The 133,660-nt window shown below is 43.6% G+C and overlaps 1 protein-coding gene across 3 annotated transcripts; it reads left to right on the forward strand.

The window, feature by feature from the left end:
* Positions 1-21,747: 21,747 nt before the first annotated feature.
* ptchd4 (patched domain containing 4) lies at positions 21,748-121,275 on the forward strand. Of its 3 annotated transcripts, none has more exons than XM_078542071.1 (3): positions 21,748-22,575; positions 60,248-60,725; positions 119,639-121,275. In XM_078542071.1, the coding sequence occupies exons 1-3, from the start codon at positions 21,967-21,969 to the stop codon at positions 121,273-121,275; spliced, it is 2,724 nt and encodes a 907-aa protein (XP_078398197.1). In that variant the 5' UTR covers positions 21,748-21,966. The 3 variants fall into 3 exon arrangements, with proteins under 3 accessions (XP_078398197.1, XP_078398199.1, XP_078398200.1); XM_078542073.1 differs by having other exon boundaries at positions 21,748-22,401; XM_078542074.1 differs by lacking the exon at positions 119,639-121,275 and having other exon boundaries at positions 21,748-22,401; positions 60,248-61,085.
* Positions 121,276-133,660: the final 12,385 nt, after the last annotated feature.

Genomic DNA, 133,660 nt, shown 5'->3' on the forward strand with positions numbered 1-133,660 from the left:
TTTAGCACCACAATGTCTAAGCCAGCTCTTATTACATTTTAGGACTTATTAAGGTGAGACCTAGAATTGATCGGGTATTGGGCCTAGGAGTACAACCAAGTTTCTCCATCCATGTTTGGCGTGTGGGCATTAATGACCCTGCAAGCTATATGCAGATGAGGAGGAACTAAAATGCTTCCTAAGCATGACAAAGTGGGCATTTATCTCATTGCTGACAGTGGGATCTCGTTGAATGTAAAACTACTGAATGCATAATTATAGTCAATATGCTTCACAATAATTCATTTCATATGAAACACTTAGATGGAATAGGGCACCATATTAATGTAAGTGCTCATTACCTTTTTTATTTCATGTACTAGAACCATGGATATTTTAATCAATTGACTATTCAGTTCAAACTATCAGAAAGAAAAATCTAACAGCAAAATTTTGGTTTTTATGTCCAGCTTTGTGGTGACAGGAAAATAATTTAGAACATTCTCTCAGATTAAAAAAGCTACAAAATATAATAATGTTGATGTTCTAACAAGATAGTACACTGCATCAAAGTGCTGTGCTTCTGACGCTAATCACAGGACCACAGATCAGCACATAAAACAATTCAGATTCCACTCAGGTATAAATTTCTTTCAAACCACACGAAGAACTAAAATAATACTATATAACAGCTTACAAACAACAATACTTACAAATTCAGGATAATTTTTCTTTATTCCAATTGTTTCTGTGGTAATTGTAACTTTAAGGAATGCAGTGACTGTAGCTTTAAGTCTTATTGTGCTGTATAGTAGCACATGACAGTGTGAACAAATCAGCTCTAAGCATGAGGAACCTTAGAGTGGCAGTTCTTCTTCTAGTTGTGGAGCTTGGTGGAAGTATGTAAATGCTGTTGCAGCCTGTAAATAAAGTTTCTAATGAGAAACCTGTCTGGAATATTATGTCCATAATAACCTTGTGATGAGGATAAATCAGGTCTGGCATTATCCCTTTCCCAGCGACTGTGAGTATCTTGTTTTAACAGAAGAAAAGGAAGATATACTTACCAAATATGCCATATTTTGGCAGGATTTACCTCTTCAAAACATCCACAGAGGATTGGTGTCAATTTGTAGAACGCCGCAGGTTCTATTTCCGGGCAAACAAAATAACGGGGAAGAAAAGAGAGCAATTCTCCTAATTGTTTGCGGAATTAAAACCTATAATTTAATCCAAAACTTGACATCCCCAAATGCCCCCGGTTCGAAGACCTTCGGTGAATTGGTAGACCTCATTAAGAGACACTTTCAACACAAACCCTCAGTCACCACGCAGAGGCTCAGATTTAATTTGAGGGTTAGAGCTCGGGGGAAGCCATTGTTACATGCGTGGTGAAATTGAAACAACTGACTGAACTGATTTCAGGGAGACCCTAAGCGATATGCTCAGGGATCACTTGATCTGCAGTGTGGAAGATGATGTCATTCAACAACGATTATTAGCCGAAGTAAATCTTGATTTTAAAAGAAGCATTGGAAATAGCACTCGTGATGGAAAGCACTGAACGGGTCGCGCAGGTTATACAAGGTGCACAAAGTGGCGCTGTTTTCCTGTTGGGCAGGGACGGACAGCCAGGTGCGGCGCGAAAAGCCAGGACTCGGCCGTGAAGCGGGAGACAGTGCCCATTACCTGAAAATTTAAAATGAAGACAGGATAATAAATACAGCTTAACAGCAAATATGAAAATGAATTGTTACTGATGTGGAAGCTATCATACTCCTTAAACTTGCTGTTTTAAAGAGGTGGAGTGCTATAAAAGAGGGGACATACTGAAACATTGTAAAGCAAGATTGAGACAAACTCCCAGGCAGCAAACAAAGTTAATTGAAGTGCATAACGTGGAAGAACCAGAAACCATCAATTCTGATATTTACTCCCTATTTAATGTAAAAGTAGGGAAGACAGAGCCAATCACTGTTACTCTGTAGGTAAATGGAAAACCTTTAATGATGGAAGTGAACACTGCTGCTTCAGCCATTATAGTAGGACAGCACACCTTCAAATACTTAAACAAGGTTACTCAACAACTGAATTTGGGGCAGATTTCAACCAAATTGAAAACTTATGTTGGCGAAGCTATCCAAGTGAAGTGTATTACCACTGTACCTGTTTATTATAAGCACAACTCCCAGTGATGGTAGTAGAAGACAAAGGATCAAGCCTTCTAGGTCATGATTGGTTGAAAGAAATTAAGCTAAATTGGTCTGAAATTTTCCAGCTACAAGTAGGAGGACTGCCAGAGCTGCTAAAGAAATATGACTAGGTTTTTTGAGATGAACTGGGGGGAATCAAAGGCCTACAGGCTAAGGTCTACATTGACTCGGAAGCTCCTCGTTTCTTTAAAGCAAGACTTGTGCCATGTGCTCTGAGGGAAAAGGTTGACACTGAATCGAACCATTTAGAGAGGCTGGGGGTCATACAGCTAGTTCAATTCTCAGAGTGGGTAGCATCTATAGTCCCTACCTTGAAAGCGGATCAGACCATCCAGATCTGTGAGGACTATAAGCTAATGGTAAAGAAAGTTGCCAAGTTGGACAAGTACCCTATCCCCAAGATTGAGGATCTCTATGCTAAATTAGCAAGAGGAACAACTTATACTAAATTAGATATGAGCCACGCGTATCAGCAGCTGGAAATGGATGATACCACCAGAGAGTTTGTGACCAGAAACACCTACAAAGGGTTATTCCAATACACATGTCTGCCCTTCCGTCTTTCTTCAGCCTGCATGATTTTCCAGAGGACAATGGTAAGTTTGCTATAAGGACTACCTCAAGTTGTGGTCTACCTGGAAGATGTCCTAATAACGGAAGCTGAACACTTGGCTAATTTGGAGAAAGTTTTGAAATGATTTTTGGAAGCAGGGGTGCACTTAAAAAAGAAGAGTACCTTTCAAACAAGCAAAGTCATTTAATTGGGCCACCGGGTGAATGCCCAAGGGTTACACCTGATAGAAGGAAAAATTAAAGCTATTAAGGAGGGACCTTCGCCTAAAAATGTCTCTGAACTCAAGTCATTCTTAGGTATGGTTAATTATTATGGTCGATTCCTACCCAACTTATCAACAGTTCTAGCCCCTCTACACTCATTATTGAAGAAAAGCTAGTGTTGGGTTTGGACTCTTCAAACTTGTTAGTACACTACGACCCCACAAAGGAATTAGTACTAACCTGACACGCGTTCCCCTGTGACGTGGGAGCGGTACTATCGCACAAGATGGACAATGATTCAGAAAGGCCGATAGGCTACGTGTCCAGGACCCTTTCCATGGCTGATAAAGGGTATTCGCAAATCAAGAAAGAAGGATTATCGATTATTTTCAGAGTTAAAAAATTCCATCAAAACGTACATGGCCGACACTTTATGATAGTGTCTGACCACAAACAGCTCTTGGGTCTGTTCAGTTAAGTGAAAACTATCCCTCCCATAGCTTCTGCACAAATTCAAAGTTGGGCTCTAATTTTATCCGCATATGAATACACTTTTGTGCACAGACCAGGGATGCATATAGCCATTGCTGATGGCCTAAGTCACCTTCCTTGCAGGAGAGCAATGAACATGCCCCAATTCCCCAAGTGATCGTATTAGCAATGAATTTGCTGGATCTCTCACCAGTCTGCGCAAGGCAGATGAGAAACTGGATGAATCGTGATCCAGTCCTGTCTAGAGCGAGAGACCAAATGTTGAAAGGACGGTCCCAGGAACCAGTCCCTGACAAATTGCAGCTATTCTTGATTCAAAGGAATGAATTGAGCAATCAAATGAGTATCCTGTTATGGGGTGCACAAGTAGTTGTTCCTTCACAAGGAAGAGAACCACTCTTAGCAGAGTTCCACAGCGCACATCCAGGAATCTCAGGAATGAAGGTGATCGCATGAAGTTACATTTGGTGGCCGGGCATGGACGGTGATATCGAGAAGGTGGTTAAACACTGTATACCATGCCAACGATTACAGAAGTTACCTGCTGCAGCCTTAGAGTGGGACTGCTTCTTCTGTTTGTGGAGCTTGATGGAAGCATGTAACTGTTGCTGCAGCCTGTAAATAAAGTTCAATGTTTCTAAGGAGAAACATGTATGGAAAACCAAGCCTATAGCAGTTTCTTCTTGAGATTTTCAAACAATCTCTTTCATTTGAACAGGACAGCTCATTTTTATATCCAAATGATAAATTGCCATTCAATTTTGATAAGGAATTGTTATATACAAATTAAACCAATCACATAGCATTGCTTATGTTTGAATTGCTCCTCTCACAAACTTATCACAGACAAAACTTGCAGCACTGTGTTGGGCTGCATTTGGAACACTGACTAAGTTGGCTATTAAATTCCTTTGCCCAGAATCTTCTGTCATAACATCAACAGAAAGTCAGTGACAACTCTAAGACCAGTAACTATATATCTCGTTTCTCAGGGGTTTCCCATGATCTAGCAGCGGGGGGAGGGGGGAGCCCCATAAAATTACAATCCAATTTTATCTGCAATGGGGGAGGCATCAGGCAACCCGCCTGCCTATAGGACAATTGAGACTCTTAAATAGCCAATTAATGGTCAAATACCGGCCTCATCCCACTGCTGCTGGGATTTAACCAGCGGTGGAAGAGGCCCATGCCAAGTTTTCACTAGGTGGGCTGATGGTGGGTAAGGGGAGATGTTTCCTTAAAGGAACCTTTGGGCCCATCTGACGGCCGTCCCAAAAGTCGTTTCCCCACCCCAGCACCCTTAAAGTACTGTAACTGAATCTAAAGTGACAACCAACAAACCAAAGTAGACAGAAATACTTCAGTTTTTGACATACATGGCAACCCTACAGCAGAGTCTTCACCCAATCTTTTTGCATACAGGACTCTCTAGATTACAACCGGGAACTGCAAATCCAGCTACTTTTTCCTTTCCCTGAGCCAGGGATGCTGAGGGCAGTTATAAAAACAGAAAATGCTAGAAATACTCAGCTAATCTGGCTGCATCTGGAGTGTTGCTGAGTATTTACAGAATTTTCTCTTCTTATTTTAGATTTCCAGCATCCACAGTATTTAGCTGAGGGTAATGGTAGTTCCGAACTCATTGTCCCCACTGAGATCAATAACTCTGCACCAACAGGCATCAATCTCAGACCTTCTGAGTCTCTGTGCTATGATACAATATCAGACAGAACATTCACTCACTGAGTCACCGGAGCCCTTGAGCAATGTTCCTGCTAAGCTAACCAATCACATAGCTACCTGAGGGGTATCATGCAGGTCTTGCTCTGGGATGCACCATGCTGTGCTGAAAAGGTATTGGGCACGTAAAAAAAACAGGCTGTGCATAACAACTGACTTTGAACTGGATCATTACTTGAGTATAAATAGAATCGTTAGCAGAATTCCAAAGGCAGCTTTGAGATTTACCTCAACTGTTCAACATTATATACCAAGTATCATGGAGTTCACGGGAATGATATTAATTTATGTTTTGTCAATATTTTTGGATTGAATAAGTGCAGTGTTACACCACAACAGCAAGTGCACTTAGTGTTGTCAATATGTGAATATACTCATGTTAAATGATTAATAGCAATTTGTGTATTTGGCAAACAGCAGTTGATTAGTAGGAAATAAATTAACCTTTATAAATCATGATCAGCACTTTTAAAGTTTGTTTTTAACCTTTTATCCCTTGTTACAAATCATATTAGTATTACATTTTTTTGAACACATTGGACCTGATTTTAGCCAAGTTGGGAAGACTCTACAATGGACTTATAAAAATGGCAGGCTGGACCTGAATGCAAAAGTCCTGCCCCCATTTCCAACAGACCTAATTTTTGCCAGTAGGGAAAAGGGGGCAGGGCATGACTTACACAGGAGGGAAACACAAATTCAGTGTTGAATTTGAATTCAGTGCTGAGACCCCTTTTTGACTGTTGCAAGGAACTTAAGCCACAGTATAGGAGTTACAAATTGTTGGAATAGACATAAATGCTCTTGAGGGGCAGATAAGGTTTGTAAAACTGTCATGGACTGCAGTCTTTTAAGTCATCATTTCTTAAAACTTTAAAAAAAACAGGCTGCAGCTGTCATTGAGAATCAAAAATATCTCCTGCTGGACTGCTTTGATTGATCGGCAATCTGCTGCAGGGTAGAATAAATAGCATCTGCCATGCAGTGTCAATTGATTTCCTAGTTGACATTTCTCCAATAATTATTATTATGTCATTATGAATGCTTGACTGAGTTCCAAAAGCTAAAATTATCTCAGCAGAGGGTTCTGAGTTCACAGTTTGATTGACAGTTTAAAGAGGCTATTAAAGGCATAGCTGTCTCTGATGTGGGTCTGATTAGAAATGTGTTGTTTTTATAGCAGATTAACCACTTAAGAAGATTTAAAAGCTTTGAATTAGTTCTTTGAATAGGAGGCTTTTTTTCCATCAAGTGTCTATGAGTAAGAGTGAAATTATTAGAAATGTTTTCATCTCCACATGGCTCCTGAGGTCGCCCCCATGGTGGATACTGGGTGAGTGGCTCAGGTCTTAGCATGGAGGCTATGAAGGGCAATGGGGGATGGTGGGGGCCATGAGTGGCATTAAGTTGGCATGAAGGGTATGAAAAGTGTTGGGGGTTAGTGGGGCATGAGTTGGCATTAAGCTGGCATGGAGGGTATGAGGGGCCATGGGGATTTGGTGGGGGGTGGGCGGTAGTGTGAGGGATGAGGGCTAGAGGTCCAAATAGCTTCTGAAACACCTGGGACGAAGTCCCTCAGAACCGAGGCAGGCCTTCTAAGCAGCCTGCCATGGCAGGCATCCACCCCTGTGGCTGTCTACGCTCTGCTTCCATGGTCGGTGGCCCAGTTCCATCCCACAATTGCTCCACTCCCCCCACCCAGAGTGAAAACCACACAATTCAAGTTACTTTTTACCAAGTTGGGTCTGGCAAGTTGAGAAATTTCCCAACTCGTGCTATCCATCTCGGTAGCAAAAATACAGTCCACTAAGATCTCTGTATGGAGAACTGGTACATTGAACCGTGTATTAATGTTACGTACATGCCAGCATTTGGCAGTGGTGACATTAACTTTGTGGTGTAAAATAACAAAAAACATTGTGTAATCCCGACAAAGATAAATTATCTTTCCTTGTCCTTCTCAACCTGCGCACAGTGTCAGACAGTGTTGACCAGGCTTGACCAACCATTTCGCATGGGGGGGCCACATTTCAAACTTTTTCTCACTAGGGGGCTGATGAAAATATAAGGTTTTGCACAATATTGAACATGAATTTCAAAAAAAAACTGAGGTATGAAAAGAAATAACGTGCTGAACAAAAACATAACATCAAAACAATAAATTGATCATTTTTTAAAAATTATTAACAAAGATGATCATTAGAGTGTGATAGGATGAGAGTGTGTGTGTCCAGCTCAGGGTGCTCACTCACTCACTCTCACCCGCTGTGAGAGTATGTGTTGGCATGTTGGGGTGAGGATGAATGAGAACCCAGAGAATGGGAGTGAGCCAGACTTATGCACATCACCCCTCTCTCGCTCCTATGCACTCTTCCCTCTCTCATTCACATACTCCCTCTCCTCTCTCACTCTTACTCGCCCATCCAATTTAAATAACACTCTGCCATTCTGTTTTTCCTACCGAAATGGATAACCAGACACTTATCCACATTATGCTGCATCTGCCATGTATTTGCCCACTCACTCAACCTATCTAAATCGCCTTGAAACCTCTTAACATCCTCCTTACCACTCACATTCCCACCAAGTTTCATGTCATCAGCAAACTTGGAAATATTACATTTGGTTCCCTCATCCAAATCATATACATATATATATATATATATATATATATTGTGGATAGCTGGGACCCAAGCGCTGAGCCCTGCCGTACCCCACTAGTCACTGCCTGCCACTCCAAAAATGATCCATTTATTCCCAATCTCTGTTTCCTGCCTAGTAACCAATTCTCAATCCATGGCAATATATTACCCCCAATCCCATGTGCTTTAATTTTACACAATAACCTCTTATGTGGGGCCTTATCAAAAGCTTTCTGAAAATCCAAATACACCACATCCACTCATTCTCCCTTATTTATTCTACGAGTTACATCCTCAAAAAACTCCAGTAGATTTGTCAAGCATGATTTCCCTTTCATAAATCCATGCTGACTTTGTCTAATCCTGTTGATATTTTCTAAGTGTCCTGTTATCGCATTCTTTATAATAGACTCTAGCATTTTCCCTACTACTGATGTTAGGTTAACTGGTCTATAATTCCCTGTTTTCTCCCTCCCTCCTTTTTTAAATAGTGGGGTTACATTTGCCACCCTCCAATCTGCTGGGACAGTTCCAGAATTGACAGAATTTTATAAGATGACAACCAACGCATCCACTATTTCCATGGCCACCTTCTTTAGTACTCTGGTGATTTATCGGCTTTCAGTCCCATTAATTTCTCCGGCACATTTTTTTTTGCAATACTAACTTCCTTCAATTCCTTCTTCTCACTAGACCCTTGGTTCCCTAGCATTTCTGGGAAGTTATTTGTGTCTTCCTCCATGAAGACAGAACTAAAATAGTTATTTAATTGCTTTGCCGTTTCCTTGTTCTCTATTATAAATTCTCCTGTTTCAGACTCTAAGCGACCTACATTTGTCTTAACAAATCTTTTTCTTTTTACATAATTATAGAAGCTTTTACAGTCCACTTTTGTGTTCCTAGCAAGTTTAATCCCATACTCTATTTTTCCTCTCCTAATCAATCTCTTGGTCCTCCTTTGTTGAATTCTAAACTTGCTTGCTTCAGGCTTGCTACTTTTTCTAGCAACTTTATATGACTCCTCTTTGGATCTAATACTAGCCTTAATTTATTTTGTTAACCATGGTTGGGCTATTTTTCCTGTTGTATTGTTGCAATGTATACATTTGTTCCTTAAATATTTGCCATTATCTATCGACTGCCATGCCTCTTAATGAAGTTCCCCTATCTTAGCCAATTCGCACCTCATACCTTTGTAGCTTCCCTTCTTTAGAGTTAGTATCCCAATTTCAGATCGGACTACTTCACTTTCCACCCTAATGAAGAATTCTATCATTTTATGGTCACTGTTCCCTAAAGGACCCTGCACAACAAGATTATTAATTAACTCCTTCTCATTGCGCAATACCAAATCTAGGATAGCCTGTAGCCTAGTTGGTTCCTCGACATACTGGTCTAAAAAAACCATCTCGTACCCACTGCAGGAATTTATCCCACCACAGTGTTATTGCCAATTTAATTTGCCAGGTCTATATGTAGCTTATAGTCACCCAGAATTACTGTAACACCCTTGTCACAGGCATCTCTAATTTCCTGTTATAATACTGTCCCCTACCTTACTACTACTGTTTGGGAGCCTATAGACAACTCCCACTGATGTTTTACGCCCTTGTTGCTTCTTAGCTCCACCCAGACTGATTCTAGATCTAGATTTTCTGAGCCAATATCCTCTCTCACTATCACACTGACTCCATCCTTAACTAACCACACCCTTTTCCTTTTTGCCTGTCCTCCCTAAATATTGAGAACCCTTAGATATTCAGTTCCCAGCCTTGGTCATTCTGTAGTCATGTCTCCAGAATCACAATCGTATCGTATCCGTTTACATCTATTTGTAGTGTTAATTTATCTACCTTATTGCAAATGCACCATGCATTCAGATACATTGCCTGTAGACTTGTCTTTTTAACATTTTTACACATCTTCGTTTGTACTATGGCCCTATTTGCTTCTAGCCCTTGTTTCCTCTGCCTTCCACTTTTGCTTTCTACTTTTCTGTCTTTCATTCCCATCTTTGTTTCCCTCTCTTGTGTCTCTCCGCTCAGGTTTGCATTCCCCTGCCACTCTAGTTTAAACCCTCCCCCGCAGTACTAGCAAATACACCTGTGAGGATATTGATCCCGGTCTTGCTGGGGTGCAACCAACCCAACTGGTACAGGCCTCATCTTCCCCAAAATCAGTCCGAATGCTTCAGGAACCTAAATCCCTCCCTCCTACACCATCTCTCCAGCCACGCATTCATCTGGTCTATTCTCCTATTCCTGATCTCACTAGCACATGGCACTGGGAGTAATCCTGAGATTGCTACCTACCTGCTTTTTAATTTATTTCCTAGCTCCCAATATTCTGCTTTCAGGACCTCATCCCTCTTTTTACCTATGTCGTTGGTACCAATATTGACCACAACCTCTAGCTGTTCACCCTCACCCTTCAGAATGTCCTGCAACCGCTCAGTGACATCCTTGACCCCAGCACCAGGGAGGCAACATACCATCCTGGTGTCACGCTGCAGCAACAGAAGCCTCAATCTGTTCCCCTTATGATAGAATCCCCTAACACTATTGCTCTCCCACTCTTTTTTTTCCCCCTCTGTGCAGCTGAACCACTCGTGGTTCCACAGACTTGTCTCTTGCTGCATTCCCCTGATAAACCATCTCCCCCAGCAGCATCCAAAATGGAAAATCTGCTAGAGAGAGAGGTGGACTCAGGGGACTCTTGCACTACCTGCCTAGTGCTTTTACTCTGTCTGGTGGTCACCCATTCCTTTTCTGCCTGTGCACTCTTTACCTGTGGTGTGACCACCTCACTGTACATGCTGTCCATGAAGATCTCATCCTTGCAGATACTCTACAGTGACTCCAGCCACAGCTCCAGCTTCAAAGCACGGATTTCAAGTAGCTGCAGCTGGAGACCGTTCCTGCACACATGGTCACCCTGGACACTGGAAGTGTCCCTGAATTCCCACATAGCACTGCTCGTCCAATCACAAGCTGGTTTCTCTCTGCATTTGATGCTGATAGGCTCACTAGTCCATTGGCTGAGTCCAGAGGGCTCGGGGCCACAATCTGGCCCTTGGGCCATGAGTTAGACAAGCCTAGTTGTTGACCACACCATCCTCTTCCAATGCTTCTGTATCACCATTCACCTGGGCGGAACTGCACTTGCCTATTCATTCTTGCCTATTCAGAAATATGGCGGGGTTTTATGTGCCCCCACCAAGCGTGTTTTTGGTGGGGACATGTAAAATAGGGCAGGTACCTACCTCAGCATTGTACTGCTTGCCCCCGAGCTTATCTCATAACACATTATGTGGGTGGGCACTGAAATCGACAGCTCGCCTGCCATATTTAATTAAATAAGTATCAATTGAACTTGTTAACAAGCCAATTGACCCAGATAATACGTTGCCCACACCATAATACAGTTGGCCTGGGCAGTCAGGCAAGAGTGGGCAGGCCGTTTTTTAAATAAAACCTTTTAAAAGGGTCTTTGGGGGGTGCCCTTTGAACATGGGGGAGTGGACCCCAATATAGCTCCCCCCTTTTATTCCTTACCCCCCTGCTCTCTAAACTCAGCTACCCACACCCTCCCTGCCCCCCACCCCAAGCTGTCCAAACTCTTCCCACCCAATAATCCAGACTTACTTTGCTCCGGGATCCATAGGCCTTCTTCTTGGAATTGCTGGCAATCCCGGAGCACTAACGCTCTCTTGGTGCTGCTGGGGCTGCTGAAGCTGTTGGCCAATCTGACTGGGCGGCAGATCTCAAGGGTAGGACTTCCTCCAGTGATGGGCGGAATTCTATTGACAGACTATGTAGCCTGCCCATGGCGCATTATGGCTGTGAGACAGGCTGGCGTGGAAGGGTTCGCCTGCACGCCAATTTTGCTTCTGGAGCAGGGGGTTGTAGGGCAAGCCGGCTGCCCCCCTCCCAGTAATATGCAACCTTTATCCAGATAATTGACTGCAATGGCTCCTTTTCCTGCTCCCACATCGTTTTCTCTGTATGCCTCCCAAGGTTCCATCCTTGGGCCTCTCCTGTTTCTCACCTACATATTGCCCCTCTGCCACATCGTCCGAAAGCAGTGTTGGTTTTTACACGTAAGCTGATGACACCCAACTCTGCTTCACTGCTTCCCCTCTCAACCCACGCAGTGTGGTTAAATTATTAGACTGCTTATCTGACATCCAGCACTAGATAAGCAGAAGTTTCCTCAAACTCAACATTGGGAAGACTGAAGCCATTGTCTTCTGTCTCTACCACAAGCTCCATTCCCTAACCAGCAACTCCATCTCCCTACCCGGCAACTGTTTGAAGCTGAACTAGACTGCTGCAACCTTGGTGTCATACTTGAGCCCAAAATAAGCTTCCAACCACTTGTCCACACCATCATTAAGACCACCTATTTCCGCCTCCACAACATTGCCTGACTCCATCCCTGCCTTAGCTCATCGGCTGCTGAAACCCTAATTCATGGGGAGAATTTTCCCCCCGTAGGGGGGGTTGTCCAGGGGTGCCCTTCGGGTCCACGCTGCCATTTTACGTGGGCAGGCCACTTAAAGCCCATCCAGCGTGACACACACCCAGAAGCACTGTGCATTCCCTGTGCAGGCAAGGGCAGGAGTTCCCTGAGTCGGAAGTGCGCTCTTTCGTGCAGCGAGCAAAAGAGCACAGAAATCTCCCTGAGGCACCTCTGTGCCTCAGGGAGATAAGTCTTAAGTTTGAAAAATTTTAATTAAAAAAAAAAATTTGAAGACATGCCCCCTCATGTAACAGTGTCACATGAAATGGGACATGTCAATGAACTTTAATGAAAAACTTTATTTAATTTATAAACCTTTCATGAAACCTCATCCTGCCTGTGGATGAGGTTCCATGAAAAATGCAAAGGCCACCTGGGCTCTTCACCTGCCCGCCAACCTTAAGGTTGGATGGGCAGCTTTCTCAATAGGGTTAATTAGTTAATTAATGGCCTTAACGGGCCTTTGACAGTTCGGCGGGTGCGCAGCCAACTCGGCTCCACGCACGCCGAACTGAAAATCTAAATGACGCGCGGTGACGTCGGGACATACGCCCAGCGTCACCCCGCGTCATTTTACGCCTCAGCAAGCGGGCCCCGCCCCTGTTCGCCACGCCGAAAATTCTCCCCCATGTCTTTGTTGCCTCTAGACTTGATTATTCCAGCTGCTCCTGGGTGCCCCCATGTTCTATCCTCAATAATTTAAACCAAAACTCTTGCTGCCCGTGTCCTAACTCATACCAAGTTCCATGCACCTGTTACCCCTGTGCTTGCTAATTTACATTGGCTTCTAGTTAAACAATGCCATGATTTAAAATTTCTCATCCTTGTTTTCAAACTACTCCATAGCCTCACTCCTCCATATCCCTCACCTTGTGCGAATACCGCCAACTGCTTGAAGGCAGCCTCCCAGCAGCAGTCCAGAGGTTCGGATGCTCCATGTCTCTCAGACAAAACCATGGGCAGGGAATACAGTGCTTGTGGCCCCAGTGAACCACCTTGAGGGGTTTTCTCTCCTATCCTTATTTTTAACTTACTTACCTGGGGGTGCCCTGGGGTCTTGTACCTGACTCTGTAGCGCCCACCTCTCCCAGTAGCATTGCTGAGGCTTCAGAGCTGCCGGCACTCAGATTGGGCTAGGCCGGCTACATCAGGATCCAGCCTGCCATCCTTAATTGAATGGTGGGCCCAAAGACAGCCACCTAGGAGACCGTCTCCCGTAAAATTGCCGAGTCTCTCTCACTGCTGGCAAATGCAGGTTCGAGACCCTCATTTTGTCCCAATGCCAAGGTCTCAAATCCCGCGGCTTTCAGACCACAGTGACAGCAGAGCATATTACCCATTAAACGCACCACAATAAGTCATCAAGCTTATTGTATCAGCCCAATGACCTCTACCACCCAGAAGAACCAAAAAAGAAATATCATGGGATCATTATGCATAGATACAAAAAACTGGTCCATCCAACCCAGCCCATCCCATCCAGGCACGATGCAGCCTATGGACGACATAATTCCAACCTTCCCTCCCTTTCTCAGGTCTTCAAATGCAAAATTGTCATCCAACTTTGCAGTTTCCTCATCATTCTGTATTCAAGTTCTTCTCGACAGCTTTCTGGCCTACCAGGCCACAGTGGTCAATCTCATCAGCATAACCCTATACATATAAATGCAACAGTCTATCTTTCCTTGTCCACCACATTTCTCCTCAATTACCTTTTCTCTGTGTTCCCTCAGAATTATCTCTCTGCCATCATGCTTGATTCCAGTGCTGTCACCATGCTGTCCAGTCAGTTCCTCTTTCAGCTTTCCCACGTCACATGTTACTACAATGTTGGCTGAAAACCTTCGTATCAACCATAATTTTTGCATTTGGGAGATGGTTTTACAAACAGATGCCCTTCCTGCTGCTAACTGCCCCATTCAGCCATGCTAGGGACCGGCATGGATACACACTGGCTTGCCTTCAACAGTGGCTGTGTTTATTCGTGGCCAACAGATCTTGGAGTGAGACTGTAACCTGGGCCTTCCAACCCAGAGGCAGGAGAGCTGCCAACTGAGCTATTCCAGCTTCTACTATGCTTGTACTGTCCAATTGTTTGTGAGATATCCAATTCTGCAGGAGTGATAACCTGTACCTTGGGGCCTGTGGGTCATCCTGACAAGTAAAGACAGGTGGGGGAAAGAAATGGTGTATGGACAGTAATGGCAAGTCTCCACCCTGAGGGGCAGGAATTTGCTCTGAGGACGAGTGCCCCTGGAGGTCTGACTTTTGAAAAGGAGGCAGGGCTGGCAGAGTGCCATCATTGACTGGAATTCCCATTGTTCCTACCTCCGCTTCCCCGAACAAAGTAGATACAGCATGATCAACAGGAATTCTCCAGGCCGAGAGCTCCCTAGAGAAGAAATTGCTGCCCTAGTGAAATCTGCTCTCTTAGGATTGGTGCTGGTAATGCAATTAGGCCTCTGAACTTCCTTGAATAATGGATGGTCTGCACCCACTCCCTACTAGAATCCGCCTAAGATGCACTGATACATGCACAGGTAACCATTAGGAGTAATTAAATTGCCTGGCCAATAGGATCAGGGTTGGAGAGTGCTAGTAGGACTCAATTTCCATAGCTATGGCAGTGGACTGAGGTCACTCTATTCAACCCCAACATTTCCAAAGAAGTAGGTAATAAATAAAACTTGAGATAAACTACACCAGTATTGTTAATGACTGAACATTGGTGAAACAGTTGAGATGCAGCTTTTGATGGCCAGCAACTTCCTGTTCATAAAGGATAGAAGAGGATTTATTTCCCAAGGACAAACAAAGACTATACTCATTTGGGTGGAAATAAAATTTAAACATATTATAAAGCTGCTGCTGAATAGAAATAGAAACTAGCACACAATTAAATGAGTATTTTATTTGAGGATATACATTTTGTACTGCGTTATTTTAGAATGTTTGTTTCAGTGTAATTATAGAAGTTCTCTTGAGATTAAATGCCTTCTGGCATAAAAGCAAGTTTCTATATTAACAACTACCTGCTTATCTGGGCCAGGTGAATATAATTTCCTAACAAGTGAGCTTTGTCCTCCAATTAAAGCAAACTGGCATCTTTCAACTTGTTAAATCAAACATATACACCAAGAAAAACCTTCCATGGATTAAAGTATAAAATAGCTAAAAATGGATTCTGAATAAACGGCCATATTTCCCCAACTGGCTCTTTCTTCATCAATGAAGATTATAAATAAAAGCATTGCATATTCTCTCACACATTTTGGCATATGATCAACATTTTTCCATCTTTCGGATAACATTGCAAAACCTTCAGCTATCTGAAACTAATGAGGGTATGACTAATGAAATAAAGTGTCAGTTGTGGTTCAGTTGGTAGCACTCTAGCCTCTGAGTCATAAGGTTCAGGGTTCAAGTGCCCACTCCAGAGCGTGCGCACAAAACTCAAGACTGACACTCAGTAGTACTGAGGGAGTGCTGTGCTGTCTTTCAGATGCAACATCAAACTGAGGCTCCATCTAGCTGTACAAGGTGCCATGGCACTATTTTGAAGAAGAGCAGGGGAGTTATCCCTGGAGTCTTGGTTACTATTTATCACTCAGTCAATATCACAAAAACAGATAATCTGGTCATTATCACTTTGCTGTTTGTAAAATCTTTCTGCGCACAAATTGGCTGTTGGTTTTCCTACATTACAACAGTGGCTACGCTTCAAATGTACTTCATTGGCTGTAAACTGCTTTGAGATGTCTGGTTATCATGAAATATAAATACAAATCTTTCTTTTATTTAACTTTGATGACATGCACTAAGATGAATAATGTTAGAGTTGGGGATTTCTACTTACAGGTACCAGTATCAGGCATAATTTCACAATAGATACATAGTAATGTTCCCTCAACTCTGCTCCCTTCCCAAGCTCCAACTTTCTCCAATAAAGCCAATGTGACTCTATTTTCCAAAAGTATGTTTCTGTGTAGCCTTTTGGAAACAAATAGCTGTCTTTATCCATATAAAACACATAATATGGTGTCAGTTAATCCTGAATAGTAAGGTCCTATTGGAGTTGCACACAAATAGCATTGTGTGAATCAGTTTGCAAATTATGCTGCACTTTCAGTTCTTTCATCAAGTAAAAAATACTTTTAGACCAACCACTTTGAGTTGAGTCATTTTGTTCCTTTCTGTGCAGATAAGGATAGACAGTGGTTTTCCATGTTTGTAATGCATGCCTTTGTTGAACGTGTGAGCCAATAAACCTCATTAGAAAGATGGGAATAATTTGAAAGAACTAATTATCTACATTTATACATAGTCTAAAATCTCACAATTTAACATTCTCATTATTATCAGTGTGCAGCATGGAAATATAACACTTTCACATTTTGGGCAGTCAATGTCAATCACACACTTACATGCACTTACACTGCATAAAGTGAACTGAGAGCAAATCATTCCTGAGGTCACTTTGGATTTGGAAAATCAGTTAACAACAGCTCTACCAAAACTTACGTTCCTGGCTTTTAAAACTACATTTATGTTCTGAGATCTTGATTCCATCTTACATTTTGCAACTAACCTCTACAGTACAAGGTATTATGTAGGACAGATAGAGTAGATTGGGAGGAATTATTTCCACTAGTTTGGTAGTCTAGGATGATGGGCCAGCCCTATCAGGATAAAATTAGGAAACACTTCATACAAGGGGTGGCCAAGTTTACAACTCTCTTCTGCAACTGACAATTGATGGAGGAAAGGTGGATATATAAGTCCTGGTCTCAGTGAACAGGCTCAAAGGGCTAAATGGCCTACTCCTGATCCTATAAACAACAAAATGCTCTATTATATAAAAATATGGTGCTAATTTGCTATTATTCAAAACTAGGGACTTGAGGGGGCAGGAAGGGTCTTGGTTTAATATCCCATCTGAAAGATTACATCTACCATGGTACAGCACTGAAACATCAGCCTAGATTATGTGTTAAGGTCTCTAGAGTGTAGCTTGAACCCATACCTTCTGACCCAGAGGTGAACCTTATCACTTAGCCAAGCTAACAATGTTTTACTTACACGATTCCACCAATGTTAACTTAGTTATCATTTTGAGGAAGTAGTTCAAGGAATAGTTTGGGAAGAGGAAAATCATCAAAATATGTAAAGCATGTTGGTGCTATTAAGTGTATTCTGGGAATTGTGTGCATTTTTAACTGTCTAATCGTATCTGAAAATCATCTGCAATTACTTTTCTTCCCCCATTGGCACCATTACTTCTGGTATCCCCCAAGGACCCATCCTGTTTCTTATCTATATATCCCTTGGCAACAATATCCAAAAATATAGGCCCAGATTTTCACTCCCAAGGCACATAGCGCGAATCAGGAAATTTGCCGGCTTGCTGCACTTACCTCAGAAGAAACTCTCCCAAATGGAAGAATTGGCATTATTGGGGGGGAGGGTGCAGGATGGAGTCAGCTTGCTGCCCCCAGATGCAAGTTGGAGGCAACCACAGGGCGCCTTGGGTTCCCTGGGTCTTCATCCCAATTGTTTTTTTATGTTTTAGGCCCTCGAGCCCTCACCCCCTCACATCCTCCCACTTCCCCATTCCCCATGCCCCATCCATGCCAACTCATGCATCCCATAAACCCCATGACTGCTCATACCCTTCATGCTGACTTAATGCCAACTCAATCCAACCCACACACCAGCCTTGGCCCTAGCACACATCATGCTAACTCACCCAGTATCCACCATGGGCAGACCTCAGGAGCCATGTTGAGATGAAATAAAATAAATGTCTAAATATCTATTGCAGCCTTCACTATATAAAAACACTCCCATTCATGAACGCACATTCAAAACTTTTACAAGTGTTTAATCCCTTGTAAAATCAAATTCCTATTCATAACCCCATGATAATCCTTTAATAACCTCCTTGAGCTGTAAATCGAACTGTGAACTTAGAGCCTCTGCTGAGATAATTATAGGTTGTGGGAAGCAGCCAAACATTCATAAAGAGCTGTTAAGTTAATGTCAACAAACAGCTATTGTAAATGCCAAAACAGAGTATTTTTTTTTACCCCTCATTGAAATAGGCGGTCTGTTTTTTTTTAATTTTTAAAGGGCTGGGGATTTAAATAACTTCACAGCTTGACAGCTCTTCAGACCTAATTTGCAGTTCAAGAGCATTTGTGTCTACTCTCAAAATTCATAACTCCCATACTGTGGATTAAGGCCCTTGCTACTGCAAAAATAGGGTCTGTTTGCACTCAGCACTGTGTTCAAATGGCCCAGCTCTGTTAGGGTTTTCCCCATGTGTGAGTCTTGCCCTACCCCCTTTCCCCTACCAGCAAAAATGAGATCTATCAGAAATGGGGATGGGACTTCCTTATCTGGGTCCCACACGTTATTCTAGAAGGTCTGTGGAGCTTCCATGGCTCCACGAAAATCCAGGCCACAGTGTCAGTTTCCACATATATGTTGATGAAACACAGCACTGCTTTAGCTCTGGGTTAAGCAAAGCTTTGAATTTAAAATTCTTATCCTTGTTTTCGGATCCCTCAATGACCTCACCCCTCCCTAACTCTGTAATCTCCTCCAGCCCCACAACCCTTCAAGATATCTGCAGTATTCCAATTCTGGCCTCTTTCGCATCCCCGATTTTAATTGCTCCACTATTGGCAGCACATCTTCAACTCTCCATAAAGGGCAAATAGAGAAAAACTATTTGCACTGGTTGAGGAGTCTAGCACTAGGGATCATTGTCTAAAAATTAGAGGTAGCCCTTTCAGGAGAGAAAATAGGAAACACTTCTCCCAACAAAGGATAGTGAAAGTTTGGAACCATCTTCCACAAACAGCAATTAATCCTAAATTTTAAACCTGAGATCGGTGGATTGTTGTTATCCAAAGATATAAAGGGATAGGGGGCAAGGTTAGGTTATTTTGAGTGAGGCCGCAGGTCAGTCATGATCCCATTGAATGGTGGAACAGACTTGAGGTGTTGAATGACCTATTCCTTTTCCTATGTTCCTAAACTTGTCATCCTCTCTATATCTCTTTCCTCCTTTAAGATGTTCCTTAAAAGCTACCTCTTTGACCATCTACCCTAATATCTCCTCATGTGATTCAGTGTCAAATTTTGTTTAATGTTGTTCCTGTGAAGCACCTTTGGACATTTTATGTCAAAGATGCTAAATAAATACAAGTTTTGTTGCTGCTTTAGGTAATTTGGTGATATCTTTCAGCTTCAATTTATCTAAGGGGCATTGCAGAGGGACTGTCAGGACTGGGTCATTACCCCATATGAGGTTTTGGGGATTTAGTATCCAGTCAAATGGAAAGAAATCCTTGCCAGCTTGTGACTGTGTTCAGTATTGATTTACTCTTATCTTCCTGGGATCAATTAGGTTGTATAGACAGGGATGTCTAGATTGAGTACATTTCCAGGCTAGGGTGCTTCCAGAGATCTGGCAGCTTCTGTATGTATCCAGTCTGACATATATATGTCACATACAAGTGTTTCATCCATTCTTTTGTTTTCAGGAGGGCTGCTTTTCAGCAGTTACTGTTGCATTAGCTTGCATATTTCCAATGACTCATTGCCAGTGGTTAGGTCAAACATGTATGCCACTGAGTTCTCTGTACCTTCTCAAACTGCTCACAGATTGTCTGAATACAGAGACCCACCCATAACTTGTGTAGCAATGCACTTTAAAAAAAATACAGCCCTGCCATCAGCTAGGTGGAGTAGAATTTGTAAAGAAATTGGAGGGCATTGGCTTCATCTGGCCCTCTCACATACTGCTGTATTTGGTAGTTTTGAAGTGTTGCATTGATACCCATATCCATTCTTCTATTGTTATCTAGTGGCTTAACTCTCAATCCTCAGTTCTCTTGTGGTATAACTTGATCTGGTGGCAGACATGGAGCACACATAGACTTGTGTAATCACAGAATTTTACAGCTCAAGGCCACTCAGCTCATCTTTCTCCCACTGGTTCTCTGAATAAGCAATCAATGTGGTTCCATTTCCCTGCCCTTTCCCCACTCTGTGTTACCCTAATACTCCTTACATTCGGGTACTTTTGAGACATTTACTTCCACTCCTTGATGCAGACCCCCAATCAAAACCAATGCTCTTTATCTCTGTTCTGCGGCTTGCCAGGCCACAGTACTAGCCTAGAAACCCCAGTGGGTCCCAACTGCATTCGCCTTACATGGGCATAGATGTTGGGATCTTACTAGAATTCAAATCATTGGGCGTTCAAGGGGTACTTCAGGACGTGAGGGAATTAGCCTGCCAGCCCACCTCCTGAAGACATTGTTTGAGGTGGCCAACTTTCACCCGTACCACAACCCCTCAGAAATTCCCCATGGTAGCTCTCCTGGACAGTGACTCGGAGTGCCCATGTCCTGCCAGGAATTCGGCTTCTCCACTGCACTCCTGGTCATTTCACATTGGAAGTGAATGCCAGAATCCAAAAAAAATTTGGAGGCAATGAGGGGTTGTGGGCATCTGCTTATTTGGAAAGCTTTGAAGCTAAGCTTGGTCCCACCCTCACTCAATACCCCTAAACATGCCCTTTTCAGCAAAGGTAACTGGAAAGTTACCAATAGGGGGATTAACAAGTGAAAAAAACGCTCACTTGTTTTCAACATCCTGGGTAAAGAATTTAATATATTCTATCCATTAGATAATTGAGATCATTTACCTTTATTTGTAAAATCTGTATTTCACATGGGGGCATTTGAAAAGTCAGCAATACAGAGAAAATATAAAAACATTGCTCAATTCTCGTGGAACCGTGCAGAATTTTATATACATACTGTGTTTAGTTACTAATAAACCGGCTGGAAGAAATACTGTAGTTACTGTAAACAAAAAAGCCCCTGTCTATCGGGTCAAACCACTCATACAAATAGAGAGAGTGATAGAAACTGAACTCAGAGCCATCTCTCCATCCTTTGATCACTGGTTAACAGTTGCAGAGACCCAGTGATGCCCGAGAAGACAGAAGGTGTTTCATTTTCTATCGGCTTTAAAGATTCACCTAAGAATATAAATTCAAACACTGAAAAAGACTTCCCCGGGCCCGCGACAGTACACTGGTGGGGGGGGGGGGGGGGGGTTACAAACTGCAACTTGTGCAATTTTAAAGCAGGAGCCCCATCGTTCCGACTTTAGTAAATTGCAGCAAAACCCTTGCTCGTCATTTGAACGATTCTAGTTCAGTGCCTGTGCTCCATTCAATCGGGATCCAGTGTTGTATGCGAGGCTCTATAAATAGATATTCGGCGTCCTCCCCCATTCAGAACCACACACTTGGTTCCAGTAGGTCGATAAATTAGAGTACGCCTATAGAGCACTTCCAGCAGTCCTATACTGCTCCCTAATGCACACATGTATGGGGGGCGATGCGGTGAAAATAATACAACTATTACCGCTCAATGGCGAAACGAGGGCTGGCCTTTAACAAGAAAAAAAAGCCCTGAGTGATCAATAGTTGGCCGTCTGCTGCGAATTGCTGCAGTGTTTCCAGAGTAAAGACCTGAAAGGGATTGGTGTGGAATAACATGTAAAAGGGACAAAGCCAGATGTCAGATGAGCTTTACAGGAAGATCCAGGGCTGGGGGATCTGCAAGAGCTGGAGGAGGATGCTGCGACAAGTCGTGCACTCAGGGCTGAAGGGATGTTTCTACTGGTTGGGATTATTCGTGAGCAGGCATCCCGTCTTTTTCCTGACAGTTCCCTCCATCCTGTCCATTCTGTTCGGGGCGACCTTCCTTAATAAATTTCAGCGCGAAACTGACCTGGAGTTGCTGGTGGCGCCCAAGCACAGCCTGGCCAAGATCGAGAGGACCCTAGTGAACAGCCTTTTCTCCATCAACCAGTCCAAGAACAACCTGTACTCGGACCTGCATACCCCGGGCAGATACGGCAGGGTGGTACTTACCTCCCTTTCGGGGGCTGATATCCTGGAGAGAACCGATCAGATTTTGCAGATGCACAAAGCCGTGCTGGAGATGCGAGTCAACGGCTCGGGCTTCAGTTATTCTTTCTCTCATATTTGTATGTTGCGGAACAGCGACAAGAGGTGCGTGCTTGACGATATCATCGAAGTGTTGGAGGATCTTAGTCAAGCCGCACTGTCTAATAATACCGCACCGAGGAAGTCACTGCGCTACCCTAATACTAAATTAAAGGTGAAACCTAATGTTCATTCTTTTTTTGAGATTGTCGTTCCAAACAGCTATTTATTTCATACATTAATTTTCCACATTTCGATGCTGCTGCTTTATGTCGAGCCCTACTGGATTGACGAGCTTGCTCCGAACCCTGCACACAGCGCGGGGCTTTTCCATTGCTTCATTTGTAAACAGGGTTGTGAAAAATCAGGGGGATCTCTTGGCTTACTTTTCAGTCTCTGAATTATTTCCCTCATTAACAAAAGAAAAAATGCCTCTCCATAATCGATTCCAAAACAGTCCTCAAGTAAAATCAGACTAAAATGTGTTAATTGTAAAGCTGAACGGGAAGTTTGCGATACTTTTAAAAATGTAAGTCTCTCAAGAATCATATTGGGCACTAGGCTAACCTACAGTACTTCAGAAGAAATGAGAGCACTGAAGGAGCTCATAGTTAGAGGTGCATCTTAGAACGCATCCTTGGAGCTGAATGACGTGTTGCAGAAAGTCAGTGGTTTTATCAATCAGAATAAAACAATAGCAATATGGATTTTTTTTAATGACTTCAATTGCATTCCCTTTTTTATACAGTTTCATTCCCAATTTGATGTTCAATAATCTAGGTATTCTTTCCCTAAAATTCAGAGGCTAGCGTTATGGTTTGGAAAACAAGTCAATTATTTTCTTACATTCACTAGAACTCACATAAGCCCCTGAACTTTGTAAGCCAGGCTTAAATTCCCCTCCCCTGTTCCTGGTAAACTGCTACAGAACACAGTACAGTACTAGCATGTTGGAAGATCATCAGTGCAGCTATAAGGTTCTGGTGCAGCTGAAATGCATGAAGTTTGCCTTTTAAACTAAAGTGCTTGTGATAACCCTCCTAATATGTTCGTATTTTATTTATCAGAATATGATCAAAAAAGTGCTTTTACAGTGACTTATCTGCACTGTCATGTAAGGATAATGATAAACTGCCAATCAAAATCTCTTTACCTACACACTGACAAGTTGGAGGAGTAGAGTTTTAGGATCTAATAGTGGAATGAAATGGGCACCCTTCCAACTGTTGTTATGTACCCATGTAAAATATGAAAGAATGAAAGCCAGTTAGTTAGGAAAAGCACATGAAAAGTTTACTAGCTTAATGACAGGACATTATTTAATGAAATAGGGAAACTTACACTTTGAGAGTTGCACTGTTAACTTGCTATTTGTTATTCAATTATAATTCATATTCAATATAGACATGTGTGTGTTAAATCATTCTCAAATAGAGCTCTGTGGTAAATTGCAGGTTGTATATTGAATGGAGAAATTTGTTGATAGGATGTTGATTGTTTGTTACATTAAGAAATTATGTTTGGACCTTCTCTTTTTTTGTTTAATTTTATGCCGTACACAACAATGATCAAGGGTAATAACACTGCTCACATTGAGACAGCACCTCATTAATTCTTGTAAGGGAGCTCTTCAGTGTGAGTTTTTCCCTTTAGGATGTTAAAACTGCTCTTATACTATTTGCGAGTCCAGGGAAATAAGCCTGCAATCAATAGAAAGCAAAGAATATCTGCCATAGTCAATATGAGCAATCTGATACCAGCAGCTAACTCAGTAGAAAGCTTGGTCAGTTATTTCACATACTTTAGTTCTCACAGTTGTGGTACAAGCAGAAGTTGTGAAAAAAAGAACAAATTAAATTAAAGGACTTAAGTGTCATCCTGCAATGCTTGAAGGGGTTGTCAAGAGTTTCTTTGTGCTGTGTGCATGGATTCATTATTGCATATCTTGGTAGTGAGTGAATATGTCATTGGGTAAATTTTTGTGTTATGTGAAGGTGCTATCAGGAACAATTTTTAAGTGCATGAATTACCAATAGGCATGCTTGTAAATTCAAATATAAATTTACCTGAAGCATAATAGATTTTTAAAGAAGTGTTATCTTAATTCAGCTTGAAAGACTGTAATTACCACTGCAAGTGGGGGAGGAGGAATTTACATATCTATGAAAAGATACATGTGTTGGAGTGAATTGAATTAAAGCAATTTCAGTAAGGTAAAGGCAACAAGAAGTTATATTTATATAGCATAATTAAACACCCCAAGTGTTTCAGATTGGTCTTATAAAACAGAATTTGACACCAAGCTATGTAGAGAGATATAAGGGTAGTTGGTCAAATGGGTAGATTTTGAGGAGAACTTTAAAGGAAAAGGGAGGAAGAGAGGCAAAGACATTTGGGGAGGGAATTTCAGAGCTTAGGGCCTTAGCAATCGAAGGCACAGCCACCAGTAATGGAACAATTGAAATTGGGATGCTCAAGAGGTTAGAATTGGAAAAGCACAGATATCTTGGAGGGTTGTGGGACTGAAGGAGATTACAGAGGTAGAGGAGAACAAGGCCACAGAGGGATTTGAAGACAAGGATGAGAATTTTAAAATTGATTTACTAGAAGCCAAGTGTAGGTCAGCAAGCACAGTGATGATAAGCAAACAGGACTTGGTACAAGTTCGGCCAGGGATGACAGTTTTGGATAACTTCATCTTTACTGAGGGTAGACATGGCAGGCCAGGCAGGGGTGCATTGGAATGGTCAAGGCCACAGATAACAAAGGCAGTAAAATATCATATTAAAATATCAGGAAAATAAAGGCATGATAGTGCGTATAGGAAACATCACCTGAGTTGTGTTAAATATTCTTCCAGAGTGTAGAAATGAAGAATTACACCAAGTAAAAGAATAGCATAGAGTGTTCCCAGAATCTGTGGCCTTATCCAAAAAACAGCAGATGAGTTGTCCCCAGGACCTTTTTCAATAACAACAGTTTTAAAGAGTGAATGGAAATGCCAAATAAATTTCAGAATTAGCTACATATGACTACAATTAACTTATTACATTTTCTGTTGAAAAACTGAATTTAAACAGTGATTGTGATGATAGCACTGGTGTACTGACTAATATGGGATACTGAGCACTTTGACATGAGAGACGCGAATTTATATATATATATATACAGATATATATCAAGACCACTTCAACAACTTTATCTTTCCATCTGAGCACTTTTAATCATCTTTTTTCACAGTGCCAGGTCAATACCTCCTCCAAACCAGCTAACCCAACTACTGAAGAAGAGTCATAAGGACTCAAAGTGTTAACTCTGTCTCTCGCTCCACAGATGCTGTTAGACCTGCTGAGTTTTTCCAGCAAGTTTTGTTTTTTACACATATTAAGCAATGTTCAAGGGGGAAATAAAATAGGAATAAACTGAAAAATATTAGGGATTTGACTGCATTGTCCTTAACCTCTTTCATCATGGTCAACCATGCCAACCTCCTTCAACAACCTTTCTGCGTTTTTCACTGATCATATGATCTGATCATAACCAACGCATCTTCTGCCATGGTTTTTCATCCCAGCCTTATGCTGTCAGCCCCAGAAGCTCCCAAGGATCCATTTTTAGCCTCCGCCTCCTTTATCTAATTCTGTCCCTTGGCAAAATAGTCTGTAGATATGGGGTCACATTCTACGTGCATGCTGATAACATCCATTTTAACCTCTCCACCATCCCTCTCAACTCCTTCACTGCCTTTGTACTCTAAGACTGCTTGTCTGACATCCTGTCGTGGATATGCTGCAATTTTCCTCAGCTAAACATTAAGAAGACAGAAGCAATTGCCTTTAGTCCCTACTATTAAGCTTTGTGTAATCGTAATTCAATTAGCTGCTTAAATCATATTGTTGATAGGTTTGCAACTCAGAACTTTCATTCATGCAAATGCACACTAGGTACGGCATTATGATTCTAATACTAGTCAGTCATTCTCGCATGGCATTGCATCTAGTAAGGCAGAGAATAATTGTCACTTCCTTACCCCATCTCTGAGGTCTTCATGTTGCTGAATCTGCCTCTGCTGGTCCTTCTATTCCTTACTACTTTCTTTCCTTTGCTGCTTTTTAACTTTTTTTCCTTCTCGGTCCTCTTCTTATTCTTTAACTTTCCTTTCCTTTCAGATGGGAGGTATAGTTTCAGTCTTCAACTGGTTTCAATTTATTTTTCCTTCTGGGGTCATGGAAGGTCTGGTAGGGAAAGGAGACAGAAAAGGCTAAGGTTATAATTGAGGTGGAATGGGGGAGAGTTATAGTGACCTTAGATTAAGAGAAATGTTAAAGAATGCTTTAAATGTGTTGTCAACACGTTGTGTATGTCAAACGTTTTCTGCTTTAAATACATTGGACATTACAAGACTAGATATTGCTCTCGATCATCATAGTGAACATTATTGTCTAATTCAAGACATCTGGGTCTGGACCAGATTTGCTTTAGGTTCAGCTACCAGTCCCTCCCCTAAGTGAACCCAATAGCAATTTACCTTTATTGCAATTATCCAGTCATATGTTAGGGTGATCTGGGGGATCATAACAAGAGTTTTTCATTGTTATGTGAAACAGATACTGTCCTCTCAAATGTGACTTCACATTCAACAGAGAAATAAATACAGTACATATCAACTTGTCTTGTAACAGTCCTCATAGCATAGAAACTAACAAATCAGATCACATTAACCCTATTCATGAGTTAAATAGACTTGCAGATTAATGTTATTCCTGAATCTATTTAGCAGTATGCAAGAAATTTCTTTCTCTAAATCTGCATTGTTTACCAGCTCTCACAGATTGGTTTTGAAGAGCACATGTTCGTTTTTTTCCATACCTGAATAGGAAGACCAGCACTTTGATCTCTTACCTTCCCTGCCTTCCCTCAACCCAATATATAGTAGGATTGGTTAGTTGAACTGCTGGTCAAAGCAGCAGCCACCATACCAGAAGCGGGTTCTGCAGGTCAATACCCACTATGCTCATATGACTGCAATTATTCAAACATATCATGTGTGAATTATTATTGTAATGATTGGAAAGTGTTAATGGCATAACCATTGTCTTAAACTAATGACCATAATAATTTTAGTGGCAGACTCATTGCGATTTGAAAGATATTATGACAGCTGGCCCCCTTTTGTTCCAGCAGGTCCAGCATTTGAGTAAGCTGCTAAAATCCGGTTTTATAAAGCTTTTAATTTTCCTCAGTGGATTTTCTTCGAACATGCCCAGTTGTTGTCTAATAAAAGAATTGCATTGATATAGAACTTTCACAACTTCAGAATATTCCAAAGTATGTCAAAGCTACTTTTGAAGTGTTGCAATGGGGAAATACGCAGCCAATTTGCAGACAGCAAGGTCCATAAACAGCATGAGATAAATAGCCACATTTAGGAAAAGAAATTGAGGTTTGTTGCATCTGTTTTATGGGTATAAAACAAGTGCAATGTTCTACTCTCACACAGATGCCTGAAAAACATCAAACCAGAAATTGGGTGAGATAAATTGTCAGGCATCTGGATCAACTGTTTAAAACAGGCATCAGGCTCCTTTCGTGTATAATGAGGGGCTGAATGCCTGTTGAAGAACTTGTACCAGAAATTGGGCTGGCACAAGGCCTGATTCATTCAGGTCCATAGGACATGGACATGGCCTAACCAGCAGCTGCCACTGAAAAGTATGTAAGTTATGTCTTTTTTATTACTGTGTCTCTAGGAGAAGCAAGAATGTTTCCTCTGTTCCAGAGTATTTCCAACAGCTACTATTATCCTCCCTCCCTCTGGGCTTTACCCAAGAAACATCGACTGTAAACCCTGAGTTGCATGCTTCTGTTGGACCAACTGCCTGAAGAGGCAACAGGCACCAGCAGCTCACCTGGATTATTTAGATAAAGCCTGAACAAAAAATTCAATTATTCGTCATTCGGCTGTCCTGTTTTTAGTAATTTTAGTGAAGTGACAGAGAAGTTTGATGGAGGTAGTATGGTTAATGTTACATATATGGGCTTTCAAAAGGTACTTGACAAACTACTATGAAATAGTCTTAGCAAAATTAAAGTCCATGTTCTTAATGGGACAAGAAAGTAGTGGTGAATGGTTGTTTGTTATATTGGAGGGAAGCATACAGCTGCAATTCCCAGATATTGATATTTGGACTACTGTTCTTTGTGACACTTATTTACAACTTGGATTTCATTAAAGGACATAATTCCAAGCTTTGCAGAGGATATGAAACTCAGAAATGTAGTAAACAATGACCATTAACAGACTTCAGGAGGACATAGATTGGTGATATGGGCAGACACATGGCAGATGCAATTTAATGCAGAGGAGTGACATATTTGGTAGGAAGAATGAGAAGAAATGATATGAATGAAATGATACAATTTGAAAAGGGGATGCAGGAACAGAGAGATCTGGAGGTGTAAGCACACAAATCTTTGAAGATGACAGAACTATTTGAGAAGTTTGCTAAAACTGCATATGAGATCTTTGGCTTTAGCAAAAGATGAACATGGTAGAAGAGCAAAGAGGTTGTGTTGAACTTTTATAAAACATTGGTTAGGCCTCAGCTGGAGTATTGTGTTCAATTCTTGGTACCACACTTCAGGAAGGGTGTCAAGGCTTCAAACAGGGGAGATTTACTGGTATGGTACTAGGGATGAGGATCTTCAGTTATTTGGAGAGACTGGAGGAACTTGGGTTTTTCTCCTTAGAGCAGAGAAGGTTAGGAGGAGATTTGACAGTGTGATCAAAATCATGAATGGTTTTGGTAGAATAAATGAAGGTTTTCAAGTGGCTGTAGGTTTGACAAACAGAGGAAATAGATTTAAAGTGATTGGCAGAAAAACAAAGGAACCAAAGCTGACATGATGAAACATCTTTTGCGCAGCAAGTTGTTATGATCTGGAATGCATTTCCCAAAAGATTAGTGGAAACAGATTCAATAGTAACGTTCAAAAGGGAATTGGACAAATAGCTGCAGGGAAACATATTACAAGGCTATGGGGGGAAAAGCAGCGAAGTGGTATAGCTCTACCAAAGAACTAGCACAGCCATGATGAGCCAAATGGCCATTTCTATGCTGTATCATTCTATGATTCAATGATGCTATGGATAAATATTGTCCAGGACACTGTGAGAACTCTCTCCCTCTTTAAATAGTGCCATAGGATCTTTTATATCCATGCAGAGGGAAGACAGAACCTTGGATTAGTATCTTATCTGAAAATGGCACCTCCAACAATGCAGCACTCACTCTGTATAACATACAATCATTAGCCTCGATTGTGTGCTCAAGTCCCTGGAATGAGGCTTAAGCCTTCTGACTGAGAGGAAAGAGTGCTACACTGACCAAGGCTGACAGATATGACATCTTGGGCAGAATTTTCTGTGTCTGCTGGCATTGGGCATGCTCGGCGGCATAAGCGGACAATGTGGCAAGAAGGCCAAAAATCGCTTTCACGACATTGTGAAACCAGTTTGTGATCGTCCACTCAGCCCGTTGACGGCGGGCCACATTTCCCTCATCGGACATCAGGAACTTCATTGTAATACATCTGCATATTATAAGACCAGCCCGCCGGAATCATCCTGTTTTCCCCCCTCACTGGATCGTCCGCCCACATGTTTCACAAAAGCATATATAAGGCGTGTACATGGCGGGCTGCACTTTGAGGAGAACTCAGAGGTGAGTGCTCAGTAACGTTGCACAGCGTTTCAAGGTTGAAGCGACTTGGGCGGAGGGGTGGTGGGCAATGGCTGCCCTGCGGTTGAGGTGATGGGGGTGGCGGGACACATTGCAAGGGTTGCACTGTGGTTGAAGGTAGCGCACAAGCACGTGCGGGGTGTGGGGGGAGGGAAGCAGCCACGCGTTAGGGAAACCTTGTGTAAAGTGACCATGCCTCTGCAGCTGAGACATTCAGGTCCACGCATATTGACATGCCTGGAGTCGGGCCACTAGCTTATCTGCCCACTCAAGCAATGCAGGGGCATCAAAGTGCCAAGTGCTCCAGAGATTTTCACCCCTCGAGCGCAGACTGCAAACTAATGAGCGTTTTAGTGGACTGCAGAACAGCTGGAAGACTGGGCACGTTGTACAATCTCCTTGCTAAAGCTGGCCATGGGGCAGTCACTGCTGGAGGCGCTCACAGCCCCTTGCACTGTCAGCATCCCAGTTTGGACCAGTCTCCCCCATGGTTCAAGCTAACAGCGCAGACTTGCAGTGTGGGTTAGGAGAATGCCTGCGCCTGAGCTGAGAGCACAGGATGCAGTCCAGTGGGGAAAGCTGCCGCCAACCGGTCAGGTGGAGCTGGTGGGGTGGTGGGAGGGGTTTTGGACAGCCACGCAGCGCACTAATCTCTGGCCATCTAAATAGCGGCCGGCGCCCTCCGGATTCATTAAGGGGCCTTCAGACATAACCAGGAGAGATCCTGTGGAGCGCCCAAGCTAACCCATGCATCTTTCTCTTTCATTCTGCAGGAGGAGCACATCAGAATCATAGAGCCTGCTGAACTAGCTGTATGCCTCGTGGCTTACAGAAAGCAAAGACGCTGGAGTAGAGAGTGACTGAGGCTCCTGGCTGCACAGAGGGAGGAGCAGCACCCTCAACAAGAACGGATGGCTGGGGCTCCTGCACATGCCATTGAAAAGCCACAGCGAGCCATCACTGGTCGATGCCTAGCGACACTCAGGGTCTATAGATGCTGCCTTTCATTCCTGCAGATGGCCGAGAACCAGTGTTGTCAAAGACTGCGCATGTCTAGGGAACCGGTCAATCATAACTGCCAGCTACTGTACGATTTGGTGCCACAGGTACATGGAGGGCACCCACTGCCAGTGGCCGTGAAAGTGACCGAGGCACTCAAGTTTTATGTCAGTGGCTCCTTTCAGGGCTCCAGATGTGACCTCTGTGGGATATCACAAGTCTCCACCCACAAATGCATTCATAAAGTCACAGATGTCATCTTCGTGAGGGCACACCACTTTGTGCATTTCACCTAGAACAAGGAAAGCCAGGATGCAAGGGCAATTAAATTTGCTCAGATCTCAGGTTTCCCATAGGTGCAGGGTGCCATCGACTGAACTCACATGGTGCTCAGATCTCTGGTGCAACACGTGGTCAACTATGCCAACAGAAGGGCTTCCATTTGCTGAATGTATAGCTGGTGAGCGACCACCATAAACACATCCTGCAGGTCTGTGCATGGTTTCCAGGGAGTGTGCATGACTCCTACATTCTCAGTCAGTCAGAGATCCCTGATGTCTTCCAGGGTCCACAGAGGCTGCGGGGTTGGCTCCTCGGGGACAAGGGCTACCCGCAGAGGCCATGGCTGATGACACCCGTGCGGCAGCCTCAAACTGCAGCAGAGCGACGGTATAATGAGGCTCATGCTGCAGCTCAAAGCTTGGTGGAGCAGATCATCGGGATGCTGAAAATGAGGTTCCGGTGCCTGGACCGGTCTGGTGGAGCCCTGCAATATAGCCCACAGAGGGTATTACACATCATCATCGTCTGCTGTGCCCTTTACAACCTGGCGCTGCAACGGGGAGAGGAGCTGGCTGAGGAGGAGCTGGAGGTCTCCTCCAATGAGGAGGACGTTGATGGGGATGAGGGTGAGGAGGTCCTCGAAGATGACAATGATGGCAACGAGGCCCTCGCACTGGCCAAATGAGTCAGGCATGCCCAGGATGCCCTCAGAACTGCTAGATCTGTGAAGGATGCTGATGACATGCAGTGAGGAGGCACCATGGATCCTCACATTGCATCTGTGAACGTTTGACTCCAATTTGGTTTATGGCAGCGCACATAATCTCTGTGATAAAGCTACTGTCGTGGAGACACGTGCAGGCCTTAATAGTCCTCGATTGCAGGAGGATGATGACGACCTGCAGTGAGGGCACTCCATAGATCCTCACATAGTCTCCAAGAATGTCTGACTCCTGCCTGGCAGACGGCAGCTCGCTTGAGCTCTGTAATCAGAGTCATATCATGGAGGCACAGCCATGAAACTTTAAATGCACCTGATCCTTTGTCAGCCTTGAGCACCTGACCCCCCTCAGGAGCACAGCGTCACTGGTCACGGATGCTAGTGTGATGGGGGCCAGCCCCACATTAAGTGTGCTGAGAGCACACAGAGAGAGTGATGAAACTCTGTGGCAGAAGAAGCCTGCCCACTACATTCTGGCAGCAATGACCAGCACCATCAAGGTGCAGGTATCAGTAATGTGTCCAGGGGGTGTGAAGCCAGGCCATCATTTTGGTCTGAAGGCTGCATAAAGCACAGGGAAGAGGCCCTGGACTGAGACATCTGCCTTTATCTTGTGCAGAAAGGTTTCACTCTGAATGACACGAACACTGCTCATCAGAACAAGGAGCCATAGGCAGGGAGAAATTCTTGGGAGTTTATTTATAATAGTGAACATGATGTACAAGTGATTAACACCCATGCCAAGGCTGCACAATTACATCTCCTTAACCTTCTTAACCCTGCCGCTACATCTTGGTTCTTCTCAGGCATCCACAGCGGAGATGGAGGCAGCCTGCTGACTGCTACACCCTGTCTGTGATGACCTTGGCAGGTGTCTTCTGGAAGGCCAAGACCTGGAGGGGACCTGCTGTATGTCAATCGCACTCTCCTCGGCCTGTGGAGCTGGAGCTACTGGGGTCACAGGAAGCGGGGATTTGGATAGGCTGGACACTCCTGGAGTCACCTGGGTGGATGACCCCGGGATATGCACCTGCTGATCCTCTTCCCTATGGGTGCCCGAGGGCCCCTGACTGACTCCCTGAGGAGAAGGGGAAGCTGGAGCAGGATCGAACTGCCCCGCAGCCCTCTCATGTTTACACTGTTGGAGGCCAACTATGGCATCAGCGACGGAGTGCAGCCCGTGCAGCAATGCAGGGCCAGTGTCCTGGACCAAGGTCTCTATGGCAGCTGCCATCCTACCAATGTTGACCTCGGTGCATTGGCATGCCGGTGCTATCACCTCAGCCTGAAGGTGGATGTACTCCCCCATTGTGCCTTGCAATCTGAGGAGCACAGCGGACATCCCTTCCTGATGTTCCCGAGCTTGCCTTTGCAGCTCCAGCAAATGAGACATGACTGAGTCCAGAGGCTCATCACCTGACTTGGACTCAGCTGATGTTTGGCCTCCAGCAGACCTGTGAGTGCCGGGGACCCGGGAAGTCCCTGCCGCGGCCTGTTGCGGATCAGAAAGTGCAATGTGCTCATCAGATTGTGATCCCGAGGCTACTCTAAAGCTAGGTTCCACCTGGATGTGTCTCTGCGCTGGTGGAGGGTGTGGGTGAGCGCTGTGACAGGTCATCAAGGAGGCTGCCTTCAGATCCATCTTCAGAGGTTTCTTCGGGGCTTGGATTTATGAAAAGGTAATCATGTTGACAGACCCACTGGAGTCCTTTGAGGATGTGACTAGCAGAATAGATAAGGGAGAACCAGTGGATGTGGTGTATTTGGATTTTCAGAAAACTTTTGATAAAGCCTCACATAAGAGCTTAGTGTGTAAAATTAAAGCGCATGGGATTGGGAGTAATATATTGGCATGAATTGAGAATTGGTTAACAAACAGGAAACAGAGAGTAGGAATAAATGGGACTTTTTCGGAGTGGCAGGCGGTGACTAGAGGGGTACTGCAGGGATCAGCGCTTGGACCCCAGCTATTCACAATACCAATAATTTGGATGAGGGAACCAAATATAATATTTCCAAGTTTGCTGATGACACGAAACTTGGTGGGAATGTGAGTGGTGAGGGGGGGGCGTTAAGAGGTTTCAAAGTGATTTAAACAGGTTGTGTGAGTGGGCAAATACATGGCAGATGCAGTATAATGTGGATAACTGTCTGCTTATCCACTTCAGTAGGAAAAACAGAATGGCAGAGTATTATTTAAATGGTGATAGGTTGGGAAATGTTGATGTACAAAGGGACCTGGTGTCCTTGTACACCAGCCACTGAAAGCAAGCATGCAGACGCAGCAAGCAGTTAAGAAGGCAAATGGTCTGTTGGCCTTCATTGTGAGAGGACTTGAGCACAGGAGCAAGGATGTCTTACTGCAGCTGTACAGGGATTGGTAAGACCACACCTGGGGCAGAATTTTCTGCCTGTCAGGCGGTCGGTGCGGGAGCAAGCGTGGGCGGACACGAACCCAAACGGCCCCCCCCCAATCAAGTCCACGCTGCCATTTTACGTGGGCGGGCCAATTAAGGCCCGCCCAGCATGACGCGCACCTGGAAGCGCTGAGCGCTCCCTGTGCGGGTGGCGAGGTTGGGGGGTGTGTTGCCTGAGTTGGGGCTGCGTTCTTTCGCATGCATACACGCAAAAGAGCGCAGAAATCTCCCTGTGGCACAGAGCTGCCTCAGGGAGATTAATTTGAGTGTGAAAAACTGAAAAAATGATTTTAAAAAAACATTCGGACATGTTCTCTCATGTGAAGCTGTCACCTGAGCTGGGACATGTGCATTAATTTCAATAAAAAAAGTTTTCAAAATTTAAAATCATTCATGAAACCTCATCCCGCCCGTGGATGAGGTTCCATGAAAAACGCGAAGGCCGCCTGGGCTCTTTGCCTTCCCGCCAACCTTAAGGTTGGATGGGCAGCTCCATTAATTATTTTAATTGACAGTTAAGTGGCCTTAATAGGCCTTTGACAGTTAACTGGGCGCGAAGCCGACTCGGGTGCGTGTCCGACGAACTGAGAGTCTGAATGACGTGCCGCGACGTCGGGACACACGCCCAACGCCATCACATGTCATTTGACGCCTTGGCGTGTGGGCCCAGCCCCCGTGTGCCGAGCCGAAGATTCAGCACCTGGACTATTATGTGCAGTTTTGGTCTCCCTAGCTAAGAAAAAATATAGTTTCCATAGAGGGAATGCAGCGAAAATTCACCAGACTGATCCCTGGGATGGCAGGATTGTCGTTTGAGGAGAGATTGGGCCGACTAGGCCTGTATTCACTGGAGTTTAGAAGAATGAGAGGAGATCTTATTGAAACATATAAAATTCTGACAGGGATGGACAGACTGGATGCAGGGATGATACTTTCTCTAGCTGGGGGAGTCTAGAACAAGAGGTCACAGTCTCAGGATACAGGGTAGATCATTTAGGACTGAGATGAGGAGAAACTTCTTCACTCAGAGGGTGGTGAACCTACAGAAGTCTCTACCACAGAAGGCTGTGGAGGCCAAGTCACTGAATATATTTAAGAAGGAAATGGATAGATTTCTGGACTCTAAAGGCATCAACGGGTATGCGGAGAGTGCGAGAGTATGGCCTTGAGATAGAGGATCAGCCATGATCATATTGAATGGCGGAGCAGGCTCGAAGAGCCAAATGACCTGCTCCTACTCATATTTTCTATGTTTGTATGTTTATATGATTGGCCCTGGGTTGTGGACTCTGTCAGCTGTTTGGCAGATGTGCCTGCAAAAGCAAGGAGAGATCATTAGTGCATGGCAGTTTCCTGTGAAACAGGGCATATCACTCACAGCATGGTTGTTCGATGGATGTTACACTACTGGATCCTCACTTGGCAGAGCAACGCCAACCTCACTGTCAGCACAGGAACGGTCCAGATCCTCACCAGCCAGCTGGATAACTCTGTTTTTAAAGTCCTTGAGGACCTTGATTTCAGGCATTCCTCCATGGGTCTGCGACCTCTCCCTCTTGTTGTGTGCCAGCTTATCCTGCATGAATAGAGATGGAGAGAGTGTAAACAAGATGTCTGCCAGGCCAGATGATAAGTATGCCTGGCACGTATGAGTGGTGGTGATCCTATGGATGGGATGAGGACAATGAAAGTGTGTAGGAGAGAGTGAATGGTGATGTCCCTTGAACTGGCAGTGAGTGAGGGCCCTGTGGATGTGTGATAGGTTTGTGAGTGTGTGAGAAGACTAACTTACCCTGGCACAATGGATGAGACCATTCATTCTTTTGCGGCACTAGGTAGCTGTCCTCTTTTGCAGGGCATTGGTGCTGACCGCCGCTGCCATCACCTCCCAAGCTGGATTGGTGATGTTGCTGCCCATCCTGCTTCCAGAGCGGGGGTAGAGGACATCACGGCCGGCTTCCACAACATACAAAAGGCACTTGAGGGATGCGTCATTAAAACTGGGGGCTGCAATCCTTTTGCCTTTCGGGGCCATGTCTTCAGTGCAGCAGTCCTGGGCTGGAAGCACTGATGTTCAATGACATTACCATCATTGAATCCCCCACTATCAACATCCTGGGGGTTACCATTGACCAGAAACTGAACTGTACTAGCCATATAAATACAGTGGCTACAAGAGCAGGTCAGAGGCTAGGAATAGTGTGACAAGTAAATCGCCTCCTGACTCCCCAAAGCCTGTCCACCATCTATAAGGCACAAGTCAGGAGTGTGAGGGAATACTCTCCACTCACCTGGATGAGTGCAGCCCCGCAACGCTCAAGAAGCCTGACACCATCCAGGACAAAGCATTCCGCTTAATTGGCACCACATCCACAAACATTCACTCCCTCCACCTCCGACGCACAGTGACAGCAGTGTGTACCATCTACAAGATGCACTGCAGAAACTCGCCAAGGCTCCTTAGACAGCACCTTCCAAACCCATGACCACTACCATCTAGAAGGACAAGGGCAGCAGATAGATGGGAACACCACCACCTGGAAGTTGCCCCTCCAATTCACTCACCATCCTGACTTGGAAATATATCACCGTTCCTTCACTGTCACTCGGTCAAAACCCTGGAACTCCCTCCCTAACAGCACTGTGGGTGTACCTACACCACATGGACTACAGCAGTTCAGAGAAGGAAGCTCACCACCCCCTTCTCAAGGGCAACTAGGGATGGGCAATAAATGCTGGCCCAGCCAGCGAAGCCCACATCCAATGAATGAATGAAAAAAAAAGTCCTTTTGCCTTTCGGGGCCGTGTCTTCAGTGCAGTGGTCCTGGGCAGGAAGCACTGAGAGGTGTGCGCGTGGCTGGCGCCTGGCGTCATGAAGTGGCGAGGTGATGGCATGGTGGGAAAATGAGAGCAAGCTCGCCATCAAAGCAGCATGTTTCCTGGGAATGCATAATTAATGAGACGGGATTGGGGCGAAACGGTGTGAGAAGCTGCCACTGCGGCCTGTGGGTAAAACATTTTTCCCGCCTGCTGCTGCACTCAGTGCAAATCTGGGACAATTCCACCCCTTTTTTTGAGATGGAAAAGTGTTTCCTGATGTTTGACATTTTGGAATGAATCCTTGGACTATTAAATTTAATTTAATAACAGAAAAATACTGTATTTTAAACTAAAAATCTCTTCTAGCCACATAGTTAAAAGTCCTGAAACACAAAAATGCCTCTATCAAAATAATGGGCACAGAAACACCATATCATGTGTAAAAAGTTTGACCACTAACCACTATGTTGTATTTTAAGTTTGCAAATTTGTTGATAATGTAAGCACAATTCATTCTTGTTATCAATCAATCAGGATCGATTGCAACCAATATGGTGTATATGCTGATTGTAATCAGGCAGAATAAAACACTCTAGTTATACAGCAAAAAGGTACGACCATGACAAGTAGCAAGTACCGGTCCAAATTGGACAGGTCAGCTGGCATGTGCAAACGTCTCTTTGTTTCTTTTCTCTCTTTTCTTCTTAATGCCATACTTCTTCTTGAAGTCTTCCAATCTACTCAAGGGTTTTAGACTGAAGTCGGAATGGCTCCAGGAGTGGCAGCCCTCCTTTTCATAGCCTATGCAATGGCTTGCTTCAAAAACTTATGCTTGATAGCCTTTTTCAGGGGTAGGCCTTAATGTTATCCTGACAGGACTTAATTGTCCTATAAAAGTGCCCCTTTTATTCAGTGTAGTACAGAGTGAGTGCTGCACTGTTGGAGGTGCCATCTTTGAGATAAGATGCTAATGCAAAGCTCTGTCTTCCCTCTGCATGAATGAAAAAGATCATATGGCACTATTTAAAGAGAATGAGAGTCCTCCCAGTGTCCTGGACAATATTTATCCATTGCATCATTAAGTCATATAATGATACAGCACTGAAATTAGTCATTTGGTTCATCATGGCTGTACTAGTTCTTTGGTAGAGCTGTCCACTTCGCTGTTTTTTCCCCGAAGCCCTGTAATTTGTTTCCCTACAACTCTTTGTCCAATTTCCTTTTGAACATTACTGTTGACTCAGTTTTCACTATTCTTTCAGGAAGTGCATTCTAGGTCATGATAACTTGCTGCACAAAAAATGTACAAGGTGCACAATCGTATGTTGTGTTCTTTGTCTAAACCATGAAATACGAGCTTATGTTATCTGCCACCCTTGATGGGTCTCTATAGCCATGTACTTACATCATCTTCAAGACTGCTTTCCTTATCTCTTCCAGTGCTGTTTTCCATGATCAATTTCATAACTCCCTCGAATAGCATCCTCGACCAGCAAGCTTACTTTCAGTGGCCTCATTGTTCATACTTGCCTATTATCAGTTAGTTATGCTCAGAGCTGTTCACTGGGGCTGTTAATAAGCATTTTATGTGTTACCAGTCTAACCATTCTAATTTCTTAACTGACTATTGAACTATAGGGTGATTCATTAAAATAACTTCTATTCTACCTCCACACGCTAATTAACATTTGCATTTCAGCCACATCTTAATTAAGCAGGGGAAATGAAAAATGTAACACACCTTTGAAAAATAGTCATGAGTTTAAGTAGCTATCCAGATGCCCTCCCCCTATTGCAGAGACCTCATCTGACCATGGGCCCTTTTCAGGCTAGCTGCAGCTATCATCGCCGAAGGATAATCATTCCATTAGCTTATTTCTAGAGAAAATAAACTTACAGCACTAACTAAATCCTCTGTACCTATTCGAAGCTGATATACAGATATATTGTAGGCAGATTGCTAATTTCTAACAATTATAATTACTCATAATAAATTCTAATCCATAATGCATTCACAATTCTGTCAAAATGGTTATATTTTTGTACTGCAAGTAACTATGCTGTAATCATTAAAAACAAACTAAAGTTGACAAGTGCATGATTGCATGAACTTGTGCAGGGAGCTGAATTCAATTTGCTCAGGTGCATCTGACTGGCAGTCTCCAGCCTGAGGTTTGCAAGTTGCCGTGTTGTTATTGAACATTAAATACATTTCCCAATGGATGTTGACCACTGTAACATGGGCTTTCCAGTATAACCCTGTAACAAGTTAAGCTCCACCATAAGCATGTAAACAAAGTGAGAACAATTTTTAAAGTTAGTGATTACAACCAGATGCCAAAATCGGTCAAGGGTCTAAATTACATATCATGCCAATAGGTTGTAGCACAATCTGAAATATTAGTGTAGTTTTAAAAATTGCATTAAGCTTATTACCCCCAAACCTACACCCTACTGTATTTCCAACCTTGGCAATTCCAGGGATGCAGTGACAGGAAGGTTCAAATAAACCCAGCTAATGCATTCACAGCAGGGAGCACCCTCCTTATCTCTAAAATAAATTGCAATTCCACCTTAGACAAGAAGCAGACCAAGGAAATGAAAAGTATTTCTTTTTAAATATGACTTTTGTAGTTTATTTATTGTAAGTTTACTTTGTTAAACCTTAATCTTCAGTTTGTACACAGCCAAATGGGTGAAAATAATTGTTCCCTTTTTTTGGTTTCTTTATTCCTTATTGTAGAGTTAATTTGTTTTTAGCTTCTGTATCTCAGGTTACTTGTGCAGGTGACTCTCACCTCTCTCTGTTTCAGGGAGTGCATTCACTTGTCCAAATATTATGTGACAACTTCATGGCATGCCTAGAGATCAAATGGAGAACCTGCACCCATTTGTTTCAGCCTATGGTTTTATCGTGTGATGATTCTTGACTTTGGAAAGCAGTAGAATGTTCTATATTGGAATTCTTCTTAGATGTTAATTGCCAAGAAATGTACTGAACCATAAAAGAATGAATTAATAGTAGCAGTAGTACAACCTATATTTTTTACAGCAGTAAGGGCTGGATTTTACATCCAGCGTGCAGAGCTTGTTGGCGGATGTGGAAGTGGGAATAACATGCACAGTGATTTAACGTGCATTGGAGCATTAATTACCTTGGGACAAGACATATGTGAATGCACCAAATGTGGTAAATAAGATTGTTAAGTTACAGGCATAGATTGTCATGGGGAAATATGATGTTATGACTGTAACAGAGACCTGACCCAAATAAGGGCAGGACTGGGTATGAAATATCCCTGGATGTAAGGTGTTCAGGAAAGATGGAAAAGAGGGAGGGTGGCAATGTTGATTAAGGAGAGCATTGCAGTCTTGGAGAAAGAGGATGTCCCAGAGGGGTCAAGGACAGAATCTATTTGGCTGGAGCTGAGGAACAAAAAAGGGTACAGTTACATTTCTCAGTGTAGTTTATAGGTCACCAACTAGTGGGAAAGGTGTAGAGGAACAAATTTGCAAGAAAGAGAGTTGCAAGAATGAGAGAGTAGTTATAATGGGGGCTTTAATTATCCGAATACAGACTGGGATATTAGTATTGTAAAGGGTAGAGATGAGTAAGAATTCCTGTAGTGTGTTCAGGAAAATTTTCTACTGCAGTATCTATCCAGTCCTACAAGAAAGGAGGCACTGCTTGACTTGATTCTTGGGAATGAGGTGGATTGAGTGGATCAAGTGTAAATAGGAGAACATTAGGGGACAGTGATCATTGTATCATAAAGTTTAGGTTGGCTATGGTAAAGGACAAGGAACGATTCACAGTACGAATAGTTAACTGGGGAAAAACCAACTTCAATGGGGTAAGAATGGATCTGGGTCAGATAAATTGGAATCAAAGGCTGGCAAGGAAAACAGTAATTGAATAATGGGCTGCCTTTAAAGAAGAGATAGTTCAGGCATGATCAAGGTATATTCCCATAAAAGGGAAAGGTAGGACAACTAAATCCAGAGTTCCCTGGATGACAAAAGAGATAAAGATTAAGATGAAGAAGAAAAAGTGTGCTTATGATAGATGTCAGATGGATAATACAACCAAGATCAAGGCTGAATATAGGAAGTTTCAGTGGGAAAGCGAAAAAGCAAATAAGAGAAGCAAAGAGAGAGGATGAAAAGAGATTGCATCTAACATAAAAGGGAATCCCAAAGTCTTCTGTAGGCATACAATTAGTAAAAGGCTGGTAAAAGGAGGAGTGGGGGAGATTAGGGGCCAGAAAGGGGAATTGTGCATGGAGGCAGTGGTATTAAATGAATACTTTGCAACTGTTTTTACAAAGGAAGAAGATGCTACCCAGGTCATGGAGAAGGAGGAGGTAATTTTTACACTTGAAGGGTTTAAAATTGATTAGGAGGAAGCATTGGTTAAGCTGTCTGTACTTAGAGTTGATAAGGCACCAGGAACCTATGGGATGCATCCGAGGGTACTGAGAGAAGTAAGAGTGAAAATTGCAAAGGCACTGGCCATAATTTTCCAATCTTCCTTAGACTTGGGGGGTGATGGCAGAGGGCTGAAGAATTGCAAATATTACACCTTTCTTCAAAAAAAGTTGTAAAGATAAGCCCAACAACTATAAATGGAACAAGTTTCCAAAAGAAATAGTCACAGCCTCATCACTTGAAAGTTTCAAGACCCATCTTTTGACTATTACCATTTATAAGCTTTTCATTATCAGGACTACCATAACAGCAGTCATGTTTGGTTTAGCTAGTGCTAGCCACGTAAATATTGGTGATATACGAATGTTAGTCTGTAATGAAGAAACAACCAAAGCAAGAGCAGAAGCAGGCCAGTCAGTTTAACTTCGGTGGTGGGGAAGTTTCTAGAAACAATAATCCAGGGCAAAATTAATAGTCACTTGGGCAAGTGCAGGAAGGAAAGCCTGTATGGATTTGCTAAGGGTAAATCATGCTTAAGTATCTTGCTGGAGTTTTTTGAAGAGGTAACAGAGAGAGCTGATGAGGGCAATGCTGTTGATGTGGTGTACATGGACTTCTGAAACAGCATTTGATAAAGTGCCGCACAGCAGACTTGTGAGCAAAGTGTCATGCCCAGTAAATTTGTGTCATGTTTATAACTTTACACATGGACTGAACTTGTATGGAAGCTTCTGGAACTGTCATTTTTTTGTTTAAAATGGACACTGGTGAAGTATTAAGATGGCTGCCAAGGGGTCAGGTGACCTTTGCTTATTCAACATAGGCGACCAAGCTTCTGGAAAATTATGAATTGAATGGGTGGGGGCCTAACTCTGGACTGGACATACCAAGATAAATGTTATCTATGAAATTCATATCTACTATTGCTTGAAGCTTACTCAAAATACAGAGTCAATGGGCTCCTAGACTCCTTGTATCCAGGTTTGTAATTCATTAAAGGAAAGCTGATGAGACCAGTTATCCACAGGTTTAAGTATGAAATATCATCAACTATTTCTTAATATATATTTGTGGACTTTGAGCTGTCAGCCATTCTGGGTAGATAATGGCTATTGACCATCTGACTGAAATGGGCTTCTGGATACTGAGATCCTCTATTATCTCAAGACCCAGAAGAGACCTGGGTAGAGTGCACAAGAACACTAACAAGACAACTGCTGCAGATAAAGTGCCATCTTTGTCTTTTAAGAACCATCAGTTGTCAGCCAGTCTGAGAACTAGACACTGAAACTAGCTACAAGTCATCAAGCAGCCAAAGTATTTAACCTGTTCCAGTTTCAAAGTTCACCTGAACACCAACCCCTTAAATATTCGACTACAAGAAACCTCACAATCCGCTGTGAACCCTTTACTGTACAAAATCTTCACTTCAACTTTTAATCATCAAATCCATTCAAGAAACCACAGGCTTGCCATATGGGAGACTGGAAATCGTAAATCAGAGACTGAGTTAACTGTATTCTCTATATGTGCACCATCTTTATCTGTATTCAATCTGTGTGTGTGTGCGAGAGAGAGACTGAGTGTGTGACATTGTGTTAATTCGGGGTAAATATGTGAGAATAAATATCCTGCATTATTTTAAACTCATGAAAGCTTGCTGCTGAATTATTTAATTGGAATACACACTCCAACGGTAAGAAAGGATATATCTCTTTCCATACAAAACATACTGGTTACAGGCAGTAAGAGAGCAAATTCATTCTGTGCATGACAGATTTGGGGGCTGCATTCGGGATTTAAATCCACTGGAGCAAACAAGCCAAATCCGACTTTAAAGGAAAATTAGAAGTAGAAAGGAAAAGTTACATAATCAAAATTGTTGAAACAAAAACAAAAATGTTTACATCAGTAAGCTTTGTGAATACTAACAATAGGAAGTAAGATGGCTAACTTCCATGTAAAAGAATTCATGCAACAGCAGGACTCAACTTGGGCAAAATTAGCATCCCTAACCAAAGGACAGTTAAAAATGATAAAGCACAGAAGCCCAAGGTTTTAAAGATGCTTAGAACAAGCAGAAGATATAGAACATAAAACAGACCAGGTTACCTTAGCCAAAATTTGCCTAGGAGAGCAGGGGCTACACTTAGAGATTAAGAAGGAAAGGGAAGACAGAGAATTCCAGGAACAAGAGCAGGAGGAATCTTTCCAGCTGGAGAAAGAATTACAAGCACAAAACGATAGGGAACTAAGTGAGATTGAAACAGCTAGGGAGAATTTGTCTTTATCTAGTGGGGACACTGCTGGTAATTCAACTACCCCTAGCTCAGAAACAAGCCTTGATTTCTTAAAGCATTCCCAAGTACCGCCTCAATTTGAAAAAGAGGATGTGGAGATCAGTTAAAGCAGCTGGCAGAGTCTTGGACTCTCCGAATGCAAGATCAGCTGATAGGGAAAGCCTGCAAGGTTTATTCCATGCTGCCTGCAGGCATCTCTGCAAATTAAGAACAAAGACCAAGGTTGCCATCCTAAATGCCTATGAACTTGTACTGGGAGCATACCACCAGCAATTCCTGAATTCTTGAAAAAGCCGCCTCAAATCTTCCTTGGATTCAAAAGTTTTAAACAGCTTGCATTTGATCAGTGGGTGCGAGTGCTCAAAATTGACCGTACATAAGAGGAATGAAGGGAAATAATCCTGCTAGAGGAGTTCAAAAACTGCCTCTCATACAACCTCAAAACCCACCTGGAGGAACAAAGAGTTTCAAAAGTCAGAGATACAGCTATCATAGGAGATGTTTATGAGTTGACCCACAAACCTAACTCAGGATAAATCTGGGTTTAGTAATTCCGACAAGCAAGGGAGAGATAGAGAGGAGATGGATGAAACAGAAACTGGCTCCAGAGAAAAGGATAGTAGGGATAGAAAAACAGAGCAGTCTTCCAATTTTAAAAGAAAGAACCTCGATGGTAAACTGGTAGGAGCCCACGCTGTGTGTTTTCATTGTGGAAAACCTGAGCATAATAAAGAAAATTGTTGATATGCCAAGAAACCAACAACAGACACTGCAGTCAGACAATATCTCTAGCTTTGAGAGTATTGAACTTGAGCTCAACTATAAGCAGAGAGGACCAGGATACATACCAGAGTTTTTTACACAAAGGGAAAATGATCCCTTTTCTGCCCCAGGCCCCAAGAAACAAGATAACTATCCCCAGGGACACTGGCTGCCTTCAAACCCTACTTGTAGAAAAGGTTTCAGAGAACTGCCACCTGAAAGCCAAACAAATACCACAGTGTTGGAAAAAGGGCTTACTGGCAAATGCTTGAAAATTCCCTTAGTTAAAGTCTACCTGCAGAGGAAGTTGGTCACCTGAGAACTTGGAACATAGGAAATAGAAGCAGGAGTAGGCCATTCTGCCCCTCGCGCCTGCTCCGCCATTCACTAGATCATGGCTGGTCTTCTACCTCGATGCCATTTTCCTGCCCTATCTCCATATCCCTTGATATCTCTAATATATAGAAATCTATCAATCTCTGTCTTGGAATACACTCATGACTGAGCTTCCACAGTCCTCTGGGGTAGAGAATTCCAAAGATTCACTACCCTCTGAGTGAAGAAATTCCTCCATATCTCAGTTCTAAATGGCCTACCTCTTATTCTGAGGTTGTGTCCCCTAGTTCTAGACCCCCCAGCCAGGAGTAACATCCTCCCTGCATCTACCCTGTCAAGTCCTGTAAGAATTTTGTATGCTTCAATGAGATCACTCCTCATTCTTCTAAACTCTAGAGAATATCGGCCCGGTATCTTCAATCTCTCTTTATCAGACAATCCCACCATTGTAGGAATCAATCTGGTGAAGCTTTGTTGCATTCCCTCCATGGCAAGTGCATTCTTCCTTAGGTAAAGAGACCAAAACTGTACACAATACTCCAGGTATGGTCTCACCAAGGCTCTATAAAATTGTAGCAAGGCTTCTTTACTCCTGTATTTAAAGCTTCTTGCAATAAATGCCAAACAGGTCAGAGGCTAGGAATCCTGCGATGAGTAACTCACCTCCTGACTCCCCAAAGCCTGTCCACCATCTACAAGGCACAAGTCAGGGGTGTGATGGAATACTCCCCACTTGCCTGGATGAATGTAGCTTCTACAACATTCAAAAAGCTTGATACCGTCCAGGACAAAGAAGCCCATTTGATTGGTACCACATCCACAAACATTCACTCCCTCCACCACCAACGCACAGTAGCAGCAGTGTGTACCATCTACATGATGCACTGCAGGAATTCACCAAGGCTCTTTAGGCAGCACCTTCCAAACCCATGACCGTTACCATCTAGAAGGACAAGGGCAGCAGATAGATGGGAACACCACCACCTGGAAGTTGCCCCTCCAATTCACTCACCATCCTGACTTGGAAATATATCACCATTCCTTCATGGTCGCTGGGTCAAAACCCTGGAACTCCCTTCCTAACAACACTGTGGGTATACCTACACCACATGGACTGCAGCGGTTCAAATAGGCAGCTCACCACCACCTTCTCAAGGGCAACTAGGGATGGGCAATAAATGCTGGCCAAGCCCACAAGTGAAGCCCACATCCTGTGAATGAATTAAAAAAATACTATTTGCCTTCCTAATTGCTCACTGCACCTATACATTAGCTTTAAGTGACTTATGAACAAGGAAACTCAGGTCCTTTTGGACATCAACACTTCCCAATCACTCACCATTACAGAAATACTCTGCATTTCTGTATTTCATAACAAAGTGGATAACTTCGTATTTTTCCACTTTATATTCCATCTGCCATGTTCTTACCCACTCAGCTAGTCCAAATTCCCTTGAAGCCTGTTTGCATCCTCCGAACAATTCACATTCCCAACTAGTTTGTTGTCATCATTAAACTTAGAACTATTAAATTTAGAGCGGAATTTTCCGGGCCTGCTGGCGGTGGGCGTGATAGGTGGCATGTGCAAAAATATGGCACGACCTGCTTCACGATGGCATGAGGGCAGGTCGTGGTCGTCCGCTCACCCCGTCTACGGCAGGCCGCGTTTCCCGCCATCGGTTGGCAGGAAGCATATAATTAAAAGGCCATCCTGCCAGGCTCTTGGAACCCGTCGTATTGTCTGTCCATGTCGGTGGGAAAGCACGCCAATGTGTTTCACAACAGCACGCAGGCGACGTGCACTTGGCGGCCTTCACTTTCGGGAAACTGAGGTGAGTGAGCAGCAGCGTTCTCCACAGCTCACCTGTTGCTTACAGGCCTCAGGGCCGCCAGGCCAGTGGGGGGGCCGTTGGGGCAACTGATGCCTGGCCCCAGACGAGACCACTGTTGGGGGGGAGGGGTTTCGGGGCAAGTGCTCGCCAGCCTCGGTGGCGACCATAGTCAGTGGTGGGGGGCAGGGTTCAAGTGCTGCCCTGGCATTGCATCCCACGCAACAGGCAATCGAGGTGGGGGGCAGGGTAAGCGAGGGAAGTGGCCACGCATTACAGAACCTGTACAAACTGACCATGCCTCTGCAACTAAGACAAATCAGGCGCAGCCACAATGATATGATTGGGGTTGGGCTCCTAGCCTGCCCGCACATGCTAGTACCCCGGAGGTACCAAAGGGCACCAAGCACTCCATATCTTACCCCCCTGTGCCCCCACACCCCCGGCACAGACTTCAAATCCGCCACCACTTTAGTGGACCGCGGAGCAGTTGGGCTGCACACGTTGGAGAATCTCCTCGCCAACACTGGCCATGTAACAGTCACTGCTGGAGGCGCTCACTGCCCCTTGAAATCTCAGCACCCTGGTTTGGACCAGTGTCCCCCATGACGCAGATTGACAGGGCAGCCATGCAGCACACTCATCTCTGGCCATCCGCGAGGTGACCAGCACTCTCTGGGAAGTGTTAAGGGGCAGTCACACAGGGCCAGGAAAGGTGCTAAATACAGCCATGATAACCACATCTCTCTCGCTTCCATGCTACAAGGGGACCACGTCAGGATCATGGATCCTGGTGACCTAGCTGTATGCCTGATGGACTACAGAGACTGTAGAAGACGGAGGAGAGAGCGACTGAAGCTCCTGGCTGCACAAAGACAGGAGCAGTAATCTCATAAAGAAGCGGCAGCCGGGGCTCCCGCACACGCTGCCCAGGAGCGACAGTGAGTCGTGGCTGGTCGGCACCTAGTGACACCCAGGGTCTATAGACACCGCCTGCCATTCCTGCAAATGACTGAGAATCAGAGTCGTCGACGACTGCGCATGTTTAGGGACCTGGTGGCTCAAATCTGCCACTTACTGCAGGACTTGGTGCCAAGGGGACATGGAGGGCATCCACTGCCAGTGGCTGTGAAAGTGACCGAGGCGCTCAATTTCTATGCCAGTGGCTCCTTTCAGGGCTCCACAGGTGACCTCTGTGGGATTTCACAATCCGCCACCCATAAATATAGCCATGAGGTCACGGATGCCATCTTCTCCATGGCACACAACTTTGTGCATTTCACCCGGGACCGGGACAGTCAGGATGCAAGGGCCATTGGATTCACCCTGATCTCGGGATTCCCACAGGTGCAGGGTTTGATTGACTGCACTCATGTGGCGCTCAGGTCTCCATCGCTACACTCAGGGGATTTCATCAATCACAAGAGCTTCCACTCACTGAACATGCAGCTGGTATGCGACCACCAGAAACGCATCCTGCAGGCATGTGCACGGTTTCCAGGGAGTGTGCACGACGCCTTCATCCTGAGTCACTCACATATCCCTGCAGTCTTCCAGGGTCCACAGAGGCTGCAGGGTTGGCTCCTTGGGGACAAGGGCTACCCGCAGAGGCCGTGGCTGATGGCACCCGTGCAGCGGCCTCAGACTGCAGCAGAGCGACGCTATAATGAGGCTCAAGCTGCAACTCGCAACTTGGTGGAGCAGAACATCGGGATGCTGAAAATGCAGTTCCGGTGCCTGGACCGGTCTGGTGAAGCCCTGCAATACAGTCCACAGAGGGAGTCACACATCATCGACGTCGTCTGCTGTGCCTTTACAACCTGGCGCTACAACAGAGAGAGGAACTGGCTGAGAAGGAGATAGAGGAGCTGCACGTCTCCTCCGATGAGGAGGACTTCAACGGGGATGAGGGTGAGGGGGTCCTCGGTGGTGACAATGATGGGGATGAGGCCCTCGCACTGGCTAGATGAGGCAGGCGCACTCAGGAGGCCCTCATAGCTGCCAGATTTGTGGAGGATGATGACGACATGCAGTGAGGTGTCCCCATAGATCCTCACATCACAGTTGCCTGGAGTTTGACTCCAGTCTGGCTTATTGCAGCGCCAATATCCTCTGATGCTCCTGTCATGGAGATGTAGTGGAGGCCCTAATAATCGCTCGATCGCAGGAGGATGATGACAACATGCAGTGAGGACACTCCATAGATCTTCACATAGCCTCTGAGAATGTCTGACTTTTGTCTGGCCGAGGGTAGCTCGCTTGGACTCCATGATCAGGACCATCTCAGAGACGCAGCCATGAAACTTTAGACACATCTGATGCTGTGTCTGCCTTCAGCACCTCAGCCCTTCAGGAGCTGGTGCACAGCATCACTGGTCGAAGATGCTGGTGTGATGGGGGCCAGCCCACCTTAAAGGTGCTGAGAGCACACAGAGAGTATGAGAGAACTCTGTGGCACCTGCCCACTACATTCTGGCAGCAATGACCAGCACTGCCGCGGTGCAGGCATCAGTAATGTCTCCAGTGAGTGTGAGGCTGGACCATCACTGTGGTCTGAAGGCCGCACAGAGCACAGGGAACAGGCCCTGGACTGAGGCACCTGCCTTTTATCCTGTGCAGAAAGGTTTCACATCTGAGTGACAAGAACACTGCTCATCAGAACAAGGAGCCACAGGCAGGGAGACATTCTTAAGAGTTTATTGACAATAGTGAACAGTATGTACAAGTGATCAACACCTGTGCCCAGGCTATGCAACCACTTTTACCTAACTTTCTAACCCTGCCACTGCATCTTGGCGCTCCCCGGACATCCACAGCGGAGGTGGAGGCAGCCTGCTGACTGCGACGCCCTGACTTTGGCGGGCGTCCTCTGAAGTGCCGAGATTTGGAGGACCCCAGCCTGCTTTCGGGGTCCTGCTGTGTGGCAGTGGCACCCTCCTCAGCCTGTGAAGCTGGAGCTGCTGAGGTCACAGGAAGATGGGAAACAGATGGGCCGGTCACCCCCAGAGTCACCTGGGTGGTTGGCCCCGGAGTGTGCACCTGCTGATCCTCCTCCCTATGGGTGCCCGAGGGCCCCTGGCTGACTCCGTGAGCAGAAGTAGTTGGAATGAGATCGAGTTGCCCAGCACTCCTCTCGCATACACAATGTTGGAGACCAACTATGGCATCAGCGATGGAGTTAAGCCCGTGCAGCAGTGCAGGAGTGACGTCCTGTACCAAGGTCTCCATGGCTGCCGCCATCCTACCAGTGTTGACCTTGGTGCATTGCAATGCCAGTGCTATTACCTCAGTCTGAAGATGGACGGACTTCTCAATCGCGCCTTGTAATCTGAGGAGTGCAGTGGACATCCCTTCCTGATGTTCCCAAGCTTGCCTTTGCAGCTCCAGCAACTGTGAAATGACAAGTCCAGAGACTCGGACTCAGCAACGTTCTGGCCTCTAACAGTCCCCCAAGTGCCGGGGACCTGGGAAGTCCCTGCCACCGCCTGATGTGGATCAGAAAGTACGATGTGCTCACCAGATTGTGATCCCGAGGCTACTCCAAAGCTAGGTCCCACCGAGGTGAGTGTCTCTGCACTGGTGGAGGGTGTGGCTGAGCGCTGTGATGGGACTTCAGAGAGGGTGCCTCCAGATTCTTCTTCAGAAGTTTCTTCGGAGCTTGATTGGAGGCCCTGGGTCATGGACTCTGTGGGCTGTTTGGCAGATGTGCCTGCGAAAGCAAGAGGAGATAATTAGAGCATGGCAGTGGCCTGTGAAACAGGACACATCACTCACAGCATGGCTGTCTGATGGATGTTACACTGCTGGATCCTCACTTGGTAGAGCAGCGCCGACCTCACCATCAGCACAGGACAGGTCGAGGTCATCACCGGCCTGCTGGATGGCTCTGTTTTTGAATTCTATCAGAACTTTGATCTCCGGCATCCCTCCACCTGTCTGCAACCTTTCCCTCCTGTTGTGAGCCAGTTTGTCCTGCATGGATAGAGATGGGGAGAGTATATCAGGACGCCTGCCAGTCAGACGATAAGTGTGCCTGGCCTGTGTGGGTGGTGAGTGGTCCCACAGACGGGTTGAGGACAATGATGGTGTGTGTGAGAGAGTGAATGGTGATGTCCCTTTCACTGGCAGTGAGTGAGGGCCCTGTGGGTGCGTGATGGGTTTGTGAGTTTGTGAGTTGAGTGTGATGAAAAGAGTGACTTATCCTGGTGGAATGGAGATCGTTCATCCTTTTGTGACACTGGGTGGCTATCCTCCTCTGCAGGGCTTTTGTGCTGACCACAGCTGCCACCGCCTCCCAAGCCAGGTTGGTGACTTTGCTACCCATCCTGCAGCCAGAGCAGGGGTAGAGCACATCCCATCGGGCCTCCACAGCATCCAGCAGTTGCTGCAGGGACCCATCATGGAAGCGGGGGGGCGGCTGCAGCCTTTTTGCCTTGGCTGACCATGTCTCCCAGGCAGTGGTGATGAGCTGGTGGCGATGAGCGCTTTGCTGGCAGCTGACTTTTCATGATGGCGGCCGGCGTGATGCAACAGCGGGGTGGTGGCGGGAGGGTGAATGAGAGCCCTCTTGCCATGGAAATGGCATCTTTCACGGGAATGAATAAATAATGAGGCGGGCTCGGGACGTGAAAACCGTCATTTTCGTCGGCGGGTAGGACTCCATTTTACTCACCCGCTACCGCACTTAGTGCAATTCTGGGAAAATTCCACCCTTAGTCTCCACATCCAGATCATTGATATACATTGTGAATAGTTGGGGCTCAAACACTGATCCTTGCTGTACCCCACTAGCCATAGCCTGACAACCTGGGAATGACCCATTTATTCCTACTCCCTGTTTTCTGAACATTAGCCAATTCTCAATGCATGCCAGTATATTACTCCCAATGCCATGTGCTTTAATTTTGCTAACTAACCTCCTGTGTGGGACCTTATCAAAAACCTTCTGAATATTCAAATACACCACATCCACTGGTTCTCCCTTTTCCATTCTGCTAGTTATATCCTCAGCAAATTTTAACATGTTTGTCAAACATGATTTGCCTTGCATAAATCCTTGTTGCCTCTGCCCAATCCTACTACTAATTTTAAATGTCCAGGTTTCACATCCTTTAGAATTGATCCTAGCATTTCCCTGCTACTGATGGCAGGCTAACAGGCCTGCAGTTCCCCTTTGTCTCTCTCCCTCCTTTCTTAAAAAGTGGGATTGCATTTGCTACCTTCCCACCTGCAGGAATTAGTCCAGGGTCTATAGCATTTCTACAGCCACCTTTCAACATTCTGGGATGTGGATCATCAGGTCCAGGTGATTTATTAACTTTCAGTGCCATTAATTTCTCCAGTACTGCTTTTTACTAATAGAAATTTCTTTCAGCTCTTCAGTAGTGATGGTCGGGGTCATTCTGAGCTTGCCAATGTTGGGGGTAACTTATTGTTTGAAGTGCAGTCTTATGGCCAGAGGGTCCAGAACAGTCCAAGAAGACTGGGAAAGATGATGGGAACAAGCAAAATGCTCCTCAGCTGCAAAGGGTTGAGGAAGTCCCTAAAATCCTATTGTGGGGGAGAGGGGGTGGGTGGTGGTTGGCACCGAACCAGTAAGGGCTAAAGAGGTGAAAGAAAAATCAATATAATTTACAGGGGCTAGGTTAGAGCCCATAGAATTTAAGGCAGCCAGATTTACAGAGGCCAGAGTAGGGCCAATAGAATTTAAAAGGGCCAACATAGAGCCAGAGGAAAGCAGAAATGCTGGAACAGGAGCAGCAAGGGTTGAAGGAAATGCACCCAATGTGTGGTTAGCAGAAACTTTCTTCCAGGATTTAAATAGGGACTAAGAGAGTTCCCAAGCAGACAGATAGAATGTGAGGGAGATGGCTCACCTAGTTGAAGTGCCACAGGGGAGTACGGCAGACACTGAACAGTAGTGTCCCAGAGGACATGGGATAGATTGGGGAAAAATCCATCCCCAAGGTAAATGGCAAAGGGAAGACAATACACCTGAAGACAAGCAGCACTTGTGAAGCCCACAAGAAAATACAAGTGCAGTGTGTGCAGACTTACCCACTAAAAGAACAGGTGGATAAGTTCAAAATTCAAATATCACCCAGCCCAACAATTCAACATTAGATACCACTGAAGACAAGGTGCAGGAGGTGGGGTCTAAAACCAGTTCACCACCCACAATCACCTTAGAAATAATATTTATCAACATACAGGAAACAGAATTATCTAACCCATGAGTTGTTGAAGCAACCATTGAAGAGATAAGGCATGGTACAGCCAGGACAGCTATGCAGCAACAGATATTTGCATAAACATGCATTGCCCTTCAACACCCTATGAAATCTGATTCTTTCCAACACTGCAGAATTAAACTGGAACTCCAATTATTTCACAGCTCACCAAAAGCCACATGCCTGCTGGTGGTAAAGTTTCCCAAGCGCTACAACCAAATGTTAATAAAAGTCTTAGCCCACTAGACAAAACAAAACTAGAAATTTTAAAAGGAAAAGGGGATTGAAGGCACCAGAACCCTGAATACAAGCCTTCTTCAAACCAGACCCTAACACCCAATGAAAATTCACTCGCATTTGAGCCTCATCCCAAGGAAGATGATGAGGAACCCAAGCTTGAAGAGAAAACTATTACAAACAATTGCAGTATAAGATTAATTTGTGGATGGTAGAGTGAGTGCAGAATATGTGATCCTATTTTTCTTGCTTTACCAGGAAAGCAATGTAACAAAATGTAATCAAGATTCCAAATTTTTTCCCACACGGCAGAGTGCATCCTGCCCAGTAAAAGCATGTCATATTCATAACTTTACACATGGACTGAGCTCATGTGGAAGCTTTTGGAACTGCCTTCTATTTATTTAAAATTGACACTGTTGAGCTATTAATATGGGTGCCAAGGGATCAAGTGGTCTTTTCTTATCCAAGCTCCTGGAGAGTTGCAAATTGAATAACCATGGGTAGGGACCTCCCCCTGGAATGGACATACCAAGATGAAAGCAAAAAGCAAAAAACTGCGGATGCTGGAAATCCAAAACAAAAACAAAAATACCTGGAAAAACTCAGCAGGTCTGGCAACATCTACGGAGAGGAACACAGTTAACATTTCGAGTCCGAATGACCCTTCAACAGAACTAAGTAAAAATAGAAGAGAGGTGAAATATAAGCTACAACAAAAACAGAAACAGAAATACCTGGAAAAACTCAGCAGGTCTGGCAGCATCAGTGGAGAAGAGTACAATTGACGTTTCGAGTCCTCATGACCCTTCAACAGAACCAAACAGCTGGTTTAAGGGGGGGGGTGGTGGGACAAGAAGAGCTGGATAGAGGGCCAGTGATAGGTGGAGATAACCAGAAGACGTCACAGACATAAGGACAAAGAGGTGTTGAAGGTGGTGATATTATCTAAAGGAATGTGCTAATTAAGGGTAGAAAGCAGGACAAGCAAGGTACAGATAGCCCTAATGGGGGTGGGGTGGGGGGAAGGGATTGAAAAACCAAGATGAATGTTATCTGTGGAATTCACACCTGCCTTTGTTCGAATCTTAATCAAAACACAGGACTCCTAGACTCTACGCCTCCAGGTTTGCAGTTCAACAAAGAAAAGCTGATGAGACCAGTTCTCCACAAGTATGAAAGACCACCATCTATCTCCTATTGCATATCAATAACCTTTTGGCTTTAAGCCATTATGGGTGGACTATGGCTGTTGACCATGTGACCAAACCTGGCTTATGATACTGAAATCCTTTATTGCCCCAAGACCCAGAAGAGACCTGGGCAGACTACATAAGAACACCAACAAGACAATAGCTTCAGAGAAGGGCTGTCCCATATTTGCCTTTTAAGAGCCACCAGTCATCAGGCAGTCTGACAATCAGACACCGAAACTAATTGCAATTCATCAAGCAGCCAAAGTCCTTTACCTGTTTTAAAGTTCACCCAAGCACCAACCTCCTAAATATTTGACTACATGAAACCTCGCAATCTGCTGTGAGCCCTTTGCTTTACAAGACCCTAGGTTCAACTTTAATCATCCAGTTGATTCAAGAAGCCAGAGGCCTGCCACATGGGAGACCGGAGATCATAAATCAGAGACTGAGTTAACTGTGATCTGTAAAAATGCATTATCTATATCTAATATTTGTGAGTCCGTGTGCATGAGACTGGGTGTGTGATTTTGCACTAATTCTGAGTAAGTATGTGAGAATAAATAACCTGTTTTATTTTAAACTCACAAAAGCTTGCTGTTGAATTATTTAATTGGAATACACACTCCACGGGTAAGAAGAGGCATACCTCTTTCCATATAAAACAAACTAATTACAGGCAGTAGGAGAGCAAATACATCCTCTCCATGATATAAGTTATAGCTCATGGAATAAAAGGGACAGTAGCAATTTGGTTATGAAATTGGCTGAGTGACAGGATACAGAGAGTAGTGGTTAATGGATGTTTTTCGGACTGGAGAAAGGCATGTAGTGGAATTCCCCAGGAGTCAGTGTTGGGATGCTTGCTCTTCCTGATATATACTAATGACCTAGACCTTGGTGCATAGGGCACATTTTCAAAATTTGTGGATGAAACGAAACTTGGAAGCATAGTGAACTGTGGGGAGGTTAGCGTAGAACTTCAAAAAGACATAGGCAGATTTTTGGAATGGGTGAATAAGTGGCAGATTAAATTCAATGCAAAGAAGTGTGAAATTAATAATTTTAGTAGGAAGAACATGGAGAGACAATATAAAATAAAGGGGGCAATTCTGAAGTGGGTGAAAGAGGAGAGGGACCTTGCTGTATTTGTGCATAAGTCATTGAAGGTGGCAGGACAGTTTGAGAGAGTGATTAATAAAGCATGCAGCATCCTAGACCTTATTAATAGGGACATAGAGTACAAAAGCAAGAAGGCTATGTTAAACTTATATGAAACATTGGTTTGGACTCAACTGGACTATTCTGTCCAATTCTGGGTGCCACACTTTAGGTAAGATGTGAAGGCAACTGAGAGTGCAGAAAATATTCAAGAGAATAGTTCCAAGCCTGAGGAACTTCAGTTACATAGATAGATTGAGGAAGTTGATACTGTTTTCCTTGGAGAAGAGGAGAGGTTGAGAACAGATTTGATAGGGGTATTCAAAATCATGAGGAGCCTGGGCAGTGTAGATGGGGAAAGCCTTTCCCATTGGTGGACAGATTGAGAACTAGAGGGCACAGATTTAAGGTAATTGGCAAAAGAAGCAGTGGCAGGATGAGGAGAAACTCTTTCAAACAGCGAATGGTTACGATCTGGAATGCACTGCCTGAGAGTGTGGTGGAGGCAGGTTCAATCGAGGCATATAAAAAGGAATGGGATTATTATCAGAAAAGGAAGACTGTACAGTTTTGTAGGGAGAAGGTAGGGGAGTGGCACTAGGTGAATTGTTCATTCAGGGAGCCTGAATCAATGTGGAAAATGGTCTGTTTCTGTATTGTAACAGTTCTGTGAAGTCCCACTTCCAAGAGCTGCCAGCCAATTGGATGACTGGCAGCTCTTTGGTCACAGCAGTGCCACCAGGAGCAGTAGTCAATGTTGGGACTACATCCAGCCCTCAGCAATATTCGTCACTGGAGTTGGATGCAAGGTTAGTGTGGGGTGGGTGGGGGGGCGCATCGTTGCGATCAGGCTCTGATAGGGTATGGGGGATCGGGGGTGGGGTTGAGAGAGTAGGGGGAGGGAAGAAAGGGCATTTCAGCTTGCGGGTAGTCCTCCTATCGAAACGGGGCCTGTAAAGGAGGCACCCCCAGTTCTGCCACCACCCCCCCACCACACCTGAAGTCTGAACTATGTTAACTGCTGGGTTTCTGATCTGACTCCTGGCTCAGCCCACTGCCCATGAAATAGCGGCGGAAGCAGCAAGTGGCCCTTAAGCAGCCATTAATTGGCACATGGTTGAATGGGCCATCCAACATCTCTCCCACCACTTGTAGGATTGCAGCGGGGCCCTGGCGGGCAAGTAAATGCCTGAAAAGGCGCCCTTGGCATTTTGTGAGCCCCACCCCGCTGCCTGCAAACCTGCCTGCAGGGGAGTGTAAAATTCTGCCCTAAGTTTCTTCCATAACAGAAAATAATAAATAGTTGAAAACTGCTGTGCTAAACCATGATATAAGTAGTGTCCTTATTTAACAGTATTTTTCTCACGATCTAGCTTGATTGAGTCTCTTCAAAGGTTTTTGACAATCTATTTAATTTATATGCACTGCCGATGAAACAGATATCAGACACATGTTTGAACAACCCTTCAATAAATTTGTATTTGAACTGAATGGCTTGAGCCCTCCCACAGACTTTAATCACAGCCATATTGACCAAAGTCTATAATAATTGCATCAATTTAAACTGGGATGTTACTTCTTTGAGTAAAACTGCTTCTTAGCCCCTTCCATACCACGACAAAAACACCAGGTGCTAACTCAGATAAAAATATTTTGTCACTGCAACATCTGCTTGATTGGGTTCTAATACCTTCCACGCATATTTTCAACTATTCTGATCCATTGATAATAACAACTAATGCTATTGAGAAAGTTGAATTTTCTTCTATAGCACAAACAAACTGATATATGACTTGAAACATTGACTGTCAAAATGCTGTTTGTTGTCATAAATAATTGTGTCTCAACTCCATCCTTAGAAAAACACCCCCTTATTCACCAAGGTTTCATTTCTCACAATAGCAATTTTGTGCTGTTTTTGACTGAGATTGCTAATTTAGTGCTGTTTAGTGTCAGAGTTAAGCTCTGAGCCCATGCCCCTTAGAAATCAACAGAAAGCAAAGAAAACACTTGTGTCTCTGGAAATGTTCATTTTTCTGAGTGATATAATAAATGGCTGACAATTTTGAGCTTGTCAATTGGTAAATCTGGCATCACCATCAATAAAACAGTTTGAGCAAGATTGTGAAAATGCTTCATCGAGAAGGTCACTACAATATTTAAAGTTAATTTTGTGCTTGTATGCCGCAGCACTTTTGTTAAACCAATTATAAAAAATCTATAACTGAGGACACGCTTGTTAACCTTCAAAATGTGCTGTGTCAACACAACTGTAATTCCATGGCATCTACAATTTTATTGGTAATTTTTGTTACATTAATGGTTTATATTTATGACATTCAAAATGATGGTGCTGTATTTTAGGTCATATTATATATATTTCTAACATAACCAGCCTATTGCTTTTACTAAAACAATACAAGAATTACAGACAATGAAACATACAGAAAAATGATTAATTTCTTTTGTATGCTATTTATTTACTTGTTATTTTAATGATGGTATTGACACACCTAAACTGAATTGTTCAACACCTACATTAAAATATTAGAAAGAGGAATGTCCACTAATAGCAACACTACTTTCTGTGCTTGCAAGAAGGGATTCAGAAAACAACTATGTGTTAGAAGTGTGTATATATATATATATATTATATAATGTAGAACAACAACAAATTTTATTTTTTATGGTGCCTTTAATGTAATAATGTGTCCCAAGACACTGCACAGAAGAATTATCAAACAAAATATGACACCAAGCCATATAAGGTGACATTAAGTCAGATGACTGAAAGCTTGGTCAAAGTTTTTAGGAGCATCTTACAGGAGGCAAGAGAAGTAAAGAGGCGTAGGGAGGGGATCCCAGAGCTTAGGATCCAGGCAACTGAAAGCACGGCTGCCAATGGTAGGGTGATTAAAAACAGGGATGTTCAAGAGGCCAGAATTAAAGGGTGCAGCTATCACAAAGGATTGTGAGGCTGGAGGATTATAGAGATAAGAAAGAGTGAGACTCTGGAGGGAGTTGAAAACAAGGATGAGAATTTTAAAATCAACGGGTTGCTAATGGGAGCCAATCATGGTCAGTGAGCTCAGAGGTGATAGGTGAATGCAACTTGGTGTGTGTAAGGACATGGACAGAAAAGGTTTGGATGTTCTCAAGTCTACAGAGGGTGGAACATAGGATGCCATCCAGGAGTGCATTGGAATAGTCAAGTCTGGGGGGAAAAAAGGCATGGATAAGGGTTTCAGTAGTAGTAGGCAAAGGCAAGACAGAGTCAAGTGGCGTTGTTGAGGCCATAGGCAGCTGGAAGATTATCTTGAGGTCAAGTAAGACACCATGTATAAATGTAGAATGATTACAGCACAGAAGAAGGCCATTCAGCCTGTCATGTCCATGCCAACTCACAGCAAAAGTAGCTCAGCTAACCCATCCATTCTCATGGCCCTGTATTTTTTTTCCTCTTCAGGTCCATGTCCAATTGCCTTTTGAAATTGATTGAATCTACCTCCACCACACTCCCAGGAAAGACATTTCAGATCCTAACCTTTCGCTGCAAACAAAGTTTTTTCTCTGAACATAAAGTGAAGGTCCAGCTCAGACACCACAAGTGTGGTAGGATAGGAATTCTATATGCCCGTTTGCTTTTCTCTTGAATCAAATTCCAAGGACAAAACTATTATACATAATGGAAACAGGTGCCCTAGCCATTCACATACTACCAGTGAGTCTACCCAATGAATCATATGAAACCTTGTCACTCAATGGTGGGGTGGTGGGTGTGGGAGCAGTCTGAGTTCGACAGTCTGACTTACCTTGCCAAGTGTCCCTTTAGCCGTTTATCAATTCCCTAATGGCATTTAATCTGCCTAAGATGTATTCCAATTAGGATGTGCATCTACAGAGCTCACTGACAGTCCTGATATGCCTCCTTGATGCCAGCACACTTACTGTTGACCATACAGTGGGCAGAACTGGCGAGATTGATGGAGCAGCTTGGATTATGATGGTGGTTGGGAGGAAGATATCTTCTATCCTCATCAAAAGTTATCAACGAGAACTGAAAGGGGAAGAATACCACAGGAAGTGGATTCCTCCCTAAATTCCTCAATCACCCAGATTATACTAATTCATACTAAAAACAGTGCATAAATTCTAGGTTCACTGATCTGCTATTATACCTTGTAGTCAGAATTGATCATCATTCTAAGCAACAGGAATTGTTGCTCTGTAACTCTGATTATTTTTATTTTCAGCATGACATTAAATGCTTATCAGGTTTTATTAGTGATATAATACTGCATGGTTTAGCTCTAATATATTTAATGAAAAATTGTACAAACTTTTTTGTGAACTGCAAGTTAATATGAACATAATCATTTTATCATTAAAGGACGGTAGGGTGACTTTTATCGGACATCAGCTTGGAGGAGTGATCTTCATCCCCAACAGTAGAGAACACCAGGTTAAATCAGCCAGTGCAGTACAGATCACCTACTACTTGCAAAGCTACGGGTCTGCCTTACAAGATGTTGCAGAGAAATGGGAAGCTGAATTCTGCCAGCTCATGCTTAAATTTCAACAGGAGCACAGTGATCTGCAGCTATACCCCTTGACATCTTCTGGTCTGTGGAAGGACTTTTATAAGACCAATACTGTGGCCAGGACTGAGGTGGTGGTGAGCTTAGTGTTGGTTCTGATTGCTGCCACTCTCACCAGCGCATTGAGGGACTGCCTCCGCAGCAAACCCTTCCTAGGACTGCTAGGAGTTATCACAATCTGCCTTTCCACTGTCACTGCAGCAGGGATATTCATCAGCACTGATGGCAAATACAACTCCACTCTACTGGGAATCCCTTTCTTTGCCATGGGTAATTATTGCTCCAAAACCTATCTCTTTAATAAACCATAGTTTTAGTGTGTGCATTTTCAAAGATACATTTGTGAAGCATATATCTCCTTTATAATTGATACGATGCAAACTTAACAAAGCTGCATTAAATGTACTGCAACTTTTTTGGCTATCTCTACAAATATTTGCGCATGTGCATATTACAGAAAAACGTAACTTTTCCGTTACTAGAATAGATTCAGACTGATATTTAGATAGATGATACACTGACAAAGAAAGATTAGATAATGGGAAAGTTTTATAATTGTTCTATACAGATCATAACTGGATTTTTTCCTATGCCTTATTAATTCTAAAATGGATGATGATGTAAAAGGAACTCAATTAAAAATCTTATCTGAAAGGTTGACCACATAATAGTCAAAGTAATAGTTTATCAAACCAGTTAAACTAATCAGACCGATTGTCTCACTGCTGCGTTTTAATTTTTTTCTTCGTGATAGAGGAGTAATAGGAAGTTGGAATTTGGAGAAAAATTTACAACTGTTTCTGATTATGTAGACTTTTGCATTCGGAAAAGTTAGGTTAAGGAGACAACGCACAACATATTCAGATACTAATTTAAAAGGATCCCATTTTAAGGATCACAGGGAACCTGGGGTGGAATTTGTCTTGGGCGATAGCTAATCAACAATCTGTGGTACACTCGTATGGTTTTTCATGAGCTGCTGATTTACTATCGGCTATTATGTACTACCACCCAGGACACACTTCACCCTTCCCATCTGTAGGAAAAGTGCAATAAAATTAAGCATGAAGGAAGATCCCACTTCAATGATAATATCTTCACAGGTAATCCATAACTGGATTCCATAGAGACCGAAAATTCATGGAACAGATTTTCTCCCTTGTGGCAACAAGGAGTCCTGCTCTTAAACTATTTCAACCATCACTAGACAAAAACATTCAGCACATTTTGCTGTCAGTGGTAATTTGATTTCCTGTCTTATCAACAGAAGCAAGACATTTACCAAAGTCATAACCATTTGCCAAGATTTTTTTTAAATTCATTCAGGGGCGTTGCTGACTCAGCCAGCATTTATTGCCCATCTCTAATTGCCCTTGTTCAGAGGGCAGTTAAGAGTCAGCTACATTGCTGTGGGTCTGGAGTCACATGTAGGCCAGACCAGGTAAGGACCGCAGATTTCCTTCCCGATAGGACATTGGGTTTTTATTGACAATGGTTTCATCTTCATCATCAGACTTTTAGGGCAGAATTTTTCCGTCGGCGAGCTGGGGGTGGGGCCCGCTCGCTGACGCGAAAATGACGCGGGATGATGTTGGGGGGAAACCCCCGCCCCATTTAAATATTCAGGAAGGCGGGGGCACAGCGAAATCAGCTGTCCGCCCACCGACCAGTCAATGGCCAATTGAGGCCATTGACAGGATGATTAAGCCAATTAAAGGCCCTGCCCATCCAACCTTAAGGTTGGTGGGCAGGCCAGGAGCCCCAGTGGGCTTCTGAAAAAACATGAAACCTCATCCACTGGCGGGATGAGGTTTCATGTCTGTTTTAAAAAACTTTAATAAAGTTTATGTGATATTTATGAACATGTCCCATCTCGTGTGACATTGTCACATGAGGGGGACATGTTAATAATTTTTTTATTTTTCTATTTTTTAAGTTTATAAAACTTTCAGCGCTCCCCCTGAGACAGCACTTAGTCTCAGGGAGATGTGTGCTCTTCTGTGCGCATGCGCGAAAGAGTGCACTCTGACAGTTGGGGAATCACCCCCCCCACCCCCTGCACAGGAAACACAAAGCCCATCAAGGGCAAAATTCTGCCCTTAATTCCAGATTTTTATTTAATTCAAATTTCACCATCTGCCGTGGTGGGATTCAAACCCGGGTCCCTACAGCATTACCCTGAGTCTCTGGATTACCAGTCTAGTGACAATACCACTATCCTACCACCTCCCCTTGCGATGGTATATTTTTAGGACCAGTTGAGGTGGGTTTTACCAGACCTTTGAAGGAAGACTGGGAGGTGGGAGGCCTTGTAAAATGGTGGCAGAAAGCATTGGGAGGGATGCTGTCATCTTCTCGTTGCCACAGGATAATCTGAGCGGTGGAAAAGGAAGAGGCACAGCCTCCCGCTGACTGGAGGTGGGTGGCCAATTAAAACAATTCATTGGATAATTAAGGGCCACTTTCCACCTCCACTGGCATTTTACCAGTGTCAGGATGGAACAACGGTGCATGGGAATACGCCACGTTAACTCTGGCTTCCTCCCTGTGAGTTTCTTGAGGTGGTCTTCCTTCATGTCTGCTCCATGGCCCAAGGAGGGGCTTCCCCCTGCGGCTCCCCTCTGACAATGCACTGAATCATCTGCAGTGATTTGCCCACTGATCACTGAGGCCTGTGTTCCTGGGCCCAGCACATGCAATAAAAAGACTTACCTGGCCTTCGAGGGTGCTTCAACATGGATGCGCCCTTTCCTTCTCACTGCAGTCTCTGCAGCAACCACTTCTATCAGTGGCACTTAACAAATACTTAAAGCAGAAGACCACAAAATTTTAGAAATTAAAATGGATCGAATTTTTTCACCTTTTAAAAGTCTGATGAATCTTGCTGAAAAGCAAAACCTTAAACACTTTAGCATGGTTTATCAGACTTTCTAAATATCACTTTTTAAAATGATTTATCTGATCAAAATTATTGCACTTTTTAAAAAAGTTTAAATTTTTAATTTTTAAAAATTGTTCACATTTTTAATATTGTAAGCTGAAATCATGTCTTCTAAATCAGTTTTTTTGATGCGTTTTACTGCAGCAGTCTGCTTTATACAGTTTTTGTGATGCAGTGAATGTAGACCATGCCCAAAAAAACTGTCTGCCTTTTGCACCCATGCTTCACAGTAATGCCTTGCTGCAGCCCACACCAGGTGGAATTCTCCCTCATGGAAACCAAAATTCTTGCCATGGGGATCGCGGTAGGTTCATGTGTGGATTTATTCGCTGTCAGCAACAAGTGATGTCGCTGCACCGCTAACCGCAAAATTTGAGCCATAAACTCTTGTCACTTGTACTAATCCTCCCATCAGTCTGAACAGGGCACTCCAGATACTATGGACATACTCATTGCACTGCTGATAGGATGAGCATTGACATTTAACTTTGCAGGACTGGCTTCAAACCCTGCTAAATTCATGTACCCTCAAAACTGAAAGTTCAGTCACTTAGACAGAGTTTTCAAAAGCTATCCTCCTGCACAAACTTTATGGCTTGCAATGTCTTTACTATCATAATCTGGATCTGTAAAAAGATGGCACTCCTGCTTCAAGTTGATCTGAATTGACCCATTTGATGCAGTGATCACCATGATCTGTGAGTTTATTATTTGATTTAATAAGTAACGTTTTATAGTGGCACAGTTTAATCCAAGTGTTGCAATTCAAGTTATGTATTAAACTTCTAGAGCAATTGTTAGTTAATAAAGAAACAATTCTCAGGGATAACTGGATCGCTACTCAAACTCAGAATTTGCTTGTGCATAGTGCTGGGTATTTTCTTGGGGCTTTTCCTGCTCAGCCGCAATAACTTCAGTAGAATCACAACAACTAATTTGCAGAAAGCAAAGCTCCACAAGCAGCGATGTGATAAATGACCAGGCACAGTGTATTTTTTTTTAAGTGGTGCTGGTGGATTTTGCAGCTTCTTCCAGCAATTCTGGGTGACAGGATAATTATGTTGGATCCTCCTTGACACCATCCAGTGGTTGAGTCATGATCCACCTGAGAGTTAATGTTCTGCCTAAGAGCAGGGTGAGTGCGAGCCAAATTGAGTTCTGTCTGAGAACAATTCAGATTAGGTTATTACATGCCTGGCAGAATGGTCAGGGTTTGCAATGTATTTTTGAACTACTGCTGGGTAAGATGTGAGACTTGACTCTGTTTGTTCTTCCAGCAAATAGCACCCACCATAATGATTCATGTTCAACTTTCATCACCCAAAAGCGACATAACTTTTTCATTTAAATGCAGGTGTCGACTGTAAAAAGCCACTGTACTTAGACATTGGTCATTTTTAAGCCAACTAAGCATTACTCAATGAGAATTTGCAGCAGTTTCGAGAACTGTGCTTCTTGCTGTAACTGCAAAATTGGTGCAATAGGTTTAATCCATCACCATCCCATTTCCTTGCATATAAATGGAAATACATAATTTTGATAAATATTTGCTGCATATAAGTGGCTTTTCTAATATCTGCTTTAGTACCCACATTGAATGATTAAACCAGATCATTGCATTCACTTAGTGTTAGTATTTTGGCAATTCTACACAGTCATCTAAACTTCTTGTTGGATCCTCGTAGCCATTTCATTGGATCCTGTTTGCATGCTTGTTGTAAGGGTGGCCGATTTGGTACTAACGATAGAGTTGAGTAGCAGACACTTCATAGGTGCAAACTCTGTTTATTTACAAACGTACTCAGCAGCAACTAAACATGTGCTTATACTTCTAACTCTATCTCTACATTCTGCCTAACCACTAACTACTGACTACTAACTACAGAGGTAGCCCGCGCTACTCTGCTATTGTACACTAAGATCATGTGATCTTACATTATAACATTCTTCTTAAAGGTATATTACACCTCAGATTACCACACTTCTCAGACAACATTCCAAACATGGTAGGAGAAACATTTAATTGGTATATTGCGCATAATCCAAAATCATTTAGAGCAGTTAAAATTTTATGATGGCTTCAGAAAGTTAAAAATAAATCCCTTTGCATTTTCAGCAATCTCTTCTTCTAAGTTTTATCAGCTCCTGTATTTGTTACCAATTGGTTTTCATAAAAGGCAATATTAATCCATGTAGGATACATAATAAGGAATGAAGCACTAAATATTATTAGGGTTTTACTGTCGGTTGGGCTAAAGTAAATGTGCCACTTTCCTGCCTGTTAATTGCTCATGCAACATCGCACATTTCATTTTGGGTGTTATGATGGCATTTCCTCTTGGAATTTATCGCATCATCAGAATTTCCAAAGGAGATGATTATTTTGATTTTGGTCCTATGCTTCTCAGACTTAGGCTTATTCATTTTTTTTGATTTCTTGATGCAAGGTGATGACTAGGACACTCCAAAGAACTGATGCATGATAAAATTTGCACTGAAGGATTTATTACTTATGTGTACAAATTGTTGTTTGGTAGTACAGAACTTAATTATTGCTGAAAAAAGACATTTTGTTGAAGCTTTTCGTCTTGCACTCATCAAGACAATCGCAAGAACACCAATGTCAGGGGAAGCAACAACTTCATACTGCATAAGAAATAGGAACAGGAGTAGACCATTCGGCCCCTCCATCCTGCTCCAACATTCAATAAGATCATGGCTGATCTTCTTGTGTTTCAATTTCTGCATTCCCAACTAACCCCGATAACCTTTGATATAAGAACATAAGAGAGAAGAGAATGCTGATTGGTTGACAACTCTGATTGGTAGAGGTGTTTCCATGGAGAATGCACCAGTTAATGGTGTCTGACAGTTAACTGCCAAGCATTGTTTGAAATTTAAACCAGGCAACTTGACTCTGATTAGTCAAGGCATTGCCCTGAGGAGAGAACAGGCGAATGGCTATCACTTGTTTTGTTTATCTGAAGCAGGCACAATTTGTGTACATATTCTCTTCATCTGCAAAGAACAGGGCCCTGTGTATTAATATATGTAGCTTCCAGTACACATAAATGTGTGAGCCTGACTGACAATCTTAAATTGGTTGTCAGCATAATTAGTAGCACACTGAGGATTATTTAGCAAATGTTGTCCAATCATGGAATTGCATCTAATGTTGGACACAGTGTTTTGAGTTTTGCAAGCACAGGCTGGTTGGGTGCCTTCTGCATCCTGCCCTTTGTGAACAGCAGCTGGGACATGCTGTTTGATATAATCTTTGGGATGTACGGCCTACATACCTAGCATCACACTGGCACTGAAATTCATACACCACATTACTCATTTGTGGGTAGGCAGAACATCATTTTGGCTTGACAGCAGCACCCTATTAGTGGCAAATACCACTCGTGTTGCTGCTGCATAGTAACAGCGTGAAACAGCTTCACCTGTTGCTCAAGTGTTTGAGTTACCTTGCCCTTCCAGGGTGATCTGAGGTAGAATGGATACTTTTCAGGACCGAAAATGACGCCCTTAGGCCCGTTCATGAGTTTACGCAATATACAGCACGAAATGATCTGATCAGTGTAGCCATTATCCCGCATGATGTCTTTGATGCACCCTATTTCAGCATCAAGCTTGCATGGTGAAATGGCTTGGGCCCTATTTACGAGGTTGCCGATACAGCCAATCTTACAGTGTGTGGATCTGTAAGAATCCCAACGTGTGTATTGACTAGTGAAGGTAGACTTGCAATAGGCTGTGTTAAGAACCCCCTGGCAGATTGCTCAACTAGTACATCAAGGAAAGAGAGTGCATTTGATTGCTCCATTTCAAAGGTGAATTTGAACACAGGACATGCAAGGAAATTATTACATGCTGCTACGGATTTAAATATAGCAAATGTTTCATCCAGATATCGGGAACATGCCAGGGGTAGGAGGTTAGGTGTCATTCCATTGAAGACACGTTTTGCATTACCCAGCAAAGATGTTTGTGAGAGCTGGTCAGTGTCAGTATAATGCTAGATATGTAGGCCATATGTCCCAGGGACTGACGGATCATATCAAACAGCATGTCCCAGTCACTATTCACAACAGGCATGGTACAGACCGTAACCAACCAGGCCACGCTTGCAAAACTCAAAGCACAGTGTCCAACATTAGATGTGATTCCACAATTGGACAACATTTACTAAATTATATTGACAACCAATTCGTTTTGTCAGTCGGGCTTGCAATGTGGTGCATTTGCGTGTACTGGAAGCTACATATATTAATACACAGGGCCCTGTTCTTTGCAGACAGAGAGGACATGTACACACATTGTGTCTGTTTCAGCTAAACAAAATAAGTGACAGCCATTCGCTGGTTCATTTCTCAGGGCTATGCCTTGACCAATCAGAGTCAAGCTGCCTGGTTTAAATTTCAACAATGCTTGACAGTTAACTGTCAGTCACCTGCCCCATTAGGGGAGGCGGTGGTGTAGAGGTATTGTCACTGGACTGGTAACCCAGAGACCCAGGGTAATGCGCTGGGGACCTGGGTTTGAATCCCACCATGCAGATGGTGGAATTTGAATTCAATAAATATCTGGAATTAAAAAATGATGACCATGAAACCATTGTCAATTGTTGTAAAAACCCATCTGGTTCACTAATGTCCTTTAGGGAAGGAAATCTGCTGTCCTCCCTGGGCCTGGCCTACATGTGACTCCAGACCCACAGTAATGTGGTTGACTCTTAAAAATACCCTCCGAACAAGGGCAATTAGGGAAGGTGACGGCATAGTGGTATTGTCACTGGACTAGTAATTCAGCGACCCAGGGTAATGCTCTGGGAACCTGGGTTCGAATCCCACCACGGCAGATGGTGGAATTTGAATTCGATAAAAATCTGGAATTAAAAGTCAAATGATGACCATGAAAAACCCATCTGGTTCACTAATGTCCTTTAGGGAAGGAAATTTGCCGGCCGACATGTGACTCCAAACCCAAAGCAATGTGGTTTGCTCTTAAATGCCCTCTGAACAAGAATGGGGAATATATGTTGGCCTAACCAGTGATGCCTACCTTCCACGAATAAATTAAAAAAAACTGGTGCATTCTCCATAGCAACACCTCTACCAATCAAGTCCACTTGCCAACTAATCAACACTCTCTTCTCATACAGTATAAAGTTGTTGCTTCCTCTGACATTGGTATTCTTGTGATTGTCCTGATGAGTGCGAGACGAAAGGCTTTGACAAATGTCGTTTTTCAACAACACTCAACTTCAGTGTAATTAATGTGCATTCCCTAAATAAAGCTATTGGCATCTCGGGCCAGGGCCAGAGATTCCTTGCATTGAGATTTACTTTATTCCCAGCTCAGCATTCAATCAACACATCTACAATACCAAGCAACAGCATAAGTGGAGTCCACCTGGGGTTCCACAGTGGTACAATGGGCCCAAACCCCAAACCAAAGGACCACCATGTGGGGAATTTGAACTTGTAAAATTACTCCTATATGGCTGAATCTTTCCCAGGCCAGTTTCATCACTGGAAGAGTAAAGGACCAGGCTGATTGGGACAAGACTTTCACCCATTTCCCTGATCCCACCGTGTTTTTGACCCATGAGAACATCCACTCCAAGACTGGCAAATGTGAGGAGACGTAGGAGGAGACAGCAGTATTAGCAGTAGTTCTGTAGCTTTCCATAATCCCACACAGGTGATTGTGGATGCTGTCCCTGAAAAGTTGTCTCCATGCATTCAAACTAAGGAGACTCCCTTCACTGAGGAAGGTATCTCAGAATTTGTCATGGGTCCAGGTGCTGGGCATAGTTTCAACATTGTTCCATATGTTTTATAGGCATAAAACAACATTAACCAACTTAGAGGCCAGAGAGCTTCATTTCAAATTCTGATCCTCTATCTGGTTAGACCAGTTGAAGCTTTGGCTGCATAAACTACAAATAGTATTTTGGGGTCTTGAGTGGTTGGGCCAACAGTCCTGGAGAAGCTGCTCACAAAAAAGGCTGTAAAACCTTAAGGTATTTTGTGTATTTGGAGTGTTCTGCCTGGCACCATGATAAAGCTGAGAGCTGCTGCCAAACCACGCTCATCTCATTTTCTTCACCAGCACCTCATTCCCTCACTAAATTTACCTGTGGGCCTCAATATCAACAAAAATTGTTTAGTCCCTGCTTTACAAATTATGTCAGAATACTCGATGGCCAGGATTTTATGGCCCCGCCAAAGCGCGTCACCCGCCCCGGCGAATGCAGCGAGCCATTTAAACCTCCATTCAGTTCGGCAGGATCGTAATATCATGCCGGGCAGGAGGGCCCATAAAATCCTAGCCAATTGCTTGCTGGAATTATAATGTTGAGGCCTGAATTCCAATTCCTAGGGTCTCATTTTCAGAATCCAACTTACCAGCTTGGTTTTTAAGCCTTTCCTTTCCAATGCGCAGAATTGTGCCCAATTTCAGGTGTTGCCCAACTTCTACCTCTAGGTTTTCTGTAACCCAAACACTTTGCAAGGTATTTGAGGGATACAGGGATTAATGCACTCATGGTCATGCAGTCCCTTGTAACAATACAGTGGCCAATTTAACCAGAGAGGGTCTGTGCCATGAATGTGTAGCTGGTCAGTGACCACCAGCACCATATCATGCAGATCAGTGCTCACTTCCCATAGCAGCTATGCTTTTTTTTTTGCCTTTCTCATCTGTATGAAAACTGTTGCTGCTATTTCCTTCATCCTTTTCCTTTTACACAAAGTGGTCTACACATAGAAGAGGAGAGCAATCCAGAATCAAGACCCAAAACAGGAGAGAGGCACTGACCATGAGGTTATAGGTTCTGAAACCTCAGTGCAGCCAGGAAGACTGGTGTGATAGCTGCCCCTTTAATAAACCCTTCTGTCCATATGTAACTAAACACCTTCTGCTGCAAAGTCTCCTGCATTCCCTGAACAAACTCACCTTGGTTGTGGAACTACGTTTTTCCACACTATCTGAAACGATATTCCTGAACAAAGTTTAAATAGAGTGCAACCAATTTATTATTGTACTTTGAGTCAGGAGTCATTAATGTTAGCATTCTTTTTCAGAGCATGCTTTCTCTTAATATTGGTGTCTTGTGTGCACCACCTAACGCCAAGCCATGACTTTTCCCTTACCTCTCCCAATTATTTCCCTTTCGTTAGGTCTCTCCATAATGTCCACTTACTCATGAAGAAAGCACATGATCTCATTGTGGATGATTGAATCAGCATTGACAGAAACATGTCTCATGGATGGCAACCACTTCCTATTTAGAGAAGTTTCCCTGTACTTTTCACCACTGATTATGCCCAAACTGTCAAGGTGTTGAAGTAGCTCTTATCTCTAAGTGACAATTTGGCTGCATTCTGTACTCATCTGGCACCTTCTTCACCTTTGAGCACCTCACCATGATCCATCTCCCATACCTTTTATTTAAAATTCTCATCATGTATTGCACATAAGATAGATTTAGAATACTGAGCCAATATTTAAATCTGATTGTCTTCTGAAAGTGACATTGTTGATTCATCTATATTGCTAAATATCAAAGTTTATTTGTCTTTTGTGCCTTATTTTTTGTGTATTCATGTTTCAGAGACTGGAAGCCCTGAGGGATTCACATAATTTGTGAATCTGAAAGCAATAATATAACATGAGAAGGATAATTGTTCTTTAATGACAAAGTTATATTATTCATTAATATTGCACACGAATCATCCAGATCCGATGTGGGGAAAATTAGTTTAATATATCCAGACAGCAGAAGAGTGTTTGAATGATGTTCTATTGTTTTAAAAGTGCAAGTTCAATATGCATTTGCGAGGATGGAGCTAGAAATAATGTGTATTTGTGCTTTGATGTCACTCTAATAGCTGTAGTCCAATGTAATGATAAAGTAGTAATTATCTGGAGAGTTTGACTGAGGGGACCGGCTTAATAGACTATATGTCACCCGGGATCAGAAGGCAAATCTCATCTCTAAGTAATCCAATTACTACTGTTCTCATTGTCTAGAATTACCCTAAAAGGGTCCTTATAGTGATGTTCAAGCACTTTCAGTAAGCTATAATTCACTAGACTCTGGTTTCCATTTATTTAATTAATAGGAAGCAAAGCTTTATTATTTTTTAAGTAACTGTTTCAGGTCAACAATAATTTGGGTTTTTCTATATATTACTGTCAGCGCTATTTCGGGTCAAATGTTTAATGTATTTGCATGGTATTCTTCTGATGGAATTATTTGAATCAAAACAATAACTTGGTTATTTTGAATAAGCTTCCACTGAAATAGCAGGCAGAGGAATGTAATCCAAAATTACAGAGAAAATGCTTGCTAATGTTACCAGCAACAATTTCTAAACTGTAAGTCTTGAACTTCCTTGGAGCCACTCTTGTTCATCCACCATAACTTTTCTGGAAGTGTGTGGAAACCCTGTTTGTGTGTGGCAACTCATTAGCATTACCTTTATCTTTAATATTACCAATACCGTTACCATTACCAACACCATTCTTCTACCATCATGGCATTGTCATTGACTCTGTCCCCATTCCTCAGAGCACAGTGTTGAATTTTTATGCTATTAGCTCATTTCAAGTTATTACTGATGAAGTTTGCTAGATTATAAAGCTGAATATATTTTGTGTATTGGACAGATCACTGCAGCTTTCTTTGCCGAAAGAAGCACTTTTGTCAATTGCCATTGGAAAACAACAATAACATAAATTACATCTTTAACATAACAAAATATCCCAAGATGTTTAGCAGGAGTATTATAAAGCAAAGTATGACACCGAGCCTCATGAGGAGATATTAAGTCAGATGACCAAAAGTTTGATCAAAGAAGTAGGTTTCAAGGAATTCCTTAAAGGAGGAGAGCAAGTTAGAGAGGCAGAAGTGTGTTGAGAGGGTACTCCAGAGCTTTGGGGTCTAGGCAACTGAAGGCACAGTCACCAATGGTGGAGTGATTAAAATCGGGGATGCTCAAGAGGTCAGAATTAGAGAAGCACAGATATCTCAGAGGATTATGGGGTTGGAGGAGATTACAGAGATAAGGAGTGGTGAGGCCATGGAGGAATTTGAAAACAAGGATGAGAATTTTAAAATTAAAGCACTGCTTAGCTGAGAGCTATGGGAGTGATGGGGGATTGGGACTTAGTGTGAGTTAAGACACAGGCAGCAGAGCTTTGGATGGCCTCAGTTTATGGTAGTAGAAAGTGGGAGAGGAGCCAGGAGTGCATTGGAATAGTCAAGTCTAGAGAAGCAAAGGATAGAGGAGCTGAGACAGGAGCAAAGCTGGGCAGTCTTACAGAGGTGGGAATTGACAATCTTAGTGAAGTCATGAATATGAGGTTGGATGCTCATCTTGAGGTCTGGTTCAGCCTCAGGCTGTTGCCAGGGAGATGGATGCAGTCAGTAGCTATGGAATGGAGTTTGAAGTGGAGATCCTAAACAAAGACTTAACTCTTCCCAATACTTAATTGGAGGAAATTTCTGCTCACCCAGTGCTGATGTTGGATAAGGAGTCTGATAATTCAGCAATAGTGGCAGAGTCAAGAGAGCTTCTGGTGAGGTTGAACTGAGTGATATCATCATGCATGTGAAAACTATTACTGTGCCTTCTGATGATGTCACCAATTGGCAACATGTAGATGAGAAATAGGAGATGGCCAAGGATAGATCCTTGGTTGATACCAGAGAGGCAGGAGCAGGAAGAGAAGCCATTGCAAGTGGTTCTCTGCCTACAATTAGATAGTTAGGAATGGAACCAGGCGAGATTAGTCCCACCTGGCTGGATGCCAGTGGAGAGATGTTGGAGGAGGATGGTGTGATTAACATGTCAAAGGCTGTAGACAAATCGAGAAGGACAAGGAAACGACTTTTATCTTCGTCGCAGTCACTTTGAATGTCATATGTGACTTTGATAAGAGCTGTTTCGGCTCTTTTTTATTCATGCATGGGATGTGGGCTTCGCTGGCTGGGCCAGCATTTATTGCCTTTCCCTAGTTGCCCTTGAGAAGGGGGTGGTGAGCTGCCTTCTTGAACCGCTGTAGTCCATGTGGTGTAGGTACACCTACAATGCTGTTAGGGAGGGAATTCCAGGATTTTGGCCCAGCGACAGTGAAGGAACGGTGATATAAGTCAGGATGGTGAGAGGCTTGGTGGGGAACTTACAGGTGGTGGTGTTCCCATTTATCTGCTGCCCTTGTCCTTCTAGATGGTAGTGGTTGTGGGTTTGGAAGGTGCTGTCTAAGGGGCCTCGGAGAATTCCTGCAGTGCATCTTGTATACAGTACACACTGCTACTATTGTGCATCAGTGGTGGAGGGAATGAATGTTTGTGGATGTGGTGCCAATCAAGCGGGCTACTTTGTCCTGGATGGTGTCATGCTTGAGTGTTGTTGGAGCTGCACCCATCCAGGCAAGTGGGGAGTATTCCCTCACACTCCTGACTTGTGCCTTGTAGATGATGGACAGGCTTTGGGGAGTCAGGAGGTGAGTTTCTCATCGCAGGATTCCCCTAGCCTCTGACATGTTCTTGTAACCACAGTATTCCCCACTTCTGACCTTCTGATGGAAGGAAGATCATGGATGAAACAGCTGAAGATAGGTGGGCCAAGACACTACTCTGAGGAACTCCTGCAGTGATGTCCTGGAGCTGAGAAGACTGACCCCCAACAACCACAACCATCTTCCGTTGTGCTAGGTATGACTCCAACCAGTGGTGAGTTTCCCTCCTGATTCCCATTGACTCCAGTTTTGCTAGGGCTCCTTGATGCCACATTCAATCAAATGCGGCCTTGATGTCAAGGGCAGTCACTCTCACCTCACCTCAGCAGTTCAGCTCTTTTGTGCATGTTTGAACCAAGGCTGTAATGAGGTCAGGAGATGAGTGGCCCTGGTGGAAGCCAAACTGCGTGTCAGTGAGCAGGTTATTGCTAAGCAAGAGCAGCTTGCTAGCATTGTTGATGACCCTTTCCATTATTTTACTGATGATCGAGGTAGACTGATAGGGTGGTAATTGTCCAGGCTGGATTTGTCCTGTTTTTTGTGTACAGGTATGGGCAAACTTCCACACTGCCGGGTAGACGCCAGTGTTGCAGCTGTACTGGAACAGCGTGGCTAAGGGTGCGGCAAGTTCTGGAGCAAAGTCTTCAGTACTATTCCGGAGTATTGTCAGGGCCCATAACCTTTGCACTATCCAGTGCCTTCAGCCATTTCTTGATATCACGTGGAGAGAATCAAATTCGCTGACGACTGGCATCTATGATGCTGGGGACCTCCGGAAGAGGCCGAGATGGATCATCCATTCAGCACTTCTGGCTGAAGAATGTTGCAAATGCTTCAGCCTTATCCTTTGCACTGATGTGCTTAGCTCCCCCATCATTGAGGATGGGGATATTTGTGGAGCCTCCTCCTCCAGTGAGTTGTTTAATTGTCCACCACCATTCACAACTGGATGTGGCAGGACTGCACAGCTTAGATCTGATTTGTTGATTGTGGGACCGCTTAGCTCTGTCTATCGCTTGCTGCTTATGCTGTTTGGCATGCTTTAACAGGTTGACACGTCATTTTCGGTATGCCTGGTGCTGCTCTTGGCATGCCCACCTGCACTCTTCATTGAACCAGGGTTGATCCCCTGGCTTGATGGTAATGGTAGAGTGGGGAATATGCCAGGCCATGAGGTTACAGATTGCGGTTGAATACAATTCTGCTACAGCTTATGGCCCACAGCGCCTCATGGATGCCCAGTCTTGAGTTGCTAGATCTGTTCGAAATCTATCCCATTTAACATGGTGGTAGTGCCACACAACACAATGGAGGGTATCCTCAATGTGAAGGCAGGACTTCATCTCAGCAATGACTGTGCAGTGGTCACACCTACTGATATTGTTCTGGACAGATGCATCAGCGACAGGCAGGTTGGTGAGGATGAGGTCAAGTATGTTTTTCCCCCTTGTTGGTTCCCTCACCACCTGCCGCAGGCCCAGTCTAGCAGCTATGTCCTTTAAGACTTGGCCAGTAGTGGTGCTACCAAGCCACTCTTGGTGATGGACATTGAAGTCCCCCACCAAGATTACATTCTGTGCCCTTGCCACCCTCAGTGCTTCCTCCAAGTGGTGTTCAACATGGAGGAGCAATGATTTATCAGTTGAGAGAGGGCAGTATGTGGTAATCAGAGGAGGTTTCCTTACACATATTTGACCTGATGCCATGAAACTTCATGGGGTCTGAAGTCAACATTGAGGACTCCCAGGGCAACTCCTTCCTGATTGTATGCCACTGTGCTGCCACTCCTGCTGCTAGTGGGACAGGGCAGACCCAGGGATGGTGATGGTGGTTTCTGGGACGTTATCTGTAAGATATGATTCCGTGAGGATGACTATGTCAGGCTGTTGCTTGACTAGTCTGTGAGACAGCTCTCCCTATCACTAGCCCCCAGATATTAGTAAGGAGAACTTTGCAGGGTCAACAGGGCTGAGTTTGTTGCTTCCAGTGCCTCGTCGATGCGGGGAGGTCCATCCGGTTTAATTCCTTTTTTGAGGCTTTGTCGCGGTTTGATACAGCTGAGTAGGCCATTTGAGTATCATGGAGGCCAGGTCAGCAGATTTCCTTTCTTAAATCAGCATATTTCCTTTCTTAAAGGGCATTAATGAACCAAATTGTCTTTTTCACAACAATCGACAATGGTTTCATCATCATTAGACTTTTAATTCCAGATATTTATTGAATTCAAATTCCACCATCTGCCATTTGGGACTTGAACCTGCGTCCCCAGAGCATTACCCTGGGTCTCTTGATTACTGGTCTGGTTACAATACCACCATACCATCGCATACCCTGTGGCAGGGTAGAATCCCGGTTGGAAGTATTCAAACATGGAGTTCAGTGAAAGATGGGAATAGATTTAAAAGCACAAGAACATAAGAAAGAGAAGTAGTAGTGTGCTATTTGGCCACTCCAGCCTGTTCCACCAGTCAATAACACCATGGCTGATCTAAATTTTTTAAAAATTATTTCATGGGATGTGGGCGTTGCTGGCTAGGCCGGCCTTTATTGCCCATCCCTAATTGCCCTTGAGAAGGCGGCGGTTAGCTGCCTTCTTGAACCGCTGCAGCCCCTATGGTGTAAATGCACCCACAGTGCTATTAGGAAGGGAGTTCCAGGATGTTGATCCAGCAACAGTGAAAGAACAGCGATATATTTCCAAGTCAGGATGGTGAGTGGCTTGGAGGGGAACTTCCAGGTGGTGGTGTTTCCATCTGTCTGCTGTCCTCATCCTTCTGGAAGGTAGTGGTCTTGTTTTTGGAAGGTGCTGTCCAAGGAGCCTTGGTGTGTCCCTGCAGTGCATCTTGTAGATGAAGTGATCTGAAGCGACCTTAACTCCACTTTCCTGCCTGTCCCTCATAACTCTTGACTCCCTGGTCAATCAAAAATCTGTCTAACTCAACCTTGGATATATTCAAAGACCTAGCCTTCACTGCTCACTGGGGAAGAGAATTCTAAACTCTAATGACCCTCCGAGGGAAGAAATTCAATTTCATCTCCATTTTAAATGGGAGATCATAGAAACATAGAAAATAGGAGTAGGCCATTCGGCCCTTCGAGCCTGCTCAACCATTCATCATGATCATGACTGATCATCCAACTCAATAGCCTGCTCCCGTTTTCTCCCCATACCCTTTGATCCCTTTCGCCCCAAGAACTATATCTAACTCCTTCTTGAAAACATACAATGTTTTGGCCTTGTAAACTTTCTGTGGTAGCGAATTCCACAGGCTCACCACTCTCTGGGTGAAGGAATTTCTCCTCATCTCAGTCCTAAATGGTCTACCTTGTATGCTCAGACTGTGACCTCTGGTTCTGGACTCCCCCACCATCGAGAACATCCTTCCTGTATCTACCCTGTCTAGTCCTGTTAGAATTTTATAGGTTTCTATGAGATCCCCCCTCATTCTTCTGAACTCCAGCGAATATAATCCTAATCAACTCAATCTCTCCTCATATGTCAGTCCCTCCATCCCAGGAATCAGTTGGGTAAAACTTCGCTGCACACCCTTTATAGCAAGAACATCCTTCCTCAGATAAGGGGACCAAAACTGCACACAATATTCCAGGTGTGATCTCACCATGGCCCTGTATAATTGCAGCAAGAGATCCCTGCTCCTGTATTCAAATCCACCCACTATGAAGGCCAGCATACCACTTGCCTTCTTTACCACCTGCTGCACCTGCATGCTTACCTTCAGCGACTGGTGTACGAGGACACCCAGGTCTCGTTGCACATTCCCCTCTCTCAATTTATAGCCATTCAGATAATAATCTGCCTCCCTGTTTTTGCTACCAAAGTGGATAACCTCACATTTATCCACATTATACTGCATCTGCCATGCATATGCCCACTCACTCAGCTTGTCCAAATCACACTGAAGCATCTCTGCATCCTCCTCACAGCTCACCCTCCCACCCAGCTTTGTGTCATCTGCAAATTTGGAGATATTACATTTAGTTCCCTCATCTAAATCATTAATATATATATTGTGAATAGCTGGGGTCCCAGCACCGATCCCTGCGTTACCCCACTAGTCACTGCCTGCCATTTGGAAAAAGACCCGTTTATTCCTACTCTTTGTTTCCTGTCTGCCAACCAGTTTTCTATCCATCTCAATACACTACCCCCAATCCCATGTGCTTTAATTTTACACGCCAATCTCTTATGTGGGACTTTGTCGAAAGCCTTCTGAAAGTCCTCATAAACCACATCCACCGGCTTCCCCTCATCAACTCTATTAGTTACATTCTCGAAAAATTCTAGTAGATTTGTCAAGCATGATTTTCCTTTCGTAAATCCATGCTGACTGTCTGATTCTGCCACTGTTTTCCAAGTGCTCAGCTATTAAATCTTTTATAGTTGACTCTAGAATTTCCCCCACTACCGATGTCAGGTTGACTGGTCTATAATTCCTTGTTTTCTCTCTACCTCCCTTTTTAAATAATGGGGTTACATTAGCTACCCTCCAATCTGTAGGAACTGTTCCAGAGTCTATAGAATCTCGGAAGATGACCACCAATGTATCCACTATTTCTAGGGCCACTTCCTTAAATATCCTGGGATGTAGATTATCAGGCAGGCCCTGGGGATTTATCGGCCTTCAATCCCATCAATTTCTCCAACACCATTTCCCTACTAATACTGATTTCTTTCAGTTCCTCCCTCTCACTAAACCCTGTGTTCCCCAACATTTCTGGTATGTTATTAGTGTCCTCCTTTGTGAAGACAGAACCAAAGTACGTACTTAGTTAGTCAGCCATTTCTTTGTTCCCCATTATAAATTCCCCTGTTTCTGACTGTAAGGGGTCTATATTTGTCTTCACCAATCTTTTTCTCTTCACATACTTATAAAAACTTCTACAGTCAGTTATGATGTTCCCCGCAAGCTTACTCTCGTACTCTATTTTCCTCTTCTTAATCAATCTCTTGGTCCTCCTTTGCTGAATTGTAAACAGCTCCCAATCCTCATGTCTGCTGCTTTTCTTAGCCGATTTGTATGCCTCTTCCTTGGATCTAATACTATCTCTAATTTCTCTTGTAAGCCATGGTTTGGCCATGTTTCCTGTTTTACTTTTGCTCCAGACAGGAATAATCAATTGTTGCAGTTCACCCATGCGCTCTTTGAACGTTTGCCATTGCCTATCCACAGTCATCCCTTTAATTAACGTTTCCCAGTCCATCATAGCCAACTCGTGCCTCATACCATCGTAGTTTCCTTTTTTAAGATTCAGGACCCTAGTCTCAGAATCAACTACGTCACTCTCCACCTTGATGAAGAATTCTATCATATTATGGTCGCTTATCCCCAAGGGGCCTCGCACAACTAGATTGCCAGTTATTCCTTTCTCATTACACAATACCCAGTCTCGGATGGCCTGTTCTCTCGTTGGTTCCTCAATGTATTGGTCCCGAAAACCATCCCATATACACTCCAGGAATTCCTCCTCTACGGTATTGGTACTAATTTGATTTGCCCAATCTATATGCAGATTGAACAGCTGCACACAAATATTGAGGGTGTCTGCAAGATACCCTGGCAACAGCCATAATGTTTTCATGTTACACTTTTCAAATATTTGAGGGAGTGGGCCAGGTGAACTGCTAGAGGACCAAAGATATTTTAATGAAAACTCATTGTGGAAACTGGAAATGTGGGGCCTCCATTCACCCAGTATGCCTGGGAGTTGGTGCCACTAGAGAATTGAAAATATGTTCACCCATCACCTTGTGCTCACTGACCCATGTTGCTTCCTGGTACAGCAACAGCTTAATTTAACAATTCTAATCCTTGTGTTCAAATCCTATTCCCTTCCTTATCTCTATAAATTCCTCTAATCCTATACTCCTCTGATATCTCTCTGCCCCTCCAATTCTGGTCTCTCTTGCACCTCAATTCCTTTACTCCTCAATTAGCAGCCTTTGCTTCGACTGCCTAAGCCCTAATTCCTGCACGTCCCTCCCTAATGTTTTCTACCTCTTCAACTTTCTCTCCTCCTTCAAGTTGCTCATTAAAACCAACCACTTTGGCCAAGCTTTTCAGCAGTCATCCTAATATGCCTTGTAGCTTGGTGCCAAATTTTGTTTGATAATCATTCCTAAAAAAGGCCCTGGGACATTTTACTATTTACAAAGACACTACATCATTGCAAATTGTTGTTGTTACTTATGCTTCAATACTATGCTCCATCATTATGTATTGTTGGTTTTATATATGGGAGGCAGCAGAGTCATTAAGTCAACTCTTATCAGAGTTTATTTCACTAACAGACCTAGTGCTCAATTAACATTTAGAATTAAGTAAAACCTATACAACCCATCAAGCTCATCTTCCTACTGCAAAATGCTTCCATTGTAGCATCTAATCATATTTTGCATATCCCAATGTTTTGTCTCTGTTCCTTTTCTTGGTGAACTATTCCCAGCATTTATCAGTCTTTGAAAATTCAGTAATCTTGGGGTGTGGATTTGATTGATCTAATGATCTCTTCTTGTTGCTGAAAATTCTTGAGGTTGATTTCTTTTCTTCATTGTATCCCATGTGTTCTTGTTCCTCAATGCAACAGGAAGGAAAAAGGGCAAGAGACCAGTCATGACAGGCTTTTGCCTCTTTGTATTGCATGTGCACTTCCAGTTTCTTTTTTGTATTTGTTCATGGAATGTGGATATGGCTGACAAGACCAGCATTTAGTGCCCAAACCTATTTGTCCTTGAGAAGGTGGGGATGAGCCATCTTTTTGAACTGCTGCAGACCATGTAACGTAGATACACCCACAATGCTATGAGGAAGCCTTAGGATTTTGACCCAGTGATGATGAAAAATCAATAATATATTTCCAAATCAAAATGATTTATTACTTGGGTGGGGGGGGGACTTGCATGTGATCAGGTTCCCATGTGCATGTGTGGTCTGAATGTCTCTTTTATTCATTCATGGGAATGAGCGTTGTTAGCAAGGCTAGCCTTGCCCATCCCTAATCGCCCATGAAAAGATGGTGGTGAGCCACCCGCTTGAACCACTCAGTCCATGTGGTGCGGGTACACCCACAATGCTATAAGAAAGGAGTTCCAGGATTTTGACCCCAGCAGCAGTGAAGAATGGCAATCTAGTTCCAAGTCAGGATAGTGTGTACCTTGGAGGGGGACTTGCAAATGGTGGTGTTGTCCTTCTCGGTGGCAGAGGTCACAGGTTTAGAAGGTGCTGTTGAAGGAGGCTTGACAAGTTGCTGCAGTGCATCTTGCATATGGTACACACTGCTGCCACTAAGCACCAATGGTGGAGGGAGTGAATGTTTAATATGTTGGATGGGTTGCCAATCAATCAGGGTGCTTTGTCCGGGATGGTGTTAAGCTTCTTGAGTGTTGTTGGAGCTGCACTCATCCAGGAAAGTGGAGACTATTCCATGACACTCCAAACTTATGCCTTGTAGATGGTGGACAGACTTTGAGGAGTTAGAAAGTGACTAGTTGCCACTTGTCAGTCTGAGCCTCAATGTCTTGCTGCATGTGAGTATGGGCTAATTCAATATCTGCAGAGTCACAAATGGAACTGAACACTGTGTAATCATCAGTGAACATCCCCACTTCTGATCTTATGATGGAGGCAAGGTCATTAATAAAGCAGCTGAAGGTGCTTGCTCTGAGGATATTACCCTGCAGAACTCTTGCAATGATGTCCTAAGCTGAGGTAATTGGTCTCCAACAACTACAGCCATAATCTTTTGTGCTAGGTATTACTTCATCCCTTTGACGTTGGTTTTGCTAAGGCACCTTGATACCAGATTCGTTCAAATGCTGCTTTGGTCAAAGGGCAATTGCTCTCACCTCACCTCTGGAATTCAACTGTCTAATCCATGTTTGGACCGAGGCTCTAATGAGGTTTGGAATTGAGTGGTCCTGACAGAACCCAAACTGTGCTTGGGTGAACAGGTTATTGGTGAGTAAGTGCTCCTTGATAACACTGTCAACAACACTTTCCCTCACTTTGCTGATGATTGAGAGTAGACTTTTAGGGCAGTAATTGTCATGATTGGATTTGTCCTGCTTTTTTGTGGACAGGACATACCTGAGCAATTTTCCACTTTGTCAAGCGGACTTCAGTTTTGTAGCTGTGCTGAAAAATATAGGCTAGAAGCAAAACTAGTTCTAGAGCACAGGTTTTCAGTACTACAGCCCAGATGTTGTTAGTGCCCATTGCCTTTGCTGTAAGTGCCTTCAGCCATTTCTTGCTATCACATTAAACGAATTGAATTGTCTGAAGACTTGCATCTATGACAGTGAGAACCTCAGGAGGAGGGTGAGATGGACTATCCACATGGCAATTCTAGCTGAATTCGGTTGCAAATGCTTCAGCCTTGTCTTTTTCACTCACATGCTGGGTTCCACCATCATTTAGGATTAGTGGTCTGTTGGTTGTAGAATCACTTAGAACTACCTATGCTGCTTCTGCTGCTTAGCATATGTATGACCCTGTGTTGCAGCTTCAGCAGTTTGGCACCTCATTTTTAGGTAAGCATAGTTCTGCTCGTGGCTTGTTCTTCTACACCCCTCATTGAATCAGGGTTGATTCCCGACTTGTTGGCCATGGTAGAGTGAGGGATATGCTGGCTGTTGAAGTTACAGACTGTGGTTCAATACAATTCTGCCACTCCAGGATCACAGTGCCTCATGGATACCCAATTTTGAGTTGCTAGGTTTGTTTTGGGCAGAATTTTGCCCTCGGATGGCGTGCGGGCCCCACCAGCTCGGCGGCAGGTGGACAGCCGACCCCCGCCACCGAAACGGGGCCCGCCGCCATTTTGAGTGGGCGGGCCAATTAAGGCCCGCCCAGTGGCCTGCCCGACAGGAAGCGCTATGCGCTTCCCATACGGGGGAGGGAATCCCCATCTGTCAAAGTGCACTCTTTTGCGCATGCGCGTGAAAGAGTGCACTGCTCCCTGAGGCAAAGTCCTGTCTCAGGGAGATTCATGACAGGTAAGTAATGTTTCAAAATAGAAAAATATTAAAATTATTAACATGTCCCCCTCATGTGACAATGTCACATGAGATGGGACATGTTAATAATAAACACTTACAGTTTATTACATTTTTAAAAAACGGACATGAAACTTCATCCCGCCTGGGGCTCCTGGCCTGCCCACCAGCATTAAGCTTGGATTGGCAGGTCTTTAATTATCTTAACTAGCCTGTCAATGGCCTCAATTGGCCATTGACAGGTCGGCGGGTGGACAGCTGATTTCGCTGTCCGCCCGCCTTCCTAAAAATTTAAAGGGACCGGGATGACGTCAGGGATTCCTCCCAATGTCATCCCATGTTATTTTCCCCTCGGCAAGCTGGCCCCGCCCCCAAATCGCCGAGGGGAAAACCCTGGCCTTTGAATCTAACCCATTTAGCACAGTGACAGTCCCTCAGAATACAATGAAGAATGCTGTTGTGAGGTGTTGGGCATAGTTCAGCAGGGCTTATTAAGGTGTTCGTAGTCTTAGCTAGTTCAACAGTAAATATTTATTAACTGCAAGAAACTATACATACATTCAGTAAAGGTCCAAGATAGGAGCTGTTTCTATGCTTGCTTCTACACATGGCTCTGCCCAGCACTATATTGACCCCAAGGTGCAGATCATGTAGTCTTTTGCATCACTGTGTGGGTTGTATTGTGCTCAGTTCCACCTTAACCCTTTATGAGCCAGACCCTTATATACACTTCCCCAAGCCTTTATCCAACGTATTTACAAGTTATCCCAGTTTACCTCATGTATTTACATAATTAATATAACCCCATCTCCCCCCCTCAAGTCTCTGAGTTCATAGATTAAGGTGGGTCTGGACTACCCTTTCACATCTTGTTCTCACTACTGTTAGAGGGGTGGTAGGCTCTGTTCCTGCAGGAAAACTTTGTTGAATTAGAGGTTTTCTGGCCTCTGGATGTCTTTTCATCTTCTTTTTCTGTTCTTTGGCATTGAATCACACTTTGTCGATTCCCCAATTGTAGTGATAGATGGCAGTTGGGTTACACCACTCATCACAGGGTGGATGAACTCTGGGCTCATCTCTATAGTGTTTCTTTTTCCTTCGTGCATCTCACCATGATGCACACTCGGTTATGACATAGGGGAATGTCACGCCGTTGACATAATCTTGGCCCTAGAATCTAATCAGTGTGACTCGGTTCTATTGTATAAGGCACATTCAACCATCAAAAGAAATTCACTCGGTTTCTGTTGTCAAACAATGATGAGTTGTACTGGGAGTTGTCAATATTTAATGGTTTTTTGAATTATAAGTTTGACTAACTGTACCTTTAATTCAAAAGCCATTGGTGATTGCAGGAGTAGCTGTAAGTACAGATTGCATGTGAAGCCCAAATCTGTTAGTGAGAAATAGTTGCATGTGTATGGGATAATATTTATAAGCTATAAGGAATAGAAAGTCATTGGCTTGGCACAAAATAACCTTCTAATAGCAAGGAAAGCAGTTGGACGACTAGGGAGAGAGTTTTTCTTTGCAATTTAGGGAACTGTGAGTACACTACATGAGCAGTGACTTAATTAATCATCTTGTACTATACCTAAAGGGATCTGGCACCACGGCTATTGAGAAGTAGTTCCATCTGACAGATTATTCCACAAATACTGTGTCTCGCAGAAAAGATGCATGATTGAAGTGATTGCTTCTTCAGTCTTTAATCATGAACAATAAAAATCATGAACAACATACAGCTCTTAGAATATAAAATTACACTGTGAATGATTCCCCTATAAGAAATTCTATAATTAAGGTTGGCTACGATCTGATCAAAGTGAAAATAAATCTTTGTACAATTGAATCAAATTCCCTAACATTTCTTTAACATCCATCCTCAACACCGCCCCCCCTTTAATTGAATCTTTAATTCTCCAAGAGCAATAAAAAGTCAGCAACACTGAAGCAAAAAGGACATTGGCTTTAGCTCAGGTTAGCTTACTGTGTTACAAAGAATCGGTCCCAATGCCTCAGTAATCTAAATCCCTCCATCCAACACCATCTCTCCAGCCACGTATTCATCTGGTCTATTCTCCTATTCCTGATCTCGCTAGCACATAGCACTGAGGGTAATCCTGAGCTTGCTACCTTCAAGGTCCTGCTTTTTAATTTATTTCCGATCTCTCTATATTCTGCTTTCAGAACCTCATCCCTCTTTTTACTTATGTCATTGGACCATGGACCATGACCTTTGGCTGTTCACTCTCCCCCTTCAGAATGTCCTGCAGCCGCTCAGTGACATCCTTGGCCCCGGCACCAGGGAGGCAACATACCATCCTGGTGTCACGTGGCAGCTGCAGAAACCTCTATCTGTTCCGCTTATGATAGAATCCCCTAACACTATTGCTCTCCCACTCTTTTTTCTCCCCCTCTGTGCAGCTGAACCACTCGCGGTGCCACGGACTTGTCTCTTGTTACATTCCCCTGAGAAACCATCTCCCCCAGCAGTATCCAAAACAGAAAGTCTGTCAGAGAGGGAGATGAACCCAGGGTCTCCTGCACTACCTGCCTAGTGCTTTTTCTCTGTCTGGGGGTCACCCATTCCCTTTCTGCCTGCGCACTATTGTCGCTAAATTAGTAATCCAGAGACCCAGGGTAATGCTCTGGGGATCCGGGTTTGAATCCCATCATGGCAGATGGTGGAATTTGAATTCAATAAAAATCTGGAATTAAAAGTCTAATGATGACCATGAAACCATTGCTGGTTGTTGTTAAAAACCCATCTGGTTCACTAATGTCCTTTAGGGAAGGAAATCTGTCATCCTTACCTGGTCTGACCTACATGTGACTCCAGACTCACAGCAATGTGGTTGACTCTTAAATGGCCTCTGAACAAGGGCAATTAGGGATGGGAAATAAATGCTGGCCTAGCCAGCAATGTCCACATCCCATAAATGAATTTAAAAAAAACTCTTTACCTACGGTGTGACCACCTCACTGTACGTGCTATCCATGAAGATATCATCCTTGCGGATACTCCACTGTGACTCCAGCCGCAGCTCCAGCTCCAAAACACGGATTTCGGGTAGGTGCAGCTGGAGACCATTCCTGCATACATGGTCACCCCGGACACTGGAAGTATCCCTGACTTCCCACATCACACAGGAGGAGCGTTCCACTTGGCCGAGCTGCCCTGCCATGATTTACCCTTAAATTACTTTCTTTGCTTTTACTTTCTCTAGTTTAGAGAATATTACGGACAGAAGAAATACTCACCATGTCCTACTCACCAAAACTGCCACTCTTCTTTCTGAGGAAAAGTAGAAAATGAAAGAAATCCTACCTTCCCTCTTCACTGAACTCCCTCTCTCACCAAACTCCAACTTAAGCACTCTAATGCGGCCCAAAGCAGCACTCCAGTGAAGTAGTTACAGAGTAACATCAGTTGAAAATGAAAAACCAATCATCTACCCTCCCTCTCAGGGTATAATGCCTGATGAAGAGATGGCTAAGGTGGGGAGAAAACCATCCTGGATTAATTTGAAAAAATATAAACAATAATAGATCTCCTATTGCATTGCTAATGGTGAACCAGAGATTACATTGTTACAAGGAACTGCTTGCTTGTAGAATAGGAACAGGGCCTAAACTTTGATTTCCAGTGAGAACATTTGAAAAGAACTGTGTTTGAGATCAGATACCGAAGCATGTGTGATTTAGGTTGATTCCTAAAAAATAAAGGAACAGTATCTTCCTTACTTACTGTAGGTGGAAACTCAGCACCACAAATATTCAAATAAAACCCTGATCCTTCGTAAACTTGAGGTCATCCAAAACTCTGCGGTCAGTATTTTAACTCGCATTAAGCCCTTTTCCCCTATCACCCCAGTGCTCAATGATCTACAGTGACTCCCAGTTAAGCCACATCTTGATTTTAAAATTCTCATGACTGTTTTCAAATCCCTCCATGGCTTTACCACTTCCTATCTTTGTAATCTCCTCGAGCACCACAACCCTCCAAGCTACCTGTGCACCTCTAATTCTGGCCTCTTAAGCATTCCCAATTTTAATGATTCCACTTTTGGTGGCTACATCGTCAGTTGCCTAGTCTCTAAGCTCTGGAATGTCCTCCCTAGGGAAAGCTAAGAAATACACAAGGTTTTAATGTATCCTTATGTATATCGTTCATTATTTACCAAGGGATGAATTTTCACAGAGTTGGGATGACTCAGGAGCTTTTTAAAAATGGCAGATGGTTCCGGATTCCGGGATTCCGGGATTCCCAGCCCAATTCCCAGGCTCTCTGATTTTTGGCAAAGTTTCATGGCTACATCTCTATGAGATGACCCTGATCACAGAGCGCAAGCGAGCTGCCCTCGGCCAGGCAGGAATCAGACATTCTCAGAGGCTATGTGAAGATCTATGGAGTGTCCTCATTGCATGTTGTCATCATCCTCCTGGAACCGAGTGACTATTAGAGTTTCCACTGTGTCTCCATAACAGGAGCATTGTCACAGAGGGTATGTGTGCTGTCATAAGCCAGACTGGAGTCAAACGTTCATATATGTAATGTGAGGATCTATGGGGTCTCCTCATTGCATGTCGTCACCATCCTCCACAAATCTAGCAGCTATGAGGGCCTCACAATGCCTGCCTCATCTGGCCAGTGTGAGGGCCTCATCCCAGTCATCACCGCCTTCGAGGACCTCCTCACCCTCATCCCCGTTGGTGTCCACCTCATTAGAGGAGACCTCCAGCTCCTCCTCAGCTATTTCCTCTCCCTGTTGCAGTGCCAGGTTGTAAAGCGCGCAGCAGAAGACTACAATGCATGGCAGCCCCTGTGGGCTATATTGCTAGGCATCGACTAGCAACAGCTCAATGTGGCTCTACAGCGACTTGTGCAGGAGCCCCAGCCGCCCCTTCTTTCAGAGAGTGCTGCTCCTCCCTCTGTGCAGCCAGGAGCCTCTGTTGCTCTCTCCTCCGTCATCTTCACTCTCTGCAGGCCATCAGGCATACAGTTAATTCACTAGGCTCCATGCTCCTGATGTACTCTTCCTGCAGGATGAAAGAGACATGTCGGTTAGCATGGGTGTATTAAGAACCTGTCCTGGTTAAGTGTGAAGGCCCCTTAATGCTTTCTGGAGAGTTCTGGCCACCACTTGAATGGCCAGAGATTAGTGTGCTGCATGGCTACCCGAGACCCCACCCACCTCCGCCCCACTCCACCCGACCAATTTGCGGCAGCTTTGCCCACTGGACTGCATGCTGTGCTCTCAGCTCAGGTGCAGGCATTCTCCTAACCCACACTGCAAGGCTGCACTGTTAACCTCAACCATGGAGGAGACTGGTCCAAACTGGAATGCTGACATTGCAAGGGGCTGTGAGCACCTCCACCAGTGACTGCTCCATGGCCAGCTTTAGCAAGGAGATTGTACAACATGTGCAGTCGTACAATGTTCTGCAGTCTACTAAAATGATCATGATTTTGCACTCTATGCCAGGGGGGTGGGGGGGTGGGGGGGTGAAAAGCTCTGGAGGACTTGGTTGCACTTTGGTGCCTCTGCGTTGCTTGAGTGGGCAGATAAGCTTGAAGCCCGGCTCCAATCATATCAATGGCTGCACTTGAATTTTCTGAGTTGTAGAGGTTTGGTCACTTTATATAAGGTGTCCCTAATGTGTGGCTGCTTCCCTTGCCCACTCTGAATGCTTGGGCTACAGGAAGATATAGACAGGATGGTCAAATGAGCAGATAAGTGGCAGACGGAATTTAACCCTGAGAAGTGTGAGGTGATACACTTTGGAAGGAGTAATTTGACAAGGAAGTACTCAATGAACGGCATGACACTAGGAAGTTCTGAGGAACAAAGGGACCTTGGTGTGTGTGTCCATAGATACCTGAAGGCGGAGGGGCATGTTGGTGGGGTGGTGAAAAAGGCATATGGGATACTTGCCTTTATCAATCGAGGTATAGATTACAGAAGTAGGGAGGTCATGTTGGAGTTGTATAGAACCTTGGTGAGGCCACGGCTGGAGTACTGTGTGCAGTTCTGGTTGCCACATTATAGGAAGGATGTGATTGCACTGGAGAGGGTGCAGAGGAGATTCACCAGGATGTTGCCTGGGATGAAACATTTAAGTTATGAAGAGAGGTTGGATAGATTTGGGTTGTTTTCGTTGGAGCAAAGAAGACTGAGGGGCGACCTGATCGAGGTGTACAAGATTATGAGCGGCATGGACAGGGTGGATAGGGAGCAGCTGTTCCCCTTAGTTGAAGGGTCAGTCACAAGGGGGCATAAGTTCAAGTTGAGGAGCAGGAGGTTTATGGGGGATGTGAGGAAAAACCTTTTTACCCAGAGGGTATTGACAGTCTGGAATGCACTGCCTGGGAGGGTGGTGGAGGCTGGTTGCCTCACATCCTTTAAAAAGTACCTGGATGAGCACTTGGCACATCATTACATTCAAGGCTAAGGGCCAAGTGTTGGTAAATGGGATTAGGTAGGTAGGTCGGGTGTTTCTCACGTGTCGGTGCAGACTCGATGGGCCGAAGGGCCTCTTCTGCACTCTGTGATTCTGTGATTTTGTGATATTCAACCACAAGGCAGCCCTTGCCCCTCCCCCCACCACAAGTCGCCTCAAAGGCAGTGCTGCCCTGCCCCCCCCACCTCACAAGTTGCCTCAACCACAAGGCAGCCCTTGACACCTCCCTCCCCGCAACATGCCTCAAGCTTAAAGTCCAATAGGTGACAATACGAGCACTGCACATCGTTGCTGTGTACTCACCTCTGAGTTCCCCTCATAGTGCAGCCCACCAAGTGCATGCCCTTTATATGCTGTTGTGAAACATGTCGGTGTGCTTTCCAGCTGACGGGGCCGGATGATCCAGTGGAGGTTTGGGGGGTGGGGGGGGTGGGAAACAATTCCGGCCGACTGGCTGAATAATGATATTCAGATGTACTACAATGAGGTTCCCGCCGTCCGATGGCAGGAAGCATGGCCCGCCATTGGTGGGCTGAGCGGACAATCACACACCGTCGTGAAACCAATCACGCCACCAAACACACCTGACGCTGGCAGCACGGAAAATCTCGGCCCTATTGCAGAAATACTACTCCTTTACTCTTTCTTGGGTTTTGGGCATTAATGGCAAGGCCAGCATTTGTTGCCCATCCCTAATCGCTCTTGTACTAAGTGGCTTGCTCAGCCATTCCAGAAGGCAGTTAAGAGTCAGCCACATTGTTGTTGGTCTGGAGTCACATGAAGGCCAGATTGGGTAAGGGTGGCAGATTTCCCCCCCTAAAAGACTTTAGTGAACCAGGTGGGTTTTCAGAACAATTGATGATAGCTTCATGGTCACAATTACTGAGACTGGCTTTCAATTCCGGATTTTATTAATTGAATTTAAGCCAGCTGTCAGGGTGGAATTTAAGCCCATGTTCTCAGAGTAGCAATCTGGGCTTCGGGATACGAGTCCAGTGACATTACCACTATACCACCATCTCCCCATGATTCTCTTCTACATATTCATGGAGCTGGGCCAGGCTGTTAAATAGATGTGGTTAACGACTCCTCAGAGGAGTCGTTCACCCTAGTCTGCACAAGGGGACCTTTAAAAAGGTGAGTTGCAAAGGCCCTCCTCATGCCCCCTATGACAAGCTATGGCATTTCACCTACCACCTCTGCCAAGCTATGGAACTCCTGCCACCACCCCCTCCCTGCCAATGGCGCCTCATATCCCTAATGCTAAGCTATGGCACTTACATGCCCATTGATCCACTATACACTGTATAAAACCAATGAACCCTATAGTGATAATAGAATGTGTAAACAAAAAGCTTTTTAAAAAGCAATTTTTTCATTTCTACGATGTTAAAAAGTCATTTTGCTGCATAACAATAAAAGTGTCAATCATCCAGACACTTAACTTATCAATAACAGAAACAATAAACACTTGAAACCACTTAACCTTGTGTAAATAAACATAGTGAAATTGTTATTGCAGAGATCAGTGAGCCACAGCTGTCAATTAAGCAATGTATTCACTGGAGTGCAGCTGTTTCAACAAGAGTAGTGGATGTATGGGCTCTCAGCCAAGCCTCATTATGTATGAAACAGTAACCTGTTAGCATATGGCTCCCATCTAAAGGTGTTTACCTAGGGACCTACATGAACTCAAGACATGTAGGCACAGATTTCTGATTGAGAACATTGTTACAAGCATTTCAAATATTGACAATTGCATAATATATTAATTTTTGTGTAAAATTTTATGAACGTTTTATATAACCAAAGCACCACGGGATGACCAAGGCAAAAATGTGCCTATACCCTCAACTTGGAGTGGAAACTGGATATGCTGGACTAAAAATTTGTTTGCCCAATTCTCTTGTGCAAAGTCACAATTTACAACCTGTCCACACCAATCCCATTGGAAATGGGCAGGACATAAATTTTGTGCTGCCGTCTCATTTAGATGATTGTCAAATAAAGCTGAGCACTTGCTTTACTGCTGGTTGTCTCTATGATTTGCATGGAGCCAAGCCAATGGAATAAAGCACAACCAGCATTTTGTTCTTAAAGACAGTCAGAACATCTTAAAAGGGAGTGGCACAGAATTACAGGAGGCTGCTACTGAAAACTATTGCTGCAATTCCAAACAAGGAAAATGGAACACCAGGGCAGAGATAGGGCCATATGGTCACAGATGCAGTCCTGGAGACCTTTGTGGTATAGATGGATAGGAGAAGAGATGCCATCGGTCCACAGCAAACCTCAAGAGATGTGAGGGCATAGTGGTATTGTCACTGGACTAGTAATCCAGAGACCCAGGGTAATCCTCTGGGAACCCGGGTATGAATCAACAAAAATCTGGAATTAAAAGTCTAATGGTGACCATGGGACCATTGTCGATTGTTGTCAGAACTCATCTGGTTCACCAATGTCCTTTAGGGAAGGAAATCTGTCATCTTTACCTGGTCTGGCCTACATGTGACTCCAGACCCACAGCAAATGTGGCTGACTCTTAAATGCCCTCTGAAATTGCCTAGCAAGCCACTCAGTTGTGACAAACCGCTACAAAGTCACAAAAAAGGAATGAAACCGGATGGACCACCCAGCATCAACCTGGGAACCGGAAACGACAATGGCAATCTCAGTCCTGTCAACCCTGCAAAGTTCTCCCTACTAACATATGGGGGCTAGTGCTGAAATTGGGAGAGCTGTCTCACAGACTAGTCAAGCAACAGCCTGACGTAGTCATCCTCACGGAATCATACCTTACAGACCATGTTCTAGACACCACCATCACCATCCCTGGGTATGTCCTGTCCCACCGGCAAGACAAGCCTAGGAGAGGTGGTGGCAGGGTGGTATACAGTCAGGACAGAGTTTCCCTGGGAGTCCTCAACATTGACTCCGGACCTCTTGAAGTCTCATGGCATCAGGTCAAACATGGAGCAAGGAAACCTCCTGTGATTACAACATACCATCCTCGCTCAGCTGTTGAATCAGTGCTCCTCCATGTTGAACACCTCTTGGAGGAAGCACTGAGGGTGGCAAGGGTGCAGAATGTACTCTGGGTGGGGGACTTCAATGTCCATCACAAAGAGTGGCTCGGTAGCACCACTACTGACCGAGCTGGCCAAGTTCTAAAGGACTGAGGAAGGAGTCATCAACAGTATTATCAAGTGACACTTGCTTAGCAATAACCTGCCCACTGACGCCCAATTTGGGTTCCATCAGGGCCACTCAGCCCCTGATCTTATCACAGCCTTGGTTCAAATATGGAAAAAAGAGCTGAACTCCGGAGATGAGGTGAGAGTCACTGCTCTTGACATCAAGGCAGCATTTGACCAAGTGTGGCGTCAAGGAGCCCTAGCAAAACTGGAGTCAATGGGAATCAGGAGGAAAACTCTCTGCTGGTTAGAGTCATTCCTAGCACAAAGGAAGATGGTTGTGATTGTTGGAGGTCAGTCATCTCAGCTCCAGGACATCACTGCAAGAGTTCCTCAGGGTAGTGTCCTCGGCTCAATCGTCTTCAGCTGCTTCATCGATGACCTTTCTTCCATCATAAGGTCAGAAGTGGGTATGTTCGCTGATGATTGCACAATATTCAGCACCATTCACAACTCCTCAGTCACTGGAGCGGTCCATGTCCAAATGCAGCAAGACCTGGACAATATCCAGGCTTGGACTGACAAGTGGCAAGTAACATTCGCACGACACAAGTGCCAGGCAATGGCCATCTCCAATAAGAGAGAATCCAACCATTGCCCCTTGATGTTCAATGGCATTACCATCACTGAAACCCCCGCCATCAACATCCATCCTGGGGGTTACCATTGACCAGAAACTGAACTGGACTAGCCATGTTAATACTGTGGCTACAAGAGCAGGGCAAAGGCTGGGAATCGTGTGATGAGTAACCCACCTTCTGACCGCCCCCAAAGCCTGTCCACCATCTACAAGTCACAAGTCAGGAGTGTGATGGAATACTCTCCACTTTCCTGGATAAGTGCAGCTCCCACAACACTCAAGGAGTTTGACACCGTGCAGGACAAAGAAGCCCGCTTGATTGGTACCACATCCACAAACATTCACTCCCTCCACTACCGACACGCAGTAGCAGCAGTGTGTACCATCTACAAGATGCACTGCAGGAACTCACCAAGGCTCCTTAGACAGCACCTTCCAAACCCATGACCACTACCGTCTAGAAGGACAAGGGCAGCAGATAGATGGGAACACCACCAACTGGAAGTTCCCCTCCAAGTCATTCATCCTGACTTGGAAACATATCGTCATTCCTTAGCTGTCGCTGGGTCAAAATCCTGGAACTACCTTCCTAACAGCGCTGTGGGTGTACCTACACCAGTTGGACTGCAGCGGTTCAAGAAGGCAGCTCACCACCTCCTTCTCAAGGGCAACTAGGGATAGGCAATAAATGCTGGCCCAGCCAGCGAAGCCCACATCCCGTGAATGAATAAAAAAACAACAATCAGACAAGAGGGCCTGGAAACAGATGAGTTCTACTACTGAGGACACATTCATGCACAGCATACAGGAAAACACTGATGCAAATACCAAACTGTTGGTTCATTGGCTGGTCTGCCTGACAGCCTCCTGTTTCTGTCAAGGAGTATGAAGCAGTCTGGCTCCAAGTTGGCAGAGGGCATCATGCAGAGTTGCCTCTGTCCACAGACACAGATCTTTCTCCCTTTCCTGCTGCAGACACAGAAGCACTGCAGTCCCCATACCTGTTATAGCATTTGTGTGGACAGGTCACTAGTGTCCTTCTTGAAGCCAGCTTAACAGCATTCAGGCAAATCTTCAAAATTAATCACGATGGACTGGACTGGGTCTGCATGGGCAAAAAACTTGTCCCCAAACAGGTCCTGTTTTCTCAACTCCCAAATGGCCAGCATTACAGGGAGGACAAAGAAAATGCTTCAAAGACACTCTGATGCTCTCCTGGCAGAGCAGCAGCATTGACATTAATGCCTGGGAGGAGCTTGCTACCAATCTTTCAATATGGTGACAACTTGTCCATCAGGCTGCATTATACTTTGAGTCCCAATGCCTTAATGGTGAGGCCGAGCGGCAGCAGAGAAGGAAAGAAAAAGAAGCGAATCCTGCACTCCGGACTCCACTACATCCTGCCCGATGCCCCCAAAGTTCTGAGGGTCGAGAATCAGCCTATTCAGTCACATGAAGGCCCATGGGAGAAATTTGCAACCCTGAGTGGACATCCTCAAATCGAGGGGCGGCTGATGACGATGGCAGGCAGGTTATCCTCTGCTGTCCCTGTGAGGATGCAGCAACACTGTCTGTCAAATCCAAGATCTCATCACAACACCTCCAGGAACACTCCACAGTACTTCCAGAAACATGGCCATGGCAGGAGTTCTGCAAAATCACTTCATCTGCAAGTTGGGCACGTGTCTCTCGAACTAGCACTGGTGCTGAGCCCATCTTGTAGTTTAATGCTTGATCTTTGTAGAGAGATATGCAAATGCAAAGGAAGACGCTTGTGGTTGTTGGAGGTCAATCATCTCAGTTCCAGGGCAGCATTGCAGGAGTTCCTCAGGGTAGTGTCCTAGGCTCAACCATCCAGCTGCTTCATCAATGATCTTCCTTCCATCATACGGTCAGAAGTGGGGATGTTCGCTGATGATTGCATAATGTTCAGCACCATTCGTGACTCCTCAGATACTGAAGCAGTCCGTGTCCAAATGCAGCAAGACCTGGACAATATCCAGGCTTGGACTGACAAGTGGCAAGAAACGCTCATGCCACACAAGTGCCAGTCAATGACCATCTCCAACAACAAAGAAACTAACCATCACCCCTTGAAATTCAATGGCATTATCATCATTGAATCCCCCACTATCAACAACATGGGGGTTACTATTGACCAGAAACTGAACTGGGCCAGCCATATAAATACTGTGGATACAAGAGCTGGGCAGAGGCTAGGAATCGTGCGGTGAGTAACTCTCCTCCAAAGCTTGTCCACCATCTACAAGGCACAAGTCAGGAGTGTGAGGGAATACTCTCCACTTGCCTGGATGACTGAAGCACCCACAACACTCAAGAAGCTTGACACCATCCAGGACAAAGCAGCCCACTTGATTGGCACCACATCCATAAACATTCACTCCCTCCATCACCAACACACAGTGACAGCAGTATGTACCATCTACAAGATGAACTGCAGGAACTCACCAAGGCTCCTTTGACAGCACCTTACAAACCCATGACTACTATCAGCTAGAAGGACAAGGGCAGCAGATAGATGGGAACACCGCCACCTGGAAGTCTCCTCCAAACCACTCACCATTCTGACTTGGGAATATACTACTGTACCTTCACTCTCACCGAGTCAAAATCCTGGAACACACTCCCTAACAGCACTGTGCATGCACCTATAACATAGGGACTGCAGCGGATTAAGAAGGCAGCTCACCACCGCCTTCTCAAGGGCAGTTAGGGATGGACAGTAGATGTTGGCCTAGCCAGTGATGCCCACATCCCAAGATGAATAAAAAACAACTTCAATTTGTGTAGTCCAAATTCAGACATCAGGTGCCACATCAGCCAGGAGGGTTGTTTGATGTCAGGATAGCACATGATCAGTTACTTCCAGTGTATGCAGTGGTGCCGATGTAGACATCATTCTCAAGAAGCCAAACCAGAAGTATCTGGCAGCTCAACACATACCACCAGGAGGGAGCAAGGTTTATGAAGCACTAGCTCTAGTGAGACTATACCTATGAATATTATGCCCATTGTCTTTTCACGCCACGTAACTTGTGCAACAAACTATCTTTCCAGGAGCAGGCAGGGACTGATCTTGCAGTTTGGCCTAATTAGATATTTATAGTGAACCATCACCTAAATTGAACTTCTCAGTAGGAATTTGCGGACAGCAGGCATTTTGAAATTGTGAGCTTTTAAAGAGCTGTAACCATTGGTTAGAAACATAGAAACAGAAAATAGGAGCAGAAGTAGGCCATTTGACCCTTCAAGCCTGCTCTGCCATTCATTATGATCATGGCTGATCATCCAATTCAATAGCCGGCTCCTGCTTTCTCCCCATACCCTTTGATCCCTTTCACCCCAAGAGCTATATCTAACACCTTCTTGAAAGCATACAATGTTTTGGTCTCACCTACTTTCTGTGGTAATGAATTGCACAGGCTCACCACTCTCTGGGTGAAGAAATTTCTCCTCATCTCAGTCCTAAATGGTCTACACCATATCCTCAGACTGTGACCCCTGGTTCTCCCTGGGACTCCCCCACCATCGGGAACATCCTTCCTGCATTTACCCTGCCTAGTCCTGTTAGAATTTTATAGGTTTCTATGAGATCCCCCCTCATTCTTCTGAACTCCAGCGAATATAATCCTATTTGACTCAATCTCTCCTCATATGTCAGTCCCGCCATCCCAGGAATCAGTCGGGTAAACCTTCGTGGCACTCCCTCTATAGCAAGTACATCCTTCCTCAGATAAGGAGACCAAAACTGCACACAATATTCCAGGTGTGGTCTCACCAAGGCCCTGTACAATTGCAGCAAGACATCCCTGCTCCTGTACTCGAATCCTCTCGCTATGAAGGCCAACATACCATTTACCTTCTTTACTGCCTGCTGCACCTGATGCTTACCTTCAGCAACTGGTGTATGACGACACCCAGGTCTCGTTGCACATTCCCCTCTCTCAATTTATAGCCATTCAGATAATAATCTGCCTCCCTGTTTTTCCTACCAAAATGGATAACCTCACATTTATCCACATTATACTGCATCTGTCATGCATTTGCCCACTCACTCAGCTTGTCCAAATCACACTGAAGCGTCTCTGCATCCTCCTCACAGCTCACCCTCCCACCCAGCTTTGTGTCATCTGCAAATGTGGAGATATTACATTTAATTCCCTCATCTAAATCATTAATATATATTGTGAATAACTGGGGTCCCAGCACCGATCCCTGCGTTACCCCACTAGTCACTGCCTGCCATTTGGAAAAAGACCCGTTTATTCCTACTCTTTGTTTCCTGTCTGCCAACCAGTTTTCTATCCATCTCAATACACTACCCCCAATCCCATGCATTTTAATTTTACACACCAATCTCTTATGTGGGACTTTGTCGAAAGCCTTTGAAAGTCCAATAAAACCACATCCGCTGGCTCCCCCTCATCAACTCTACTAGTTACATCCTCGAAAAATTCCAGTAGATTTTTCAAGCATGATTTTCCTTTCGTAAATCCATACTGACTCTGTCCGATTCTACCACTGTTTTCCAAGTGCTCAGCTATTAAATCTTTTACAGTGGACTCTAGAATTTTCCCCACTACCGACGTCAGGCTGACTGGTCTATAATTCCTTGTTTTCTCTCTACCTCCCTTTTTAAATAATGGGGTTACATTAGCTACCCTCCAATCTGTAGGAACTGTTCCAGTGTCTATAGAATCTCGGAAGATGACCACCAATGCATCGACTATTTCCAGGGCCACTTCCTTAAGTACTCTGGGATGTAGATTGATAGGCCCTGGGGATTTATCGGCCTTCAATCCCATCAATTTCCCCAACACCATTTCCCTACTAACGCTGATTTCTTTCAGTTCCTCCCTCTCACTAAACCCTGTATTCCCCAACATTTCTGACATGTTATTTGTGTCCTCCTTTGTGAAGACAGAACCAAAGTATGTATTTAGTTGGTCAGCCGTTTCTTTGTTCCCCATTATAAATTCCCCTGTTTCTGACTGTAAGGGACCTACATTTGTCTTCACCAATCTTTTTCCCTTCACATGCCTAGAGAAACTTTTACAGTCAGTTTTTATGTTCCCTGCAAGCTTACTCTTGTACTCTATTTTCCACTTCTTAATCAATACCTTGGTCCTCCTTTGCTGAATTCTATACTGCTCCCAACCCTCATGTCTGTTGTTTTTTCTGGCCAATTTGTATGCCTCTTCCTTGCATCTAATACTATCTCTAATTTCCCTTGTAAGCCATGGTTTGGCCACCTTTCCTGTTTTACTTTTGCGCCAGACAGTAATAAACAATTGTTGCCATTCATCCATGCGCTCTTTGAATGTTTGCCATTGCCTATCCACCGTCATCCCTTTAAGTGACGTTTCCCAATCCATCATAGCCAACTCGTGCCTCATACCATCGTAGTTTCCTTTATTAAGATTCAGGACCCAAGTCTCAGAATCAACTACGTCACTCTCCATATTGATGAAGAATTCTATCATTTAATGGTCGCTCATCCCCAAGGCACTAGCACAACTAGATTGCCAATTATTCCTTTCTCATTACACAATACCCAGTCGAGGATGGCCTGTTCTCTCGTTGGTTCCTCAATGTATTGGTCCAGAAAAAGATCCCGTATACACTCCAGGAATTCCTCTTCTATGGTATTGTTACTAATTTGATTTGCCTGATCTATATGCATTTTAAAGTCACCCATAATTACAGATGTTCCTTTATTATTATATGCGTCTCTAATTTCCTGTTTAATGCCATTCCCAACATCACCACTACAGTTTTGGGGTCTATATACAACCCCCAATAACGTTTTTTAACCCTTAGTGTTTCTCAGCTCTACCCATACAGATTTCACATTGTCGGGGCTAATATCTTTCCTCACTATTGCGTTAATTTCCTCTTTAACCAGCAATGCAACTCCACTGCCTTTTCCTTTTTGTCTGTCCTTCATAAATACTGAATACCCCTGGATATTCAGTTCCCATCCCTGGTCACACTGCAGCCATGTCTCCGTAATCCCGACTATATCATACCTGTTTACATCTATTTGCGCGGTTAATTCATCCACTTTATTGCGAATGCTTCTCGCGTTAAGGCACAAAGCCTTAAGGCATGACTTTTTAACATTACTTGTCCCGTTCCCACTATTTTTCACTGAGGCCCTGAGGTTAAAGGGGTTGCACTTCTTTATGGGCAATGAGCGGATAACTACCCAGAATATTTTGGTAAGCAGATGACTGAAGAACATCCCAGAACACCTCCCTTTTGATATGCTGCTTTGCAGGTGCTTTTACAGGTAATGCAGCTCTGCCTTAGATGTTTCCTTGGGTACAGTAGGGTTAATCAGCTCATTATAAGCAGTCAAGAATATTGCATTCAGGAATGTGCACAGGGACTGCTGTGGTTCAAGAAGTCGGCTCACCACCACCTTCTTAAGGACAATTAGGAATGGGCAACAAATGCTGGCCTTGCCAGCAACTCCCACATCCCACGAAAGATTAAAAACAACTTCCTAGAATGCCCTGCTTTCCCTTGTATTGTCCGTACTGAACAAGTGAATATACAGTTGAGGAGGTGAATACTGTGACCAAAATCTAATCATCTGCACTTTGATGAATTAGAGCTACTTGTGGTTCATGAAGGGCCAAGCGACTGACTGAATAGCAGATATAACCACATGGTTATTATTAATAGCACTCTGTGCGTTAGGGAATGCTGTGATGCAGAAAAATTGCTAGTCCCTCTTATTCTGTTGCTAGCTTTCTGGGTGGAAAGTGAAGATGCTCCTTGTTCTGAAGGACCATAGATCAGTGATCTGGAATATGGCGCTGAGGAAAATCTTTAAGATATGCTGTGAGATCCCAAATGATCTGTTTAGATCTCAAAGGAATTGGATGCCACAGATGTGTGCCCTCTCTGTAATCTTACTAGATGGATGAACCATAAAGATTAATACTCCCAGGGATAGGCAATAAATGCTGCCTAGCCGGCGATATCCACATCCTATGAGAGAATAAAGACGTGACTACCATGAAAGAGATGATGTGAAGTAAAGAGAAGGTTTACAGACCTATTATAGTGAATTTCTCACCCAATAGAAATGGTTCCACCAGCAAGGTTCAGGCCTGCAGCAATCAGAAAGTTAGGTGCCAATCACTGCCCATTCCCCAACTGAAACTCTCCAATTTATCTTTTCCATTTAGTGCTAGCTGTATGTACTCATTGTTTCCTCGCACTGAACATTCAGATGTTGGGAGCAAATTCTAAATAATGTTAGTTCCACAAAAACCTTTTTAGGTCAATAATTTTGGATGGATTTATCCTGCAGAATTTTTATGATTGTTTGGGATGAATTTCTCCCAAGTATTCTTGACATTACTTTCGATATATTTTTCTAGTCATTCCATCCAGACCATGAAGGAGATTTTTCTGTGTATAGACCAGCACCTTAATCATTGGCATAAAGTTTTGATTTCAGCCCCTGGGCAGTAATCTAGTGTAAGGGATTACCAGAGCCTTGTAAAACCTGCTCCATTCATATTCCACTTCATTCTGTTTTGTGAAGGACTGGGCCGAAATCCTGGAAGATGAGGGACTTTAGCTCCAGTATGTATTGGGGTGGGATTTCTATGTTCAGGGAGGAGGTCTGGGGACACCGAAGACCAAGTTTTGATTCCACAACCTGGATGTTTTTATGAAGCAGATTCCCCATCCGCGGGCCAGCATGCTTAATAGGTTTGGCTCCTTTTTGGGCAGGGATTTCTGCAGCAGAGGGCACAGTTCAGGAGCAGTCAAGGTTTTGCTGCTGGGGCGGAGACCGCAAATGGGGGGGCAGGTGGGTTGGATACAGCATGGCCTGTAGTGCCGGGAGTTGATTGTGGGAGGTTAGAAACAGACTGAGGGCAAAGATTGGGTACCAGCCGGGGTAGGGTGGGGGTTGGTGGTGGTGGGGAATCGGTGATCATGATAGAAGTTGTTTGCGGAGTTTGAGTAAATCTTATGAAATAAAATATGGGATGCTTCGACTGTGGGACAAGCAGCAGGGTGGGGGTGGGTTTGCTGGTGACCATAAGAGTGGGTGGGGTGTTGCTGGTGAGTGTGAGAGCTTGGTGTGGGGTGGCGTGGGGGGGCTGGGGAGGCGGGGTGGGGTTTTAGCAGCCATAGGAGCGGGGTGGTGGTTTAAAGCAACCAAAACTTACAATTTATCTTGTGAATTCACAACATTATCATCTCTTGGCTGGCTGACTCACAGGCCTGCAATCCTGCTCAAATCACTCAACTGATACCCCCAGGCTCAGTCTCCCACAAGCTGTCCTAGAAATATGGGACAAAAGGTGCCGCTTAAGGAATGCAGGACAAACAATCAAAATATGAGGCAGTAGACCACTCTGGGGGTCAATCCAGTGGAGGGGTATTTGGTGACCTTGATGGGGGAGGTGGCATGAATCGGTGATTTCGAGGCGGGGATGTGGTGGATTCTGATCACAAGGAGAGAAGCAGGTTTGTTTGGGTGCTGGGTCCCAAGCCCTTTTGGCCCACAAGTAGCGATGAGAAAGGCAATTACCTCTGCCACACAGAGGTCCTCATCTCCCTTTAGTGCTGAGTTTCCTGAGACCTAGGATATTCAGACAGCCAGGGTGAAATTTAAAATGAAGTCAAAATCCAAGGCTTGCAACCTCATTAAAATATTGGTTGCCCACCCCACGTCCCATCTTCATTTAAATGGGAAATGAGCTGGTTTGAGTCTGGATTTGAAATTTAAAATATTTTTATATCCCATCTAACCCAAGCCCATCCATTTTGGGGGGTCCAGAATTCTTCCCTTTGTTAGACACTGTAGAGGAAGAGCATAGAATTGGGAAGTGGCTTTATTTGGTAAATCACTCCTTATTTATTGAAAGTTCATTTGAGTTCTTCTTGTTCTGACAGCTGACTGCAGGCTCTCTGATTCCACTTCCTGTGCACTTTCCTCATGCTGCCTCCCTTGGTCTGCAAACCCTGAATGAGGTGTTTACATGTAGGAAACAGTTCCACATGTGAAGCCTATCTTTAAGATCCTCTAACCTAGCCTCTGCCATGTGTTCACTCACCTCCTTTTCATGACACCAAATGTAGTGCAACTGAGAGAGCTATTGGCAGAGTCCTGACTCAATCCTGAAAGTACTGAAAAGATCATTATGAAGACCAACGAAACACCTTCAGTAACAGCATACAAAATTGGCTTCTCATTTCAGCATTCACCGGGAAGCTATTACCGCCACCAATAATTATTTGGGGTTAATTTCAAATGGAAATAGAGGCCCACTTCACCCCATTTAAAAGTGACAAGGCTTAAAGGAAGCGAGTGTTCCTTTGGGAGAGGAACTCAGGTGCTGCACTTTTGTGGCATTTTTAGGGCTGTAGTCTTTAAGAACACATTCTCCCTTGTTTACTAACATAAATTGACCCTAAAACAGCCAGTATCTCAGGGAGGAATCCAGCCCAGGATATGTGAACTGGTTCAGCATGTAACATCAACATTTAGTTCACTCGAACTGTGCCAATGAAGGCACTTAACTGTAGATTGCAGAATCCTGCATCAGAGGGAGACACCGGAACCACATTGCTGCATGCAGGTCTAAATTTTCCTCCAAAGTATCATCCTTCTGAGGATGGTTTTGAGGTTGTAAATGAAGTAACATTTGTTAACATAGAGGCTTTTGTCTCAAATCCATTGCCAAAAAAAGCTGTACCTGAATTATTCTCCTAAAAATAAGATCCAGTGCCCTTTCAGAAAAAAAGAAAATAAAGGCTTGCATTTCAGATTATTATCTGAATGGCTATAAATTGAGAGGGGGGAATGTGCAACGAGACCTGGGTGTCCTCATAAACCAATTGCTGAAGGTAAGCATGCAGGTGCAGCAGGCGGTAAAGAAGGCAAATGGTATGTTGGCCTTCATAGCAAGAGGATTCGAGTACAGGAGCAGGGATGTCTTGCTGCAATTATACAGGGCCTTGGTGAGACCACACCTGGAATATTGTGTGCAGTTTTGGTCTCCTTATAGTGGGAGTCAGTGAAGGTTTACCCGATTGATTCCTGGGATGGCGGGACTGATATATGAGGAGAAATTGAGTCGGTTAGGATTATATTCGCTGGAGTTCAGAAGAATGAGGGGGATCTCATAGAAACCTATAAAATTCTAACAGGACTAGACAGGGTAGATGCGGGAAGGATGTTCCCGATGGTGGGAGAGTCCAGAACCAGGGGTCACAGTCTGACGATACGGGGTAGACCATTTAGGACTGAGATGAGGAGAAATTTCTTCACCCAGAGAGTGGTGAGCCTGTGGAATTTGCTACTACAGAAAGTAGTTGAGGCCAAAACATTGTATGTTTTCAAGAAGGAGTTGGATATAGCTCTTGGAGTGAAAGTGATCAAAGGATATGGGGAGAAAGCAGGAGCAGGCTATTCAGTTGGATGATCAGCCATGATCATAATGAATGGCGGAGCAGGCTCGAAGGGCCAAATGGCCTACTCCTGCTCCTAGCTACTATGTTTCTATGTTTCTATTTTATATAGCGCCGTTCAGAATCTCAAGATGTTCCCAAAGTGCTTTACAGCCAATGAAGTATTTTTTGAAGTGTAGTCAACGTTGTAATGTAGGAAATGCCAATTTGCGTGCAACAAACTCCCATATCAGCAATGTGATGATGACCAGATGATCTGTTTTTGTGATGTTTTTGATTGAGGGCTAAATATTGGTCAGGACGTCAGGGATAACTTCCCTGCACTTTTTCAAAACAGTGTCATGGGATCTTTTATGAGAGGGAAGACAGGGCTTCACTTTAACATCTCATGCAAAAAATGGCACTCTTAGTACTGAACCAGAGTATTTACCTAGATCTTTTGCACAGTTCCTGGAATGGGCCACTTGAAGCCTAATCCACCTCATACAAATGGGGCCAAGGAATATGACTAACTCCACTAACCTATTTCCCTAAATCTCTGGCCCAAACCTACATCAAATTATAACTGCTACTATATAAGTGATGGTTGGGGTCATGGGTGGTGTGGGTGCTAACTGGAGTTGAGCCCCCCACCGCCGGAAACAGTGCGTAGGCAGCAACAGAGGGTTGCCAAGTGTAGAGGCAAGCTGTTTAAAAGGCCTGTCTTGTTGCTCTGGGTATTTGTCTCAACTGTAATAAAAACAATAAAACAAAAATCATTTCTCTAGCCTTCACCCCTCACAGCCACTCCCCCACACACTCCCCATGCCCCATCCATGCCAAATAATGCAATATCATGCCCCCACCCATCCCCCATGGGTCTCATACTCTCCAAGCCAACCTATGCCCCTCTACCCACATCCCTATGTGCCCTCATACCCTCCATGCCAATTTAGTGCCAACCCTTGACCCCCCACACCTCCTCATAATACTTTATAACACCTATGCCAATTTACTGCCAACTCATGCCAACCCATGCCCACCACCATTTTCCCTTACACCATACATGCCAATTCATCCAATGTCCACCATGGGTAGACCTCAGGACCCATGCTGAAATGAAATAAAATAAAATTTAACTATCTATTACAGTTGTAAATATTAAAAAAGCTCTCATTGATAAAAGCCTATTCAATACATTTAAATCCCTTCAAGCTCTTATTCCCTTATAAAAACAAGCATTTGTATTCATAGCCTCATATCAAAGACTGCTAATCACTTTATAACCACCATGAGCTATCATTCAAACTGTGAATTTACAGGACTCTCATGTAATAATATGTTGTGGAAGCAATCAAAAAGCATTAATTCTACAAGGGTCGTCCTCATGCTTCTTTCAACAAGCAGAGACCCTTCCTCCAAGAGCTGCCAGCCAGTTAGGTGGCCAGCAGCTTTGAGTGCCACCAGAATGGTGGCCACTGCTGGAACTGCAGTTGCCTAGGGCTTGCAACAATAGAAGGGGTCCTGGAACGAAGATAAGTTTGGGCAGGCCCCACCTTACCGTGGGGGTAAGGTGGCCATTTGTTGAAGGAAGAGAGAGCTTTTCAAGGGGGGTGGCCCTCCATGTGTCACAGGGTGCCCAATCAGGAGAGTCCTTCTGAAACCACAAGGAGGCCATCATCTTTTATTGGGTGGCCAACCCACATGGCATTAAGGCTGCTGATAGAATACCAAAGGCAGCAGGGTGAGGCCCTTGGTGGCTATTAATTGGCTACTTAAGGGCATCAATTGGTCTCCAGGTGGTGAGGCCATCCTCGAACTTTCCCACCCTGACTGAATTAGTGGGAGTTAGAAAGGTGACAGGCACTCCATCCCATGGCTTCCCTCCCGACTCTAGACATGACCCCACCCCGAGACTTCCGAAATCACTCGTGGGGGTAGAATTAAACTCTGCCCATTTTTTCAGCAAAGTCTGTGTTGGGTAGATCGTTTAGGAGAAAGCCTCTTTAACATGGAAATGAGTATGTGCAGTCAAACACGAAACTGTTTACTTGACACAGCTTTGATCTTGATATTGCAATTATTTTGCATTATCAAGATCAGGGTTGTGACAATTAAGGGAAAATTCGGGACCCATCTGTCATCTAGTCTTGGCACAAGGGATTCATTTAAATGAAATACAAGCACATAGCCATGAATGTGAAAGCTCTTGTGTGACAGCTGATAGGATTAAAACACTCTAGCTCCAAATGCTGGTAATCTATAGGCAGCTATTTTAAAATATTTGAGACCATTTGCACTGAACCTCATTTGTTGATCAACAAAATCTTGATAAGAAAATAGTGACAGTGGAGACTCAGGGCTGAATTTTCCCCCCGTCGGGGGGATTTGTGCGGGGGCAGGTGGGAACAAGTGCGAACTCGATCAGTGCCCCTGATTGGGTCCGTGCCGCCATTATGCGTGGGTGGGCCAATTAAGGCCCACCCAGCATGATGCTCGCCAGGAAGCGCTGAGCGCTCCCTGTGCAGGCAAGGGGGGATTCCCTGAGCCCGAGCCTGCGTTCTTTCGCGCATGCACGCGAAAGACTGCAGAAATCGCCTCAGGGAGACTTGTTTAAGTTTTAAACATCTAAATAAAGTAGTTAAAAACTTTTAAAACATGTCCCCTCGTGTGACAGTGTCATGTGAGCTGAGACATGTCAATGAATTTTTAAAAATTTTTTACTGAATTTTTAAACACTTCATGAAACCTCATCCCGCCCGTGGATGAGGTTTCATGATAAATGCAAAGGCCGCCTGGGCTCTTCGCCTGCCGGCCAACCTTAAGGTTGGACGGGCAGCTCACTTAATTATATCAGTTAGTTTTTAACAGGCCTTAATAGGCCTTTGACAGTTCAGCAGGTGCGCAGCCAAGTCAGCTGTGTGCCCGCCGAACTGAAAATCTAAATGACGCGCGGTGATGTCAGGATGCCCGCCCAACATCACGTGTCATTTTATGAGTCAGCGAGCGTGCCCCGCCCCCACTCGCCGACCAGGAAATTCTCCCCATAGTATTCTCTTTTATGAGCCAACCTTAATTGGGAATTTACCCAGTATTGGTCATAATGAACAGCCACACAAGGAATGTTCAGGTATCTTCCTGCACTGCAGTACTTGAGTTGGTGCCAAAACTAAGTGTGACTAAAATGCTGATGTACTTCACATTTTTCAGTAGATTCATAAACATGGTTAATATATGGGATACTTTGTCATGTAAAAATCGTTAATTTCATGATGGCTAGTGTAAGACAATAAAAAGATTCACCATTCAGTTATTAGCATTTATCTAAATTAAAACAAAGCCTGGTTAAAATATGGCAGTAATTTTGTACAGGCAGAACATTTAACTTTTAATGCAATTTATTGATCCAGCCTCATATTGAATGAGTTATACCAGGCAATTGTGGTATTTGTAACCTATCAAACTAATGTACCAAGTGGCAGATCTTGTGCAGAATTAATCCGTAGGTATTTCCATTATTTTCTTTTGCTAACCACCATGTGCTGGAAGTTCCCCTCCAAGTCATTCACCATCCTGACTTGAAAATATATTGCTGTTCCTTTACTGACACTGGATCAAAATCCTGGAATTCCCTTCCTAACAGCACTATGGGGGTACCTACACCACATGGACTGCAGCAGTTGAAGGAGGCAGCTCACCACCACATTCTCATGAGCAATTAGGGATGGGCATTAAATGCTGGCCCAGCCAGCGAAGCTCACATCCCGTGAATGAATAATTTTTTTAAATGACATTTGTTGTATACATTCTTTTCAGTGATTGAATGACTGCTTCCACCATGATGCTATGCAATCTAGTTTACTTAAATCCACCTTAAATAGTAATTAATGACAATAAGGACAATAATGACAATACCCTTAAAATCAAGTAAGTCCATTCCCAGGTGCTCCCTAATGATGGGAAAATAGAATGTGTTAGTGGTTCTTTTTGCTCTTGGCAGTTTACTGCACACGTAAAACAATTAGAAATCATTTCTTCTTTAGAATGAATAATGCCTGGCCAACAGATTGATTATTGGGCTCATGCTTGACATTTTGCAATCCCTAAGTGACCTTGATGAAGTTGAATATCAACCTTAAGTGCTATCGGTATAACTATTCTCTCATTGAAGACTAGTAAATCATCAATGACTGTGAGGTGCTTGCACTGCTCAAAGTATTGGCATATCACTGGATTACTGGGGATGTAGTCTGGCCATCTGTCCATGTGATATTCTCTTATCTGGAGACACTCATCATCTTGCTGTTGTGCTTGTTTTATTTCCTGTACCATTTTTACAATACCTAGTAACTTGGGTAATTAAGGATGTACATACTTCCACACCCTTGATGAAATGTAAATCTTCTTGCTTGGTTCCTTCTGATGGTATCCATGACAGCATGTCAGCTGTCATTTGATACTTCCCTTGAACATACTCTGTTATGGAGTCATATCTCACTAATCTTAATCTGAACCACCGGATTCTGGGTGGCAACTTCGCAATTTCTTTCAGATGAGGGAATATGGCTTATGATCTGTTTCAATTCTGAACTGTAATCCCATTATGTAGTCTGAGAATTTTTCACATGTCCACAATACTGCCAGTGCTTCCTTTACAATTGTGGCATACCTTTGTTCTGTTTCTGATAATGACCTCGAAGCATAGTAAACTGGTTTATGTTTACCGTCTCTCTGCACTTGAAATAACACTGCCCTCAGACCCATCTGCTGCCACTATGGTCAGTAATTCTGGGTTATAATGTGTCAACATTTCAGAGGAGATTAAAAGTTGTTTAATCTTTTCAAAAGCATTTTTCTGGTCCAGATTCCAGCACCGCTGTTGACCCTGTCTCAACAGCTGTCTCAAAGGCTCATTGACCTCTGCCAAATTTGGTAGGAAATTGCCCACTTGGTTGACCATCCCAAGGAATCTTGGAAGATCATTATTGTTCCTGGCTGTGGGAATTCTTTGATCACTTTTGTTTTTTTTGGTGATCAACTGTGCTTCCATTGGCTTGTACTATGTGACCTGGAAATTTGATCATAGGTTTGGCAAACTCATATTTTTCATTCACTGTTAAACCTGCATCCTGTAAGACTCTCAGGACTGTTCAGTCTCTGCGATCATGCTCTTCTCTCATGGAGCCATTTACAAGCCTGTAGGGCATATTACTCCTTCCATGCCTTACAGGGTTTGAGACATTGCTCTCTGAAAAATTTCAGGAACGGATACAATTCCAAATTGTAATCTATTGCAACAAAAATGACCAAATGGCATTATAAATGTGGTCAGCAATCTGGATCTTTTTTGCCTGGAGACAACTGCCAAAATCCACTGTTGGCATCTAATTTGGTGAATAAAGTGCACTTGGCTAGTTTGGCAAGACTCTCATCCACTGAGGCCATCAACTGGATTTCATGTTCCACTGATTTGGTTAGTTGAGTTAAAACCACACAGGTTCTTATAGAGCCTTTTGGCTTTGGGACCTTGACAATTCCTGCACACGATTTTGTGGCATGGCACCCAGTGAAATAACCCCTTGCTGTAGCATCTTCTCAATTTCACCCTTGATTTTTTCCAAGAGTGGAGATGAGGGACCTTCCTCGATGTAAAGAGGCAGATTGGTTTAGCATCAGCTCATAGGGTGATATGGTACTTGGTCTTCAGTGTCCCTAGGCCTGAAAATAATTTTAGAAATTCATTTGTGAATGTTCTGCTGCAATGCTCATCAGCAACTTCATCCACTTTATAAATTAGCTTCAATTTTAAGCCTGGCTTTCTGCTTAATCGAGGGCATCCTTGATTTTGTATGACATTGAGATGTTCGAAGATTTCTCTATCTTTGTACTTCAATTTTGCATTAATTAGCCTTTAACTTTCAATGTAGCCCCACCAGGACCCTGTAATTTGATAGATGAGGTTGCAATGTAATCTGCTTGAGCCGTTTTACTTTGTCTGATAAAATTGAAACACCTGGTTCTGTGCCTAGTTTAAAATCTGTGAGGTGTCCATCCACTTCGAGTTTAAAACTCCAGTATTTATTTGCAGCATCATTAACTTCTCCTTGGAAGGTTACTTCCTTTGTTTGTACTTCTTCTACTTCTCATCTGTGGCTTTGGTTTAAACATTTCTCCCTCTTCTAGCAGGTTTTCAGAAGTTTTGAATGAAAAACAGTTCTGAAGTGGCCTATTTTTCCACAGTTAGGGCACTCTCCTCCCCCTGCTGGACATCCTTCTCATTGTTACATTGATGATATTTCAAGATACCAGTTGTCATGCTTTTCCCCGTCCTGGCAGGCTTAGGCTTTGGCATACTTTCCTTCTTATGGCTTACACACTGAATGGTCTCACTCGATCTTCTCCCTGGGCCTTGCCCTCTCTGTGAACAAGTACCCGATTTTGTTTTCTAAGCTCAGTTTTCCTCGTGACTTGTACTGCTTTTGTTAATGTTAAATCCTCTCTTGTCTGTAAGAGATTGGAAGATGCTTTGTCTAGGACCCCAACTATTATTTGATCACAAATCAATTCCTCTCTTAAAATCCCATAATCACAGTTCCCTGCCAACCTGTATGGATTATTGATGATCGAACTCATACTTTCGTCTAATCTTTGTTTTCGCTCGTTAAATTTTGCCGATTTTATAATTAAATTTCTGCGAATGCTAAAAGATGAATCAAATCCTTGCAGGACTTCTTCATAAGAAGTTGAAGTCTCATCAACTCCCTGCCTTGCTATCACGTCATCAGCAATTTATCCAACTGCAAATTGGAATGTACTGACATGATCCTGTTGATCCTTTTTGTACAAATCAGAAGCAGCTCTGTATCTCACGAAAGTCTTTCTTCAGTTGTCCCAGTTCTGGGCATGTTGCAAGCCTTCAACGCTCTGAGATAGTTCTGGGAGCGGCGGTGTGGACTCCATGCTTCTACTGAGCCCTGGAATTGTTGCAGCTTCACTGGTACTGCTGGTTGCTTCAGGTCTGTGCTCACTGCTCTCCGGACTCCAGGGGGAGAATTTTCCCCCCGTCAGGGGGGTTGTACAGGGGCAGGTGGGGGTGGGCGCAGACCTGATCAGCGCCCCCAATTGGGTCCGCATTTCACGTGGGTGGGCCAATTAAGGTCTGCCCAGGGTGATGCGCACCTGGAAGCTTGATGTGCTCCCTGTGCGGCCGGGGGTGGGGTGGGGGGGAGGATGGTGTGGGCGGGGGAGGAGGATGGGGAGTTGGGGGGGGGGGTCCCAGAGTCAGGGCCTGCACTCTTTCGCACATGTGTGTGAAAGAATGCAGAAATCTCCCTGAGGTACAGAGCCGCCTCAGAGAGATTAGTTTAAGTCCCCAAAATTTTAATGAAGAAAGGAAAAAAATTTAAGATGTCCCCTCACGTGACAGTGTCACATGAGCTGGGACTTGTCAATGAACACTAAGGAAAAAATTTATTGAATTAATAAACCCTTCATGAAACTTCATCCCGCCCGTGGATGAGGTTCCATGAAAAACGCGAAGGCCGCCTGGGCTCTTCGCCTGCCCACCAACCTTAAGGTTGGATGGGCAGCTCAGTTTATTAGTTTAATTGATATTTAAATGGGCTTAATAGGCCTTTGACAGTTCAGCAGGTGCACAGCCAACTTGGCACCACGCCCGCCAAACTGAAAATCTAAATGAGGTGCAGTGACGTTGGGACACCCGCCCGACATCACTGCACGTCATTTTACGCACCTGCTCGCCGAGCCGAAGATTCAGGCCTAGGTCTGTGCCTTAGCTTGTATTGGCTGAACCCATGATGCTCCAACTTCTTTGGGGAATTTTGAATCTGTTCCTTTCCTCTTTCTTTCAAGGGTCTCTTGACTTACCAGGTCTGTGGCATCTTAAAGTTTTTCTGGGTCTTTTACCCACTGTCTATTGCCACCATGTTTCTTCATGCATTCAGGCTCTGGATGAGGTTCCTTAGGGCTTGTCTGTTCTTCCAATATAAATCTAGCCTCAGTAATGGTGACCATGAAACCACCATCGATTGTCATAAAAACCCATCTGGTTCACTAATACCCTTTAGGGAAGGAAATCTGCCATCATTAAGTGGTCCGGTCTACATGTGGCTCCAAACCTACTGCGGTGTGGTTGACTCATAACTGCCCTCTGCAATGTTGTAGCAAACCATCAGCTCAAGAGCAGTTAGGAATGGGCAACAAATGCTGGCCTTGCTAGAGATGTACAGATCCCATGAAAAAAAAGGGAAAAAAAAATTCTTACTCAATCATGTGGTGCTACACCATTATTACATCAGTATCATGCGCTTCTGATGTTACCCCTCTACTCTACACTGAGCACACCACTTGCTCCTGGAAATGGGTGGCATTTCCCCTTGGCTGCAGCATGAGAGGTATGATGCAGAGGCAGCAAATAAATGGACAAGCTCCTCATGGAGGGAGGACAAGGGGAGGGAGAAGGGCTCTCAGCCAGAGGCCTTATCACCCAAGGGTCTTCCAGAACCACTTCTCTTACATATATCTAAACCAGGAGAACTGTGTTCCATGTTTACACTTTACAAAGGGAGTGCTCACAGCACTCTAGTGCCTCTTGGAATCAGATCTGCAGCCTCAGGATGGGCAAGGATGACACTGCCAGTGGCTGTGAAGGTGACCATTGCCCTGAATTTCTTCATGTTGTGGTCCTTCCAGGCTGGAACAGGCAAAATATCTGACAATGTCTGACAATATTTGTCCTCAGTCCAACCATCTTCAGCCGGTTCATCAATGACCTTCCTTTCATCATAAGTTCAGTAGTGGGGATGTTCGCTGGTGATTTCACAATGTTCAGCACCATTCGTGACTCCTCAGATACTGAAGCAGTCCATCTCCAAATGCAGCAACACCCAGGACAACACCCAGGCTTGGGCTGACAAGTGGAAAGTAACATTGGCACCACAAAAGCGCTAGTCAATGACCACCTCCAGCAAGAGAGAACTTACCCATCGCCCCTTAACATTCAATAGCATTACCATCGCTAAAGCTCCCACTATCAAGATCCTGGGGGTTACCATTGACCAGACACTGAACTGGACAAGCCATATAAATACTGTGGCTACAAGAGCAGATCAGAGGGCAGGAATCCTGTGGTGAGTAACTCACCTCCTGACTCCTCAAAGCCTGTCCACCATCTACAAGGCACAAGTCAGGAGTGTGATGGAATACTCCCCACTTGCCTGGATGAGTGCAGCTCCAACAACACTCAGGAAGCTTGACACTGTCCAGGACAAAGCAGCCCGCTTGATTGGCACCCCATAGACAAATATTCACTCCCTCCACCACAGACACAGTGGCAGTACTGTGTACCATCTAAAAGGTGCACTGCAGGAATTCACCAATCCTTCTTAGACAGCATCTTCCAAACCCACAACCACTACCATCTAGATGGACAAGGGCAGCAGACACATGGGACACCACCACCCGCAAGTTCTCCTCCAAGTCACTCACCATCCTGACTTGGAAATATATCACTGTTCCTTCATTGTCGCTGGGTCAAGGTCCTGGAACTCCCTCTCTAACAGCATGGTAGGTATACCTATGCCACATGGACTGCAGTGATTTAAGAAGGCAGCTCACCACCACCTTCTCAAGGGCAATTAGGGATGAGCAATAAATGCTGACCTAACCAGCAACAACACATCCCATGAATGAATTTTAAAAACTTCCTAGTTCATTTCTACTACATCAGAGAGGTGACAGAGGCTCTTTATACCAAGAAAGAGAACTTCATTGCATTCTCTCCAAACAGAGAGAAGTAGTCAAGATAGCAAACTTCTCCAAAATGCAGGGTGCTAATGACTGAACATATGGCTTTGTAAGTGCTGTGTATTAATGTTATGGTGTACTGCAAAGACAATGGCTACTATTCATTGAAGGTGCCGTTGGTGGGTGATCATGCTTGGCAAATAATGCTAGAGAATGCCCACTATCTTGGCAACAATAATGATGTATTTACAGTATGCCAGTTAGCTATTCCAACTATCTTTCAGCCAACAAGTCAAAGCAGAGAATGACTGCTGGGTGACCAGGGTTATCCACTCTAGACCAGGCTTAAGACTTCCCACTGCAACCTAACTAATGCATGGCCTGCATTCTTATAATTGGAACTGGGGGCTCCATGTCCCAATGCCAGGGCTAAGTGGATGAAAGACTGCAATTGTAGCTGGGTCTGATCCTGCGACGAGGTTTTGCCTCCATCCCAATGATCCTACTGGCTTCCGGAATCGTCAATGCAGCTCTTCTATGTTCCCGACCTCTCCCAGTGGGGCTGCTGAGACTCCAGAGGTTCCTGTCCTTTGATTGAGCCCCCCCGCAGGCTCAGGGACCCACCTACCATCCTTAGTAGTGTGAAGGTGGCCAATTAAGAGGCCGCCTGCGGAAAATTGTGCCACCAGTCTCACTACTGGCAAGTGCAGGCTTGGGACCCCTATTTAGTCCTGACATCGGCATCCCAAAGCCCATAGGAAAATCCAACCTATCATGTGCAGATTCCACTTCTAAACTCCCCTGTAAGGTTTGTGCAGTGCCAGTATCTTAGCTGATGGCTGAGTGTGAAATTGAGTGATGCTGTTCCTTCATCATTAGTCTTTAGCTCATCAAGGATTTCATCCTTCCACACCACTGTCTGATCAGGTGGCAGTTCTTAGGAATTTGAAAGCATAAAGGGACCAGGGTACATTTGAGAGGAGGGAAGATGGGGGCAAAGCAAGAGATGCATGCTTAGAAAATCTGCAATTTATAAATCAATGGAGGAGTAGGGTGTGAGAAGGTGAATCAGGTAGAAACATACAATCATCCTCAATAGTTTTAGCCCCACTGCTAGCCAAAGCCTCAGTCATAACTGGACCAATGATTTCCAACATCATCTCCATCATCATGATGAGGATATGCAGCCATGCCTGTCCCTTCTGGTTAGCTCCTGCTGTTTCTATTGTCCTCCAAGAAGTGTAGCAATGAATGTAGGTCAAGTGTCTGGTGCAATTGAATAGCTGGCAGTGTGTGAAAATTGCAAGATGAGAGTGTATGAAGGTGAGGTGAAGCTATGAATATGACGTACGAGTCATGGTTGATAGAGATCGTTGGTAGATGAGTGATGCTAGTGTGGTGAATTAAGCAGTGTGTGAGGCCAGTGGAGAATTTAGTAGGGTATGATGACTCGTAAGGTCATTAAATTTCTTCCTGCTCTGCATCCACGTCCTCGGTGCTACACTGTGGGCATTGACTACAACAGCTACCTGCTCCCACAACATTCTCAGCCTGGAGGACCTCCTGGCCTCTGAGGGAAGAGAACTTCTCTCCTCTTGCCCCAAGGCTCCAGTACTGCATTAGAGAACTTGGGGATGCTCTGGTCTGCTGCACCATTTTTCAAGGTTTTACCTGGTCTTTAACTCCTCAGTCACCACTTCTAGCCTTTGCATCAGGCACCGTACACCTCTTCTTTAAGAGGTGCAAGTTGAATTTAAGTAGTGCAGGCTAACCATGAAGTGGTGCTAGCCTTGTACAAACTGGAGCCCCTGCTCAGCCATGCAATTGTCATGTTGTTATACTGATATAAATACCAATCGCTTATATGGGATTGTGTAAACATGTTGTGGGCTCATTTATTTAGAATAGGTATATGAAAACATTTATACGTAGGTAGAAAGCTTGAAAACATCAGCAACAGAGCTCTGCGTGTGTGCTCTGCTCAAAGACAAAAGTGAAACTAAGACTGGATATCATGATACACTTCCCTTCTAGTGATATCATGCTGCTATCCTTAAAGGCATATTACAACAGCAATGACTCAACAGTGCATTCAGCTCTGAATTGCTTGTGACAATCAGTACAATGTTTGCAAGCTGCCTGCATTACTTTGAACATGCTGCTGGATTTTGGAGACTATCTAATTTTGCCATCACAAAGTCCCATTCTGCCAGACAGCACTGGGTTTCAGAATGACATAAAACTTCGCTGCAAAGTCAAATAGCCTCTAAATTCCGCATGCTGATTTGCAGCATTTTTAGACCAATGAAAAATGAATTGGAATTATTAATGGTCTGGAGAGGAATTGCATGAAAATCTCCTGGGCTCACTCATTTGCATATCTGTTTGAATAGTGATTCATAAAATACTCAACAAACATAAATACTGTATCATCATGCACAGAAAAAGTTAGTTTTGACTGAAGATTGCAGCAGCAGGCTTGCAAGCAGCAGGTAAGTAAGGAATTGTGAAATAAAAGCAGAAAATGCCAGAAATGCTCAGCTGGCTTTACAGCATCTGTGGAGAGAGAAATAGAGTTAGGTCGGTGCTACATCATTGGCATTGACTACAACAGCTACCTGCTCCCACAACATTCTCAGTCTGGAGGACCTCCTGGCCTCTGAGGGAAGAGAACTTCTCTCCTCTTGCACCAAAGATCCAGTACTGCATTAGAGAACTTAAGAATGCTCTGGTCTGCTGCATGTTTCAACGTTTTAAAGGATCGGTGACCCTTTGTCAGAACCCGTCACTACAATGTCACCCACTAGCCATCCGCTGACATAATTTTCTTCTCTGAAGAAATCGATGAATACGTTATGACAACTTGCAGTGCATCTTTCACTGATATGAGATCCTTCAAAACATTGTCACACATAACTTGTGCATTCATGGGAGTGGAAGTTGAGGGGATTTCTCACAAAACAATGTAGGCACCATCTGTTGCACCCTGGACCTTGGGAAAACCAGCAACCATGTTAAACTCTATGGTCCTATCTTGCTGCTGTATTACTATGATACTAATATGATGAATTTCTCAACTCTCAACATCATAAAGTGTGTTAATGAATAGTCAAAAGCATTCCTGTACTTCTGATATTATAGAAATTCCAAAAGCTTCCTGAATAGGCATTTGCCATAAAGGTTGATTACAGTGGTCACCTTTCTTGCCACAGGGAGAGCAGTACATTGCTGCAGATTCTCATGCAGCAGACGGCAGATAGGGGTCCAATTTCTCCCCCACAAACTTGTGACTTATCTGACCCAGGAAGCTACTACACCTTAGAATTCTAGGTCTAATTTACCTGGAATATTTTGTGAGTGTATAATTATAAATCCTGGAGCTGCAGCACCACTGGCTTCATTCCAAAATAATTAAACGAGCTCAGTGTGCACCTTCCAGGTACATGCTGGAAGGAGAGTTCCAGTGAATCGATTTTGAAACAGGAAACCAGTCTAAACTGCCTTCAGTCCCGTTTTACAGCCACTAAAATGATGAAATTTCATCAAAAACTGTGTTGAACTTTTAGGCCCAGCACCAGATTTGTAGCTCTTGAGATGTATAATTTGTAGTTTGAGAGATGCACCAATTGTCATCGTTTTAGTAAGGGCTGTACAGGAAGAGTAATTTATCATGTCATACAAGTTTTGTCTATTGCTGTACAGACAGTTTATTAAACGCTTGACTAGGCACTTATTACAATTATGTCATGTGACAAGCTTTGGGATTTTCATTAGGGAAAGGTTCACGAGCAATATTTCTAGAAGTTCATTAATTCAATGCTTATATCTATAATAGTTTGAAATTTTTTCTAATAGAGTGGCACACTCTTGAAAAATGCCATGTAAACATTTCTAATGGGAATTCCCATTTGTCCACATTAGCTGTTATAGAGTCACTGTCATTCCAATACGGCATATTTAATAGAAATACGTAAGTTAATTTTAAGATTGCTTGACTAATATATGGGTGATACTTAGCATAACATCAATGAAGTTTGGTGTGATTGGATTAATGACACTATGGTAAGTAGATATGGACAGCATTTCAATCTTCTGTAACACATTTCTGTAATTACATTACGGAGCCTTTTGATCCCAGATATTATGTACAGCTGATGTGAGTGAGCATCTTTTTCTTTGAATTTTATGTTTTAAAAAATCCTTTTCTGCATTTCCCAACCAAACCTTTCCCACTGATATTCAACTCTTTGCTCCTTTCCCTTCCGCCAGTCCCCACTTCCCACCATACCGTGAGCCAATTCTATGGCCAGAATCTTCGGCTCGGCAAGCGGGGGCAGGGCCCACTCACCGACACGTAAAGTGACACGCGGTGATGTCAGGCATGCGTCCCAATGTCACCGCGCGTCATTCTGATTTTCAGTTCAGCGGGCACACACTGGAGTCGGCTGCGCGCCCGCCAAACTGGCAAAGGTCTATTAAGACCATTTAAAAACTAATTAAACCACTTAACATTGGTGCCCGTCCAACCTTAAGGTTGGTGGGCAGGCGAGGAGCCTAGGCGACCTTTGCATTTTTCATGAAACCTCATCTGCGGTCGGGGTGAGGTTTCATGAATGATTTATGTGAAATAAAGATTTTCATTAAAATTCATAGACATGTCCCAGCTCATGTGACACTTTCACATGAGAGGGCATGTCCTAAATTTTTTTTTCTTTATTAAAATTTTTGAAACTCAAACTAATCTCCCTGAGGCAGCCTCTTTGCCTCAGGGAGATTTCTGCGCTTTCTCGCGCAGGCTCCGAACAGCCTACACCTCCCACGCGCACAGGGAGTGCTCAGTGCTTCCGGGTGCGCATCACACTGGGGGCCTTAATTGGCCCACCCACGCAAAATGGCGGCGCACAGCCGATGGGGAGAAAATTCTCCTATACATTTTAAGGTAAAATTGCTCTTGGTGTTAATGCCTCTTCTATCTTATCCATTTCTTTCTTAAATCATTTTGGGCCTACTTTCAGTGCAAATAATCTGGAGAGGGGGAACCAATGAGAGGGGAGAGGTGGATGAGAAGGAGAAGAAGGAAGGAGGGAGGAAATGGAAAAAGGAAAACATAGGAGGAGGGACATGGGAGGCGACAGGTGGGAAAAGGAAGAGGTGATTAAAGATGCAGGAATACATCTTTTAAAATGTCTTTTGACCATTTCTTCAGTGGCCTTTAACTTGCTCAGCAGGGGGTAGAATGTTACTCAATGGGGTGAGTTGGTGGTCAGACATTTGCTTAGCAGAGAACAAATTTTCCGTGGAGGGAGGAAGCAGAGGCCTAAAACATGCTCAGTGGCAGGGAAAGGAAACCAAAAGTTTGCTTAGTGGGGGATTTAGGAAATTTTTATTTGCTCGGCAGAGGGGCGGCAGATCATGTTTCTTCTGTAAATTTCAAAGAATGGATTCTGTTGCTTTCTTTTCCAATAAAAACAAGCCCTACTGACATTTCCTGTCTGCAAGTCCTTCTATTTTCTCTGCTGAGCTTGAAGATTCACTCAAGATCCCATTTGGCTGTCATGTATAATTAGTGCCCCATTGTATCATAACATTACATTGACAGCATTATCAGCACATAGCCGCAGTGTGTTGGGGATTCTCTCAACACTCACCATTCTTAATGTATTAGAGATAGAGTTTGTAACATAAACATATGAACCTGCATCCCCACTTACTGGGATTGCAAATCAGGAGCTTTGGTGGGGACATCAACAGTCTTCACAGGATCCTCAGCCAGCAGAATGAATGAGCCTTCCCTCTCTTTAAATCCACACAGAGCATTTCAGATTTGTGTAGTCTGTATTGGAAGCTCAAGTTCATAAAACCTTCCCTATAGTATTGTAGATGTAAAATTGTGTTAACTATTATGTGCTGCCCATGGATATAAGCAGTTTTCCTTCACAAAATCCTGGGGCAAGACAGTTATATTTAAGCATTGTCCCTGTTTTGCTGAACATTACCATATTTTTCTATATGATACCATAAAATGAACAATTTATTTTTGTACATATATTATCTTAAAATGATATGGAAGAATGAGATTTATTGTTTTGTGTTGTTTAGCTATTACTGGCCCAGTCTTGATAAGGCACATACTGGCATGAAACATTAAGTTAAACACATGACACTAATGTTTATGACATTAGTGGAAATGTTTGTACATGCTGAATTGTCATATGCTAACGGTTTACTTATTCTACTTTCTGTAAGGTCATGGAACTAAAGGAGTATTTGAGCTACTAGCTGGATGGCGGAGAACGAAAGAAGATCAGCCATTTAAGGAAAGAATAGCGGCTGCATATTCTGATGTAATGGTATCTTACACAATGACGAGCTCTCTCTATATCATTACCTTCGGTATGGGTGCAAGCCCATTCACAAACGTTGAATCTGTTAAAATATTCTGTCAGAACATGTGTGTCACTGTTCTAGTAAACTATTTCTATGTTGTTTCCTTTTATGGCTCATGCTTGGTCTTTGCTGGGCAATTGGAACAAAATCGCTACCACAGTATTTTTTGCTGTCGAATTCCTTCACCTGAATACTTAGCTTCCAGACCTGTCTGGTTTAAAACTATGATGAATGATGGATTTCAGCAGTCTGGTTCTCATGAATGTGATCCATATCAAAAACATTTCCTTCAGCGTTTTTTGAGGGAGCACTACACTGAATGGATCATTAATACATATGTCAAGCCTTTTGTTGTATTACTATACCTGATTTATGTGTCATTTTCCTTTATGGGATGTTTACAAATCAGTAATGGATCAAATCTCATTAATTTGCTTGCAAGCGACTCACAAAGTGTTTCCTTTACAATAACCCAGCAAAAATACTTCAGCAACTACAGCCCAGTCATAGGTTTTTATATTTACGAGCCGATAGAATACTGGAATCTAACAATACAGGAAGACTTGCGAGTAATCAGCAGGGGGTTCATCAGAATATCATGGATTGAGCACTATTTAGAGTATTTGAAAAAACTGAATGTTACAGTACTAACCAAAAGTGATTTTGTCAACATTCTAGCTAATTCGTTTCTAAAGCGACCAGAATTTCAAAACTACATGGATGATATCATTTTTTCAAAGACATCAGAGGAAGTAGACATTATAGCCTCCCGAGTGTACATGGTGGCTAGAACTGCAGAGAATATACATGAAGAAATGATTGATTTACTGGAAACATTACGTAAACACTCCCTCATTTCTAGGATAAAATATATAGTGTTCAATCCAACCTTTGTTTTCATGGACCGATATAGCTCTTCCATCACCTCACCAATCCTGAACTCCAGTGTTAGCGTCTTGATCATTCTACTGCTGACTGTTTTTTTGGTTATCAATGCATTGGGTAATGTTTGGGTGATACTTAGCGTAACATCAATGGAGTTTGGTGTGGTTGGATTGATGACACTATGGAAAGTAGATATGGACAGCATCTCAATCTTGTGCCTTATCTACTCTTTGAACTATGCCATAGACCACTGTGCACCTCTGCTTTTTACATTTGTATTAGAAAAAGAGCGCACCAGGACTGAATGTATCAAAAACTCTTTAGAATGGAATGGAGCAGCCATTTTGCAGAGTAATATTTGTTTTCTTTTAGGGTTGGTGCCCCTGGTTTTTGTGCCTTCAAATTTGACCTTCACACTGTTTAAGTGCTTACTTCTCACAGCAACCTGTACACTACTGCATTGTTTTGTTATATTACCTGTCTTTCTAACATTTTTTCCTCCATCCAAGAAAAGACACAAGAAAAAGAAGCGTGCGGAAAGGAAAGAGGAAATTGATTGTGTGGATATACGAGATAATTCAGGAATGGTTGATCACGTCACCACAGTTTGAACACCTGAACAGGACATCACTGGAAAAATCTGCATCAGAACAGACCCACAAAACAGGTGGTTTGGCTCCCTGGTAAGGTCTGAGCTTATTCAATCCTGTCAGCTTGTGCTGGCCAGTAGGACAGAACTAAGGAAGCATGGGTGATTTGAAATGTTCTGTCACTAAACAGGCAATCAAGATTTCAAAAGAATAAACCTGTTCCACCTGACACTAAGGGTGCAATGAAAGTGAAATACTGAAATTAATTAGTAAATTGTCAATCATGACTTGAAGGTTTAAGAAAAAAATTACCATGTACTATTTCTTACCACTTTCTTTCTTTAGTAGTTTCCCTCTTTGATCTGGAAAGCAGAAATAATGGACAAATTGGGAAGAGTTGAATATGAAAGGGTATATCTTTGCATGAACAAATGAACCATCACAAAGAATTGCTAATGGCAAAAAGCTAGTTATCAGAAATCATTCACAATACAAAGCCTTACGCACAGACATTTTTCTCCATAAAAGTTGTCAAGAGGGTTTACTGTGTCTTTGTAGAATTAAATAGTAATTTTGGAGGATTACAGTTGACAATGGTCAGCAACTAAAAAACACTCTCTTCCCTCTCTTCCCATGCCAAAGGGCAGTTAAGAATTATAAGTGTACTTGATACACGAGGTCTGTGTGAGAGGAAATCAGCCATTATTTTAGTACAAATTTTTAAAAACTGAAACCATAGGTTTCTAATTATGTACTCATTATTTTGCAGAAATGGTATTATAAATCTTATCAAATGCAAACATCTTGTTGCATAAGTGATCTCCATGCACATTATTTTACAGTATGGTTTGCTTATTATTTAACGAGTCTTGAAAAATAAGATTAAAATCTTATTTTCCTATTGAAATCCTGTTGAAAATAATAATTTAAAAAACTATGCAGGTATATTCCAAATATTGAAGAAACATAAACAAAGAGTAACAAATGCTAAAAGCAAAAAACTGCAGATGTTGGAAATTTGAAATAAAAGCAAAAAAATGCTGATAATATTCATCAGATCATAATGCATATGCTGAGGAAATATAACTTTTTAAAATTTATTGATAGAATGTGGGTGTCGCTGTTATTTATTCCCCATCCCTGTGCAACTGAGCAGTTGCCAAGTCATTTCAGAGGACAGTTAAGAACCAATCACGTTGCTTTATGTGAAGGACAGCAGGTTTCTTTCCTGAAAGGCATTAATGAACCAAATGGGTTTCCATGACTACCTAATGATTTCAGGGTCACCATTGCTAGCTTTTTAAAATAATTATCCCAGATTTATTTAATTAACTGGCTTTAAATTCCCCAGTTGTTACCACGGGGTTTGACCTTACATGTGTGGATTATTAGGTCAGCATTCTGGATTACTAGGCCAGTAACATAACCACTGCGCTACAGTATTCTTAGTGCATGAGGTAATGTTCCAGGAACCATCATCAAAGAGTCCATTCATTGTCTTTGTTTTTAGCAAAAGATCCACGCCAGAAATGTTAACTCATGGGTTCTCTCTTTGTTTTGGATAAAGGATCCACACCATGGTATTGCTACATTTCTACATCTGTTCTCTCATGCTGAGTACTTCTATAATTTCTGCTTTGTTTGCAACAACTGCTTTAAGAAATGCAAACAAATGACTAAGAGTAATCTTGCAACAGATAATATTATTACGGTAGTGGATAAGACAATGATAATCTTCTTGTAGAGATGTACTACCAAGAAGCTTCTTTAGTTGAACATTGAACTTTATTTACAGAGCTGCTGGATTAGCTGCATATCTCTAGCAAGACTACAATACACACTCTAGACTAGGAAAACTTTGCCCCTTATAAATTTCCCCATGCTTGGTGCTGATTGGCTGTTCTGACCACGTGACCCTTATTCAGTAAGGCTGACCTTAAAGTAACAATCACCACATCCCTCCCCCTTTAATTCCTTGTTTTTACATTCCTTATTTACACAAATTACTTTATACAAGTGAATAGAAAACAATATTGAAAATCTTGGAAATAATCACACTTTGTCATGAATTCAGATTATACACTTATATACATAGGTCCAGTAATTACAAATCAAGTTATTGAGGGGGTTTTCTGTTGTGGGTAGAGTGGTGTAATTCTGTAGCCTGAGGCTCTCCTACAGGATCAACACTAACAAGAACTGTGATAACCATACCTCTTTTGGCACAGGCAATTCATCACTATTTGGTTCAATGGAGACATCAGTTATGCCTATAACAGGTTGATCAGGTACTTCGGCACTTACGGGTTCGAAAACATTCCTTGGTGGCAACACTGACTGTGGAAGTGTCTCCCTGCTCCTCAGGTGATCCACGTGTTTATGAACAATCCAACCTTCCACATTTACTTGGTATGAAAGGGGTCCAATCTCACAGGCAATAATTCCTGGGATCCAACTTGGACCACTACAGCAATTTCTTACATATACGGCTTCATCTACTATAAATTTTCCGGCTCTACTATGCAAGTCATGGCTTGTTTTCTGATTACTTTGGTTCTTCTCTACCCTCCCTGGCAAATTTGGAAATATGGGGCTCATTCTCATTCTGAGACAACACTTGACAAGCAGTTCTGCTGGTCGAACTCCCATCGTTGCATGGGGAGTCATGCAGAAGCTAAGAAGGAAGCTTAGATTTTAGTTTCCAAGGTTCCTCCCAACAATTTTTTTAGTCCTGACTTGAAAGTCTGGACGGCCCTCTCAGCTAGTCTGTTTGATGCTGGGTGGTAAGGGCAGCTCGGATAATGCTGTTTAGACTGGTGAAGTTCTGAAATTCAGCACTTGTAAATACAGCTCCATTGTCTGATACAATGACTTTGGGCAATCGGTGAGTCGAAAAGCATTGGCGTAACCTTTTGATGGTAGCACGCGACGTAGGTGATTTCACCTCAAAAATCTCCCCATTTTGAATGTGTATCGATTATGAGCAAAAACACTGTGCCCAGGAATGATCCAGGTAGTCTATATGGATCCACACCCATGGTGGGCCAGGCTGTTCCCAAGAGTGTAGTGGGGCTGCGGTTGGCAACATTTGCTGCATTTGGCAGTGTTGACAGTGCTTGACTAACTTCTCGATATCTGTAGCTATACCAGGCCACCACACATAACTCCAGGCGAGCATTTTCATTTTAGAAATGCCAGGATGAGCGCTGTGTAATTCGGTTAGGAGCAGTTCCCTGCCTGGTACAGGAACGACCACTCTTGCTCCCCAGAGTGTGATGCCATCCTGACAACTCAATTCATATTTGTGGGTAAATAAAATGGTTTCATTTCCTCGGAGACTGGCTCATTTAACCGTGATGTAAGTATCTGGTCTCTCACTTTGGACAGAAGTGGATCTCAATTTGTCCAGTTCCTGATCTGCTTCGCACAGGTGGGTGATGTGTCTAAAAAATTCAATGCAAGGACAATTTCTTGGGATACAGGAATATGAGATGCTTTCATGTGGATAGGCGGCTAAGACCATCTGCGTTTACTATGAGTATCCTAGGTCTGTGCTCGAACATGTAGTCGTAGGTGGCCAGAATTAATGCCCATCGCTGAATTCTTGCTGGAGGCTATCAGTGGGATAGCCTTGTCTCCTTTGAAAAGGCCCAAAAGTGGTTTATGATCGGAGACAATAGTAAAGTGCCTGTCATGTGAGTACTGGTGGAATTTTTTAACTCCAAAGACGATTGACAGTCCTTCCTTCTCAATCTGTGAATAACTTTTTCTGGCCACTGAAAGGGTTCTTGATACGTAACCTAATGACCTGTCAAAGCCGTCGTCCATTTCATGGGGCAACACTACACCAACGTCATATGGAGAGGCGCCACAGGTCAATATCAATTCTTTAGATGGGTCGAAGTGCAATAACAAGGTTGAGGAGTGCAGCAGTTGTTTAACTTTGTTGAAGGCTGCCTCCTGTGGAGCCTTTCAGGACCAACGATGGTGTTTCTTCAGCAGTATGTGCAAGGGAGACAGTGCAGTCGATAAGTTGGGTAAAAATTGCCTGTAGTAGTTTACCATCCCTAAAAATGATTTGAGTTTGGTGATATTTGTGGGGGAAGGCGCCTCCTTTATCGCCGTAGCCTTTTCTTCCATGGGGTGTAATCCTCATGCGTCTACATGGTGCCCCAGATACGTAACCTCGTTGGCTTGGAAAGTGCATTTCTCCTTTTTTTAGGCAGGCTGCAGCTTCCAGAAATCTTTTTAATACCTCCTCTAAATTTACTAACTGCTCGGCCTCTGTCGATCCAGTTATGAGGACATCATCAAGGTAACACAACTCATGGTACTCCCTGTAGCAGACTCTCCCTTGTCCTTTGAAGTATAGCACATGCCGAGGACATGCCAAAAGGTAGGCGTGTATACTGGAATAGGCCTTCGAGTGTATTTATTGTGACATACCTCCGGATATGTTATCTAACTCAAGTTGCTGGTATGCATGGCTGATATCCCATCTTAATGTAGGATTGATCTCCTGCCAGCTTTGTGTACAAGTCTTCAATTCTTGGAATTGGATATTTATCCAACTTGGCAGCCGATTAACTGTTGGCTTATAATCACTGCAAATGCAGGCAGTCTTATCCGGTTTCCATATGGGGACGACAGGTGCTGCCCATTCCGAAAATTGAACCGGCTGTATGATGCCTAGTTCCTCCAACCTGTTTAACTCAGCATCCACTTTTTCTCTTAAGGCATATGGTACCGGTCTTGCCTTAAAAAATCAGGGAGCTGCCTCCTGATCAACATAAATCTTGACTTGCAAGCCTTTGAATTTTCCTAATTAGTTGCGAAAGACGCTGTATTTTTTTAAACCATTCTAGCAGTCCTCTTGCCCACACTTCAAAAATCTCAGACTAATTTAACTTGATTTCTTTCAGCCGATCATGGCCCAGAAGGCTTGGTCCTTCCCCAGTCACTATTATTACTGGGAGCTGGGCTGACTGCTGCCCATAGCTCACAGGTACCATGGAAGTACCTTTTACTTTCATGGCTTCTCCCATGTAAGTCTTCAACTGGGCAGAAGTTCTCTCCAGGCTTAAGGGTTGGGTACCTTCTCCCAGGTACTGAAATGTACGCTCACCCATCGCTGTCATTGATGCCCCTGTATCCACCTCCATAACTAGAGGCTTCCCATTTACGTGGAGTGTGACAGTAATAGGGTTTGCCTTGACTGCTTTAAGATTAAAAATAAAGTGAATGTCAGAATCAGTTATTCCAGGCTCTTTCACATTATGCACTTCTAACATCTTTGCTGGCTGGTTACTTGGCAGTCTGGACTTAGCTCTGCGCTGCTTTATCAAATGTCTTCTTTTGCAACAGTAATAGCACTCGGCATCCTTAAATCTACATGTTTCAGGTGTGTGGTTACGTTTCAACTTCAGGATCACTGTCTGATTGCCTCCGGTATATTTTTTTGATTTCTGAGTGATTGGGAATGATTCCCATTTTGTGGCTGCTTCTGCGATTTTGGCACCACACCTAGCTGCAGATTCCTACCCTAACTGGTAAACGGTGCCATTTTGCAAGCTCTGTAGCTGCTGCGAATCTTTTTCAGCGCTTTCCATGGCCAGCGCTTTCCATGGCCAGCGCTATCTCCATTGCTCATTTAAAATTCATATCGACCTCTGCCAGCAATCGACACTGATTGGCATTGTTGCGCATGCCACAAACTAACCTATCACGTAGCATGTCATTCAAGGTTGCTCGGAAATCACAATGCGCTGACAATTGCTTCAACTTAGCAATATAAGTCACAACTGATTTGCCTGGGGCCCTCACCCTCGAATTACATTTGAATCTTTGCAGAATGACTGATGTTTTGAGCTGAAAATGCCCCTTCACTAAATCCACGACCTCACTAAACAATTTGGAGTCGGGCGCGCTTGGGGCTGTGAGACTGTGAATAAGGTTGTAGGTTTGACTCCCACAAACACTCAAGAGAATTGCTTTGCGCTTTGCATCCTCCCCTATTTCGTTGCCTGGAAATAAAACCTGAGGCACTCGATGTATTGACTCCAGTCCTCCATGGAGGAGTCACATGGGTCGATCCTCCCAAAGATAGTCATCCTGGTGAGTATATATTTTCTCCTTCTTTAAAATGAGATACTCACAATTGTAGGGTGAAAGGCAGTACCCTGATTATTTACCCTTGTTGCCAGATGTAGAGATGCAGTACCGAGAGGCTTCTTTAGTTGAAAACGAACTTTATTTACAGAGCTGTTGGGTTAGCTGCAGGCCTCTAGCAAGACTACAATACACACTATAAACTACGAAAACTCCACTCCTCCCCATGCTCGGTGCTGATTGGCTGTTCTGACCACGTGACCCTTACTCAGTAAGGCTGACCTTAAAGCAACAATCACCACACTTCTTGTACTCCTCTTGGATATAATTAAGCTTCTCTTAAACAGCATCACAAGCAGCTTATCTTGAAATTTACCAAAATATAATTAAATTGTTACTTATATATAATGAAAATTGGACTTCTTATCTTTCATTATTTAATCCATGTGAAGCAGGGTTATGTGCTTCACTGGAAATCAATGCCTCTGGTCACAATGTGCTTGATTGCTGTCCATGTTTCAGTTGAATCTTTCAATCATTTTAAAAAGTGTCTATTTCAGTTCCATCATAGAGCATTGCCTCAACACTGCAAGATTTTTTCCAGGTTCACAACAGTGGCTTGATTTTCACTTCGGGGTTGGGAATCCAACGCCTAGATAATTTCCGGGTGCTAGCACTGCTGCATCTGTATAGCACACGCAATGCAATCTTCAAATAAAGATGCCCTAATTGGGCTGGTAGCAAGATTGGTGCCCGATTCCTGGTGCCAAGTGTTACCTGGAGGCAGGAGCTGCCTGCTGAGCATGATCACCAAAAGCAGACAGCAGCCATGACAGGTCCTGTCACTGTCTTGCAGAAGAGGGAAGGCAGGACATTAGAGGGCCAAGTGCCTCGCTGCACCTGATTTCACACATAAAGTCCTAGCAGGAAAAATTTGTCCTCATTAAAAAAATGATTTAATTGTTCCCCACATTGAACCTGATAGCTGAGCACTAACATGCATTAGTCTGTTCAAATTAGGTGATTTACAAATTGGAGTGTGTCTTGCCAACAGAGCCAGGTAGGTACATTGTGCACATGTGCAAACCCCGTGCATGTGTTTCAGGCAATGACGCTGTATTTGCACATGTGTGAGTAGTGCGCCATCTAGTGATTATATGGTCAAGAAATGATGTCTTTACAAATTGAAAATCACCTTCTGCCCCTCCCCTGCCCATTTACAAGCTCCTCAAGGAGCTTAACGGGCCAATTATTAGAGGCAAGTGGGTTCTCATCTTCCCCTACCCCCTCCTCTGCACACTGTCATTTTGAAAGTACCAATGTTTCCTGGAGGCATCAGGCATTGACACACCATCCAAGGGTGCTATTTTCAAAATGTGCCCACAACGAACCTCATTTCTATGAGTGATTGAAAATCCCAGCCCAGATTATTTCAAGACACATATTTCCTTTTCTTTTTGGCCATAAACTATGCATTTTCTATGCTAAATCAGCCACTCCCTTAAAAAGTGAAGCCTGATAGTGAAATTTTGCTCTCCAATATTTTTGAACGAATTGTTGCCTCCCAGGTCCATGCCCATCTTTCCTGAAATTTCCTGCTTTATTACCTGCAATCAAATTTTCACCCATCCCGTAACATCAAAAGAGCCCTAATCAAAGGTGCAGATTACAGTTTCCATGACTGTGACCATAGTTCATTATCCTTCATCATTTTTTTTTACCTCCCTGCAGCCTTTGATACATTCAACCAAACTGTTCTTCTCCATACCTCGCCTCTGTTTTCAAACTTGGTAGGACTGCACTCATTTGGTTCCACTCCTACCTAATCAGCCATAGCAATGGCATCAGTTCAAAACCTTGCACCATCACCTCGGGAGACACCCAAGGATTGATCTTTGGCACCATCCTCTTCAACATATATTTGCTGCCCAAGGCAGTAGCTTCCACTGACATAAAATCAGGTTTCACCTGACATCCAGTTCTACTTCTCCATCAGCTTTCTCAACTTTTCCACAGCCATTGTGGTGGCGGACTGCTTGGCTGACAGCCATTGCTGTATGAGCTGCAATTTCCACGAGCTAAACTCTGGGAAACCAAAGCCATCATTTTAGATTTCATCATAATTTCCATAGCCCTGCCATTGACTTTGTACCATTCCCCAGTCATTGGCTTAGGCTGAACTAGGCTGCGAACCCCCTCAACACCCTATTCAATCATGAGGGAGCTTCTGACTTCATATCCTCTCAATCCATAAAGACCACATATCCTCATTTGTGTAACATACATATTTTATAGACTTACAGAAGTTTATAGGCCATTGGGCCCATTACATCTGTACCGACTGTTTGCTGAGGCAAACCCTAATGTTAGAACAATATACTCTCCCTTTATATAGGAACATCATAACATTTACCACTGTATCTTTCTCTACTTTAAATGTCAATTTACTTTTCCTTTAAATAGTGGCAATAGTCATTCCCTCAACTATATTCCATGCACTAATAGCTCTCTGTGTAAAGACAATTCTTCTAACCTCTCTTCACTCTCTTGGTGACAAACTTAAATTGATGAGTAGTAAAGCACATGTGCAACAAGGATAGAGTTGGTTACAATGCAAAAGAGACAAACATACAGAAAGATACATTAAGCATATAGGGGAGGGAGGCTAGCCTTGATCATTCAGCGTGGGAGAAAGACAGAAGAGAGAAAGGATCTTCCTTGGAAAATCAAGATGCAGAGTCAATTTGGATGGAGCTAAGAAATAAAGTACAAAAAAACATTGGTGGGTGTACCATTTAGGTTCCCTAACTGAAGTAGAAGTATCGGGTAGAGTATAAATCAGAATGTTAGTGGTGCATGAAGCAAAGGTAATACAGTAATGATGGAGAACTCTAATCTTCATATAGACTGTGCAAATCAAATTTGCAGTTATATTGTGGAGAATGAGTTCATGGAAAGCATTGAAGATAGTGTTCTTGACCTGTATGTCGAGGAACCATCAGTGGAACAGATTATTTTAAATCTAATATTGTGCAATGAGATATGTTAATTAATAACGTCCTAATTAAAGAAACTCTGGGGAAGAGTGATCATAATATTCTAGAATTTCACATTGAGTTTGAGAATGATTTAGTTAAGAATGAAATGGGAGTCTGAAATCTGAACAAAGCAAATGACATAGGTTATGAGGGATGAGCTGGCTAAGCTATGTTGGGAAACTAGATTGAAAGATATGATGATGGATAAGCAATAGCAAAAATTTACAGATATATTTCATAATTTACGATGAATATACATTTCCTTGAGGAATAAAACCCAATGGGAAAAGTGGTCCAATTATGGATAACACAACACAAGAGAAGTTCATGCTTTATTTAAAGAAGGGCCTTATTATGTTGCCAAAAAGAATGGTAAGCCTGAAGATTGGGTGGCTTTTAGAATTTAGCAAAGAAAAACATGAAATTGATAAAGAGAGAGAAAATACAATGAGTATAAACTACCAAGAGACATAAGACAGATTGTAAAAGCTTCTTTAGGTATGTAAAAAAGCAAAAGTAAATGAGGCAGAGACTGGAGAAATTATGATTGGGAACAAGAGAATGGCAGAGACATTAAATAACTACTTTGTATCTGTTTTCATTGTAGAACACACAGAACACATTTCAGGAATAGCTCAGTCCAAGGGTCTAGTAAGAATGAAGAACTTAAAGAAATTAGTATCATTGAAGAAATAATACTGGAGAGATTAATTAATACTCATCAAATCCCTGGACCTGATGACCTATACCTTAGAGCTTAAAATGAAGTGGCTACAGAGGTAGTGGATGCTTTGGTTTTGATCTTGCAGACTTCTCTAGATTTTAGAATGGACTCCATGAATTGAAAGGTAGCAAATGCATCCACACTATTCAAGAAAAAGGGACAAATAAAATGGGAAAATACAGGCCAATTGGCCTGATGAATTCATTAAGTTATTTGAGGGTATAACAAGCAGGGTTGATAGGCTAGACCTATTTTCTCTAGAGTTTAGAGGAATGAGAGGTCATCTCATTGAAACACTAAATTGTTAAGGGGCTTGGTAGGTTAGATGCCGGGGGAATGTTTACCTGGCTGGGGAAATCTGGATCCAGGAGTCATAGTCTCAGAATAAGAGACTTTTAGGACTGAAATGAGGAGAAATATCTTCACTGAAAGGGTTTTGAATCTTCAGAATTTTCTACCCCAGAGAACTGTGGATGCTCAATCATTGAATATTTTCAAGACAGAAATCAATAGACTTCTTGATGCTGAGAATCAAAGGATATGGGTAGAAAACTGGAGTTGAGATAGAAGATCAACCATGATCTGCTTGATAGGTGCAGCAGGCTTGAAGGGTTGAATAACCTACTTCTGCTCCTACATATTATGATCTTATGTTCTTAACATGCACAGCACCATTTAAAAAATTCATTCATCCGCGATATTTTGAAATTGTATAAGAGAGAAAGCATCCATTGTCTAAAGTGAAAACAAGTGACTTATCCTAAAGATAACCATTGCAGGTGACAATACCCTGTCCCAAGTTTGCTTATTGCCCAGTATTATCAAGTTATATTCACCCTCTCTAAGCTCATCTAGTGCTGAAACCCTCCCTCATGCCTTCTTCACCTCCAGACTTGATTATTCTAACATTCTCTTGGAAAGCCTCCCATCCTTCCTTTGTTAACATCAATGTTGCTCATATCCTCTTTCTTAACAGTTTCCACTCACCTATTACTTATGTCCTTACTGGCCTATTTTACCTGTTAGTGCATCATCCTTTCAAATTTAAAATTGTCATCCCCAATTTAAATCCTTTCCTGGTTTACCCTGCCTTGTCTCTTTCCTCGAACACTGTAACTCCCTCCCACAAACTCTTTGTTTCTCCAACTTCATCCTTTTGTGCATTCTCTCCTCCCATTCTTCCATCGTTGGCAATTGCCTAGATCCCACATCCAGGAGCTCCCTCCCTAAGCAGATTCGAGTCTCCATCTCTCTCTTACCCTTTATCAAAAGCCATTTTGGTGACACCTCCTATTATCTCCTGATTTGACTATGTGTCCATTTGCTCCCTTTTTCTTGTGAATAGTGTTTGATATTTTAAGTTAAAGGCTTGAGGTAAATATTAATTGTTGCCCGTGTTGATCTGTTTAAAAGTACTTTAATCTAAGAAGATTGTCTTACCTGTTTTCAAAATTTCTCACAAATGATTCAGTTCAAACCAGCTTTCAATAAGGTCAATTGTCTCGCTCTCATTTGCATATATCAGTTTTAAATGTTTATCCTTCTCCAGATATATGCATCTTGTGTGCTAATTCTAGAAAGTCTCCTCTCTGCCAGAATTCTCTTCCAGAATCATTTGTGGCTGAATTATCTTGATCACATGTGTTTTATCTGAATGTTCTCCTCTTAATATGAGCTTTCAGAAACCATTAACTTAAACCTTAAATGTTAGTTTAGCTTCATTGATAGCACTTACACCACTGAGTTTAGAAGTCTATGGTTTCTGCAGTGTAGGACTTGAACACTTAATCAAGGCTGACATTGCAGTACTGATGATGTACTGCATTGTTGTAGCTGCAGACTGCAAAATTTGACTTCTTTCTGTCATATTATTATAATAATATAATCGCTCATAAGGGATTGGGTAAACATGTTGTGGGTTAATTTATTAAGACTTGGCACATGAGAACAGTTATACAAAGATATAAAGCTTGAAGACGTCAGAGCTGTGTGTGTGCTCTGCTCAGCGCAAAAGTGAAACTAAGACTAGATCACATGACACACTTCCCTTCTAGTGCTGTCATGCTGATTTGCCTTAAAGGCGTATTGCAACACTTTGCATCCTGTTATGTTGGCACAATGAGTTCCATTTTGGCTACAAAATGAGCCCACGATACACACGTACGTCTCTGGTGCAAGCTACGGCAAATGCCAATTTAGCAAGGGCATTAGCAAGTGTGCAGGAAGTGTTCACTAGTTGTATGCAGAATAGGCAGACAATGACATTAATCAGCGTGTAATGTTGATTTCCCATTTGTAGTTTAACACTCCAGTTAATGTTGTCTCTAAAGTACGTATGCAGCAGTACGAGGTCTCCTCACCAGCACTATTTAAAATTATCTTCAACTACTTACAGATTAGTTGCTGATGGATTCCTACTGGTTCTTGCTTACAATTGTAGAATTGTTTGGTTGGTTCTAGAGTTATTTTTTTAAAAGCTGAAGTCTACAGGGAGGGGTGTGGCATGCTAAAGGACTTTGTTCTGACTTTAAGGTTT

Source organism: Cetorhinus maximus, chromosome 5 (genome assembly GCF_964194155.1).
Source record: "Cetorhinus maximus chromosome 5, sCetMax3.hap1.1, whole genome shotgun sequence".
NCBI classification, from domain to species: Eukaryota; Metazoa; Chordata; class Chondrichthyes; order Lamniformes; family Cetorhinidae; genus Cetorhinus; species Cetorhinus maximus.

Bases quoted from the DNA above. Each gene is read 5' to 3' on its own strand.
- ptchd4 (XM_078542071.1), top strand. From the start codon at position 21,967: ATGTCAGATGAGCTTTACAGGAAGATCCAGGGCTGGGGGATCTGCAAG. The intron at 22,576-60,247 runs GTGAAACCTAAT...TTATCATTAAAG, and splicing joins ACCCTAATACTAAATTAAAG to GACGGTAGGGTGACTTTTAT. The intron at 60,726-119,638 runs GTAATTATTGCT...ACTTTCTGTAAG, and splicing joins AATCCCTTTCTTTGCCATGG to GTCATGGAACTAAAGGAGTA.